This window comes from Sturnira hondurensis, unplaced genomic scaffold (assembly GCF_014824575.4).
Source record: "Sturnira hondurensis isolate 20B ecotype Veracruz unplaced genomic scaffold, ASM1482457v3 Scaffold0025370, whole genome shotgun sequence".
NCBI lineage: Eukaryota > Metazoa > Chordata > Mammalia > Chiroptera > Phyllostomidae > Sturnira > Sturnira hondurensis.
The window spans coordinates 12,878,308-13,022,486 of NW_028098001.1; the positions used below are offsets into that span (position 1 = coordinate 12,878,308).

The 144,179-nt window shown below is 39.1% G+C and overlaps 1 protein-coding gene and 2 pseudogenes across 1 annotated transcript; 1 reads left to right on the forward strand and 2 right to left on the reverse strand.

Moving 5' to 3' along the window:
• Window positions 1-8,252: 8,252 nt before the first annotated feature.
• On the reverse strand, window positions 8,253-9,148 carry LOC118982308 (deoxyribonuclease-2-alpha-like; annotated as a pseudogene).
• Window positions 9,149-17,281: 8,133 nt separating this feature from the next.
• On the forward strand, window positions 17,282-49,604 carry ELOVL4 (ELOVL fatty acid elongase 4). Its single transcript, XM_037039405.1, has 6 exons — window positions 17,282-17,688; window positions 39,016-39,203; window positions 40,332-40,412; window positions 43,457-43,628; window positions 44,751-44,878; window positions 47,566-49,604. The coding sequence occupies exons 1-6, from the start codon at window positions 17,589-17,591 to the stop codon at window positions 47,836-47,838; spliced, it is 942 nt and encodes a 313-aa protein (XP_036895300.1). The 5' UTR covers window positions 17,282-17,588; the 3' UTR covers window positions 47,839-49,604.
• Window positions 49,605-63,077: 13,473 nt separating this feature from the next.
• LOC118982309 (mitochondrial import inner membrane translocase subunit Tim17-A-like) lies at window positions 63,078-72,358 on the reverse strand (annotated as a pseudogene).
• Window positions 72,359-144,179: the final 71,821 nt, after the last annotated feature.

Genomic DNA, 144,179 nt, shown 5'->3' on the forward strand with positions numbered 1-144,179 from the left:
GGCTGGGGTGTGGCACGGTATGTGGTGGTAAAGGGGTCAGAGAGGGAACACTGCTGCTTGCTCGGCTCTCAGTGATTTCCAGTCACTTCCTCCACTATCCACAAGTGAACTGTGCCTTTCTGGTGCTGATTCCTAGTGGGTGGTTTTGTATACATTTTAGGACTCCATGATCCTTCCAATAGACTCTCCTGTGAGACTGGCAATTTCTCCTGCCACTGCAACCTCCACAGTTTGTACAGCCAGAGGTTTTGAAGCTTTTTTCCCATCATTGGAACCCTGGGTGTTGTGGTTTGTCTTGCTCCCTGTTTTGTCCTCCTGGTTTATCCACATGTGAATGTGGGACTACCTGGTGTGCCAGCTGCCACCTTGTGTGCATCCTCTGTGCTCCCGCTGCCTGTTTCCACCCCTTCTACCAGTCTGGATAAATGTTTCTTAAATTCCTTAATTGTTGGACTTCCATACAGTTCAATTTCCTGACAGTTCTGGTTGTTTTTGTTTTTTAATTAGTTGTTATCCTTCTTTTGGTTGCATGAGGAAGCAAAGTGTATCAATCTATGCATCAATTTTGGCCAGAAGACTTGAGAATCTGGAATAAATTATTTTTAAACATATATAACCATTTGTATATCTCTTTTTAAGTTTTGGCTTTCACTACTTTGAGGTTTTGTTTGTTTGTTTGTTTGTTTGTTTAGAAAGAGAGGAAGGGAGGGAAGAGAGGGAGAGGGACATCAGTGTGGGTTGCCTCTGTCACGCCCTCAACTTGGGAGCTGGTCCTGCACCTAGGCATGTGCCCTGACTGGGAATTGAACTGGCTACCTTTCAGTTCACAGGCTGGCTCTAAATCCACAGAGCCACACCAGCCAGGCTTAAAATATTAAAATACCCTGCAACTTAAAGACTGATTTTATGGTAACTCATGAGTTTTTTAACTTCCTTTTTAAAAAATCTTGGATGTAATAAACTACATTTTTGCTTTAGCATTATTTATTTAATCATTTTCTCCATAGGTTCTGACCATTCAAAAGCTTTCAATACATATCATTACGTACATTATTTTAGAACATGAAATCTAGTAGTGTTTTTTAAATCATTAAGAATATTATAGGGGACTTCCTGTAGACCAAACCTACTTCAGCTCAGCCCCAGCAGCTTACTCCTGGGAATTTCTACAGCTCGAACCCTCTCTAGCTCCAGGTCCCTTTGTGGCTTGCCTCTGGGACTTCCAGAGGCTTAAGTCCACTCCAGGTACAGCCCTGATAAAGCTTGGCTTCCCCCATCTCTGAGCTCCCTGTGGTTTACACACAAGCCAGCTGGCCTGCCAGATACCTGGCACACACAGTCCACAAAGGGGTAGCTGCTACCCAAGGTCACTCCTTTAACCTAGACTGGGGGAGGATGCTGTTTTGCTTAGTTCATAGAAACAAACAAAGGGAGACAGTCAAAATGAGCAGACAAAAATATAAGTTACAAACAAAATACCAGAACAAAACCTCAGAAAAAGAACTAAATGAAACAACAAAAAATCTGTAAGATAGAGCTCTAAATACTGGTGATAAGGATGATCAATGATCTCAGTGAGAACTTCAAAAATGACATAGGAAACATAGAAAAGAATCAGAAATGAAGAATATATGAGATGAAATCAACATCGTATTAGATAAAACAGAGGATTCAATCAGTGATTTGGAAGACAAGGTAGTGGAAGACACCCAATCAAAACAAACGAAAAAACTAATAAAAAAAGGAGGATAATTTAAGTGACCTCTAGGACAACATCAAGAGTAAGAGCATTTGAATCATCAAGTTTCCAGAAGGATGAGAGAGAGAAAGAGATAAAAAGCCTACTAGAAGAAACAATGGCTGAAATCTTCCCCAATCTGGTGAAGAAAATAGACATTCAGGTCCAGGAAGCACAGGGTCCCAAATAAGATGAACCCTAAGAGGCTCACACCAAGTCACATCATAATTAAATTGCCAAACTCAAATCAACAAGGATTTTGTAAAATAGTTTTATTTACCTGTAGAGGGGAAGGGAAGGAGAGAAGGAGAGAAATATCAATGTATGGTTGCCTCTTGTGAGTCTCCTGCTGGGAACTGGCCTGCACCCCAAGTATGTGCCCTGACTGGGAATTGAACCACGATCATGTGGTTCGCAGGCCCATGCTCAATCCACTGAGCTACACCAGCCAGGGCAACAAGGATTTTTTTTTAAGTTTAAAGTTAAAAACAAATAAACTTAACAGAAAAGAATATTAAGAAAAATAATATTTTGCCTTGGCTGGTGTGGCTCAGTGGATTGAGCGCCAACCTGTGAACCAAAGGGTCGCCAGTTCAATTCCCAGTCAGGGCACATGCCTGGGTTTCAGGCCGGGTCCCCATTTGGGAGTGCATTAGAGGCAACCATGCATTGTTTCCCCTCTCTCTTTTCCCCTCCCTTCCCTTCTGTCTAAAAATAAATAAGTAAAATCTTTAAAAAATAATATTTTTATACATACGTTTGTTCCATGTAAGTTTGTTAAGAATACTGTAGTTGACTGGTTGTTCCATGTAAGTAACTCAGTTAACATACAAGTGAGAAGGAGAATAAAAAGGTGTGCAGTAATTGTCTGGTCTCTGGATTCATGCATGTATCTCCATTTCATGAGTCCACAGCCTTGAGGCTGGGCTCAGCTGAGAGGCCGAGACGATGGATCTCTCTTTCCACAAGGTCTTTCATCTCCAAGGAAGCCAACTGCGCTTCTTCATGGAATCGTGGCGGCAGTGTAGGAATCTGATGAGTGACAAGGCCAGGTCAAAGAGCCTGAGCACATGGATCTGGCAGGCACACTGGGTTGCCTTGGACTGCAAATGCTCCATTAAGTGTTGCTAATCTTCTATTTTTTTTTTTTACCAAGTATCCAGATATCTAGACACAAAGATGTAGATTCTTTTAATGATGGTTATTATTCTTACTTGGCAGATACAGATACTTGTGGCAGTTCAGTAACCTAGGCTATTTGGTGATCAAAGTCCCCAGTACACAAACCCTTATCAAGCATCTGTTTGCATCATGTTGGCTGATTTTTTATTGGCCGAGGGTGACATGTGGCCAAATCCAGAGTCAGTCTGAAAGGCAAGCCACATACCAGGGTGTGCATACCAGGAGAAATGATTCATGTGGCATTAATGTGACAATCTGCTATAAGATCATTGAAAATTGTAATATATAATTATCTTAAATAATTATTAAAATGAGAGCATGTTTGGGGATATCAAACCCAATGTATAGGTCTTTTTTACACATTTAGTATTTGCATTAAATATATTATTTCCATTTATTATCAATATTATTTTGTATTTCATAGAATTCATAGATTTTTTAAGACTAGTATTGCTTCTTTTTCTTAAGTTACTTGGCTCCTGGATTTCATTAAATGTTAATAATTAATTTAATGATATAACCATAATAATTACACAGGGAATCAAATATTTTAATACTTAAATTTTTTTTCTTTAGTAAAGAGAGTTAAGCATGTCTGGGGATCAAAGGGATGTTAAAACATTAAAACTAAAGGATCGCAGTTTGATTCCCAGTCAGGGCACATGCCTGGGTTGCAGGCCAGTTCCCAGCAGGGGACTCAGGAGAGGCAACCATACATTGATATTTCTCTCCCTCTCTCCTTTCCTTCCCTTTTAAAAATAAATAAATAAAATCTTTAAAAAAACATTAAAACTATTTTTATGGATGAAGCCCTAATTTTAAAATAGTACATCCCAAAACAAAAACCAAAACTCCAACTGCGCATACCACACAAAACACATGAATAAACTAAACTGAGCTCAAGAGCTATCAGCTTACAAACTCTGGCTCAAAATAAAAGTAAATGGTAAAATTAATATTTTAATATAACAAGCCAGCTTTTTGCTCTATGCTAAGTGGTCCAAATAGGCTTTAAGAGAGTTAGAATATTAATGTTTTCTACCATCTATAATTTTCAAAATGAAATCCTCAATCTAATTTGGAATAAAAGATTAGCCATACAGCAAACTGTTACAGAATTATGTACATATTCATTAATGATAAGCATAAAATCAGTTTTAGTTTTATAGTTAAAATGCTCATTAAGAAAATGTGCATGCAAGTCTTCTAGACAGGAGGATTTTCATCGATGCCAAGTGATAAAAGTTGGCTAAATCAGGCCTGTTTTACGATTACTGGTAATCACTTTGTGCAGGCAGAAATGGGATGTATAGGACCCTCCTACTCATTGTGAAGTCTGCAGACCAATAACATCAGAATTACGTAAGAACTTTTTAGAAATACAAAATCTTAGGCTCCATGCCAGACAGACCAAATTGGAATCTGTAATTTAACAAGATCCCCAGGGGCTTCTGTGCACATTAAAGTTTGAGAAGCTCTGACTTAGGACATGTTTATTGGTTAAAAGGTATCTTTTTCAAGGCACCCGAAGGACATCATCAGTGAGCTCTTGATGGCAGATGTGAAGGATGAGCACTTGAAGCAGGGCACTGACTCCGGCCTTCATGACAACAGAGATGTCTGAATTGGCCATAGACCCCCAGAGAAACTTTTGCTATGGACCCCATGCAACTATGTTGTGTTACAGCTCCTCAAGCAGCTGAGAACTATTTTCATGTAAATGTCATTTTTCTGAGGGGACACAGAATCTCCCAGATATAGTTGTCAGTACATTTTGCTGAAACTGACTCCTAACACTTTCACCAGCGCTTCATTTTTTGGACTCAACCTAATAAAGCCCCTCTGCTTCAAAGCCCCTTCAAAGCCCCTCTGCTTGCCCCACTGCGGGAGGCACGTGACATCAGTTTGTCCCGTTGTCGGTCGTGTTAACGTGATCATTTGGTTAAGATATTATTGGCCACATTTCCATCGTGAAATGTCCTTTTCCCTTTTAATTAATGTGACCGGCAGAGTGATGTTTCAGATTTTGTATCTTGTTAACTTTAGCCAATAATTTTAGCTTCCATTAATGATTCTAGCCAGAATCAACTGCTGTGGTAAGTAAAAAATCATGCCTTTCTTACTCTTACCATTCCTTCTACATTTACGGGCGAGCATTCTCATTAAAGATACAAAGATGTCACTCATTTACATTACTTTTATGGAAGCAGTGAAAATTTTGTTTTGCCACCTCTGATGTAAGCTACTTCCATTTATATCTTCTCATTACAGGATCATTTGAAGTCTGTGGTGCAGGAAGCACTAAGATGGGAACACCCAAATAGTGGTTATGGTGGCATTAGCTTCTTCTTTTCTTACAGCTCACTTGCAGTTTTTCAGGCTACATGCCATCTCTGCTGCGCGAGATCACGAGAACAGATGCTTCAACATCCATACTCTGGCAGGGCAAGTAAAAGGTATTTCAGAATTTACACATTTCAAGAAATCATTGACTGGTTCTAGTGTCTTACAGTCATAATGTTGTATTTTTTTTGTCTACTTATTCTTTTTGACTTTGTTTTTTATTCAACTTTACTTTTCAGTGCCCACTTCCCTACTCAGGGGAAATGCCTGCTCATTTGTAATGCTACACCTGTAATGCTCCAAAAATTTAAGTAAAATTCTTGCATTTCAATTACAGTGAATACAGATTTTTAGCAATATTTATCACACACTATAATCTACTATTTCTTAGCTAATATGTTAATAAAGCTCAGTGCATTGTAAATAACAGCCTTTATGATGGCTTGGCTTATTTATTTTTGCGAAATGATTATCAGGAAAGTGGTGATTGGTAATTGGACAACAGATAGGATGCCCGATGCACGTGAGTGCAGGTAGGTGCCAGAGGTTATACTCACCGCCATCCTGAATCCTGCCATGTTAACTGACCTGAAAAAGATTGTGACACATGTTTTCATTTATATTTTCTAGATAAACCTATTATATCCACTTGTCCATCCATCCATTCATGCATTCAACCAACCATTCATCCATCCATCTAACATTTACCATTTATATTGATTATCTACTCATTTCCAGGCTCGTTCGTAGGACCTCATATACAAAGATTAATAAGACACAATCCCCATCCTTAAATAACTCATTACTGTCTAGGAACAAATCCTCCTTTAGGGCCATCTCTCTTTTCTTTCCCAGTTATTTCTTCCCAAATGTGAGCACTGCTTGTATTTTTCTCCTCAAGGCTGGTGCAGATCAAAGCTCCTTTGAGGACTGTTATCTGCATCTGCTGCTTCTGCGAAGCTCACAACTGCTGTGCAACGCCTCTCAGGGTCTCCTTGCGAACCCACTTGTTGGAGGAACTATCTCCTTTGCCTGCTGTGAAATCACTAAACAGAAAACATGGCACAGGGAGAAGAGAGCAAAATACAAAATTTGTTATGGGGGGACGAATAAAAATTCTAAATAAAATATATTTTTTCCTTTCCCAGTATAATGTTAATGCAATATCTAATTGAAGATTAGAGAACATAGCTCATTATCCTTCTTAGGAGCCATAAAAACAATTAAAAATTCTAAGTTATCTAAATTACATTTGTGGTGGCTAAATTTGTTACAATCCTTTCAAGTTATCTTGGTATTGGAGGAACTTTTATCAACATGAGAATAAACTATAGACTATCCAGCATGCTATAATTTTCCCCCATGGAAAGAAGTAGTTAACAATGGTTATTTCCTTTTTGTACATACACAGTTAATTTTAGAACATTACATATGGTTACTTAATTCAATTATTAGTGATGAGAGAGATATCATAATATCTTTTAAAAAATCTTTTCAATTTCCAATAAACAATTTATCCTCTTTAAAGTATTGGTAGCGAACCATTTCAATGGCAAAAACGCCATGCTTTAAGTATACTTTAAAATTCTTTGTCTCATTTGACCCACATAACAGTTATATGAAATAGATAAGGAATGAATTATCTTCATTTATTAGATAAGAAGAACCATAAAGACACCAGCGACTTGTCCATACCCACACATGTGATGGCTGGAGATAGAAACAGAACGGAGGCCTCCTGATTCCCAGTCTGGTAGGCTCTCCATCATAATATGCTGTCTTCCTAGTTACTCTTCAAATCTTTGATCTGTTGCAGACAAAATGACCTAGGAAAATTCTTTCACTAAAATGAGCAACATGCCAGCTAGGGGCTAATAAAATGTTCTCGAAATACATTGCTCTCCCTCAGTCTTACCCTTTTTTATCCTAGGTCATTCACTTGTCCATACATCATATACATATATATATATATACATATATATATACACACACACACACACACACACAAATGCATACCACCAGAAGTTTATCAACAGTCAAATTATTTTACAGTTTCATGGATTTTGTGCCCAACATTAATTCATGTTATCCTTTATTTGGAAATCTTTTGTATTATTCTGGACTAAAACATTACTAGTAATATAAGGAATTGGGAGTTTGCTGATCAGTTAAGTTGGCTCTACCAGGTGGACCATATTACTTACAGATTTTATTTAGTTTCTCAGTAAAATGATCTCAGCTGGGCAGAAGGGAATACTATTTCTCTCACTTTCTACTTTGTCTTTACAATCAGGGAGAATTTTATGATCATGCAAGTCTGGTCACTGCCAAACCCCTGCAATTCAATTCCAATACACTCTGTGCGGGACACTTTCCAGTTTACAACAATTTTCCCCAAAGAATGCCCATTGGCCCCAGCTATAAAATTGGCTGGTCAACTACTTTAAAGTAAAAAATAAAAGTTAAAGAAGGCAGCTCCGTGCTGAAGAAATCGCTTGTGATTTGATTTTCAAGTAACGATGGGGTAGTGTCTGACATAGTCAGTAGAAACTCAATGAACGTTTGTTGAATGAACACGCGTTAGTTCATATATATTCATGACATCAATCTTAGCTACTACCTTTTCTAGTAAGCCGCTGACATCCCAGTCTAAGTTAGGAGATCATTACACTTCTGCACGCCATTGCACTCCCTTATTCTTCTGTTTTAGTTTGTCAGCAATGTGGTCTGTGAGGTTCATATCATCATTATTACTATGTTTATTCGGTGCCAGAGGCTGAGGCAGTGAGAGTAACCCACTTTCCAGAGTTATATAGTAAGGAAGGGGTCATTTATCATCAATCACCATAATTTATTGTACTCATCTTTACTTGTCTCTCTACTACACTGTCAATTCTCTGAGGATTATCTCTGAGTAACAGTTAGCTTTGAATAATAATAATAATAGCAGCACTCAGCATTTATTTAGTATTCACACCATTTTGTACGGCTAACCTGGGGCTACACACTACTTGGAGTGGTCTTCTGTGGTGTTGAAGGTGGGCCCAGCTGGCCCAGGAAAGGCCTCTGGGTCAGCCAAGCAGTTGCTGGGCCCCAGAGCAGCTGGAGGGCAGGGTACCACTAGAGTGTTGCCAGAACTGGACCTGCAGATTGCTACCAAAGGCTTCTGCTTCTGCCAATCAGCCAGAATATAGGCCACCTCCCAGCTTTCCAAATTTGGCAAAGCTCTGGAAGATGGCCTCTGACTTTGATGGGAGTGTTACACTGCTTTTCCAGGGTCCGTGGTGAGCATGGTAGCCCTTGACCTCTTCCTCCAGGGCAGGTAATTTCTTGATGAAGACCCCTTCCAGCTTGTAGTCATACACCTAGGGGTAGGTATAGTTCAGTTGTCTGCCGGTCTTTGAGAACTGGTTGAGGGAAAAGACATGCAGAGCAGGGCCTGCCCATATACTGGGTCCTCAGGTGGCCATCTGTATGCTGCACATGTAGGAAACCCAGGATGCTGTGCAGCAGCAAGAAGCCCCTTTCTTCATCCAAGAGCAGCGCATCCTTCATGTGCCCCTGGCTAGAAGAGTTCTGCATCCTGAAGTCATGAGGCGGTTGGTCATTGTAAAGTAGGTGAACTGACAGTGGCAGCCAGCTGTTCCTGCCTACAGCTCTGTCCAAGCTGTCCATGGACCCCATCCCATCCTGCCAGATCCCTAAGCCCTCATCCAAGTACTTGTAGCACAGCCCTGTCTGATCCCCAGCACCCCTCTCCTGGAGGCCCAGCAGTTTGTAGATGATGAACCAGTCCACAGGCTGCCCCGAGTCAATGAAGCAGGTCAGGGTCTCTGCAGGAACGCATAGCAGTGAGGTCAGGCGCAGCAGGCTTAGGGCAGCCATGGGGCTGGACCACTAGGTCAGGAGGTGGGCCAGGCCCAACCCCTGGTGACTTACATTTCCCCAAACCCTCCTGGAAACCTGCGGCAGGACCCTGTGAGATGGAAATTTCTCCCCTTTCATGTCTTCTTAGGTCTCTCTTGGTGATGACAGGTTCTCAGACTTCCCTAGCTTTTGATGGCCTTCATAGTTTTGAAGAGTACTAGTTAGGTATTTTGTAAAATGTCCCTCAGTTGGCATTTACCTGATGTTTTTTACATGATCATATTGAGGTTATGTGTTTGGGGAAGAAAGACTATGGTGGTAAAGTGCCATTTTCATCAAAGCAGAGCAAGGGTACATACTATCAACATTTCTTACCTTTGTTGATGTTGACCTTGATCACCTGACTGAGGTAGTGTTTGTCAGCTTCATCCACGGGAAAGTTACTCTTCCTGCTTCCCGTTCCACAGTGTTTTCCTTGGAAAGAAGTCTGCGTGCAGCCATTACTTATGGAGTGGGGTGCTACACAATTATTTGGATTTCTTCTACGAGAAATATTTATTTCTTCTTCCCCATTTATTACTTCATTCAATCACTTATTTATATAGTATTTATTTTATGCTTTGGGTTACAATATAAAACTATTTTCTTGCACAACGTATTTGAGCTCTGGGCACTGGGAGCTATTTCAGTTGTCTCCTTGTCTCCTTGTCATACCCACACCAATTTGGCTTTTTTTTTCCTCTTTGGATACTAAAAAATGTTCTGGGATCATTTTATATACTTTCTGCACCAGTCCAAAAACCAGTCACTTTTCCAAGGATTCCTGGTTACTTTGGAGAATAGTATTAGAAACCAAGTTCTGGGTACTAAGTGTGCTCATTGCTGGTGTGACGTCAATTCTAAGCCCTCTCAGCTGACAGAGCCAGAACATATATGTGCATATACTAATCTATGTATATGCACATATTTATAAATATATCTACATGTAACCAGCTATATCTACATTAAAATAAACATGAGTTTATAATAGTATTGCTAACTTCTAATCTGTTAGCATAAAATTCCACTCCAATAGTGAGGAACTGGGCTCACACCATCTGCTACCGGTTTACTTAATTGTTCAATTCCAGGGTATACCTACAGCAATGTTAGGATTGTTGACCTGTATGGCTGTGGAAAGCAACTTTATCAACTGAAATACATTGCCTATGCATAGTTCCTTTTGCCTTTAGCCTTATAGGCTACTCATTTCCAAATTTACTTAAGCCACCAAGTTTTACCCTGGCCCTTTTCAGTGAGGTTGTTCCATACAGTTTATGTCACAATTAGATTCTTTTGTCACAGTCTATATTCCATCCTGGGATTCCCCAACCTCCTAAATGATTTTTGAATTTTTCATTTGTTAAGCCTCACTTTTGCTGCAAAGTTTTATAGGTTGTGAGAAGTGCATAGTGTTATTTATCCACCACTACAGTGTCATACAGAACAGCTTTGCTTCACTGCCCCTCAAAAATCTCCTGTACTAAACATAGCCAACCCCCTCCCAATTCCCTGAGCCCCCAAACCATAGATATTTTTACTGTCTCTATAGTTTTGCCTTTCCAGAAATGTCAAATGGAACCATACTAGCTTCTTTCACTTAGCAATATACTTTTAACTATGCCTTTAATGGATATATAGCTCATTTCTCTTAATTGCTAAATAATATTCAATGGTGTGGATTTACCATCATTTCTATTTATTCATCTACTGAGAGCAATGTGGTTAATTTCAGTTTATGGTGATTATAAGTAAGGCTGCTACACAGATCTATGTGCAGCTTTTTTGTGGATGTAAATTTTTTAATGGTTTTATTTATTTATCTTTAGAGGGGAAGGGAAGGAGAGAGGAAGAGAAATATCAATGTATGGTTGCCTCTCGTGCGTCCCCTGCTGGGAACTGGCCTGCAACCCAGGCATGTGCCCTGACTGGGAATCAAACTGTGATCCTTTTGTTTGCAGGCCTGTACTCAATCCACTGAGCTACACCAGCCAGGGACTTGGACATGAATTTTCAAATATCCAGGGGCACAATTTCTGGATTGTTCAGTAAGACAATTTTTAGCATTGTAAGAAACCTCCAAGCTGTCTTCCAAAATGGCAGTGCCAATTTGCATTCCTGGTATTGGTGAATGAGAGTTCCTGTTGCTCAGTAACCTCACCAACATGGCATTGTCAGGGCTTTTTTTTTAGCCATTCTAACAGGCAGTGGTACTTCACTGTTGTTTAAATTTGCAGTTCTCTAATGACAAGTGACGTTGATCAGCTTACATGTTCATATTTGCCATTTGTATATTTTCTTTGGTAAGGTGTCTAGGTCTCTTAATTATACCTAAACTGGATTGCTTTTTAGATTATTATTGAGTTTTAAGAGTTTGTATATTTTTGATACAAGTCCTTTATCAAATAAGTGTTTTGCAAATATTTTCTCCAAGTCTGTTCTTTTCATTCTTTACATAGTGTTTCACAGAAAAGTTTTTAATTTTAATGATTTACCAATTTGTTTTCTTCCATGAATTGTGCCTTTGGTGTTGCATCTAAAAACTCATCACTAAAACCGAGGTCACCTCACTTTATCCTGTTTTCGATCAGAAGTTTAATTATTTTGCACTTTACATTTAGGTTCATGACCCAATTTGAGTTAATTCTGGCAAAATATGTATAGTCTCTTTCTATGTTTTTCTTTTTGTTTTCCATATGGACACACAATTTCTATAGAACCATTTGTTGCAAAGACTATCATTTTCCATTGAGTTGCCTTTGGTCAAAGATCAGTTGACAATATATGTATATTTCTGGGCTCTATTTTTCCCCATTGTTGTGTGTGTCTATTTACCCAATACCACACTGTCCCAATCACCGTAGTTTTAGAGCAAATCTTGAAATCAATTAGTTCTTCAATATTGTTCTTCTTTGGTATTATATTAGCTATTCTAGGCCTTTTGAATTCCATAAAAACTTTAGATTGTTTGTTAGTATTCGCTAAACAGCCTGCTGGGATTTTGATTGGTATTGCATTGAATGTATAGATTAGGTTGGGAAGAACTGACATCTTAATAATAAGATGACTGTCTTCCATCAATGAACATGGAATATCATCTCTCTCCAATGATTGATATCTTTTTTGATGTATTCCACCATGGTTTTGTAGTTCTCATGTATAAATCTTGTTTATAATTTAGATTATATAACTAAGGTAGGTTTATATCTAAGTATCTAATTTTCCTAGATGACATTGCAAATGACATTATTTTTAAATTTCAAATTCCAATTGCTCATTACTGGTAAAGCAATTGATTCTTACATATTACCCTTTTATCCTAGGAACTTACTGTATTCACTATTAGTTCCCCGAGTTTTTAGATGTTGATGATTCTTTGGGATTTTTCACATAGCCAATCATTAGTAAGGGCAGCTTTATTTCTTCTTTTCTAATCATACGTTAATCAGCCATTTTTGTCTTACTGCACTGGCCAGTACTTCCAGTACAATGTGGAATAGGCATCGTGAGAGAGGGTATCCTTCTCTTGTTTGCCATTTTAGGGGAAAAACGTTCAGTTTCTCATCTTTTTGTGTGATGTCAGCTGTAGGTAATTTGTAGTGATTATGTATAAAGTTGAGGAAATTCCGACTATTCCTTGTTTGCTAAGAGTTTCTAAAATTTTTGTTCATTTATAGATGTCCTCATTTTGCCCCGTTACTCTCTCCTGCCCCACCCATCCCCACCACCCACCTGCAATCCTACCCCACCCCCATTGGCTTTGTCCATGGACCCTTTATACATGTTCCTTGATGACCCTTCTTCTTTTCCCTGTTACCCCCTGCTCCCCCAACCCCTCTGGGTACTGCCACTTGTTCTTTATTTCTATGTCTCTGGTTCTATTTTGCTTGCTTGTTCGTTTTGTTGATTATGGTTCACTTATAAGTAAGATCATATGGTATTTGCCTTTCACTGCCTGGCTTATTTCCTATGAGTTTTTATCATGGATAGATGTTGGATTTGTCAAATGCCTTTTCTGTACCAGTTGGTAAGACCAATTTGGTTTTTTCCCCTTTAGTTTGTTGATATGATGGATTACACTGATTTTTGAACATTGAGTCAGCTTTGCATAAGTGGAATAAATCTCATGTGGTCTTAGTGCCTGATTATTTTTACACACTGTTGGATTGAATCTGGTAATATTTTGTTGAAAAATTTTACATCTATGTTTATGAGAGATTCTGGTCTGTAGTTTTCTTTTGCTGTAATGTGTTTATCTGGTCTAGGTATTGGCATAGTTATGTCCTCATAAAATGTGTTAGAAAGATTTCCCTCTGATTGTATTTTCTGGAGGCAATTGTAGAGAATTGGTATAATTCCTTCTTAAATGTTGGGTAGAATTTACCAACAAAACTGTCCGGGACTGGATGCTTCTCTTTTGGGAGGTTAGTATATTTTTGCCAATATATTTTCCAAGGCAAGGGAAATAAAGGAAAAAACAAACAAATGGGACTACATCAAATTAAAAAGCATCTGCACTGCTAAAGAAACTGTCATCAAAATGAAAAGGGAACAGACTGTATGGGAGAACATATAGGTCAATGGCTCATGGGATAAGGGTTTAATCTCTAAAATATATAAAGAGCTCACGACTCAACATCAGGAAGATAAACAATCCAATTAAAAAATGGGTCTGAACAGACATTTCTCCACAGAGGACATACAGAGGGTCTATAGATATATGAAGAGATGCTCAACATCACTAGTCATCAGAGAAATGCAAATTCAAACCACAATGAGATATTAGCTCACACCTGTCAGAATGCCCATCATTAATAAATCAACAAATAAGTGCCGGTGAGGCTGTGGAGAAAAAGGGAAGCCTAGTAGTGTACTATTGATGGGAACACAGACTGGTGCAGCCCTGTGGAAAACAGTATGTAATTTCCTCAAAAAAATTAAAAATGAATCTGCCTTTTGATCCAGTGATTCTACTGCTGGAATTATACCCTCAGCATCCCAAAACACCAATTCAAAAGAACCTATGTACCCCTATGTTCATAGCAGCACAGTTTACAATAACTGAGTGCTGGAAATAGCCTCAGTGTCCATCAGAAGAAGAGTGGATCAAAAAGCTGTTGTGCATTTACACAATGGAATATTACACAGCAGAAAGAAAGAAGCAGCTCCTACCTTTTGTGACAGCATGGATGGAACTGGTGCAATATCGTGCTAAGTAAAATAAGCCAAGAGGTGAAAGACAAATACCATGCCATCTCACTTACAAGAGGAATCTAATGAAAAAAATAAATTAAGGAGGAAAATAAAACTAGAGGTGTGGAAACATGGAACAGACTGACAGCTGCCAGAGGGGAGAAGAGAGGGGGGTAGTGGTGAAAAGAGGAGAAGGGATTAGTCAAAGAACATGTATGACTGACCCATGGACATGGACAACAGTGTGGAGATGGACTGTGGGAGCAGGGAGTGGGCTGGGTGTCAGGTTCTATGGATTCCCCTTATCTTAGTGGAGTGGGGGAAGGGTAGTGAGGGGGATAAAACAAAACACTGGAACTAATAGACAGCAGTTACTATTATCAGTGATTTTCTCCATTTTCTGCATTATTATCCACTTAGCAAACTTTACTTTGTAAGATTTAGGGTCTTTCTACAGCTCTTTTATATCAGACTACTTCCTTTCACTCCTGACTCAACAGGTTTCTACGTTCCTCTGTCTTTAAAAGCAGTTTCCTGACAATATTGAAACATAGAAAGGTGAAAACACTAAGAAAAAACGAATAGTTTATGTTTTTGACTCTGTATGGGCTGTAAAGCATTTAATGCTTTTGCTATCTTATATAAAGTCATTTTTTATTATGAGCATATCATTTCCCTTGGTTTTTTGTCTTACTTATAGTCAGTCCACAACAAAGAACTCTGTTCTGAAAAGTTCTGCAGATAATATGGATGATTACATTTGATTTTGTTCTGTCATGATGTCTTGGTTAAATGGCTGTAACTCCAGGTGAGTGGACATGTAGGACTCCTTCCATTGGCACAGACTAGGTAGGCTTTGGTGTTTCTAAACAACATGTGAATGGAATACTGCACTGTTAGTCTCTAGACTGGGTAATGAGGCTCCAGAGTGGGTGAGTTCTAGGGCTCTAGTTCTTAGGTTATGTTTGGATATGTCATCAATGCTAATAAACATACTACTCTTCCAGGTAGAGTGCGGAGAGGTGCGTGCCATTCTTGACACTTTTTTCAACACTTGCCTAGGATTTTCTTATATGTGACAGGCGCCCCCTAGTGAATAGCGGGACTTACATTGACTTCCACTATAAAAGAACCTGTTTAAAAATTTTTGTAGTTATAAAGCAAGGTGCTGAAGTTTTGTGTGTGTGCATGAGGGTGAGGGTGGGATCTGTTTTTCATTAAAAGCATTAAGGATTTCACAAAATAGAAGTAGTAATCAATTTACCACATAAAGTTCAAACTAATCTGAACTTTGCTAGATCATCGAAGTGCATGAATACATCATTGATCTTCACCATCTCTCCAGATGTGGAGAATTGGGTGGATTTTTTATAAGGCTATTAGAATCTGATACACATAAGTTGGGGGCTGAGACTTGAGAAACCATAATTTCAATCCAAAAAACCTTTAATCTGGTAAATCTATTTGATAAATTATATTCTACTTGGTTAATTTCAAGATTCGAATATATAATGAAAACGGCGGTAGCATAAATGATGTCAGTTACTTTTAATTATGTCTTCCCTCCCACTTTAAAGCTCTTGCCACTTCTAACAGTTCTGAAAAAAGTGTGTTATAATTTTGATATCATCATAAATATTAATTATTACTTACAGCACTGAATTAGGTCCTCAATATGGAATCAAAAATAATTCTTCCCCTCTAAGATGGTTCCAATACAAAATAAAGTCAAATAACTGGGTCAACTGGAAAGTAAATCAAATAAACATGAAAGAAAATATTCACATTACTCTAACAGTGTCAAAAAAACAAAAGCAATCACACTGGACTCAGTGGCCTTTAAATGGAGCATCCTAAATGAACAATTAGAGAAAAGGTTAAACAAAAAGTGGGTGACATGTTTAAATAACAAGTAAGTGAAAAGATTATTGGACTGTCCTCAAAGACCTTGTTTGATGTCAGAAACTATCAAGTTATTTATTTCATGTGGTGTATTTTTGCTACTTTTCAAGGGTAGATTACCCTGTTGCGTCCTGTCTTATTAAAAAAAAATACTTTTTCCTTGTTTGCTTAGATGTCCTTTTAGATTCACCTCATTTTCTTGAGGTCCAAACTGACCTCTCTAATTATAAGGCAGACCCCTTTTGGTCCTCCCTCTTCTCTGAACCAGTAATGGCCTAATTTAGCACAATTCCATCTCTGATTATTCCATGCATATCAAAAGGCTCTACAGAAGACGTGCAAGCATTCATTCAAATTACAGTTGACCCTTGAAAACATGGCAGGGATGGGGCCTAGGGGCACCGACCCATAGCAGAACATTCGCATATTAACTCAAGTAGTCTATCCACATAGGGGGATTCTGCACTGTATTCATTAATTTGTAAATGGGTAGACCCCTAAATCCATTCTCCATCACTGTAGCTTCACGAATTTAGAGGGATAGTTTGTGCATTTCCCTTGTTTTGGTGGCAAGCAAGTGCAGAGAGGGGTGAAGGAAAGAGAACCCAAGAAAAGTCGAAGTGAATAACAGGTAAGGACGAACGCACCTCGCTAACCTCATCCTTCAGCACAAAACGTCCATTCTTCCCTGTCTAGTTTCCTAAGATGTGTCCGGGGCGGATGCAAGGTCATCCGTGGGACGGCAGGTACTCCTCCGCTGGGCCAGATGCTGGGGCCGGAGGCGGGGAAGAAGCCCTGGGAGCCTCGAGGGGGAAGGTGGCGACCTGGGAAGGGGCCCGGACGCGATGACCCCGGCAGAGCGGCGCGCGCCTGCGCCGGCTCCGCTGCCACCGCCCCCCGCCGCAGCATCCCTTCGCAAGAATCGGCGCGCGCGGGCGGGAGGAGGGGCGCGCGGGCCCCTCCGCCCCGCGCGCGCCCACGTGACGCCAGCCGAGGAGATTGGAGCGGCGACAACAGGAGGCGGCAGACGGGTGCAGCGCTCGGCGCTCACGACAGGAGCTCCCCTTCTTCCTGAGAGCCAAGCAGGTACCTTCTCCTCCGCCGGGCCCGTAGCCGCCGCTGCTGCCCCCGCCGCATCCCTGCCGCCGCATCCCCGCCGCCGCGGCGCCCGGAGCAGGAGGAGAAGACCCACCCGGCCGCCGCCGTTGGTGGGAATCCCACCCGACGCTCGCTCCCTCCTTCGGCCGTTGCCTTCGAAGTCTGCCCTCCCGCGGGGTCTCCGCTTTCTCCTCCTCGACGCCGCCAGCTGCTGCTATCTGCCGCGATGGGGCTCCTGGACTCCGAGCAGGGCAGTGTCCTGAATGTGGTGTCCACGGCGCTCAACGACACGATGGAGCTCTACCGCTGGACTTGGTCCATCACAGGTAAAGCTGCTGTCGTCCCGGTCCTCTCCCGGCCGTACTGACAACATCAGCCCCTTGCGGCTGTTGGGAGGCTGTGGATCAGAGGAGGTGCGGGGCGCGGGGCTCTGGTTAATCTGCTCCGAACCTTACGGCCTTCCCGCCCCACGCTCGCCTGTTTTCCTCTGAGCTTCCACCATCTCTCATCGGTTTCTCAGATGCAGGAGCTGACATAGCAGGTGGAGTCTGAGCTGCTGAGAGTTCGTCGTAGGAACTTCCCTACCCTGTTCCCACATCTCCAGATCTCATATGACAGTTCTAAATTATGCACAGGATTGGTTGTAACATTTAGTAATATTGCGTGTGGAGAGATGGCTCGGGGCGGTGAACTCCAGTGGTGGCTGTCTTTTTTTGCTTCTGCGGCCTCCTGGTTGCTTTGGCACAGCCGGCTAACCTGCTGATATTTTTGTCTAGCTCATATAACATAATTTGGAAATAAAAGTAAAAAGCCGTTGGTTGGTTCCTTGAGCCTTGAAGAATGTTGGTTTGTGAGGCTCTTCGACAGCGGTTATGTTTGAAGTGATTGTCTGTATTGGCTTGGCGCAGTGCAGTGAAGTCAGGGGGAGGGGGAGGCTAACACACCGGGAAAGAAAGGTCTTTACGAAAGGGGTCTCTACAGCAGCACCTAGAGGTTGTCCTAGAAGCCTACATACATGCACTGTTTTCTTAAACCAGCAAACTTTTTCCTATGGTTGTTAGAGTTTATTCGACAGTATTGTCCCATGGTTGATTTACATATGGTCCCTTCTGCTTTTCTAGCAGAAGCTATTGTGATGTTATTTTCACATTTCCTCATTTATTTTATTCAGTTGTTTCAGTTGCTTTTGTCTTTAGGGCACTTAAAAGTGTCGAAATAAAGATTAAGTTAACAGGATTTTAGAAATGATCTTTTGATTTAAATATTTTTAGTCCTTGCAGTATTGCCCTGCATCCTAGCAGGGGAGGAAATTAACCTTGCTCGTTGTGACTCTGCCTTTCTAGAAATTATAACATATTCCTGTAGTTTTTGTGTTCGTCAGAGGAAATGGGATAGTAGTTACAGCACGAATACCGTACAGTGCATGGGATATATGCTGTGGAGAAAATGTGTTGCTATAATTATTTCTGGGTGAGACAAATGATTCTTTGACATTGATGTGGCTTTTGAAAATTGTGTTCTTTTTCATAAATTCTTAAGTTTGACCCAGAGAAGTAAGCTATTTAATTAGCTATTGCAATAGAAAATGGTTAAAAGAGGTTTTAATGGAGTTAAAAGTATGTATTGTTTACACTGAAGTTATGCTGTACCTACATAATCTGGGAAATGCATATATATATATATACATATATATACATACATACATACATACATACATTTCCCTTCATCTCTGAAGTGATTTTGGTTATTTAAACATTGCATCAGGGTTTCCCATTACACAATTGTACAGAGCCAAACATCAGAGAAGCTCTCTGGCAGGTAATTGCACTTTGCATACTTTAGAGTTCACACATCGTCAAGGTCTTCCAATTTGCATATAGCCAGAGCCACACCCAGGAGTTCTCATTCCTGCCTGTCATTTCCTTCCCACCTCTGGAGTCTCAGAGAGAATTGAGAGCAAAGGTAGAATATACCTTTGTATGGTTGTTAATTTCTTCCTAATGATGTTTGTGTAAAAACATCATGAATAAAATAGGGAAATTTTGTAGTTTCCTTATGTGAAAGTTTGCTACTTGCATCCGAAGACATAAAATGATATTGTTGCTGAGAAGTCAGAGTAGCCACTGGGACCAAGTGATCTATCTCCCAGTAGCAGGTCACAGGAAAGGTATTCACCCATTCCCTTGGCTATCCACTTACGAAACCTGAGACTGCTTCCTTGCTTTCTGTAATCAGCTACCCAGTGTAGATAGATGGTATTTCTTAACTACCTTAGAGGCGTAGTGGGATGTATGTAGCCTGTTCTGCCTTGCTGCTGTGAAGGAGAAGTATTTTTCAGATTCAGGCAGAACAGACATGAAGCCTGTGGTGTTCCATTTCCTTTCACTGCCTCATCTCCTCCCTTCCATGCTCTCCAGATAGCTTTTCTGACTCATTAACACTGATCCAATTCCAAGAGGATATCTTCTCACTATAATTTCATGAAAATCTGGGTGAAGGAGTATCAAGCACATTAGATGAGGCTAAAGAAAAAGTTGATGAGTCAGAAGTTTTGGGGTGGGCAGTAAAAATGGGTGGAGAGAAAGATGGTCTTGAGAAATAGTGGTGACTGTTGTGAAAGGACCCAGATTATTCAGGGAGAGAAGAAGTGAGCAAGCCCAGTGCCTTCAGAACTTTCATCCCCAGAACTGGTTATATGCTCTGTCTTTCTGTTCTATTACTTCACTATGTCTTTTTCACCCCTGATGTTTCTACCTAAGTGTAAATAACGTGTATCTACTTGGTACTGTTATAATAGGAATAATGAAGATCTGTAGAATATATTTGATGTTCCAAGAGATTTTTGTCTTAGGACAAACAGTTTCTGCAAAAATACTATTTTGAGCTATTTTATCAAATGGTGCTATTTAATAAAACATGTCTAAAGCAATGTATAAAAACTGGGCTTTTCAACAGCACATATTTAGCAAATACAGCATGTAGTCCATAGTGTATCAGCACAGAAAATGTCACTTTTACTGTATCATTGACACTTTGTACATTGAATCGAAACTTTGAAAGAGTTGTACTTTTAGAAAAACAACAAAACATTTTTATTTCCATATACTATTATCTTTTTAAATATTTTAAACAAGTAAATTAATTTTGGTTTATATTATATAAGAAAGTATAGAGTGATGTGGGACCTTGTACCAGTTGGTGGTATAAGAGTAGGTAGTTACTCTGATGTCATTATGTTTACTTTTTCTATTCTTTTACTTACGAGTATATTAGAATTATTAGGACCGGTATCCTAGACTCAAAATGAATATCTAATCAAGAGATGTAAACTAACAAACCTAAATATTCCCCAATCTGTAACAACCTAAATTATCTGCATCATCCATTGTTCATTCATTATTTTAATAAATGCTTATTAGTAACCTTTTGTGTAACTGACATTTGGCTTAAAAACATCTGGAGAGTTAATAACCAGCCTTCCCATAATAAGACCAAATGTCTCTTGAATCACTGTATTTCTTTTTGAATCCCTGTTTTTAAACAGCCATTGTTCATGGTGTATGTATGCACATGCATGTGTATGTGTATGTGTATATGTATGTGTGGGGGGTTGGCATTGCTCTCCGTTTACAGATATAGTATCCAACATTTTGATGAGAAAATTGTGTCTAATTGGGAGTTTAAGCTAGAGTATGAAAGGCCAGCCTTGGTGGGTCCTTATACTCACTTTGGAAGGGGCAGAAGGGAGAGGGAGCATGATAGAGGAGAAGGAATGATGGTGAAGTTTGGAGGCTAGGCTTAAATAATCATTCATTCTGTCCACGTGACTTGCAATGTGCGGGCACCGTCCTGGGCTCTGAGGACAGAATGGTAACACTAGATCATTAATTGTCCTCTTGCAGCTTACAAGTCTAGAGGGTCAACGCCATGGTCTGAGGTCAGTGTGATCTGTCAGCCAGGCCTAGCTGGGCCTAGGGAAGATTAGAAAGGCCCCTACTTTTCTCTTCTCTCCTTCTACCTCTACTACAGTCTTAGTTGTGACAAGCATATTCAAGCTATTTTAGAATATGTTCAATCATGCGAAGCTTCTATGGATGTTTGGGAGAGTACTTGGAAACTGGAGGTGTGCTTAAGGGCCAGTGAGTCATCTGGTTTGCTGAAACTGGGGGCTTGTGGGAGGAGACCTTTAATTCAACTCGAATAAGCTGGGCTAAGAGCAGCAGGTTTGTTCCAGAGGTTGCTAGGCCTCAAAGAAGCATGTGTCTTAAACATTGGGCAATATATTTACATTCATTTTATTTTTATTTATCACAGCTAGTGTACGCATTTTCATTTGTTACTGTCAAAAGTATGTTTTGTTTTTGCTTTGGATTAGTTTGGGAACCCAGTCACCATTTTCAGTGTTTCTCCAAGAAAAGGCATTGCACGGTCTAGGCAGCTAAATAAAGACAAATAATTGTAGTATTGCCCGTTCCTAACATGGGATCTCTCTTGGTCAGTGTTTTCCATGAGGTTCTAGAATTGTTCTTCTCTAATAACCAACCTGAAGCTTTTAAGAGGCATTTTAGGGTTTTCTGGGGTTTTTTTCTTTGTTAGTTTGGTTAGTTGGTTCTTGTTTTTTTCCTTCACCAGAGCTTGCTTTAGGTGGCAGAGTCCTGGACTTCAATGGCTGATGCTCTTGTCAGTTACCCCATCAGCATGTAGTAGAAATCTCATCACAGATGGAATTCTAAGAGAGTAAAACAATGCCGATTGTAAATCTGGTGTCAGGACACAATTTTATAGTTAGTTTCTTTGGCTGAGAGCGAAAAGGTTTTAAGAATTAAACAGATAATTATCAGATAATGCTTCTGTGATCTTAAGAGCCATGAAGAAATTAGTCATTCTTTTAAAATTCAATTTGTTTTATTTTTTCTCAAGTCATATGATATTGTCATCAGTGAATAATTTATTATTATTAACATATTATTTTCAATTTGAATCATTTATTATTTTGAGTCACTTATTTTGAATTAAACATATATGAGCACACAGGGAAGAGTTGTATAACAATCTGTCTTTTCTCCTTTTGAATGGCTCTTTTTTTTCTTTTTATTCTCAGGATATTTCTCCTTAGCAAATCAAGGTGCTATTGTTTTATTTTTCCTTGGAAAGAGAATGTATTAGAATATATTTTAAAAAACATTTGGTTCTATTTTGTTCATTACTTAATTTTGTTCATTAGCTTCCTCTTATAGGCGAGATCATATGGTATTTGTCCTTCACTGACTGGGCATGGGATGGGTGGAGGAGAGCAAAGGGAGAAAAATTGGAACAGCTGTAATAGAATAACAATAAAAATGATTTAAATAAAACATATAAAAATATAAAAACAATCACATGGGTATGGACTTTTAGAAAAGAAAAGGGAAGAAATACATGGCCTTTCACAACCAAATTTCACAACCAGTTTCCAAATTTTCTTTCTAACCTGGTTAGTTGGTATTTCCCTGCCCACAGACCTGCAGCTCTAGCCAACTTGAATAGCTCCCCGTTGGGTGCAGTGTGTGCGTGCCCCACTGCTCCTTCCCAGTCTACCTCTACAGATGTCCTTTCACCAGGACGAGCACAGCTTCCCTTCTTTATAAAGCCTTTCTTGGCCATGGTACCCTGGGACCTTCATTGCTTCATGTGATCCCATTGCCTTCAGCAAGTACTCTTGTACCTCCTCCTACCAGTCTTTCTGTGAGTCCCTTGTCTCACAGAAACAGTTCTGTGAGAACTGTTTAAACCATTATTATTTACCTTCTCACTTCTTTGCATTTTTTTCCCCTGACACGAGGGAGTAACACATGTTGGTTTCATACAGATTGAGAAGATGACCCCCTTAATTAAGCATGATTTCAGATAGTGAGATATTCTGGTTGCTAAACGCTAATAAGGTTTTGGATCACACTAAATCATAGAAAACATTTTAAAATGATTTTCATCATGCTAATCATAGATTAAATTAATGCCGATGAAATTTAATGAAGGAATCAAACCACTAAATCATTTATTAGCACAAAACAGTTACTTTCAAGAGATATAAAATTAGACATAATTCTCCTTCCCTCTCCATTGCCTATGCAGCATTGTGCAGTGCAGGGAAGTGAGGAGGGCCCCGTGAAGTGGACCAGGGAAAGCACACTGGACGGGATACAGATGAGCTAGACTTTAGTCCTGGATCTCCTGCTAATTAGCTTTGAGAGTTTGGGCAAGTCCATTTGCTTTTCCAACCTCAACTTTATTCATTGGTAAATAGAGAGAGTTGAATTAAGTAATCTGTAGGGTCTCACCCGGCTCTAAAATTCTGGTTAGCAATGGAACTTTTTTCTTTTTATCGTTGTTCAAGTACAGTTGCCTCCATTTTTCACCCACCATAACCCCATCCCCACCTCCCACCCCAAGCCTATCCTCTTTGACTTTGTCCATGTGTCCCTTATACATGTTCTTGATGCCCCCCATTATCCCCTATTTTCCCTCTCCCTCCTCCTCTCTGATTAATATCAGATTATTCTTTATTTCAAAGTCTCTGGTTGTATTTTGCTTGCTTGTTTGTGTTATTGATTAGGTTCCATTTATAGGTGAGATCATATGGGATTTGTCTTTCACCTCCTGGCTTCTTTCACTTAGTATAATGCTCTCCAGACAGCATGGATGAATCTAGTTGTAACTTTAAAAATTTCTTTAAATATATGAAGCAATTTCAGATAAACAAACATTGATCAATAATTAAAAAACCTCATTCTGTGTAATAATTATAATTTTTCCAAAAAAAAACAGTTGTCAGTGCTGCTCAAATAGTAAAAGTAACATTCATATTTGCTCCATAAGAAATAGGTAAAGAAATAGAAAAACAAAAGAATACGGATATTTAAGCTCCTGCTGTGACATAGCATTGTTACAGCACACAGCACTGTGATAATACTATATCTGATTAATTATGTAGTTAGTCCTTGAATAACCAGGAATTGACTATTTTGTCAAAAGTAGTAATAATAACATTAAAGAATAAGTTCATTATACATTATACATATAATATATACAATATATATTACATTTATTGTGTAATATGCAAATGCTGAGGATGGCCTGTTACATGGACTTAGGCAACTTATATATGATTCTTTGGGCCTCATATTTCTACTTGTAAGGTGAGAGAGCTGAAACTACATGATCTCTTAAGACCACTTTATTGAATCTTCTTAATATCTCCTAAAGCAATGGCTTCTATAGTTTAAACTTAGCCTTTTTTTTCTATAAAAAAGTAAAATTTTATAATACATCATTATGAAAGATTTTCAATTATAGACACTTTTTCTCCTGCATTTTTAATTTAAATATTTAAAGTGTGCTTTAAAATTTTTGTAAAATTCCTCAAAATATGTTGGTCTTTGAATACGGAGAAAACAAAGTAACTAAATGACTCTGATTGAGTATGTTCCTTAACTCAAATGTTAATTAAGAAAGACTTTTGGTGTATATTTTTCTTCATAAAATGTTGCTACTCTTAAATGAATACCTTAATGTGGCATTTTATTTGTATTATATTTTAATTAAAATATAGGTCTTGAAATTTGAAATGCAAATGTATTAGATCATTGAAGGAATGAATCAGTTACTTTTAGATGTAGTCACATAAATGTATTTGTGATTTTGAACTGGAATAATCAAAAGAGTAAGCTTCTCTGTTTTCATTTTTATTTGTTTATCAAATGAAAACTTAGGCATAAGATATATATTAAAGAATTTTGTATATTTTTACACACTTGTGTTCATAGTAGCATTATTTGTGATAGTCAGGAGGTGAAAGCAACCCAGATGTCCAATGATGGATGGGTGGACAAAGAAGATATGGTGAATACACACAGTGGAATATTATCGAGCCTTACCAAGGAAGGAACTTTCAATGCGTGCTGCAGTGTAAAGGAACCTTGGAGACAGTATACTAAGTGAAATAAGCCAGTCACAAAAAGACAAATACTGATTCATTCCATTTACATGAGGTCTCTAAAGTAGTTAAAATCATAGAAACAGAAAGTAGTCGGGGTTGCAAAGGGCTGGGGTGGAGAGGAGGAGACAGGGAGTTGATGGGTGCAGAGTTTCAGTTTTACAAGAAGAGAAGTTCTGGAGACTGGTTGCACAGCGATGTGCGTGTACTTAACACTACCAAACTGTACGCTGAAAAATGGCTAAGGTGGTAAATTTTGTGTGTTTATCACAATTAAAATGAATTTAATATATTATGTAATTAACGTGATAGCACCTGTAGAAATGATCTTTTTCGGTGTTAAATGCCAAAGCAGTTGATTCTTTTATTTTTCAGCTTATAGTAAAATGGCTTTGTATGAAGCAAGCTTAGCTGTTGCCTTAACAAAAATCCCAAGGGGCTAGAAAGCAGCAAAGAACAAGGAAGACAACTTGCCTTTGTATTTTGCTTTCTAGTTTTACCAAGAACTTCACAACAACCCTGGGAGATAGGCCTGGAGACATTCTCATTTTTATATGTGCAGAACACACATTTCTATATGTGCAGAAGTCGTAGAAACTCAATAACTTGAAGATGAACACTGTATTGGAAATGGGTCTAAACAGGTCGTTTTGTCTCCCCACCACACTAGCCAGGCAGGAAAGCAACAGTCAGTCCTCTGACCTGTGTATCTTCTCTTATTTTACCTAATACTAGCTACAATCTTGTCTACATAGTGTCACTGTTTAAAATACTAAATCTGAGCAAAGTCATAATACCACTAGAGATAATTTAAAGAAAGACATCTGAAGTGCTCAAAGGGACTGTAAGGCTGTTGTGTGAGATTAAATTAAAACGTGATATTTATTTATATAAATGTATGTATTTATGCCATGTAAAATATACAGTATAATTTACATATAAAATATAAAATGTATTTTGCTTGAGAAAATGAAGTTGATCTCCATATGATGGAGTAACTAGTACCTTAGAAAGAGTTCATCAAAGTGAGTTATGAAAGTATTTGCCAAATTTCATAATACAAGAACTAGAAACCATTGTTAATTAGTAGAAATTGTCCCAATTTTCCCCCTTTTCCCACCTACACTTCTCCCTGCTGACTCCCTCAGGCAACCCCCACACCATTGTCTGTGTCATGGGCATGCATATATGTTCTCTGTGAGACATTCTTTTGTATTCCATATATATGTATATACATACACACACATATATATGTATACATTCTATACCATATACATAGTTATATTTCCCTCAGGACCTCTTGAACCACATGTTCCCCCGCCTTGGCATTGTTTTCCCTTTCCCTATGAACTTGTTCTTCTGAATATGTTATTAAAAATTAAATCTATTGGGGTAGCATTGGTTAATAGCATATAAGTTTCAAGTGTACAGTTCTGTAACACATTATCTGTAGATTGCATTCTGTGCTCACCACCCAAAGTCTAATTTTCATCTTCCCCCTCCCTTACCCCCTTGTCATTTTTTATACCATGAATTTAGATGCCATCTGCACATGGTGGAACTCACTGCTATTTACTGAGCTTCTTGTATAGGACCATGTGGATTATAGAATGCTGTAGTATACATTTTATACACCTTATCTTTCTTAATGTTCATAGAATCCCAATAAAGTAGATAGTATTTCGTCATTCTGTGATGAAGAAGTAGACTTAAAACTACACAGTCGGAAAGTAACAGAGCTGGGATTGGATTTTCTTCCCTCGTGAGTGACCTTTCCAGGCAGGAGTACAACCTCCCTATTGGTGCAGCAAATACTGTTTCATTGCCCAGTGACAGCAGTGAACATTTGTTGGTGCTTACTGAGTGCTAGTGTGGACAATGCTTATATTTATTATCACATGTAATTCTCATCTTCTTTTGACCTAGGTACTATTATATACATTTTCCAAGTGAGTGCACTGACTTTCCCTGGAATATCCATCTAGCAGTAGCTCTCCCAAATTAAACTTCAGAGTAATCAATCTTCAGCTGGAATCCCATATCGACTCCTCACCTCATCTATGTTGTTTTTTCCTCCTTTGCATTCTCTGAATCCATCATTATTTATTTGCTTTTTTAAGGGAATTATACTTTCTCTCACTTACTACCTTTATTAAAATCTCCGTTCAGGCTAACTTGGAACAGAGATCCTTTCCCCCTCTCTGTTTTGTAACTCCTCCCTTCCTTGTTTTAGGTTCTTTGGTGACAGTTATACAACCAGGTTACGTAGAACATTTTTGCCCTCTTGTCCCAGCCCTGCAGCGGACTCTCAGCCATTAGTTCCCTCACACTTTCAGATACCAAACTTCCACTTGCCTTGCTGGTGAAGGTCTCCATTCCTGCCTGTCTGCCCATCACAGTCTGACCTCTTTGTCATTTTGTGACCCAGGTTCTTTGTCATTTTGTGACCTCTGATTCTGCCAGAGCTGCCTTCCCTTTCATTCATCCAGGCACTCTTCCAAGCTCAAACCACTGTCCTCTTTCCTGTGCCCCCAGGGGGTGAAAGCAGACGTTTCCACTCTCACCTCCCTCACTAAATAGGAAACAGATCTGACTCTCATTCCTCCACGAACTTTTGAATGTGTACTTTCTTCTAGAGCATATCTCAGGTCATTTCCTGCCCCACTGTACTGAGTTATGGAAGACCTTTCTCCTCTACTTCTGCCCTTTTCACTCACTGATACCCAAGCTCTTACTTGGCTTGGAGAATATATTAAGCATCATATTTTAGATTGGAGCCTAGAAGAGGCTGTATGGTTTAGTTTATTCCTGTCATAGAGGTGAGATCTTTCTCAAGATCTCATGGTAGTCTTAGTAGACAGATATGTTAGAAGAGAAAGAAGTAGCTGATTTACTCAGGTAGATACTGGGCAAAATCAATCAAATTTTTATGACTTGATTACATGTTATATAAAGTTAGCCCACATTTCTGAGCAGACTAGAGCAGTTCTTCTTAAACTTTAATATGTAAATCACCTGGGAATCATATTAAAACACAGATTCTGGTTTAGTAGGTCTGGAGTGAGGCCTGTGATTTTCTGCTATTAAGCTTCCAGGAGATGTGTTTCTGCTGGTACATGGACCACACTGAATAGCAAGGGAATGGAGTATTCCTAACATCTTTGACAGTCTGCTCATCTGTGCTGCTGTGGAAAAGGAAGAATTTTAAAATGTTCTTCAGCTGTGGGTTTTATTTTTTATTTTTATTTTTTAAAGATTTTATTTATTTATCTTCAGAGGGGAAAGGAAGGAGAGATGGAGAGAAATATCAATGTATGGTTGCCTCTCGTGTGTCCCCTGCTGGAACTGGCCTGCAACCCAGGCATGTGCTCTGACTGGGAATTGAACTGCGATACTCTGGTTCACAGGCCCGTGTTCAATCCACTCAGCTACACCAGCCAGGGCAGTGAATTTTAAAATGTACTTAAGAAAACCGAAGAATACCATGGAGTTTTATAGAACATGTAGTTGCTGTTGTTGTTTTTACCCCAACAGGGACTGTCGATCTTTTGGAACCATATCGATCAGTAACTATTGTTCATTTTGGCTGAATCAGAAGGGTGGTTTAGAAATGTCCAGAATGTCTGTTCTAACAGTAGCAGTAGCCAAAATAGTAATAATATCTAGATTCATTTTCTGGATACCCTGTGCCCTTCTTTCAGCCTGCTAGTCCTCACCATTTGCTTGGTGCTCCCACTGTGCATGCCTTTGTGGCTACAGAGAGAACAGACCACCCCTGCCCTGTGTGGCGTGGGACACAGACAGACGGTGGCCGGACAGTTGCATGACATGACAGTGCTAAATCACTGTGTGCTTTAAAAGTTTGAGAAAATCCATATTTAGTATTTTCAAGTACAAAAAGAGTTAATGTTGGAGGAGTCTCCCATGGAGGGTTTTCAGTTTGAGCCTCAAAGCAGCTTTGTGGTTTGGGTAATCTTACCGTTGCCCCCATTTTACACAGGAGGGAGTTGTGGCTCAGAGCCATTTAGGCTGACAGTCAGTGGGCTGGAGAAGCACCACTAGCGGGGACCCAGTGCTCTCACTTCGGGCTCTGTTCCTCACCCCGGCCACCCTGCCTCTGCTGCACGTGACTTCCCGAGTCCTTCCCAGCAAAGGGTATTTCCTGCTCTAGTATTGTGCTGTCTCCTGCTACATCTAGGAATTTAGATGTCCTAAAAATTAAACATTTTATTAATTTCTTTGGACGGGAGATGATGACCAGCTTAGACTCATTGGGGAAGAACGTTCATGCTGACTGGTAGAAATCCTGAGTTTTAAAAACCTTTGGAAGTTATCATCCTTTCCAAAAAAAAAGAGGAGGTCTATTAGAGATATTTAAAGAGGCTTCTTTAGTATACATAGTGATAATTTATTGTGAAAATTAGTTACCGTTATTTGTATATGATAGAGTCCATTTGTATATGACTTGAGAGTCCATATTCAGCACCTAGAGAACTCTAGATCAAGGAGAAAAGGCCTAGAAGACATCAAGGGGCTCCCATTAATGGGAGAGGCTCAGATTATTCCTGACATAGGATACATTTGTCTGAAAATTTGGAGTGGAGGGGAAATATGGTGCAGCAGAAGGAATGATTTGTGGCATCCATATATTCTAGGAACTTTCACATTTAATCAGCACCCATCAACTCTATGACATATTACTTCCTCACTAAAAAGAAAAGAACTGTTTTCATCTGTAGAGTGTATTGCCTACCTTATCACTTTTGGAAAAAATCTTAATTCTCTTGGTCTCCATGATGTCATTTTATCTTTTCCTTCCTCTTTGGCTGCTTTGGGCTATTTCTTCCTGGGCTCTTTTTGGGCTATGGTTCTCTCTGTAAGAAGACTTTTCCTCCTGTCTCCTTGACAAATTCCTCTTTTATTCTTCAAGAAACAATTCAGATGTTTTCTCTTGAAATTCACCTTGTCTCCTCTCTCCTGTCCTAACATTGTTCTTAAGACTGGCCTCTGATATTGTGCTTCATCCTGCAAAGCAATTGATGTTTCATGTCAGCCTTCTCCTCTGGTACCTAATGAGTTTTGAGAGGGCAGGGACCAAAAATCTCCCTCAAATCATTTAGATCAGAAGAGGCGGAGAGTCTGACTTGAAAGTCTGTTCTATCTAACATGACATGGGATTTTAAGAAACAAAGCTGGTTAGGAATAAAATCCTGCTGGTGGATCATGGACACAGACAGCAGTATGGTGATAGAGGGAAGGGGGATGGGGGCAGGTGGCAGAGGGTAAGTGGTGATGAAAGGAGACTAGACTTTGGATGGTGAGTGCACAATGCAGTGTACAGATGATGCGTTGTAGAATTGTACACTTGAAACCTATATCATTTCATTGACCAATGTAACCCCAATAAATTCAATAAGGAAGAACCTATTGGTGGAGGGTGTCCAAGGGAAACCCCATTTTAGATGGATGATTTTCTCCCCGTTTTTGTTTTTATTTTTTTTATTGTTGTTCAAGTACATTGTCCATTTTCACCCCACCTTGGCCACCCCACCCCACCCATCCCTGCTTCTCACCCTTGAATGTACCCCTTTTGGCTTTGTCCATGTGTTTTTTATACTTGTTCCTTGATGGACCTTCACCTATTTTCCCCTATTATCCCTCTCCCCTCTGGTTACTGTCTGTTCTTTATTTCAATGTCTCTAGTTATATTTTGCTTGCTTTTTTCTTTTGTTGATTAGGTTCCACTTATAGGTACGATCATAAGGTATTTGTCTTTCACTCCCTGGCTTACTTCATTTAGCATAATGTTCTCCAGTTCCATCCATGTTGTCGTGAAGGGAAGGAGTTCCTTCTTTCTTTCTGCTACATAATATTCCGTTGTATAAGTGCACCATAGATTTTTCACCCACTCATTTACTGGTGAGCACTTAGGTTGTTTCCAGCAGTTAGCTATTGTTGGGGTTCATGGGTTCTTTTGACTTAGTGTTTTAGGATACTTGATCTTGGGTCAGGTCTTCCAGGTGCAGCCCCTAATGAAGTGTGAAACTTGTTTTGTTTGAGGATCTCTTGTTTGTGGGTGTGGGTTTTTTTTCCCTGTTATGGGAACTTTTGTAGGTCTCTCATTTTCTTTCCTTTGAGTTCTATCTTAAAGTATCATTTGTGCCTATAATTTAGGAAGAAATTGGGAACTTTTCCCTCTTAAAATTCATGGACATGGTGACTGAGTGGTACTGAAATAGCTGCCAGGAGCCATGAAGCTCTTGCTTGACATTCTTGGGCAGGTCTCTTGACCTCTCTGAATCTCATTTTTAAGATAAAGGGATCATTTTTGAATCTAAAATTGTACACCTCTAGTTTAGATAAAGGTTTTCATGCCACATGAAAGACTTGAACTTATTGATAAATAATTCAAAACAAGAGCAAAATCACTAAGATATGAAGGCATGAACATATTAATAAACCTATTAATAGTATAAAACACAAAAATAAGACAAACAGCCCTGGCCAGGTGGCCCAGTTGGGTTGGAGCATCGTCCCATGGACAAAAGATCGCGGATTTGATTCCCAGGCAGGGACGCTCCTGGGTTGTGGGTTCCATCCTCAGTAGGGGCACATGTGAGAGGTAACTGTTTGATGTTTCTCTCTCACATCACTGTTTCTGTCCCTCTCTCTCTTTCTCTCCCTGCTTCTACAATCAATAAGCATGTCCTTAGGTGAGGATTAAAAAAAAAGACAAACAATATGACAAACAAATCGACTAGAGTCAGTTTGTATTTGTGCCAGTATTGATCCCCTCTAAACAAGCTTTTTCAGTAAAACATTCCTAAGAGTGTTACATAAAAGCCACTTGAATCTCCTTGATAACAGAATTTGACTCTAGTGGTGGCAGAAAGGACAGGATTCTTTAATAATTTTTTTCTTCTTTTTTTCTCCTAATAAATTCATGGTATGGAATCCCACCTATAACTGTGTAGGATCAGGATAGTGCCAACATACTAGTGATATATTTTCTTTAATATGCACAATCTATTGTACATTTGGATGCAGTATAACTTAGCTGAATAGGGCACTTAATTTATAATTTATCTTTAAAATATAATAGTCCAAGAATAAAACCCCCAGAAGAAGAGATTATATTTGTGGTCACCAGAGTTGGAGAGTAGGAGAAGGGAGGAGAGGAAGGTGGTCAAAAGGTCCAAACTTCTAGTTTTAAGATACGTAAGCGCCGGGGATGTAACTAATGTACAACTTGATGGCTGCAGCCGGAGCTGCTGTGTGATATAGATAGGAAAGTTAAGAGAGTAAACCGTGAGTTCTCATCACAAGGAGATGTTTTTCCTTTTTTCTTTTCTTCTTTTTATTAAATCTTTGTGAGGAGATGAATGTTAGCTGTACTTATTCTATTAATCATTTCACAATATATGTAAATCAAGCCATCATGTTGTGTGCCTTATACAGTGATATATATGTCAATTGTTTCTCAATAGAATCTTGGGGGAAGGCAAAAAAGCGGGGGCAAGCAAATGCACACATCTTTCTTAGAAGAAAGGCAACAAATAAATTTATTTAATTTTTGAGTAAATTAAAAGCTGGATAATTCATTCTTAAGGTTATTTAAATTATATAAATTCTGTACTCATGATTCTCCTTGACTGTTCTAATCTCTCATTTTTTTTTTGTTCAAAACTTGAGGAGCGGGCCTATGAGTAAAAGCAAATTTTCTATCATTGTGTTATTGTGATGAACTCAGGCCATCTTTTTCGTGGACATGGGAACATATAAAAGCAGTATGTGATATTTGGATGTTGTTGAATTACTGAAGGAAATATTAATGCAGGTAAATTAAAAAAGACACAACTGCAAAGACATGGAGAAATTTCATGGAAATATCATACGACGGAAATTGTTATCCTGTGTTCAGGGCACTGACAATCGCTACAACTTCCATAATAATCACTGGAGGTGGTATTTTTTACAGCTGGAATGGCTAATCTGAAAGGGACCTGGTGTGAAGCGTGGCCTGTTGTAGGCTGAAAACAGGGTTCATTAAGCGGTGGCCATATCAATGCATGGCTCGCATTGTTGGGCAAGGAAAGGCACCTTTTTTCTCTGGAGAAGGCAGTGCGTTGAAGACATTGAGCCTTATAGAGCACACACGGACTCACCACATGCTGGGCTGAGTTCGGTGGTTCCAGTTAGAGTCACATGCCAACAAGAAGGGGGTCTGGAAAGAGCTGTAGGAAAGGGTTGCTGTACATTGAAGAGACCTTGAATATTAGTAAATGTACATTTAGATTTTACTGAAGGTAGAGAGAATAAAGGACTAATATGAAAAAATCCACTCATTTATTCATCAAATAAATCCTTATGCACTTTGGTGTGCCTTGCATGTAAGAATGGAAGACCTAGCCCCTGCCTTCAGGGAGGTTACATTTTAAAGGAAGGCTGCTGGACAGTGTGCACGTGTGCAGATTCTCCGGCAGTGCAAATGAGTGCCCTGCTCAGTGAGGAATGCCTATTTTGTTGATCCAGTTTTCCTCACCTTCAGTTCCATTTTTCCTCCTATTATTTTAAAAAGTAACAATTTTCAGAAGTTAAAAAAAACTTAAGGAATCATCTAGTTTCTTGGTACTCAAAATGTGGTCTATGGAATATTAGCATAACATCAGTTGGCACTTCCTAGAAAATGCGGAATCTTCCTAAAAATTGATAACACCCCAGACCTACTGAGTCACAAGTTACTGTTTAACATTCTCCCTTCTGACCCCAGGAGATTAAAAAAAAAGACAAACAATATGACAAACAAATCGACTACAGTCAGTTTGTATTTGTGCCATTATTGATCCCCTCTAAACAAGCTTTTCAATAAAACATTCCTAAGGGTGTTATATAAAAGCCATTTGAACAATGGAGAAGCACTGATCTAGTTGACCTCTCTGTCAGGTTTCGGACATGAAGGAGATGAAGACGTTGCCCCCGTGCACAGCCAAGGAGCTGGCATTAAAACTCTGTTTACTGATAAAGTCTCGCATGATTTCTCTGGTATCTGTTCTGTCTGCTCTGCTCCACCTTCTACTCCTCTGTTGGCCTCTTAGTGTTTCATGTTGTCAGATCTTCAGCTTCTTTCTTCTTTCTCTCTCTGTTAGTTCTCTTTAATTTTTTCTGTTGAATAAGAGAATAGTCCAGGTTACACACACTATACATCAAAGAGACCAGACTTTTATTCATTTGTTTTTTCCTTTTATTATTGTTGTTCAGTTACAGTTGTCCGGCCTTTTCCCCCATTGCTGTCTCCTGCCCCATCCCTTTCCACACAGTCAGTCACCCCCCAATGTCCATGCCCATGAGTCCCCTATTTGTGTTCCTTGCCGTCCCCCTTCTTCTACTTTTCCCCTTACCCCCTTCCCTCTCCCTCTGGTCACTGTCAGTTTGTTCTTTATTTCCATGGCTCTGGTTCTGTTTTGCTCATTTGTTTGTTTTGCTGATTAGGTCAAACTTAAACGTGAGATCATATGCCTGGCTTATTTCACTCAGCATAATCTTCTCCAGTTCCATCCATGCTGTTACAAAGGGTAGAGCTCCTTCTTTCTTTCTGCTGTGTAGTATTCCATTGTGTAATCTTGTTTTCAGGGCAGTTTGGGGACCTATTTCTGTAAGTTTATTTACTTGCTGCTCAGAACTTGCCATTTTAAGTATATTTTATTGATTATGCTATTACAGTTGTCCCAGTTTTTCCCCCTTTGGCCCCCTCTGCCTGGTACCCCCTCCCTCCAGCAGTCGCCCTCCCCTTAGGTCATGTCCATTCGTCGTGCATGTAAGTTCTGTGGCTTCTCCATTTCCTGTACTACTCTTAACGTCCCCTGCCTATTTTGTACCTAGCAATTATGTTTTATAATCCCTGTACCTTTTCCCTCGTTCGACCCCCTCCCCCTCCCAACTGATAACCCTCCAAATATTTCCATTTCTATGATTCTGTTCCTGTTCTGGTTGGTTGCTTAGTTTTATTTTGTTTTTGTTTTTGCAGATTCAGTTGATAGTTGTGAATTTGTTGCCTTTTGAATGTTTATAGTTTTGATCTTCTTCTCTTGTTAAATAAGTCCCTTTAACATTTCATGTAATAATGGCTTGGTGATGATGAACTCCTTCAGTTTTACGTTGTCAGAGAAACACTATCTGTCCTTCCACTCTAAATAATAGCTTTGCCAGATAGAGTAATCCAGGTTGTAGGTCCTTGCTTTTCATAAGTTTTAATACTTCTTGCTAGTACCTTCTTGCCTGCAAAGTTCTTTTGAGAAATCAGCTGGTAGTCTTATGGGAACGAACTCCTTTGTAGGTAACTATTTTCTTTTGCTGCCTTTAAGATTCTCTCTTTATCTTTTACTTTTGGCGTTTTTATTGATATCTTGGTGTGGTCCTCTTTGAGTCCAACTTGCTTGGGACTCTCTCTGCCTCTTGGACTCTCCCTGCTTCTTCTTCTCTTCTGCTACTTCTCTTCTGCTTCTTATATGTCTATTTCCTTCACCAAATTAGGGAAGTTTTCTTTCATTGTTTTTTGGAAGTCAAGGAACTTGTATAAAGGACCCATAGTCTTTCATTGTTTTTTCAAATAAGTTTTCAGTTTCTTGCTCTTCCTCTTCTGCTTCTGACATCCCTGTGGTTTAAATGTTGGCACTTTTGGAGGGGTCCCATAGTCTTATACTGTCCTCATTTTTTTTTTAAATTCTTGTTTCTTTCTGTTCTAGTTGAATGTTTATTTCTTCCTTATGTTCCAAATCATTCATTTGAATCCTGGCTTCCTTTCCTTCACTGTTGATTCCCTGTAGATTTTTCTGTATTCCACTTAGTGTAACCTTCATTCCTTCCCTTATGTTGTTGCCAAACTCAATGAGTTCTTTGAGCATCTTGGTCACCAGTGTTTTGAACCCTGCGTCTGATAGGCTGGCCATTTCCATTTCATTTAGTTCTTTTCTGGGGTTGTGTTCTTTTCTTTCATTTGGGCCATATTTCTTTGTTTCCTCAATTTGGCAGCCTCCCTGTGTTTGTTTCTGTGTATTAGGTAGAGCTGCTTTGACTCCCTGTGAAAGGCACCTGGAAATTGTGTGGGGAGGAGCCTTAGGTAATCATCAGGGTAGGGCAGCCAACTTCACTGGTTTGTGGCTCAGTGTGGGAGGAGGTCTTGGAGAGGGGCTGTGCCACTGTCTGGCTTCTGGGGGGGTCACTTGCTGGGTTTCCAGTCACTTCACTCATACCCTGTATGTGACTGGTACCCTTCTAGCTGTTGCCCTGGTGTTGAATCCCAGAGTAAGTGGGTTTGCAGACATTTTAAGACCCCTTAAGCAGAGTTTTCTGAAAATCTGGCAGTTTGTTCTGCCGCCCCAACACCCACTGGTTTTTACAGCCAGAAGTTATGGGGATTTACCTTCCTGGCACTGGAGCCCTGGGCTGTGCAGTCTGGCTTGGGGCTGGGATTGCTGGGGCTGGGATTGCTGGCTCTGAAGGTAGCCCTCCTGATCTTAAACACTGCATGTGAATGTGGGACCGCCTGTGCCTGATCTGTCCCCGCTGCCAGCTCTGCACCACACAGGGTCTCCTTACCTCTCAGTCCTCTCTCCACGTCTCCGCCCCTACTACCTATTTGGACGAATGTGGCTTCTTTGGTGTCAGTCTTCCATGCAGTTTGGTTTTCTGACAGTTCTGGGTGTTACCTGTTTTGAGATTAGTTGTAATTCTTTTTGTGGCTATGTGAAGAGGTGAAGCATGTCTACCTATGCCTCCATCTTAGAGCTGCTTTGAAGTCAGTAGGAATTCTGTGTGTGGTAAGAGTAAGAAATAACCTGTGGTGGTAGAAATTAGAACCTCTTTACAGGTGAATTTATCTTCCTTTCTTTGTTGTATAGATTATTGCTTAAAGGAGTCCTTTTGCTCTTTGTATCAGTCTTATGGAAAACAGTACCTGCCTTTAAGTTTGGGGCTAGAAGTGACGTTTCTACAGCAACTCCCTTAGTGATCTGAAGTAGAGCAGCTTTGAGGTTTAGGGGGATTGTATTACATTTTTTCTATAATGTAGAAAAACAAAGACCTAAGTAGATGAATACCCCATGTTTTAAGGGGGCCATTGGCATAGAAAGATATGGTCATAGGAGGATAACATGACAACATTAAAGAAAAGAGAACAAGCAGTGATAGGCCCCGAGTGGCACAACGCCTTCAGGTAAAAAGCCACTGCTTCCCCCCTTGTGAGGGATCTACTCTCGCTCCTGCCTTTTAAGTACTTTAGTTTATTTTAGCTCTGAAGTACATTTTGATTTGAGTGATAGAACCATAAATGTGTAGATAGATAATAAGTCTCCTATAAACTATGAAATAAATTCATATTTCTTGTTCTCATGTGTCTTTTTCTTTTAGGTCACTATTGCACCATTCTAACAACTCTGATATTGTAGAACCCATAGTTATGTCACTTCCTGACTTTGGGGACTGTGTGTTTAGACATTTTTGTTCAACTTGTGTTTCATGTCTTGGGTCTATTTTCTACTGACAGTATACATACATAGATTATTTTTAAGTAAAGTATTTTGTGATGTAATTATCCAATCCAGAACCATTTTACATATATGGTTTTAGTAAAATGTATGGTTTAAATAGAGGACATTGTAATGAGTAAGTAAATTAAATTTATTGCAGTTAGGTTTAGGAACTGGCTGAAAGTAGAATTTTTTTAAACTATTTTAAAACTTTATAATATTCCTGAAAATAGAACATAGAAATGTTTTGCTTTACCAGGAATAAACTACATGTTAGATTCACAACCTTTTAAATGCTGTTTAGCTTTTAGAAATATGATTTAATTTCAATATCTTTCTATAATGTATTAAAATTAATTTTTGTTAACCCCATATTTCATTTTCATGAAATGTTTTACTTATGGCAGAAATATTGTAAAATAGATTAATCATTGCTTATTTAAATATTAAGGGTATTTTATTCATTTTAAATGAAATAGTTTTGCATTTTATATGTATACATTTATACATATATTTATAAGTTAGTTATATTCATGGGTAAAAAATAGACTTATGTTTTTAAGGAAAGAGTTAGAAAAATGACTTGAATGTTATGATTAGCATTTAAATGAATTACAAAACTGTAATGATATCTAACAAGCGTCCAGTTATAACTATACTCTTGACTTCTGTATCCAGAAATATCCCAGGAAATGGCTCTTTTCCCCACACTTCTTCAGTTTACTAATTCGGACTGTCTCAGACATGGGAGGGAGCAGCTTCCAAACTGCACTGATGAATTTCACATGCTTAATATGGAAGACACATTTCTCCTTAAAATATTTAGTATTTTCTGTCTGTGGAGGCTTTCATTACTTATCCGAAATTTGTTCCACATTTTTAGGGAGCTCTATTTCTTGTCTTTGTTCTGTAGATTCTCTATAAAACATAATGTGTGCCATATATAATGAAGCTTCATTTTCAAAAGTTGCTGACAAGAATTGGTCTTGTTTCTTGGGGTTTTATGCCATGCATTTTTGCTGGCATTCAAAGGACAGTGATCTGTATTTGGTCACATTAGGAAAACTAATTTGAAACATAATCCCTAGTAAGTTCCTTTTATAAGACATTTATTGTTTAATGAATCTTATTACTATGTTATTTTGTTTTCTCTGTAGACAAACGTGTGGAAAATTGGCCTCTGATGCATTCTCCATGGCCCACGCTTTGTATAAGTACTCTGTATCTCCTGTTCGTGTGGCTGGGCCCAAAGTGGATGAAGGCCCGAGAACCTTTTCAGATGCGCTTGGTGCTTATTGCCTATAATTTTGGGATGGTTTTGCTTAATTTGTTTATCTTCAGAGAGGTAGGTTTACTATAAGAATATGAAAAACCATCACTGTGACATTGTACCCCAATATAACTGCTAGTTACTCTAAAAGTAAATTTTATATTATTGACATTTTTCATTTTGGATAACAGAAATATAAAACATATATAAGGTACAGGACAAGTGTTTAAAATGGAATTTTGAAGCAGACAGACTGGATTCTAAGAACACCCTTATGAGCTCTTCTGACATTGGAAGTTACTTAATTTTTCCGAGACTCGTTTCCCCATAAAATGGGGAAAATGCCTGTCTCCTATGGTATCAGAGGTAAAAGTGAGATAATTTTTGCATGGCATTTACCACCTGGTAAACACTCAGTAAATAGTTGTATATATTTATTTGTAATTCACACTCAGCAATTTCAGGATTGTAAGTTGTCAAAATACGCAAGTGTAACGTACCAATCTCAAATTAACTCCTATTTCTTACTGTCATTGTGTTTTGGATTGGAGGTAAAGTGAGTTAATTGTTACACAATTATTGCTACTAATCATTTATATTTTTCTGGGTACCCACAAATTCTCCATGAAGGGAAAGCCTAAAGGCTAGATTGATACAGCTATTTTTTAAGTTATGAGTGAAAGGAATTTGTTTCCCAGAAAACTTTTCATTAGCATTCTGTATGAATGGAGAGAACTAGTCTGGTGATGGTAGGAAAATAAATAGCATTCTCCTTAAAAAAAAAACTTTTAAAATTTAATTTACAACATAAGCTACAGAATCTCAAGTTGGTAAAAAACCTTTAACTTATTTGGTACTTTTACCTAATTTGTTACATGCAAACAACTCTGGATCAAGACTAGAAATCAGTGCAGCTCTTAGATCTGAGTCATAGTCAATCGAAATTTCTCTTAATATTATGAAGTAGATAGAATTGATGTTTTAGTTCAAAAATTATATGTGATTTTTAATTTAGATTTCAATTGTAGAATAAATCCACACAGTAAATTTAAAAAATTCTAACACATTAAATGTTTAATACATTCAAAATTTTAAAGACAGTCCTAGTTTTTAAAATTATTTCAAAGATTGAATATTGTATTTAGCATTTTTAAATGCTGTATCTATTAAAGCTTTAGTCCAAATATCACTCTTTTTTTTCAGTTATTCCTGGGATCATATAATGCAGGATACAGCTATATTTGCCAGAGTGTGGATTATTCTGATGATGTTAATGAAGTCAGAGTAAGTACATTAAAAATTCTCTAAATCAGTCACAGTGGGTCTAATTTTATAGTCCCCAATCTGCAAAAAACATACTTTTATATAATGGTAAAAGTGTGTTGGGTTATTCTGAGCCAGTAAAACTATGCCTTTTTTAAGTACGTAATTAAAAATCTGTTTTCATGCCTCCAGTGTCTTTCATTTGGTGGTGTGAGAGTGAATTTGTGTTGGATTTCTAGAATGAAGTACTTTTTTAAAAAAAGTTTTATGTTTAGTGTAAAGAAATTTTACACTAAAATTTAGTTGTTTTTGGTTGAGAATAAAAATACCTGCAGAGACTCTAATTCTTTGTTAAGAAAGTCTGAGAAAAAAAAACAGATGTTCTATAAGCTATGCAGTGTTTTGTAAGTTAAGTATAGCACAATTTGTGTAGGTATGGGCTCAGTTTTTATTATATTTGCAAAAAAAATAAACCAATAGTTATGGAATGTTAGCATAATTTACTTTCCAGCCACCTACATTAGCTAAATTAACATTTTATTCATGTGCAAGAAACAATAAATTTTTGTTTTTATTTATTGTTAAGTATTTATTGTACTACTCTTGTATACTGTGGTTTATATTAAAATTATGTGTACATAAAACATAAATAAACATGTTTTGTGTTACATGTAATATATGTAGTAATAATATAATATATAGCAGCTTCCCTTGAGAAAAATAGCTTTTTTCATTGGGGTTGGATAATATAAAGGTCAGTATTCATCAAGACCTAAAATCAGATTGCTTTAATGTACTTACCATGGTATGTCTGTGTCTTTATTGTGCCATCAGACTTCTGTGCTGATGAAAAAAATCACCCCTTTGGTTGTCATACTTGCTTTATTCATTCACTGTATGTGTCCCAAACACCAGTGACATGCAGATAGTGTGAGAGATACTGGGGACTCAGGTGGAAGGACAGAAGATCCAGGCCTTTGTGGAGCTGACATTCTAGTGATGGGTGGGAGAGGCAAGCAGTAGACATGTAAACAATGGATTAACAAGAAAATAACACCTGTGATGTGACTAAGAGGGAATGAGGGGAGTACTTTATTTAGATTTGTTGGCTAGGAAAATTTTTTTTTCCAGATAACCACCTTGTTAGAGAACCTCCTCAGTAGAGTAGAGGCCTGACTTCTGTGGTCTTGCTTGGTTTGTGGGAGAGGAAAAGGAAAAAGTGCGTGACTTGTTTTCTTTTAGGAATTCACATAGAAAGAACTTCTGGGTGAAACAACATACTAACACTGTTAGGCTAAAGATTTAAGCCCTGGCTGGTGTAGCTCAGTGGATTGAGTGCAGGCCTGCGAACCAGACGATTGCGGTTCGATTCCCAGTCAGGGTACATGCTTGGGTTGCAGGCCAATTTCCGGCAGGGGCCAGTTCCTGCAGGGGATGCACGAGAAGCAACCATACATTGATGTTTCCTTCCTCTCTCCTTCCCTTCCTCTCTAAAGATAAATAAATAAAATATAAAAAAGATTTAAAAATACTATTCTGGTCTGTGTGAACCCACCCTCCAGGCATGCATAAAAAGTCAGTACTTTTAAAACATTAGCTATTGTGAGAACTGTGATCTAGGAGAAGGAAGAACCAGAGATTCCCAACAGATTGCATTTGAAATTTCCTCCCTCTCTCTTCCTTTTAATTTTAGATGCTGTAGAATAAATACTTTACTCAGACACTTGTTTTTATATTTGTATTTATGTGACAAGAAGTATCACTTTTCACTTTGATGTAGCTCTTCAGAGATACCTGATGCAGTTTACAAATGAAAGATAGGAATTATTTATTACTATTCATAAATTGTGGCTAATTTAGAAGCCCAGATTTGGGGGGGTGGATAAAGACATTATCTCTTACCTTATAGATCAAGTTTGCTATGCCAAAATGGTTACCTTATTTTAGAGTGCTAGCATAAAAATGACTATTAAATATTGTGTTGCTGTGAGTAGTTAACTATTTCAAACCTATTTTCAACCAATTTTATAATTTTCAACAGTATTACTCAAGCAGATTCAGTAAACATCCTCAACCTGTAAATACAAGACTTTATTTTCTCTTTGGCCCACACTTTATATAATTTTGTTTTCCAAAAGAACACAAACACACAAGAACTTATGACACCCAATAGGTGCAGGATAAGATGAGAAAGGGAACTATGAACCATGAAACGTCAGTGCCTGTCTGTGAGTAAATCTGTCAGGCCCCCGACGCACGAAGGTTTATTCAGTTATGCACTGCCGCCTTTGTTACAAATGTGCAGGACACATATCCTAGAAAATACATGACATAAAAAAGTTGAGTTTAGGTCACTGTTGTAGAATTCTTGTAAAATATTTAAAAATATCTATCCAGAGGTCACCTCTCATTGGAACCTTGGGTCCTTAATCTCAGCATGGACAGTAATCTTTCTGTACCATCTGGTGTCTTAATTAGAGCCCAGGAAAAGAAAAGACTCATTCATGTAAGCAGGATTATTTTTATGACCTAGGAAATATTTGTTGTTTCTTTTTGTTTATGTCATTCTCTCATTTTAAAGATTTTACTGGCTAATGCAAAATACTATGGTTAAGTGGTTTGTCGCATGTGTTAAAGTGAGAGAGACATAAGAGAGACCAGTCACTACCCACAAACATCCTTGTATGAATATCTGAAGTATAATGTAGGGTAAGCATGAACAATTGAAGTACATTTACAAAACAAATACCTCAGTTTCGCTACCAAATTGAAAAACATAGCACTGTGAATGTTTTTGCAGCTAAGTTTAGTGCTATAGGGGTCCAGCTCCGTAACATGACATTTTTTTCTGTATTGTTGCTATAGAGTAGATATGCTTGGACTCTAGTCTTTCCCATTTGCCCCCATGGATAGATGACTCGGTTTTACACCTACTTAGGCAAAATGATTTCATGCCTCGTATGTTTGTGTAGTGAAAATTATGTAGGACTTATACACAGTGAGTGGGAAACCATGTGGTGGCATGCATTTGGTGTTTGTAATGTCCTTTTTCTTTCTTTTCACAGATAGCTGCTGCTCTGTGGTGGTACTTTGTATCTAAAGGAATTGAGTATTTGGACACCGTGTTTTTTATCCTTAGGAAGAAAAACAACCAAGTCTCTTTCCTTCATGTGTACCATCACTGTACAATGTTTACACTGTGGTGGATTGGAATTAAGTGGGTTGCAGGGGGGCAAGGTGAGCATTTTCAAAAGCATATCTATATGCGTTAAATTTTTGTATAAATATGTTGGGTGGAAAGTAATGAGAACCTGGGAATTTGAATTGGTCTATAATTGAACTTGTTTTGTGATTATTTCTGTGTTAATTTCATTGTAAAGACATTTGAAGAAAGTAAAACTTTAGCTTTTTGTTTGTCACTACTTTAACACCTAAAGATTTGCCCCAGAGATGGGCATAAGGTAATTCTAAATGCAGACAATAATATTTTGATGGGGAGCAATTCTAGTGGTTCTGATCCAAAGGATACCAGGATTTATCTTCTCAGTGTGAAGGCTTCCTCTTTGGTCCAAGCCCAGAGCCCACTCCACCTTTAAAATAGGCCTTAAATCGGCCTGTTGGTTCTCACTCAAAGGAAGTTATGGAGAGACATGTTGATGTTAACGATGATATGAATCCATAGTCTGGCTGAGATCTGCCTCCAGCGAAGATGATTTACATTATTGAGCTGGAAATAGGCCATTCCTCTCATGGGGACCCTTGGTACAAATCATAAAAGTCCACTTCACCTCACTACTTTCCACTTAAAATTATTTAGAAGCCTAAGAAGTAAGTCTTTTTTTGTAGATATGTTTATTTGCGCATGTAAAGGCAGTAATGTGACAGTTACAAATTTCCTTAAAACCATTATATGTACCATGACTTTTTTTCGTATTTTTATTGTTGTTCAAGTACAGTTGTCTCCATTTTCCCCCACTACTCGCTCCCACCCCAGCCATCCCCACCTCCCACCCTTTCCCCCCCATGAATAATAGGATGAAAAAGTAACATAGGCAATCGTTCTATATTAGGACCTACTTAAACTGCTGGAGTACCCCATTCAAAAGCTTGCTACTTTGAAAGTCCTTTGCATTTGAAGAACATCTTGTTAAAAAATACGTTAAACGCCTGAATCTGCATTTTAAAAATACCTAGCATGATCTGAAGAGAAGGCTTTTCCAGTAGTGTTACAACTTTTATTCCTACTCTTTACTCAAGATTGTTAGAAAATAATGTGGACTCATTTATTTCATGTCCAAATGGTTTATTGCCTAATAAAATTTTCTGTATCTTGTATCTTGTACCTTTGTTTTTCTAAAGCGTTTTTTGGAGCCCAAATGAATTCCTTCATCCACGTGATTATGTACTCCTACTACGGGTTAACTGCCTTTGGCCCATGGATTCAGAAATATCTGTGGTGGAAACGATACCTGACCATGTTGCAGCTGGTGAGTTAAATGCTTCTAAAGTTTCATCTGGGGCAATACTGAAAATGTTTGAGTTTACTAATTATAAAGTATTAAGTCATTTTTGGCAATTTTCTATTGCAAATTCAACTATCTCTATGCTTCATCTGTGGGACTGAGGCTGCTTGACCTGTTCATAGACCCACTGGTTATGGCCTCTTGCTTTTTAAATGTCAATAAAAGATTAGACTAGCTCATGTCTAAGAGAACTGTTCTTTAAAAATATCTGTGAAGTGGGTGAATAAAGATCTAAGAACACCACAAAGTACATAGACTCATATATGACTAGAAAAATAATATCTTTCTTGAGTGATTTTTTAAAATTTTTACTTAAATGTTATTATCATCTCTACTCATTCTGTTCACTGTTCAATTTTCAGTCCTTGATAACAAATCCCATACATGTATAATATAAAAGTTGCAGAAAAGGCAGAGAGTCAAGGAATGGTAGGGGTAAAGGAAGGAAGCAAGGACCAGAAAGATCCTCTTAGTTCTCCAACATGAAGTCCTTGTGGAGCAGAGCTAGGCATTTTTAAATTGCTAGTCTTTAGAGCAGACAGCCTTTAGCGCAAACCCCAGTAGGACTTCATGTAGCATTTGGGTGCTTCAGCGTAACTTTCAGAGCGAGGCACTAGCCCAATAATCAAACTGGAAATCCAAACCAACCTGGTAGCTATTCTTCAAGCCTTGGATTTTATTATAATTTGCTTTAATCATAGTATGTACACAATTTTATCAGTGGCATCACATTTGGAAATACTATTCATCTCTGCTTTAAGTTACTAAACAGCTGACTAACCAAACAGGAAACACAACTTTTGGGGACTGCTGGGTGTGAAGGATTGATTTGTAACTAAAATGCCATAGGAAGTTTCTTCAGTTTTTGTGAAAGCTGTGTACACAATTGTATAATTCATTTCTCTCAGTAATTAGTAAATGGTCCCCCAAAATAAAGAGATGACAAAACTCATATGAACTATTGATACCTATTTGGTCGGAACCTGTACCTGACTCTCCTTGAGTGATGCCATACTCAGTCACACCCACATCTACACACCCATTTTCGGTGATGCAGATTCTAAGAACCATTGTGAAATCAGAAGTTCTTAAACTCTGGATTTGGCCATGGAAAATTTTTAAAAATTTTTAATAAATCTGGGGCTTACATGAACTAAATTATTTTAATAATATTTAATGTAATAATACTGTTAATACTATGCTTAAAAGAGAAACCACAACTCTGCTTTCCAAATTGTATATTCACTTTATGAAGGGTAGTATATTTCCAATCCAGAAGTTCTTTACTTTCGTAGATCAGTCTTGTAAAGACTGATTAGCACTTGTTAACACCATGAAATTTATAACTTTTATTTTGAGAACCATTCACTTATAGATAAATTAGAATTTAAACCTATTTCCCTCATCTTAATTTTGGCCTTTCTCCTTTTAAAAATTCTTCAGGTTGAAAGCAATTATCTCTTTTTGCACTTATTCTCAATTACCTACTAACTTTTAATAAGCAGCTTTGTTTTTAAAGGATAGTGTTCATCCAAATACCTATGACCTATCTGCTATTCTGTAAGAAGTTCATTTTTTAAAATATATATACCAGCTTGCTGACAATTTTGTGGAAAGAAATCAGTCTCACTCTGACTGGTGTGGCTTCGTAAGTTGAGCATTGTCCTGCAAAGCAAAAGATCACTGATTTGATTCCCAGTCGGGGCGCGTGCTTGGATTGCAGGCCGGTCCCAGCTGGGGCACATGCGGGAGGCAGCCATCGATGTTTCTGTCTCACACATCAGTGTTTCTCTCCCTATCTTTTTCCTTCCCTACCCCTCTCTCTAAAGTAAATAAAATCTTAAAAAAGGAAAGATATCAGTCTAAAATTTGGGAAACACTGAAATTTCCTCTTGTTAGGTAATATTACTCAACATTATCCAACAGATATTCATGGAGTCTAGACATAGTGCCAGAGACTTAGGAATCGTCATAGCAACACTGGGTCCTGCCTTTGGAGTTACATGCTAGTGGGAAGATGGATGATCCAGAAGTCACCAAATTCAAAAGACAATTTCAGAGAGCTATAATTCTTTTTTTTTTTAGAAGACCACAGTGGATTTTTTTCTCGGTAGCCTCTTATATATATTTTTTAATTTAACTTATTTATCTTTAGAAGGGAAGGGAAGGAGAGAGGGAGAGAAATATCAATGTATGATTGCCTCTGCTGGGGACACACAATGTATCGTGTGTCCCCTGCCGGGAACTGGCCTGCAACCCAGGCATGTGCCCTGACTGGGAATCGAACCTCGATCTTTTGGTTCACAGGCCCGAGCTCAATCCACTGAGCTACACCAGCCAGGGCAGACAGCTATAATTCTTATAAAGTAAAAAAAAAAAGAAGACGAGAAGAAAAGAAAACCCACAGAAAACAAAAGCCCAGTGGTTAAATGGACTTGAGGTGCCAGTTGGGTGGAGGCACTTTAGTTCTGTCATCAGGAGGTCTTGTTGAGGAGGTGGCATTTGAGCAGCTACCTGAATGAGGAGGCGGTGGGAGTGGGAGCCAGAGAACTATTAAACTTTGGACAAGTGGCAAAAGTTGGGTCTGTATTAGCTACATAGAAGATTCTGAAGTTGGTTACTGTTTACCACGCGTTGTTTCTGTTTTTCAGGTTCAGTTCTTTGTGACCATTGGGCACACGGCACTGTCTCTCTACACGGATTGCCCCTTCCCAAAGTGGATGCACTGGGCTCTGATTGCCTATGCGATCAGCTTCATATTTCTCTTTCTCAACTTCTACGTTCGGACATACAATGAGCCCAAGAAGTCAAAAACTGGAAAAACAGCTGTGAATGGTATTTCAGCCAATGGTGTGAACAAATCAGAAAAACTGGTGACAGAAAATGGAAAAAAGCAGAAAAATGGAAAAGCAAAAGGAGAGTAAATTGAACTGGGCCTTAACTGTTGTTGACAGTGAGGAATTTCCCATTTCATATAAAATTTCAGGGAAAACAGAAGCAAATGAGGGTTTGAGGGTGGGGAGGAAAAAAGGCAAATGTGCTCCTATGTATTAGTGACCTTTAGATTGAGTAAAGTGTTAAATACTGTACCCTGATGTTTTATTTATGAAGTTTTTATTTTAAACATTTTTTATTAGCTTTGATATTGTCTAGACCAAAGCAATTATTATGTAACTGTGGAGGCTCGCTCTCTGTTCACATCATTTGTCTAATGCATGAAATTTTTCATGTGTCTTATATGCAGTCATTCTTCAGTCTGATGATCACAGAAACACAGTCTTTATGAGTTTTTTTGGCTAAATTACTAATTACTTACTGATTAAAATCAGTTACCCTACATTTTTCTAGTCCAAACCTGGAAATGCAGATACTTTAAAATTTGCACATTTGAATTCATTTGCTGACTGACTGAAATGGTTGAATCTCTCCACCACTAGTTTGAAATACCCTTTTGGTTGTAATTAAATTTAAAAATCTGGTGATCTCTATAGACTTTTAGAGGCTTGATGATGATGGTGTTGGTGAAAAAAGAATTACAGTAAAATCCTGTGCGGCGACCCGGAGGTCGCTGCGACTTGGGGCACAAATCACTGTGGGAGACAGTTTTGCGACTTAAATGCAGCCTTTCAATACTCCTATCAGGAATATATATTATGCAGATTACGATTAATGTCTGATTGGAACACAAAACAGCTCATGTCTTTATTGGTAACATCATAAAATTGTTACAGAAATGTGCTGTTAGATGACAGTATGTTGATTTTTATCAGACTTTTAATATTTTGATTTGTGGCTGTTAACCAATTTTTCGTATGTGCAAATATACCTACCTCTTCTGTTGGAAAGAACATTTAAAATCAAATAAATTTTAATTAAAAAATCAAGGAGTCCTCTAATGTAGATTTCAATATCAACTTTATTAACTTTTGAATCCACTAGTGGTTTTTTTTTTTTATTACAAATGGCGTACACCAAACTTTTCTGTGAAACTATTCTTTCAATGTGTTTAATTTTGGAGTGATATTTTCCTTGTGACAGAGTTGCAAGATCTTATTTATTAACTAGATGAAGTGTAAACCCATTTTGGTGCAATATTCTTGACTCCTTGGTGCTAAAGATTATTAAAATTAGTGCTTGATTGTTACAAGGTGTTAATTGTGAAGACACAAAATGAATAACAGTAAGAGTAGTCAGAACCAGAAAGTTAAATTTGCTACTTAGGAATGAAATATTTCATGTAATATATATGAACAACTGTACAGTGTCTTTATTACACAGGTTAAAATGTTAGGGGTATTGCACAGGCATCATTATGGGAAGAGAAAATGTGACCAATAAAAAAGCATGAATATTTCTATATTTCTCAAGATGTCAAAACTGCATGTGCAGGATGTATGCTGCTTCTGCAGACCAACTGTTTCAGAATATTTGTAAACTATAAAATATTTATTGTGCATTAAAATTACACACTTCCCCCTCCCAAAGGCATGAAGTCATGAGAATTACAGAAACTTTGCAACACATAATAGTTTGGCCTAAGAGGATTCAACACCTATGTTTTTGCTGCTCAGTGTGTAATGACTAGAGATTTGTAAATCTTTGTGAACATTCTGTACTGGTTCCCCAGAGCTATTCATTCCCTACTACCTGATTTCAGCAAAATAAATATACTACTACTGTGGGGAAAATGCTATTTTTGTTCATCAGTTTATTATAGTATAAATTATCTGCTAGATGCACATTTATTCAATTCAGTTGTTATCCTAATTCTGCTGCCCATTTCTAATGCAGAAAATAAATGAAACTAGAACTTAGGTGTTTATAATTTCTGGTAAAAATTATTTTTATGGTAGCATAGTTTTAAAAAAATATATAATCGTTATTATATTTTTCCCACTACCATTTAGTCCCTTTATAGTCCCCCTCCCCTCAGCCGTCACCACATTGGTGTCCATGTCCACGAGACCTTTTTCCTTTTTGCACAATCTCTCCACACCCTAACCTCTCCCCCTCCTCCACTAGCTGTCATCTGTTCTCCATCTGTGAGTCTGTGTCTATTTTGCTTGTTAGTTCAGTTTGTTCATTAGATTCCACATATGAGTAAAATCATGTGGTATTTGTCTTTCTCTGACTGGTTTATTTCACTTACCATAATGTTCTCCAGGTCCTTCCATACTATTGCAAAGGGTAAAGTTTACTACTTTTTTTAAGGCCAAGTAGAATGCCATTGTATCATGTTCCGTAGCTATTTTATCCACTCATCTACTGATGGACACACGGGCTGCTTCCATATCTTGGTGATTGTAAATGACACTGCAATGAACAAAGAGGTGCTTATGTTCTTTTGAATTAGTGTTTTGGGTTTCTTTGGATATATTCCCAGAAGTGGGATCACTGGGTCAAAAGGTAGATCTACTTTTAATTTTTTGAGATATGGCCATACTGTTTTCCACAGAGGCTGCACCAGTCTGCATTCCCACCAACAGTGCAAAGGGTTCCCTTTTCTTCACATTCTCACCAGCACTTGTTCCTTGATTTATTGATGATAGTTATTCTGACAGGTGTGAGATGATATCTTACTGTAGTTTTTATTTGCATTTCTCTGATGATTAGTGATGTTGAGCATTTTCTCATGTGTCTATTGGTCATCTGTATGTCCTATTGGGGAAGTGTCTGTTTAGATCCTTTGCCCATTTTTTAATTGGATTGTTTGTTTTTTTGGTGTTGAGTTTTGTAAGCACTTTATAAATTTTGGATATTTACCCCTTATCAGAAGATGTATCAGCGAATATGTTCTCCCATTAGCATAATTTTAATTTAAAAGTGTGTTGCCTTTGGAAGAGCTTTTGGATCCAGACACAAAATCTATTTTCTTCTAAATTATTTTTACATTTGTCCGTTTAAATGTGAACTTTAACACTTTTTAATTCTGTGCTTTTTTTCCTGTGCCACAAATAAAGTGGGGGATTTTTGCATTCTTATGTTTAAATCATTCAGTTCTTGCTGTACCTTAAGGTTCTTTATCATAGGTGATTTTCAGATGTGATAAATGTGACCTTTTCTAGTAGCTTTCAGCATATCTCTACCATCACTCTTACGTTGCATGCCTCATACCTAAAAATCATTGGAGGATTGCATCTGCTTTTCGATAACACTTTGTCACTAACTACAGATGTGTTCTCTTAAGGAGAAAGCAGGGGTTTTATTAAATACTGGCAATGAGTAGAAATGCCTGAGGTATGTAACAGTGCATTTTCCAGTAGAGTTGATGACTGTTTGTTTTTTTGTCTTCTGTGTTACTCTTGACTCTTTTTTGCTGATGGATACTGACTGATGACTCACTTTAGTATTAGCATTATTAATTTAGTCATTCTCTTTTTTCCTCCTTCCATACACTGTCTAGGCTTTTGAGAATATTTTCATACAAATTATTCACATTTTAGAATCTTGTGTTTTGTAGTTTATCGGGAATATTTTAATTTACAGGTTTGTTTCGTATATACAGTTAGGTTACCTTATAAATAAGAAAGAACCTAGAAGTGGAAGTGATTTTTGCTGTCTTCATCATTTTACAATATAATAATTTAGGTGTTAGGTATTGACTGTTGGCACTGAACTTTTGAATCTCACCTTCATTAAAATGCAACATCAAGCTGAGCTCTTTCCTCATCACAGCTTTAATCCCAGCCAGCTGCATTCCTGGCTGTCCTTATTGAGATTCAGATATATGGGATGTAAAGTGGATGCTCAGTACAGACATGGGGCACTTAGACTTAGGATCCTGCCGGATAGTAAATAGGTCTGCAGAGTTGAGAAGCACCACGATGCTGAGCTACATACACAGAAGCACAGCATCTGAGCAGTAACCATAAAACCTGTGTAATGAGATTGGCCACCTGCCACTCTCTACAGAAGCAGGTTTGAAAAAGTACCCTTGGAGAACAAGTCCTTAATAGTGTATTTTGGAAGTCACATTTAATCTTAGGTATTTTAGGCAGATGACATCTGAACCAGGAGTATAGTTGTGAAAAGGAAGAAAAATAAAAACAAATTCCTTGTTTCAAAACTATACAAGTCATGCAACTATTAGTCATGCTTTTCTTAATACGAAGTATGGAAGGAAGGCACAGCTTTCATTTTATTATTATTTTTTAAGGTGGGCTGGAACATAACCACGTTCCTGAAGGGGATTCGGAGATCTAAATTAAAAACCATAATTGACATATAGAACCACTACTGGCTGAAGACAGAGTTTAGCACGTGTCACCAAAAGCATTGTGACTTACGAAGAAGGTAGTCAAAGCTGTCTTTAGATGATTGATTAGTGGGAATTTTAGGTAGGCAAGGGATAATCTGAATTAGTCCTTAGAGTTCTTTTAGACCTGTAGGTTTTGGTTTTGCTATATCCTTTGAAAAATTGAACTTCTTTTTTTTTTTTAACTGGTTTCAAGCCCAGATCTTAGGTCTTTTTCTTTGTCTTTTTCATATTACCATATTATCATGTTTACATGTTCACATGGGAACAAATTTTCCTTCATACTTTCATCGCTTGCAATCCCTCTGGTCCTAAATAGAAATTTAACTAGAATTTTATTTTTCTCATTCTTATAGGTGAGGTTTTCTCAGAGAATATGTCCTCAAAGTATATCCTTTGAGAATCAATGCATGCTAAAACACATCACTTGAGATCTGGCTACCTAATTATAATAATCTAATGCAGGTATTGGAAGGTCACATTGTAATTGAACATGTACAGGGAGATGCAAATTAAAAGCCATTCTAAAACTAAAAATCTGGGAAGGTTTAAATAGTACAGCCATTTTTTAATGGCAAGACCCCAAAAGATGGGGTCTTGAAATTATTGGGTATTTCCCAATTTAAATACAAGACTGAATTAGAAGAGTATTTTGTCAGTCCGTATGCGTAGTATGCATACTCTGCCAGTCCCCGGGTGTCCCTGAATCCATTTTTTTGCAATTTTAGAGAAGCCAGTTAGAGTGCTCTTTTTCTTTTAATTTTTTTCTTTGAATTTGGCATGAAGAAAAAGAAAAACATCCAGTTGAAATTTCATCTTTGTCTTCCCTGATTCATTGTATTTAAAATGCATTTCTCCTCCCTGCGAGGAAGCTATCTTAAGAACCAGTCTTTCAGGAATAGTGAGTACCCAGCTGTTTGGTAATGAGAGGGTGGGTAGACCAGGAGCCTTGCAGGGTAGGCAGCATTGTATAGTGACAGTCACACCTCACCTTTGAATGTGGCTTGTGTTCTAATTAATAAATCTGGAATCGAGCACAACGTTTACATTTTAATTATTGTTTTATTTTTTAATTATATTTTATTGTTTGTGCTATTACTGTTGTCCCCAATTTTTCTTCCCTGGGTCCCCTCCAACCAGCCTTACCCCCCAAATCCCTTAGGTAATCCCCACATCATTGTCCATGTCCACAGGTCATGCAGATATGTCCCTTGGCTGTTCGATTTCCTACGCTGTACTTTATATCCCTGTGGATATTCTGTAACAACCAATTTGTTGGTAATTGAATTGTTGTTACTACTTAATCCCTTTACCTTTGTCACCTATCCTCCCGACCCCTCTCCCATCTGGCAACCATCAAAAAGTTTTCTGTATCTATTAGTAGGTTTCTTGCTCTTTCTCTTCTCTTCCGGCATCCCTATAATGTGAATGTTCATACACTGGAAGTTGTCCCAGAGACTCCGTTTGCTATCCTTTTTTTTAAAAAAAGATTTTATTTATTTATCTTTAGAGGGGAAAGGAAGGAGAGAAGGAGAGAAATATCAATGTATGGTTGCCTCTCATGAGTCCCCTGCTGGGAACTGGCCTGCAACTCAGGCATGTGCCCTGACTGGGAATTGAACCGCGATTGTGTGATTCATAGGCCCGCGCTCAATCCACTGAGCTACACCAGCCAGGGCTGCTATCTTTTTTTTTTTTTTCTACTTGCTGTTCTGAATGGTTGTTTTTGCTTCCTTATACTCTAAATCGCTGATTCGATTCTCAACTTCATCAACTATACTGTTGACTCCCTATAAATTGTTCTTTATTTCAATTATTGTATCCTTTGTTTCTGACTGCATCTTTTTATGCTGTTGAGGTCCTCACTAAGTTTTTTGAGTATCCTTATAACCAGTATTCTGAACTCTGCATCTGATAGATTGTTTTTCTCCATTTTGTTTAGCTCTTTTTTGGTGTTTTATTCTGTTCTTTCATTTGGGCCTTGTTTTCTTGTCCTCATTTTGGCAGCCTCCTTTGTCTCCTCATTTTGGTGTTTGTTTCTATGTATTAGGTAGAGCTGTATATTGTCTAGGCTCTGTAGAGTGGCCTAATGTAGTAGGTATCCTGTGGGGTCCAGTGACTCCCCTGTTGCCCAGGCTGGGTATTCAAGGTGTGCCAGCTGTGTGGGCTGTGTACACCTTGTTGTAGTTGAGTCCTGATTGCTCTTAGCATGGCCAAGGTCAGCCAATGACTGTGTTCTGTCCAGGGTCACACAGCATTAGCTACAGAGCAGTCTGCGGATGGCTACTATTTGTGCTGGCCTTGAAGGTGCCCAGGAGCAACCAAGCTGTGAATCTAGGCTGGCTGCTGCTAGTGCCAGGCCTGGAGCCACTTAATGAGAGTATGGGGCTCACTGAACCTGGATGCTACTTGTTTGAGAGAATTTAGGAAAATTGGCAGCATGAAGCAAGATAAGCCATTCATATGGAAAAGCCACTGGAAACAGCTTGGGTGGTCCTGAGAGTTGGGTGAGGCAGGGCCTTGGGGAATCTCCAGGGTGGGGTGAACAGTGTGAACATGAATCTCAGATATGGCATCAACCTGCTGGCTCTGTGGCTCTGAGTGGGGAAGGCTTAGAAAGGAATACTTGCCTCTGCCAGCAATTCTGTCTGGGAGAAAGCTGTGCCCAGTTTCCCCCTGGATGCTGGACAATTCAGTTCCTCCCCATATAGCTCTGATGCCTTTCAATGTGCTGCCCCAGTGCTGGAGCTCAGAGGAAGTGAGTCTAAGTGAGTCTGCGCATGGTCCCTCTAAGAGGAACTGCCTGGGACTGTAGCAGTTTGTCTTCCACAGCCTCAATCCCCACTGGTTTTTATAGCCAGAAGTAATGAAGACTTATGTTCCAGGCACTAGAACCCTGGGCTGTGGGGCTGGAACTCCTCGTTCCTATGATATCCCTCCTGATTTTCACCTGCCACACACAGGTGTGTCACCAGGCAATTTTGTGTCTCTGCCCCCCTTACCAGTCTCGTTGTGGTTTCTTCTTTAATTCCATAGTTATAAGACCTCCATTCAACTCAGTTTCTGATGGTTCTGAATGATGGCGATTCTTAGTTTAGTTGTAATTTCGATGTGGTTGTGCAAGGAGGCAAGCCATGCTTACCTATGCTGCTACCTTGACTGAAGGTCTCACAACATTTACATTTAACAAGTGTGTTATATAATTAGTGTTTATAAGCTCTACGTATATAGTTGGATTTCAGATATTTTCTGAGTTCAGTTATAGTGAAAATTTAATAAAGGCGCTATATGGTTACAAAAGGACAAATAACTGCTCAACAAAGTTACATTTATTCAAAAACATATCAGTGTTCTCATAACGCTCAAATTATCACTATCATTATTACATACTTGTAGCAGTGGTATCTGGTCTTCTTTTTAGAAAGAAAAAGAGTATGGGAATTAGTGAGGCAAAAGAGCAGCCAGATAAATTTGGGGGACACATTTCTAACTTATCATTAGAGTTGAGATTTGGAGTTCACATCCTAGAGTCTACCCTAAATATTAGCCACTTCAGAAAACCATCTTTAGGTTAGTGTGCTAGGTATTCATTGGCTCTACAAATCCATTCTTATTCCCTTCATACATTCTCTGTCTTTCCCTCCGTGGTATTACAGTGTCTGGGGGACTAAAAATTATGTTTCCCAGATACCTTCACAAATTTAGGTTCTGTTGCTGAGAGGCACTTAGGAAATTATTGGCAGGCAGAAGGGAGGTAAATGCCATTCTTCCCAGATGCTATAGTGATATAATTATGTAAGAGGGCTTCTTACATATATGTGTTAGCAACAGATGAACTATGGGTTCCACAGAAAGTTGTGGCATTCGTTGGGAAAGGATGGGACCCAACGAATTGAAATGGGGCATCTGGGCAGACTTGGATGAGTCTGAGAACCTGACTCTTCAAATACCATTGAATATCCCCGGCCAAGAAAAGCAGCCCTCCAGATGACATTACTTCTTTGCTGCTTGAGGTCCAGTAAGCACTTCAATCAAGAAAGCAACCTTCCAAAAGAATGCTGATCTTCCCTATACCTGCTTTCTACTCTTCCAATGTCATCAGATCTGTAAAGAAAATTAGGTTAATCACAGCATACCCAGGAGGACAAGTACACAATCTACCCTGGGAGGAGATAGCTTAGAATTTGGCTAATTTTGCCCTCTAGAAGTGTGTAGGAGTAGAGTCTAAGAGGGTTAAGCAAAGCTGAAAGAAACCAATCTTTATATTGTACTGAAATTATTGATATTGGTGCACTTACCAGAAACTCTTAATTTGAGGACATATCTCAACAGTAAGGAGAAGCTTAAATGGTTTGTCAGTTGCTGAAATAAAACCTGGAGTTATTGGTAACCTATATTTAATTGAGATATATGTTAGAAATGTATTGCAATAATGTGGAGGAGGGAATCTAAAGGCTTAGAGAATTAACAATATTGGAGACAATTTATCTCGCCCAACTCACTTGTCCACTCCTTCACTGTGAGAAATACATTGGTAATTCGTCCTTGAAAAACTCCATAGTGGATATTTTCTGTAGACTGGGGAGTCCAGAGTGATGTCCCTTTATCCTCTTCCATTTTAACTGAGTCCTGTGAATTAAACTGACAAAAGACAGATTAGCAGGAAAAAAAGGTTATAACTTTTATTGGTGTTAATATTTTCAATCAAGCATGCATGGGAGCTTCATGGAAAAAAACACAAAAAACCCAAAGAAGTGGATAGGCTCAGGGGCTTATACATCATTTTAACAAAATGCAATAAATTATGAAGGAGTAACCAGACAACGGAAAGCACCCCGGCTTCTAGGGCTGATTGATAACCTGTGACGAGGAAGCCTGTGGGTGAAACTAATGGTAGACAAGTTTTCTTTCACAGATTTGTTTTTGCAGACTCGTTTCAGCACCGTCTCCATTCCCAGTGCTTCTCCTTTCCTGATCCGGGACCGGGGAAGAGCTCCCCAAGGGAAATGGATGCGCTGCTCTTAGGCAGGTAGAGAGAGGGCAGAGGGTTATTCCTGTGTCTCCTTTTTCTCAGTTGCCTTCAACTCAAAATAATTACTATGTCAAAGTGGCATACTTTCAGGTGACACATTCTGATTCCCTTCAAGAATGAGGAGGGAGGAAGGGCGCTGTCTCTGAAATGGCTTCCCCGACCTCAGTAGGAGTGATGGTATGATAGATTGCAAGAGGCCAAATGGCGGTACTTAAATGCCAGGGACCAAGTGGACATGGTTACAGTAATGAGCAGCAGAGTCAGAGTGCTTATTAGAGTAGCTTAGCCCATAAGAATTTTCGGTGGTGCCTGGTTTATTATGATGTCCCAAGAACCGAAATAGATCCACTGCCTTCTGAAGCCCCACTTGATCTGTATGTACATCTGACTCTAATGTTAATGAACACAGGCCTGGCTTGAGTCACTCAATAGAGATACTGTCCCTCACCAATTTCTATACCTGAATCAGTTTGTAGACCAGAGGTCCTTAAATAAGGGAATGTTGGATTCCTTTGAAGAAATCCACCATGACGATGCCAGGAGGATATGCTATGAGTTCTCTTCCTGCCTTTACAAAAAGGGAAGGGAAATAAGCAAACTTTGGGGGAATAACTGGGACATGGAGCTGAAGCTGACCATTAGGCACCCAAATTGCTCTTATGGTCACTTTCAAAAAGGGTGCTTATGGAGGCCAGATGATAAAGGCAGCTTTGGCTGGAGTCCATCGCACAGCAGGCCCAGTGGGTCCCAGAACCCACCCTCTCTGACTCTGGAGTGAAGAGTTGGATTAGACATACTCGGCCTCCACAGTGGTTCTTTATCTTGTGAAATGAGGTCTAGTGTCGTGTGAAGGCCCAAGTCAAAGCTCCTAAAACATCCCCTCCTTCTTGAAACAGTGCACCAAGAGTAATGTCACATTTCTGGGTGCACGTCAGAGGTTTATGCCAGCATGAAAGGCATGAAAGATTCAGGGGTGATGATTTTTCATCATACACCCACTTTACTCAGCTGTTTGACCTGTGCAGAAATTGGAGAGTCTTGGAAGATGACAGTGGCTTATCCTTCACTTACTCATGGAACTCCAGGTTTAGAGGCTGTTCCAGATGTCAGTTAACTAGAGCAAGTCAACATAATTTTGGCATCTGATACTCAGCTATCAACCTGTTAAAATTTTTTCTGCTTTACAATAAAGAGATTACAGAAGTAGTTTCTTTCACCTGTATGTCTTCACAGTCTTACTTCAAGACACTGCCAGTTATCCAGTATTCTGTAATAATCTAGGAAGCTTATTTGTCTCATCCTGCTGTGAAAAATTGTTTTGGTTCATCATACTGATTGGATGTGGTGAGTAGGAGGTAGCAACAAGTACCATAGATCCCTTGGTAAGGAACAATGTGTGCCGCAGAGTAGGAGGGGAAAAATTATGTAAATTTCAGCCCTGACTGGTGCGGCTCAGTGGATTAAGTGCTGACCTGCAAACCAAGATGTCACAGTTTGATTCCCAAGCATGGCACGTGTCTGGGTAACAGGCCAGGTCCCCAGTTGGGGGCATGCACAAGGCAACCACACATTGATGTATCTCTCCCTCTCTCCTTCTCTTCCCCTGTGTCTAAAAATAAAAATAAATTTAAAATGATGTAAATTTCAGAGCTGTGACACAAATAAAGTTTTTGGCAGTCCGGTGGTGTGTAGCAGGTTGAGATTTTTTTCTCTTCTTCAAAAGACAATTGCTACACTTTGTCACTTATCACTACTAAAGAGATGAATGGTAAGACTCATTGAACTTTTGAAACAACATATATTCATTTGAGAGGGTTTCTCTGACCCACTTATCAAGTAAACCCATAAGGCTGCCAGGTCTCAATGGGGCCAGAGTGAGAGAATGCGTTTTTACTACTACAGATTTCATGCAAATTACTCTGTGACTTGAACCTTAAGATCCAACAGATCGAATGGTGCTTGAAGTGTCTGGCAGAAAGGAACCCTACTGGGGCCTCTAGCAAACCTTGATTTAGAAGTAGAGAGCAGTCCTCTAGGATCTGAGGGCAAAGCCTCGGTCTGTTCACCAAATAACTATTCTTTTAAGAAACAGATTCTGGATTGCTTCTGGACCAAGGCAGAAATTTGTGTTCTGGCTGTGGAATGGTGCATGATTGTCAGCTGAGCTGCCTGGCATGGGCTGGGTGTCACCTGATCTCCATGTCAGAAACTAGGGTGCACACAGCAGCACTCTCACCAGGTGGAAGATCATGAAGGCACAGGCCAGAGGCATGAGCAGTGCCTGAGACCACTATTTCCTCACGCCTGCTGCATTGCCACTTCTCCCTCAGCCCACACGTCTGGCCTCTTGGAAGTTCCTATGAATTGTTGGCTGGTGATGTTTGTGTGCCTCTGATCAATTTTGCCTTGTTTGGTGTCCTAGCATACCGACCCATTTGGGTACTGCATTACCTCGGCTTCCCAGCCAGCTGACTTCCAGTTGGGTTTAGTCAATAGCGATCAGCAGGTGAATGGATAGAGTGGTGAGACATGTCTTCCATGCTCTCTCACTGCTTTGGCGTTGCATCTCTGAACCTAGGTACCTCCCTCCACAACCACAGCCCCAGCTGGGAAGCCTCTTATCCATAGTCTTAATTCTCACTGAACTCCAGGAACACTGTTTTCTTCTCTTCTATCTTCACATCAAGGGGTGGTAGTAGCATCACACTCTTGCTAGTGTCTGGATACCTCACCATCCTCTGTTCTTTTAACCTTACCTACATCTCTATAAGCGATCTCTTCATTGAAGGCTCCTCAATCAAACCATCTGGGATACATTTTTAATTTATGCTGGAACCCTGATTGAGAAACTGAAAGAAAATAATTGAGTCTGTTTTACAAACTATTTCACATAATATGTAAACACAAGCTAGAAATGGACTGCAGCAGCATTATGGCTTCCCTTGGGAGTAGCCCTGAGAGCTCTGTGGAGGGAAAGTCCTCCCAATGAAAGGACTTCGGGCAGTCCATGCAGTTGCCCACTTTCTTTGGGAGTAGATAATGGTTTGGCCAGATGTTCAAGGACTTGGAAGGAGTAAAACTGAGAATTGGTGACAAAAGGTTCTGAGAATCTCTGGATGTGACATTATTTGTGTCCCAGGTAAATGCTTACCTAAGGCACCCACTGTAGAAGAGGCTCTCAATAAAAAGAGAGACAGGGTGACCCATTTTATGGACACTAATTAGCCTGTTTTCCTAGCCACCCCATGTTTACTCAATGGGTTCATAAACAAAATGAGTGAGATGGAATGTAATGGACTGAATGGTGGCCCCTGAGATGTAAGAGCTGTTCTCTCTCATATCACTGTTTCTCTCTCTCTCCCTTTCTCCTTTTTGGGTGAGGATTAAAAAAATTAAGTTAACTGTACTATTTATGGTTTCATGACTAGTTGCAGGAACAAGATCTGAAATAGTTTTGCATGTATTTTTGCTTTATGTTTATATTTGCATAACAATGAAAAATTTCCCCTCTTTCCATTTCTATTTGATATAAAGCATATTAATGGTGGTTAAATTTATAATTTATTCTTTAATGTAAAAGCTATCAAGGTGAAATTATAATAATCAGAAGATAAATGAACAATATCGCTACAGGCAGTGAATAGGTTTTGGATCTTCTCTTTTAGGGGAGAATGAGTTTATTTTTGTTAATATGAGGGACAATTGTATTTGGCAAGACTAGGAGCAAGCTGTTTTTTAAAGATTTTATTGATTTATTCTTACAGACAGGGGAAGGGAGAAAGGAAAGGAGGGAGAGATACATTGACTGGTTGCCTCTCAGAGGCCCCCAACTGGGGCATTGACCAGCAACCCAGGTATGGCCCTGACTGGGAATCCAACCAGTTTACCTTTTGGTTTGCAGGCTGGCAACTCTATCCACTGAGCCACACCAGCCAAGGGCACGGAGCATGCTGTTTTTACTCTGGTTTTTGTTTTGAAGTTAAATACGGGCAGAAGATTATGGATGCTGGGTAGCTAATGTAGCAGATTGTGCATGATACTGTCTTCAGGCCCGTGGTATCCATCCCCACTCCTTGTGTATCCCCTCTCCCATATCACATAGCGCATGGGTGAGAGTGCTAAAAGCCACATTTCCAGTCTTCCTTGAGGCTAGGGTCCTGTATCTGGTTTATACTATACCAACGAAATATGCTGGAGTGACTGGGTTTTTTGGAGGGAGAAGGCCGCCCAAATCAGCTCTGGTGCACTTAGCATTGACAGCAGGTGGATCCCATGTTCCATCATTTATCATCAGCTTCCTTGGCGTGGAGCTGCTGTGATGTCACTGATGGTGGTAGCAATGGCGGAAGCAGTTTTCTGACCTCTGAATCCCAGCCGCAGTACTGGTTTCTTGGATTAGAAAATATATGGGTGGACCCTGACTTCTATTCCTCTAGGCTTACACCATCATGTAATTTTAAAAAATGTTTCTCTTTGAAAACACTGATTTCTGTTTCTTGCGTGGAACCCTGAATAGTACAGATGAATATTAAGAAAATTCACGCACACCTAAATGAAGTACAATATAATAAACCATATGGTATTCTAAGAATACAACAGCAATAAAATTTTATATGGCTCTAGCATTTTAAAATGGTCATTCTTTTTTTTAAAAGTGTTTTATTTATTTATTTTTAGAGAGAGGGGACGGGAAGGAGAAAGAGTGGGAGAGAAACATCAATGTGTGGTTGCCTCTCATGTGTCCCCCCACTGGGGACCTGGCCTGCAACCCAGGCATGTGCCCTGACTGGGAATAGAACCAGCGACCTTTTGTGTCACAGGCCCGTGCTCAATCCACTGAGCTATACCAGTCAAGGCTTAAAATGCTCATTCTTACCTTTGATATGCCATTTTCTTTTCCTGTGCTCAGTCATTTTTCTAACTAAATATGGAATAAATGTCCTTCTATATTTGAAGGGGTACCAAATAAAGACAAGGTCTTGGGTGCAGATAGTTTGAGAGTTGATTCCAAGAAGTTGGAGTAAAAGTCCAAAGAGAGTAAGACAGGGGATGAGGAAAAACAATAAAGGGTGTTTTTAATTTGGTAAGTTAGTTAACAATGGAAGCAACTGAAATACAGGGTGGGACAAAAGTAGGTTCACAGTTGTTCATATGGAAAATAACACAATGCTTAACAAATAATAACAAAAGAATAAAGTCTGTGTTTAGCGTACTCACAACTAAAACCACTTTTGCCTCATCCCCACCCTGTACAATTCCATTGGGAAGGCTCTGACAAATCATAAAGAAATCTTAGTATTTTGTATCTGGAGGACAGGAGACTGAGCATCCTTTCTCTCCATTTCTCCTTTCAATTTGTACTCTATCTATATTTTTAGTTTTATGCTGTCAATAGTGATAACTATTTACATTCCTTTATGTTATCATAATTGTTTTCTATGTTTTGTCTTGAGGATTATTCTAAAAGTTGAAAATCAATAAAAGGCATTCACATTATTTTGAATATGTAAATTCTGTGATCTTCAGAACCAAGTACTGTGTCTTTTTTCTCTTTTTTAAAGAAGAGGCAAGTTCCAGGAGTTTTTAGTTTTGACTAACAACACAAAACTGGCAGAAGTCCCCAAAAAGACGATGGTCAAGTTGATGGTTCTTTGTCCTGTGGTCCTTCATCTCCTGGGCACTTATTGTGTTTTATTTTAAAGATACTAGACATCTACTTAGATCACAACTGCAATTCACAGTGAATAAATGCATGGATTATCTTTTAACACCCGAGTCCCATGTTCCTTTATACAGAAAAATGTGCTAAATGTCTATAGTTTAATTGGCCATAGTTGTGGCCAATCATGGTTTTTAATTATGGTTTTTAATCCCACCTATGGTTTTACCAGTGGTCTGTGACTTGATGTTCTGAGAGCTTTTCTTGTATCGTAGCTCTCTCTGCTAAACAAGTCCTGCTGATACAGCTCATTGTCTCCAAAATGTGAAGATGGTAACTGGGTTGAAGAGAACTTGGAAGGATGTTCAGCAAAGTGAGGACCACTGGGAAACTGTGCAGAGGCAAATCTTGTCAACAAGATGCCAGCTCCTTCAATTAAAGCTAAAAGAATAGCTCTGGCCCCAACTCTGGCCACTGGTCCATCTTTTGCAGCCAGGATGGCTCTCGTTAAGGCTCCACACGTGATGAAGCTCCAGGGGTCCTCCTTCCCTCCGATGTGAACCATACTGCAGCCAGTCATGGAAGACAGACCTCCCCAGACTGCAAAGCTGCCTCCGGACAGCAGAGCCCTGGTTTTAATCGCTGCCAAAACTCCCTCGTAGTCTGTGGTTTACTCCTGCTCGAGAATTGCGAAAACCTTGGATTGCTTGAAAGACACCACCACCTATGGCCCCGCCACTGTCATCCACAAACTGCCAGGGGCAGGGCTCCCACGGGTACCTTCCCTCCTGACTCCAGAGGGCAAGCGAGGCCTGGCAAGTCCCGAGTACTGTGTATTGATCACATTTCCATTTTGAATAGCTTTTATTTTTCTTTTACTTTTGGATTGCCTTTAAAATTTTTTTCTCTCTGTTGTTCAATGTCTACTATGAAATCTATGAATCTTCTTTGTCCCTAAATACCGCATTTGGAGGTACACAAAATGTGTTGCTCTCTAGACCTTTTGCACAGCTCTTGTTCTAGTAATTCCCTTCATTGTTCACAGGGGTTGAAATGCTGCCTCTTGGCTCAGTAGCTTCCTCTTCCTTGGTTCATTCTCTCATATTTCCTGAGTTATACCCTTTCATAAGACAAGTTACACTGGTGATGTATTTTCTGAGTAGTTACATGACTCAGGTTGTCTACCCATGTGCTTAATAATTTGGCTGAGAGCAGAATTCTACATTGAATGTCAGTATTTTTTCCTTAGAGAATTTGGGAGAAAATACTCATTGTCTTTACCTAACTAAGAGTTGTTTGAGAAAAATTGAATTTCAGTCAGAATTTTATTTCTGTGTTAGTGATTAGTTTTCCCCTATCTGACAGCATTTCTTCATTCTTAGGTTTCTGAAATTTCACAATGATATGTCTCAGTAGGGTTATTTTTTCATGTATTCTTCTATACACCTGAAAATTGGTTATTTAAAAATATCTTTAATTTCAATGATGAAAAATTCTCTTCTATTTTTTGTACAATTCCTTACGCTTTTATCTTCTGTGGTTATCAACCACATTTTAAACTTCTAAGATTGTTATTTTCTCTGATTATTTATTTTCCCCATAGCATTTTGTTTTTGTTTTATGAGTGTAATATACTCTCAAATATTTCTAACTTCCTTAGAGAATTTTTCAAAATTATTTTTGGTACTTGAATTACTTTTGTTTGCTTTAGAGTCAAATTTTTAGTGTATCTGTCCTGATCTTTTGTTCTTAGAGCTGTGTAACTCATGCTTGCCATTCATATTTGAACATGACACAAGACAAAGACTGATTTGGAGCTGTGTGTTTATGTCAGAGTGTGTTGTCTGCCCAGCCGTACTCCACTGTGAGCGGGCAGGAAGCTGGCTGTCACACTGGGGTCCTCTCAAGGCCAGAATGAGAATGAGAAGGACTGTAATTTGAGGCAGCAACACCTATACCATCCATCTTAGATCTCACCATAATTTTTTTACAAGTACTTTCCATTTTTTTCAGTGAAGGTGTAAGAAGTGAAGCATTAGTCTTGTAATGCTATATGAATTTTGTGCATGAGAGTCATAGAAAGTAATGGGGGTTTATACTGTTCTGCAGCCAGGCTTTCCAAACTCCTTTGTTTTCAACTCAACTTCTCGTGGCCAGCCTTCACCAGTATGGCATTTCCTGGGGGTGACGGAGGGAAAGTCAATGCTCTTCACGATAGTCACCTCTGTATGTGACTGAGTGACAGCATTCTCTGCTCTGCCTCACGCTTTCCATCTTCCAAAAAATTATTGAAATCTCTCATGTGCCCTGGCCCCCTCATATCCTCCCTATTATTGTGGGGTTAGACTTTTTACTAATCTTTTACTATCTTTTAAATAGAGCTCTGAGAAAAATAGAAAATAAATAGGTGAGCTTGCTATACCATTTTGAGTAGGAGGTCACTTGAAAGCATTCTTAACGCAAGTGTGGACTGTAAATCTAAGCTTTGTAACTGGTGTAATCTTGAATAAGGTACTAATATTTCTGAATCTATTTTTTATCTGTAAGATGGAGATAATATCTAACTCAAATAGTGAATATATGTGAATTAAGTAGAAAATGTATACTGGCATACCTTGTTTTGTTGCTGTTTGCTTTGCCGCTCTTCACAGATGTGTTTTTTTTACAACTTGAATGCAAGACCTTCCACTAACAGGAAGATTACAACTCTCTAGTGTGGTGGCCTGGAACTGGACCACAGTGTTTCTGGGTTGTAGAAACAAATGTCTGTACAGAGTATTTGTTACGGAGTCTAGCTCCTAGATGTGGCCTAATGTGAATTCTTTGCATTTTTCTTAGCATCTCCTTAAAAATTCATTATTCTTCAGATCTGGTAAAACTTTTTATTTTTATTTTTATTTTGTGGCAGTAACAGAGAGGGCTAGGTAGTTGGCAGGGTTGTTATTCTTTCGACAGTCATAAAAACAGTTAATGCCCCAGGCTTTTTCTGATTGCAAGTGATCAACTTGCAATCAGTTATCTTTCCTCCTAAGAAACAAACTATTCACTACTTATTTAGGACAATCCATGGTTTTCTCCTTGTTTTCTATTCATAGGTCACAGTCTATTTCTAAAATGGTTTTGCTATTTAGTATATTTAGAAAATTGCAGGGCCTTTCTTGTGAATTGATTGCATTAAGTGTTATTAGAATACCATAATGCACTGTGTGTATTAATTACTTAGTAAAGGATCTAGTGCACTGTTACTGTCATAGCGTAGCTAGTATATTATGATTTATCACAAGTCAATTGCAGCGGTGCTCTGAATTTGATGGCCTCTTGGAAAATGAGATGCAAATAAAAATATCTCCAGTGCAGAGGGAACTTTCCAAGTGAATCATTACTGGCGTAGTAAGTGTACCTATGCTATCCTGCTATTGTTGATTATAATACTATAATTTGAACTCAGGCAAAGAAAATAGCATGATTTTTAATCAGGTGCCGAAGGACTTAAAAGTTTATTTAGTAGCACAATAAATTTTAAAAACTTTCTATATTAACTCTTACTATTTTGTATTAGGAATAATTTGTACTTGTTATAAAACAGGGTTAGAATTCTCTGGTTAGAATAGCAGGAGAGGTAATCAGATTAAGGGCTCCTGATTGGGCACTGTGACAATAATAGAAATTAATGACCTTAAATCCAGAGGGGCCTGCTATGGATCCCTGGATTAAAGAACATTATTAATACCATGACAATTCTGAGCACATCTATAAATACCCTACCGTTTGAATGTGTAGACACTTCATTGCAAATGAAGCTGCTGTAAGCATCCATATGCAGATTGTTGTGTGGTCATAAATTTCCAACTCCTTTGGGTAAATACTTAGGAGCAAACTGCTGGCTTGTGTGGTAGGAGTAAGTTTGCTTTTGTAAGAAACCACCAAATTTTTTCCCAAAGTGGTTGTACCATTTTGTGTTCCTGTGAGCCACGGCTGAGTGTTCCTCTTGCTCCATATCCTTGCCAGTATTTGGTGCCAGTTTGGGATGAGGGCCATTCTAGTAGGTGTAGTGCTATGTCTCTGTCATTTTAATTTACAGTTTCAAAATGACATATAATATAAAATATCTTTTCATATCTTTATTTGCCATCTGTATATCTTCTTTGGTGAAGTATCTGTTCAGGTCCTTTTTCCATTTTTACAGTCAGGTGTTTATTTTCTTATGTTGAGTTGTAAGTATTTTACATCCTTTGCATAGCAGATATGTCTTTTGCTAATATTTTCTCTTTATCTTGAGAGAATCTTTTTTTCTGTCTTGATAAATCATATTTTTGGATTAAGTAATTTATTATATTTAGGGCACACAATCTGGATAGAGATAAACTGATTTTATGAATATATTGTTATAGCCCTGGCCAGTGTGACTCAGTTGGTTGGACATTGTCCCCAAAACAGAAAGTTCTCAGGTTCACTTCCTGGTCAGGGCACATGCCTGGGTTGCACCCCTGATTGGGGTGTGTACGAAGGGCAGCCAATCAGTGTTTCTCTCTCACATTGATGTCTCTCTCCCTCACTTTCTCTCTTCCTTCCCCTCTCTCTAAAATCAATAAACATGCCCTTGGGTGAGGAATAAATAAATAAATAAATAAATAGTCATAGACTGTTATTAAGGCAATACCACTTGCTTCTCAGAATAATCAGTCACAGGCATTTAAAGTTAATTGCTTCCATTTCTCACACATACAGTTAGTTTCACTTACATACTGTTCAATGAATCATCACTGTTTAATGCCATTAGTGTGCTGTAGACTGAACAGGAAAAGGAGGAATTTTTTTCGGTGAGAAACTGAGGCAGCTTAGTTCATCTGTATTTTATTTCTGTATTTAAAATTCACACCAGTTTCCCCACTTCTCTATCCTAATTGAGTGATCAACTGTCCTGGGAGCAGCAGTCACCTGCTATGGAGCTCAAGGGTCACGGCCACCTCAGTTCAGGACAGAGATTTGCCTTCATTACACACTGGACTGGAAGCCTGTTTGAGGGAGTAGCCCCAGGGACCATTAATAACCACATCATCGGCAACGTAGGAGAGAGGTCTGTTTCTCCTGTTCATGGAATTAACACGACCTGATAGGACTTCTTGCAACTGTGGTGTGCGCTCTTAACTGTTTTCTAGCAAGGGGACAGGGGTAGGAGTGACGTGGAGGAGAGTAAAACACTAAGGCAGGTATGCAGGTCAGGTGATATTCTTCTCATGGACTCAATATTTAGTATAGCAATATATCACTTGGATTTTGTTCTGAAAGGTTTATTTATATGTAAACTAAATCTTGACCTGATCATTTTATTTATTTACATACAGTTAACCCTTGCCCAACATGGGTTTGAATTGCATGGGTCCACTTATAAGAGGATTTCTTTTCAGTAAATACTGTGAATGTATTTTCTCTTTCTTATGATTACCTTAACATCTTAATTTCTCTAGCTTACTTTATTGTAAGAATACAATATATAATACATACAAAATATGTGTTAATCAACTGTTTATGTTATTGGTAAGGCTTCTCATCAATGGTAGACTCTTAGTAGTCAAGTTTGGGGGGAGTCAGAAGTTATGCACAGATTTTTGCTTGGGCAAGGGCTCAGTGCCCCATCCCCAACTTTATTCAAGAGGCGACCACATACACAGTTATGGTGTCTGTGCTTCTTACACTATCTAGACATGGCAATGGAGTTGCAGTACCACCTGAAATTACCTTTCAAAGACTTAATTTTAAACATCTTCAGTAATGATGAAACTTATAACAACTTATAAAGGTTGTAAAGGTTGTTATAAAGGTTAAAATTGCTGAAACAGTAAATTACATAGAAGAAAACATTGGCACTAAACTCATGGACCTTGGTCTTAGGGAAGGTTTTATGAATATGACCCCCAAAGCAAGGGAAGTAAAGGCAAAAATAAGTGAGTGGGACTGTATCAAACTAAAAAGCTTCTGCACAGCAAAAGAAACCACCAACAAACCAAAAATCAACCAACTGAATGAGAGATGGTATTTGCATACAACAGCTCTGACAAGGCGTTAATATCCAAAATATATAAAGAAGTCATACAACTGAACACCAAACAAACAAACTACGCCACTTGAAAACAGGCTGAGGACCTGAACAGACACCTCTCCCAGGAAGACATACAATGGCCAACAGATGTATGGAAAGATTCAAAACTTCACTAGCTATTAGAGAAATGCAAATCAAAGCTATAATGAGATACCACTTCACACCTGTTAGAATGGCTAATACCAACAAGACAAGTAATAACAAGTGTTGGGGAGGTTGTGGAGAAAAAGGAACCCTCATTCAGTACTAGTGGGAATATAAACTGGCACAGCCACTATGAAAAATAATATGGAGGTTCTTTAAAAAATTAAGAATAAAGTTACCGTGTGACACAGCAATCACTCTTCTGTGTATCTACCTGATAAACTTGAAAACATTTATTTGCAAAGATATATGCACCCCTGTGTTCATCACAGCACTATTCACTGTGGCCAAGACATGAAGAAAACCACAGTGCCCTTCCGTAGGTGATAGGATAAAGAGGATGTGGTACATATATACAGTGGAATACTATGCAGCTATAAGAAAAGATGAAATACTGCCATTTGCGACAACATGGTTGGACCTTGAGAATATTATGCTGTAAGTCAGTCAGAGAAAGTTAAGAACCATATGATTTTACTCGTATGTGGACTATAAAACTGAAACTCGCAGACAAAGACAGCAGTATGGTGAATACCAAAGGGAAGGGGGTGGGGAGTAGTAACCAGATATATGGTGACAGACGATGGTTTGACTTTGGGTGGTGGGCACCCAGGGCAATGTAGAGATCATGTACCGTAGAAATCTACATTTGAAACCTATATAATCTTATTAGTCAATGTCATTCCAATACATTTAATAAAGAAATAAGACAAAGGTTAAAATTTTAACAATTTATTCAAACTTCTGAATTTTGAGTCAGAGCTTTCTCAATGGTAACCATAACTTATATAAACATTTGGAAGACAGTGGAGTAGCTCTGGAAACAAGATATTTTCTTGTTGAGAAGTAGTGTGCTTATGTCAGAACCCAGGTAATATAAAGAGAGCTTTGCCTGTCATTTTTATGGTAATTATGCTTTTACACTCTCAGATTACTACTGACTAGATTCATTTGGCAAATTTTAATGAATTTTTTCTATGTATCAATTATTGTGCTATCCTCAGGAAGATAATACTATACATTCCAAGCTGGCATGCCGATGACTTGTAAAGATGGGCAAAGAAATAAATAATTATATTATAAAAGTTGAGACAAGCCCTGGCTGGTGTAGCTCAGTGGATTGAGCGCGGGCCTGCGAACCACACAATCGCAGTTCAATTCCCAGTCAGGGCACATGCCTGGGTTGCAGGCCACTTCCCATCAGGGGACTCATAAGAGGCAACCATACGTTGACATTCCTCTCCTTCTCTCCTTCCCTTCCCCTCTAAAGATAAATAAATAAAATCTTAAAAAATATATATAAAAAAAAAGTTGAGGCAAATTGGAGTCTAGACAAAGGTGAGGAGAGAGAGAGTTAGGACCACTTCATAAAAGTTTGTCTCTGATTTGTAAGTAGCTTTTGGGGGAATAATAACTTTGTGCCTAGATTTGCATTTAACATCTATAGTAGCTGCCTCCATTTCAGATGTGACACTGATTAGAAACTCAGTACAATGTACACAGCATACTACTGCTCTATACACTGACTGAAGAATTCATTGACTGAAATGTGCTATGGAAACATAAATCTGAGAAGATATGTAATTTAAAAATCACTATGTTTCGTCTAATTATATAAAAAATAATCAGGATACAAACTAGAAGAATTTGACCAAATTCCTATAGCCAGCTAGAGTCTGAACTAGAATCCAAAAATCCTCTTTCCTAGTCTGTACTGTCATCTTTAGGAATTAGAAGTCACCAGTACATGTAAAAAAAGGTAGATGAAATGGGAAACTCAAAGAAGTAGGTAACTTGTTGGCTTATTTTAGTTTACTGGAAATGAGGTTACAGTTTAATATAAGAACATGATACAATTTAAGAGAACATTTATAAATACGTACAGTGGATTTTGACTACTAGTTAGGAATTTCTAGAGTGAATGTTGCAGAAATAAGATTGCTGATGCAGTGCTGGGGCATGCACTGAATGTTAATCTGTCCTTTTAATATGCAGTTGTGGTAACATGGTCAGATGCCAACATACTGCCCGAACAGCAATTTTCAATCGGTGTGTCACAAGAATTTTTAAAACATGCGATACCTGACTATTTATTTTTTATTTTTAAAAGATTTTACTTAGCCCTGGCTAGTATAGCTCAGTGGATTGAGCACTGGTCTGTGAAGCAAAGGGTCGCTGGTTCAATTCCCAGTCAGGGCACATGCCTGAGTTGCAGGCCAGGTCCCAGTAGAGGACACATGAGAGGCAACCACACATTGATGTTTCTCTCCCACTCTTTCTCCTTCTCTTCTGCTCTCTCTCTAAAAATAAATAAATAAAATATTTTAAAAAGATTTTACTTATTTATTTTTAGAGAGATAGGGAGGGAGGGAGAGAAACATCAATGTGTGGTTTCCTCTTGTGTGTCACCCCCCACACTGGGGACCTGGCCCGCAACCCAGGCATGTGCCCTGGGTGGGAATCAAACTGGGCGACCCTTTGGTTCACAGGCCAGTACTCAATCCACTGAGCTATTCCAGCCAGGGCTGTGATACCTGACTAGTCAGGGGCACTGACCTCTTTTCCCTTAGATTGTCAAATTTTAAAAAAATGACAACAGCCAACACAACAATAGTTATCCCGTGTGAATGAATCAAAATTATACATTTCTTCTAGTCAGATTAGCAAAAAATATATTTTTCATGTGCCGCAGATTTTTAGTAATTTATGCGTGCCATGTGATGGAAAAGGTTGAAAATCTCTACACTAGAAGAAGATTCATAATGAATGGCCATGCACATTAAGGACTTTTAACACAAGTTAAAAATAAGAGCTAGTTGAGACCCAGTTGAGCCAGGTCATGTTGCAATTATTGGTTTATGTAATAGTAACTAATTAGGTGTTTACTATTATGAAAAATGATGACAATTTGCCTTGCTACGCAAGTTTGAATGCTACGTAAGTTGATCCTATGTGAATGTTCCGTGGGGCATAGTGATATTTCACAACACACTGAACATCTAAATCCATCATCTGCAGTTATCGTCGGGCTGTGTCTCCAAAATGCATCGATCACTCGTTCAGCTCTTTAGCTGAGAAGATGCTATCCACAGGTACTAATCCTCAGGCACACCCACAGGGTGGACTGAATTTATAGTTCACCTGGAATAAAAAGTTGTACCTGAAATTTAATTATCAGGTCAATCAATACTCACCTTGGAAAGGGCTTTCAGAGTTCTAACCGGAGGTGCCAGTTCCATGGCTGACACCCCCATTACAACGGAAGCAAACCCCATTACTGGAGCTCTAACAGTTTGGGGCAGGGCCACTGAAGGTCACGGGCTGGGTACTAGGGACAGAGAGGCCCAGAAAAAAACAGGCCAATGGGAGATAAACACTCCCTGGGTTATAAGCTTCCAAGGTTTCTATTGGTGTAAAGTTCTTTAAGGGCTGAAACGATATCTTAATTGACTTGGAATAGATGTTTCAAGACTTATGGTTTCGCAAAAGCTGGCATTTTAAGAGTGCCTGCTGTGGCTTGTCTGGTAGTGGTTAAAATCATTAAATACAGTTCATCCCAGAAATAAATTGATAGCTTGGATTGCATTCATGGCCTAAAAGAAAAGCAAACGTTCCATTTCAGAAAGCTCCAGATCTTGGACGTGAAGCACCGTGAAGAGTTGGTAAATCATTGCCTCTATTGATCGAATGCCTGCCATGGTCCACTCGACATCACCTCTCTACTCGGCCTATCCCAGCAATTGCAAGTTACCTCCATTATTTTACCAGCATCTTATTTTATAAATACCCTTGCTTAAATAAAATTCTCTTTCGGATTAAATATTTACTGTACATCTTCTTCATGAAAGATGCTGTCCTAGGGAGCAGGCATGTTTAGCCAGTGAAACTCAAAAATACTGAATTGGGCATGTTTGGCTGACAGTAAGAAAAATTGCAATTAATAGTAGCTTACACAGCCCTGGCTGGTGTAGCTCAGTGGATTGAACGCGGGCCTGCAAACCACACGATTGAGGTTCAATTCCCAGTCAGGGCACATGCCTGGGTTGCAGGCCAGTTCCCAGCAGGGGACTCATGAGAGGCAACCATACATTGATGTTTCTCTCCTTCTCTCCTTCCCTTCCCTTCTGAAGATAAATAAATAAAATCTTTAAAAAATAGTAGCTTACACAAATACCTTAGGGCGTACTCTAAAAAGTAATTACTTCTTGGGGGTGGGGTGGGTGTACTTTTAAAAATAAATAGCTTAATTTTAGTTTCTTACATAATCAGAAGTATAGAAGCAGAGAGTACAGGTTTGATGCATTAGATTTTTTAGCAGGTTGAAAATATAATTTATGTAATTCTTTAAATAATTGTTATCCTTTTTCTCTACTGATCCCATTGTTATTTAAAGTTTTGACATTTTGCTCATGTATTTTTGAATTATTATGATTTTTTAGAATATATTACCTTAAAATATTAGTCTCAATTACTGATTTTTTTGTATCCTCTTAAATTGCGTCCCTGAAGCAAAGACCTCACCTGCCTTACCTAGTCCTGACCCTGCCTATTTCAATCACTGTAATAATCTGTGTGAAACAGATACATTCGTTATCTTCTAAACCTATCCCTTGAATTACTTTTGGATGTTCTGAAGCATCAGAACAAGGGAAGATATTTTAAGAACAAAGACAAATAAATTGGCATTTGCGTTTTCAACTATTGGAAATGAAAGTAGAAGGGCCCAACCTTCTTTAACTTGTTTAGAACTTGTGTGTCATCAGCTGTGTGGAGGGCATGGGGTCAGGGGTGGGGAGGTGGGGGGTGGGAGGGGGTTGCTCACCAACGGCCCAGATCTCGGCTCTGCCTTCACTCTTTCTGAGCCAGTGAGTAAGTCACAAATCGTCTCTTGATCTCAGTTTCTTCACCCATAAAATGAAGGTAATAAAATCTGCCTTGTTCATTGCTGAGAATCAGTAAAGATCTAATGAGATCAAGGGTGTGAAAAGACTTGTTCAGTCGTAAAGATATGAAAGAGCTGAGGGCAGTGTATAAGGGGGGACCCCAAGACACTCCAGAATTATATTCTAGAGGGTGGGCCTCTTGTAGCACAGGCTTCCCCCACTGGTTGAGTGTTTTAGAAACCCATCAGTATCAGTGTACCAACTGGCATTGTTGTGAGAGGCTGCATTTGGCTTCAGTGAATTTTTTTGAAGACTCTTTCAAAACATTTGCCCATTTCATTATGGGAGATTTACAAGTGCACCTGCCCACACCACACCGTGTTCAGCAGTTTTTGACCAAACCAGCATGACCCTCATACCCCATCCTCCCTATTCACTCCAATTTGCTCTGAGCACCCTTTTTTTGTTTGTTTCCCCAGATGAAAAGAAATCCTCAAAGGGGAATGTTTTGCCAATGTGGAAGAGCTGAAACAAAAAATTGCAGAAGCACTAAAAGGCATCAAAATTGATGAGTTCAAACACTGTTTTGAGCAGTGGCAAAACAACTCCATAGGTGTATTGCGTCAAACAGACAGTTCTTTGAAGGTGACTGAAGTTTGAACATGAAAGAAAAAGTACCCAATTTTTATAAATAAATTCTATTTTGGGGGTGCCCCCTCATAAGAGTGAACAACTAAAGAATCAGAGTCATAGAATGAGGGCCACAATGCAGGCCAGGCCTCCTACGTGGACAGTGGGGAAAGTGAGGACCGCAGACAGATAGGTACACAGTGACAAGATGAGGCAGGCCACAGGCTTTCTGAACCTGGTCCAAGTCCTGGGCTCCCTCTCTGACTCTAGTGATGATCTCAGAGACATCAGATTCAAGGTAGAATCAGGACAGGTTCTTCTAGAAAGGGAGACACACATTCCTGCCTTTGGTGAGAGATACTAGGTGCACTGGGGCGAGAGGACTGAGATGGGAGATTGGGAAGGTCTGTTTCTGAGGTGTGGATAATTCTGACAGGGACTGGCAAAACCGGCTCCCGTCCTGAGGTGTGGCCATAGACAAACCACCAGTTAGACTGACCAGGTTTTTTCACTCTGGTTGGTTTTGCCTGTGGGACATAGACAGCAGCTTAACAAAGAGGCAAAGACAAAAACAGGAAAACCATGATGTAATAATTAGTCATTTATGTTTACAAATAAACTATCTCTGAAAATTATATTAAAATCATATGGCTCTTATTGTAAAAATAACTTCCTTTACAAAACTAAAGAAAATCACATGGAAAAGGATCCATCTGAGGTGGGGGGCAAGATAATAAACAAAATTCCTTCTCTAAATTTCTTCATTCTCAGGAAATTAAAAATTTTGCCAAGCTCCACCTAATTCCTCATTGTTATACCTGACTCATCAACCTAATTATCAACTTTTGTATTGTGAGAATCACATGCCCCCTTATGATATAGCAAGGGAGAGAGTTTTTGTTGACATTGATCTTAAGTGGAAAAAATTAGGGAAGGTGTGAGAACAAAAATTTGGTTTAATAATTTTGTTTCTCATCACACAAATAAATGGTTCAAAAATCAAAGGTAGATGATATTACATCACTATTGTGAGCAATGATTTCCAAGGGAACAATATTACCTGTATCTCCTCTAAATCATTTCTAAAATGTCTTTGTTCCTTGAAAGTAAAACATGCCCCAAAGCACTCAAACTGCTTTCTGGTTAGCGTAAACATATAGCTTGTTTGGGCTGGACTCTACCCAAAGACAAATTCAGTTCTTGTGGCGTATTTGAGGTAATTATGCTAAACCACGAACAAAATTGCTACACCGTGTTAGCAATGTCAAATTTCTGAAAGCCTGGCTATTCGTCACGAAAACGTGAGGAGTCCTCCATGAACTGTTTTGTCACAGATTAATAGCCTCTGTTCTTCGTTCCTGGAAAGGGTGGGTGCACCCCATCTGACGTGTTAAGATCTGCAATGGCTCATTTTCTCTTAAAAATTTCAAAGAGGTATGTGCAGCTTTTGCAGTCATAAGATGAGAATTTTTAAAGGTGGTAATATTGTAGGAAACACATAAGACTTCTTTAACAGTAACGTTTTCTGAAGAAGTGGGTTCACTTGGCTGCTCTGGTCCCATATAAAACCTGGATAGAGGATTTTCCCGTGAAATAGACAGCCTGTTTTACTTCCTCAGAGCCTGGGCATCTAATACAAGAAAATTGTTACTCTGTGAAGAAATAAAGACACAATACATTGTTGTCGACCGTAGTTATCTTCACATGCCTGAATGAGGAAGAAAGGAGGAGGGGAACATCAAACAAACTAGGTGAAATTTAAAGATAATCCTGGTTACCCAATCCAATGCTGTGTTTAAATTTTGTTTAAAAGAATTTTTAGCTTCTCCATTCATATAAGACAGGAAATATAAAATGGTATCCCTTAGAAGAATACGGAATTAAACCTTCTATGACCTCCACGCTGTTCTTCCCACCTCTACATTTTCCATTTTTTGAGCCTAATACTCAAACCCCCATACCCGTTGCTTATCTAAAGCAAATACCAGCCCAGTTAACGGAAACCCAAGCTGAGTTACAAAGGGAGGAATAGGTTAGAGGGGGGGCGGTCAGACCTTAGCATGTATAAGAATGACCTGGAGAAACTGTTGAACACAGATGCTGGGCTGTACCCCCTGAGAGTGATTCAGTGTAGGTCTGGATGCAGCTCATGAATTTGCATTTTTGACAAGTTGATACTGATGCTTTCAGTCAGTAAATTATACTTTAAATCAGGGGTGTCAAACTCATTTTCACGGGGCGGGAGGCCGCATCAGCCTAGAGGTTGCCTTCAAAGGGCCGAATGCAATTTTAGGACTGTATAAATGTAACAACTTCTTAACAGTTAAGCGAGAGCTTGTTGTTGCCACCGGGTAGAAACAAAGTGCCAGCCGGAGAAGGTGGAGGGCCAAATTCTGCCCTCTGGCCTCGTGTTTGCCACCTGTGCTTTAAATAGTAGATGGTTAGAGAGTTACTCCAAGACCAGGGGACTTTACTGAAATTTACACGTATTCGATCATTTCCTTTTTATCATGTTCCCTTCCCATCATTTCACGATTACATTTCCAATCTCTTAGGGGAAACCTGTTCTGATGAGGAGGATCAGGTCTCCATCGTGGAGTGCAGTGTTGCTACTGAGAATATAAATCAAAAGGAGGAAAAGGTCACTAGACCAGGTCAAGTCTGATGGGGTATCTGGTATAAGACAGAGAAAAGCTGATTTAACTGTTATGGCTTTATGATGTTTAAGGTCATGTAACACAAGTCCCTATTATTAACTCTTTTAAAAAAGATATATATATATATTGGGAGGTTGAACAGATGGAAGTGGAAGAAGGGATGGGGGTATAAATGGCAATGGAAAAGATACCATAAAAATGAACTATTAAAATTTTAAGGCATATATATGTATATATGTGTGTTCCTCTTTGCTTACTTATGTTATCTTGTAAATTGCAGTATGCACAGTTTTTCATTATATCTATTTTTTAACAAAATGGAATTATTATTAACCATTTCTATTTCACCTCAAATTTATTTTGAGTCATGTTAGATCTCTGCAAATAGCTGTTTTCTACTATTGTTAAATATTTTGTTATTGATTTCAAATTTTTTGAATTCTAATCAGAAAATGTGGTCTGAGCAACTTGCATGCATTGTAAAATTGCTATGATGTTTCAATTTGGGGTATCTTCTCTAGTGTTTAAAATTAAATATTCAATCAGATTTTAAAAAAATTATTGTTCAGGTACAGCTGTCTGCATTTTCCCTCCACCATTTGCCCCCGCCCCAGCCATCCCTATCTCCCTCCCCTGACCCTTCCCCACCCTTGGTTTTGTCCATGTGTCCTTTATAGTTGTTCCCGAAAACCCTTCCCCTTTTACCCCATTATTCCCTTCTACCTCCCCTCTGGTTACTATCAGTTTGTTCTTAATTTCAATGTCTCTGGTTATGTTTTGCTTCCTTGTTTGTTTTATTGATTAGGCTCCAGTAAAATGTGAGGTCATATGGAATTTGTCTTTCACCACCTGGCTTATTTCACTTAGCATAATGCTTTTCAGTTCCATCCATGCTGTTGCAAAGGGTAGGAGCTCCTTCTTTCTTTCTGTTGCATAGTATTCCATTGTGTAAATGTAAATTGATCCATTCATTTGCTGATGGGCACTTAGGTTGCTTTCAGCACTCAGCTATTTTAAATTCTGCTGCTATGAACATTGGGGTGCACGGGTTCTTTTGGATTGGTGTTTCAGGGTTCTTAGGATATCACCCCAGCAGTGAAACTGTCAGGTCAAAAAGCAGTTTCATTTTTAGTTTTCTAAGGAAATTCCATACTGTTTTCCACAGTGGTTGCGCCAATCTGCATGCCTACCAACAGTGTACTGGGTTCCCTTTTCTCTGCATCCTCTCCAACACTTCTTGTTTATTGATTTGTTTATGATGGCCATTCTCACTGGTGTGAAGTGGTATCTCATTGTGGTTTTAATTTTCATCTCTCTGATGGCTAGTGATGCTAAGTATCCTTTCATATGTCTCTGAGCCCTCTGTATGTCCTCCCTGGAGAAGTGTCTGTTCAGGTCTTTTGCCAATTTTTTTAAATTGGGTTTTCATCCTGGAGTGGAGTTGTGTGAGTTTTTCATATTCTTTGAAGATCAAACCCTTGTGTGAGGTATCATTGGCAAGTATGTTTTCTCATACAGTTAGTTCTCTTTTCATTTTAATGCTGTTTTCTTTAGCCATGCAGAAGCTTTTTATTTTGATGAGATCCCATTATTTATTTTTTCCTTTATGTCCTTTGCTCTAGGGGACATATCAGTAAAAATATTGCTATGTGGAATATCTGAGATTTTCCTGCCTATGTTCTCCTCTAAGACTTTTATGGTGTCATGACTTATAATTAAGTCTTTTATTCACCTTAAATTTATTTTTATGTATGGTGTAAGTTGGTGATCAAGTTTCATTTTATTGCATGTAACTGTCCAGATCTCCCAAAAACATTTGTTGAAGAGGCTTCAATCAGATTTTAATGATATTATTCAAACTTTTAAAATCCTTAATTATCACTGATTTATTACCTCCTGATTCTGTTTAGTGTTTGTAGTTGTTGAATTCTATTTTATTGCCTCTGGTTTTACTACCTATTCCTTTTTTTACTTTTCTTCATGCATCCTACAATATTTAAGCATTATATTTATTTTTTATTTTTTATTTTTTTTAAAGATTTTATTTATTTATCTTTAGAGAGGAAGGGAAGGAGAGAAGGAGAGAAATATCAATGTATGGTTGCCTCTCGTGAGTCCCCTGCTGGGAACTGGCCTGCAACCCAGGCATGTGCCCTGACTGGGAATCGAACCTCGATACTCTGGTTCACAGGCCCGTGCTCAATCCATTGAGCTACACCAGCTAGGGCTGCATTATATTTATTTTTAATGTGTATTATGGAAATGGCACTTACTTAGATTGGTATTCTGACTCAGTCTGAAAGGCTTTCATTTTTGATAAAAGATTTTAATCCATTCACATTTGTTATCAATTATCAAAAAATCAAAATTGATATTAATTGTTCGTTTTTTAAAAGATTTTATTTATTTACTTTTTTAGAGAGAGGGAAAGGGAGGGAGAGAAACATCAATGTGTTGCCTCTCACACAAACCCTACACTGGGGATCTCGCCCACAACCCAGGCGTGTGCCCTCACTAGGATTGAACTGGTGGCCTTTCTGTTCGCAGGCCAGCGCTCAGTCCACTGAGCTACACCAGCCAGGGCTGTTGTTCATTTTTATAATTTCCATATTTTATACTTTCTTTCTAATCTATTTCCCTACTCTTTTAAGTACTATTTTATTTATATTAAAATTCTAATACAAGATGGGCAAAAGTAGGTTTACAGTTTTGAGTATGTAAAACACAGTGTTAACAAAGCTACTGTAATAATTATCATAACCTGAATGTCCTTTTCCATATGAACAATTATAAGCCTACTTTTCTCACCCCAATATCCTGAAAAGTGTGCTGCAAATTTTATTTTATTAGTGATTCACTTCCAATTTTTAAAAACTAAAACCTACTTGCCCTTATTTTACTCAAGTTTTTAACTTCAAGTTTAAGACAGTTAAATTGTCCTTCAGTTTTTAAAAAATAGTTTTAGCATACTTTCACCTGTTTAAAATACTCTTACCATCACTTAATTGCTTTTCAGTATTTGTTACAACAGTCTTGGATTTTAGACCCCGATTTTTATTAAGGCCCTCTCCTATGAATTATCTTCCCCATTATTAATTCTTTTTGATATATCACAACCATATTTTACCCTTCACACTGTATTTAACAGGATTTATTGACCACCTTGGTTCTTGTATACCATGGGTACCACATTCTTTAGTTTCTTATTTTAATTCCTATCGAAGTAGACTAAAAAACACCTGAGTATTATTTTTCAATAAGGCTATAGGTGTTGATAGTTGTTTTTAAAGCCCCTACATACTTCTATCTTAAATTATCTTCCTGTTACCCTCACTATATTGAGTTAACAAGTTGATTAAGTATAAAATTTTGGGGTCACAACTTTTCCCCTCATTTCTCATATTTCATTGTACATAAGAGAAAACTCCGAGTAAATGAACATTTATATTATTGTCTCTGAAGTTTAGAAATTCCACCAGATTAAGCAAGGAGTTTATTGCTTAATTAATATTTGTTGTATTTGATGGGCTTTTAAATATGCTGAGTTGAGGTTTAGTTCAGGATAGTTTCCTTTAATTATGTCTCTGGCTTCATCTCTTCTTTTCTTTTTCTGACATTTCAAATAAAAAGGTTAGATTTCTGGGATCTGTTCTCTAAATCTTTTGTCCCTTTTCCCATAATTTAAAATCTTTTTTATTGAGTTATAGTTAAATATAGGATAAAATCTCATTTTCACTGTCTCCACTGTGGTTTTATTTTTTCTTAACTTTACTGAGGCAAAAAATCAATGCAACCATTTTAAGTGTTCAGTTTGATACGTTGGGACACGGTATTCACTCATGCACCTATATCACAACCAAGATACAAAACGCTTTCACCACCCTAAAGAGTTCCTTTGAGCCTTTTTGGCTACAAATAACCACTGATTTGTTTTGTCACTAGACGAGATTAGTTTTTTCCTAGATTTTTAGATAAATAAAACAGTATATCTTGTACTCATTTGTGTCTACCTTCTTTTGCATAGCATGTTTTACAGAGTTATCCTTGTTGCTGTCTACCAATAATTTTTTTCTGTTGCTGAAGCATTCCACTGAATGGATATGCCATTATTTATTCAGATAAATAACGGCCATTAGCATTGTTTCTAGTTTTTTAGTATTATAAGTAAAACTGTCATGAACATGCACATACAAGTCTTTGTGTGGATACATATTTTGATCTTTCTTAGTGAAATACCTGAGAGCAGATTTTCTAGGTTGCATGGTAATGACATGTTTAATTTTTTTTTTTTTTAGATTTTATTTATTTGTCTTTAGAGAGGAAGGGAAGGAGAGAAGGGGAGAAATATCAATGTATGATTGCTTCTTGTGAGTCCCCTGCTGGGAACTGGCCTGCAACCCAGGCATGTGGCCTGACTGGGAATCGAACTGAGATCGTGTGGTTCGCAGGCCCGCGCTCAATCCACTGAGCTACACCAGCCAGTCCTAATTTTTTAAGAAACTACTAAACTGTTTTCCAGAATGATTATACCATTTTACATTCCACCAGCTAAGTATGAGAGTTACAGTTATTCTATATCTTCACAAATAGTATTGTCAGTGTTTGGTGTTTGTCAGTTTTTATTGTAATTTCAGACATTCTGGGGGATATTTTCTGGTATCTCACATTGGTTGTAATTTGCCTTTCCCTGATGCTAATGATGTTGCATATCTTTAATGTCTTTGTCTTGTAAAGATGTTCAAATCTTTGCCTATTTTTACACTGGATTTTTTATCTTCTTATTGATGAGTTGTGAGTGTTCGTTTTTTATATTCTGGATACAAAATTTTGTCAGATGTATGTGTTGCAAATATTTTCACTTAGTCTGTGACTTTTGAAGAGCAGATATTTTTAATTTTGATGAAATTCATTTTAATGATTTTTTTCCTACTGTGCTAAATGTTTTAGTTTACTGAACAGAAAATCTTTTCATACCAAAAGGTCACAAAGATTTTTCTTCTTCGTTTTCTTTGAAATGTTTTATGGTTTTAGATATTACGTGTGGGTTTATAACTTATTCGCAGTGTTGTGTATCATGTAAGGTAAGTGTGATAGTTCATTTGTGGGAAACAAATGAATATCTAATTGCTCCAGCAGCATTTGTTGAAAGACTCTTCCTTCTCCTTTAATTACCGTGGCACTTACAACACAAATTAATTGAACATGTACATGTGGATTGATTAATGAGTTCTTTTTTTTCAAACTATAACAAAAAGTTTATTTAGAAAGTCACAGAGGTAGGAGTGAGCAGAAGAAATGGTCTCAGGGAATGAGTTACAAGGGCAGAACAAGGGCCCTTGAAGCTTAGGAAAGAGAGGGGTGAAGGAACCTTGCCTTGGGGGAGGGAGGGGGCAGGGGAAAGGCTCAGGGTGCTGCGGGGGAGACGCTGATTAATGGATTCTCCATTATTCTAATGATCCACATGTTTATCTTTACAGCAAGACCACACTCTCTCAATTATTGTATTTTTATGCAGTAATACATCTTGAAATCGAATAGTAAAAAACCTCCAAACTTGGAGGTTTTTCAAAATTCTTTTGGCTATTCTAGGTCCTTTGCTTTTCCATATAAATTTTAGAATCATTTCGTCAGTTATTAGAAATAATCCTGGCATGGCTTTTATTGAGATTGTGTTGAACCTGTAGATCAAATTTAGGAGAATGTCAATTGACATTTTAGCAATATTGAGTCATCTGATTCACGAACATTCCGTATCTCTTCATACAAATCATTAAATGGTGTTTCATTCTTCAAGTACCAATCTAAAGTCCCTGATTTTAAATTGTTCTTTTCTTCATGACTGCTCAACCTAATTTCATACATACAATTTTGTCTCAAACTAGAAATTTTCTAAAATTGCCTCATTTTTCTTTCCGCAAATATATTTAGAAGGAAGACATTTTAGCTTTACCCAAAGCCATTCCTTCAACAAATCTAGTAGTTTTTCTCTGTTCATTCAGAACAAAGCCCCACTGCGCTGACTTTCTTCTGGCGATAGCAACACGCTCCGGGTGAGGAAGGGGGAGTTCGCTGGTGTTTGAGTTTTGTTTATTGTAATTCCGATGCTCTTGGAGGCAGCCCACCACACCAGATTTCTGTTTTTCACACTGCCTGCCCTTATGCCCTTGACTTCAGACAAGGCTATTTATGAGTGCAATAACATGGCATGTAGGGCCGGCTCTGCCATGACCCAGTGTGTGGGCGGCGAAGTGGTTGGAGGCAGAGATAAAAGAGAATTGACAATAACGGTTCAAGACGGTGGCTGGGTACCAGGGCGTTCATAATGCTTCTCTCGATACTTTTGCAATATTTAACATTTTCCATAATTAAAAGTTTGAAAAGAATAAGCCTGTGTTAACACAAGAACCAAGGTAGGTTTCTGTTTTCCTTCTATTATTGAGCTGAGTTTCTGTTCACATTCTAAAAATGTGTGTATGTGGGTGACTTTCTTTCTGCACAGGTGGTATCACCCACATTGCAGACGCGGGACTTTGGGTTCCCGTCGTGCTGCTCTTCCCAAAGAGAGGCTGAGAGAAGTGAGTGCTCGTCCTGCATGACCCCCCAAGACTGTTAGATGTCACTAAGCACCCCACTCCCTTCTTTCTTTCCTGTCATATTGAAATACACGTGTTTCGCCTTCCCCACTCTGACTCCCTCCGTTTTCTCTAGTTGTAGTACTTGATTTAGTTCTTGGTCTACTTTTTCTCTAACATACCTTTAATTGTTCATCTTCCTAGTTCCATGGTTTCAACTGTCATTCCATTCATTCACTTGGTGTTTTTACCCTATTTTGCCCATTTGACTTGGAATCCACTTCGATTTATTAAATTTGCAGGGTATTAATTTGTTCACTTATTTCCCAAATATTTTAAAATATTTTACTATGCACTAGATACTAGGTTGAAGAAGAAGGAAAACAACTGAATGAGTCATAATCCTTGTCTTAGACATTTCACAATAATGTGCTAAATGTTCCTCAATTTGTTTCTCAAGCTCTGATCGCTTTCCTAAAGTTTAGATAGATAAAATTGCCAACTGGGTGGTTTGTTAACTCTTCAAAGCTACCACATCAAAAAGCAGTCTAACTGGCTTATTTCACTTACCACAATGTTCTCTGGGCCTATCCACAGTGCTGCAGAGGGTAAAACTTTCTTCCTTTTTACAGCTGAGTAGAATGCCACTGTGTAAATGTTCCGTAGTTGTTTTATCCACTCATCTACTGATGGACACTTGGGCTGCTTCCATATCTTGGTGGTTGTAAATAACACTGCAGTGAACATAGGGGTCTTGTGTTCTTTCAGATTAGTGTTTGGGGTTTCTTTGGATATATTCCCAGAAGTGGGATTGCTGGGGAAAAAGGCAGATCCATTTTTAATTTTCTGAGGTTATCTCCACACTGCTTTCCACAGTGGCCACACCAGTTTGCATTCCTACCAACAGTGTGAAAGTGTCCCCCTTTCTCCATATTCTTGCCAGCATTTGTTGTTTATTAATTTATTGATGATGACCATTCTGAGAGGTGTGAAATGGTATCTCATTGTGGTTTTAATTTGCATTTTCTGATGATTAGTGATGTTGAGCATCTTTTCATATGTCTATTGGCCATCTGTATGTCCTCTTTGGAGGAGTCAGTTCATGTTCTTTGCCCATTTTTTAAATGTTTTTTTTTTGTGTGTTAATTTTGTAAGTACTTTATAAATTTTGGATATTACTCCTTATCAGATGTATTGGTGAATATATTCTCCCATTCCTTGGATTGTCTTTTTATTTTATTGATGTTTTCTTTTGCTGTGCAAAGATTTTTTAGTTTTATGTAATCCCATTTGTTTATTTTTTCTTTTGTTTCCCTTGCCTGGGGAGATATATCCAATAAAAAATTCCTACGAATAATATCCAAGATTTTGGCGCCTATGTTTTCTTCTAGGATTTTTATGGTTTTCAGTCTAACATTTAAGTCTTTGATCAATTTCAAATTTATTCTTGTGTGATGTGTAAGAAGGTGGTCTAGCTTCATTTTTCTGCATGTACCTGTCCAGTTTTCCCAACACCATTTATTGAATAAGCTCTCTTTAGCTCATTGTATGCAGTTGCTTCTTCAGTCAAATACTAATTGACTATGAAGGTGTGGGTTTATTTCTGGACTCTCTGTTCTGTTCCATTGATCTGTGTCTCTGTTTTTATGCCAGTACCAGGCTGTTTTTTTTAATTTTTTTATTTGGTATTTTTTCCAATTTTTTAAATTTAATTATTTTTCAAGTATAGTTTTCTGTCTATTACTCCCATCCCATCCCTCCCCTGTGCTACCCCCTCCCTCCCATTTCCACCCTTCTCAGTTGTTGTCCATGTATCCTTTATATATGTTCCTCTAAATCCCTCCCCTATTTCCCCTGAAATTCCCTCCCCTCTCCCCTCTGGTCACTGTCAGCCTGAACCCTAAAACACCAATCCCAAAGAACATATGCACCCCAATGTTCATAGCAGCACAATTTACAATAGCCAAGAGTTGGAAGCAACCTAGGTGCCCGTCAGTAAATGAATGGATCAAAAAACTATGGTACATATACACAATGGAATTTTATGCAGCAGAAAGAAAGAAGGCGCTCCTACCCTTTGCAACATCATGGATGGAACTGGAAAGCATTATGCTGAGTGAAATAAGCCAGGTGTTGAAGGACAAATACCATATGATCTCACCTTTAACAGGAAGCTAAACAACAAAACAAACAAGCAAGCAAAATATAACCAGGCTGCTTTTTAAAAACATTTTGTTTATTTATCTTTAGAGGGGAAGGGAAAGAGAGAGGGAGAGAAATATCAATGTATGGTTGCCTCTTATGCGTCCCCTGCTGGGAACAGGCCTGCAACCCAGACATGTGCCCTGACTGGGAATCGAATCGCAATCCTTTGGTTCACAGGCCCGCGCTCAATCCACTGAGCTACACCAGCCAGGGCAGTACCAGGCTGTTTTGATTAATATGGCCTTGTAGTATAGTTTGATATTAGGTAGCATGATTCCTCCAACTTTGTTCTTCTTTCTCAGGATCGCTGTTGCTATATGGGACCTTTTGTGGTTCCATATAAATTTTTGAAATATTTGTTCTAGTTCTGTGTTATATATCATTGGAATCTTGATAGGAATTATATTGAATCTATAGATTGCTTTGGGTAGTGTGGACATTTAAATGATGTTAATTCTTCCAGTCCATGAACATGGTATGTGCTTCTACTTATTTGTATCTTCTTCAATTTCTTTCTTCAGTGTCTTATAATGTTCTGAGTACAGGTCTTTTACATCTTTGGTTAGGTTTATTCCTAGGTATTTTATTCTTTTTGAAGTAATTGTGAATAAGATTTTTTTCTTGATTTCCCTTTCTGTTAGCTCGTTATTGGCATGTAAAAATGCAACAGATTTCTGAACATTAATTTCGTATCCTGCTACTTTGCAGAATTCATCTATCAGTTCTAGTAGTTTCTTGGTGGAATCTTTTGGGTCCTCTGTGTACAGTATCATGTCATCTGCAAATAAAGACAGTTTTACTTCTTCCTTTCCAACTTGGATGCCTTTTATTTCTCCTTCTTGTTTGCCGTGGCTAGACTTATTATGTTAAGTAAGAGAGGTGAAAGCAGACATCCCTGTCTTGTTCTTAAGGGGAACACTTGTAGATTTTTTTCTGTTGAGTATGATGCCACCAGTGGGTTGGTCATATATGGCCTTTATTATGTTTAGGTATGCTCCTTCTATTCCCACTTTACTGAGAGTTTTGAGCATAAATGGGTGCTGGATTCTATCAAAAGCTTTTTCTTCATCTACTGATGTGATTGTGTGGTTTTTATCCTTCATTCTGTTTATGTTGTGAATCACATTTATTGATTTGCAAATGTTATACTCACCTCACATTCCTGGGATAAATCCCACTTGGTCATGCTGTATGATCTTTCTGATGCATTGCTGTATTTGCTTTGCTAACATTTTGTTGAGGATTTTAGCATCTGTGTTCATCAGGGATATTGGCCTATAATTTTCTTTCTTTGTAGTGTCTTTATCTGGTTTTGGAATTAGGATAATGCTCTCTTCCTAAAATGAGTTTGGGAGTTCCCCCCACCTCTTGAATTTTATGAAATAATTTGAGAAGGAAAGGTGTTAATTCTTCTCAGAACGTTTGGTAAAATTCACCTGTGAAGCCATCTAGACCAGGACATTTGTTTGTTGGGAGTTTTTTTGATTACTGGTTCAGTTTCACTAGGTGTAATCCATCTATTCAGATTCTCTGACTCTTCCCAACTTATTTTTGGAAGATTGTATGTTTCTAGGAATTCATGCATTTTGTTCGGGTTGTTCAGTTTGTTGGCATTTTCTTATAATCCTTTGTATTTCTTTGGTGTCAGTTATTATTTCTCCTCTTTCATTTCTGGTTTTATTTATTTGGGCCTTCCTTTTTTTTTCTTGAAGAGTCTGGTTAAAGGTTTGTCAGTCTTGTTTATCTTTTCAAGGCACCAGATCTTAGATTCATTGATCTTTTGTATCATTTTTTAAGACTCTATTTCATTTATTTTTACTCTGATCTTTATTTCCCACCTTCTACTCGTTTTGAGCTTCATTTGTTGTTCTTTTACATGTTCCTTTAAGTGTGAAGTTAAATTGTTTATTTGAGCTTTTTCTTATTTTTTGAGATAGGCCTGTAATGCTACAAATTTCCTTCTTAGGACTGCTTTCCCAGTGTTCCAGATATTTGGGATTGTTGTGTCCTCATTTTAATTTGTTTCAAGGTACCTTCTGATTTCTTCCTTGATATCATTGTTGATCCATTCATTGTTTAATAACATTATTTAGCTTCCATGTCTGTGAGCGTTTTTTCAGTGTTCTTGTGATTGATCTCTAGTTTTATAGCATTGTGGTCAGAAAAGATAATTGATTTGATCCATTCATTGTTTAATAACATTATTTAGCTTCCATGTCTGTGAGTGTTTTTTCAGTGTTCTTGTGATTGATCTCTAGTTTTATAGCATTGTGGTCAGAGAAGATAATTGATATGATTTTTATTGACACTTGTTTTGTGTGCCAACATGAGGTCTATCTTAGAAAATGTTCTATGTGCACTTGAAAAGTATGTATATTCTGCTGCTTTGGGGTAAAATATTCTGAAAATATCAATTAAATCCATTTGATCTGGTGTGTTGTTTCAGGCCTCTGTCTCCTTGTTGATTTTCTGCCTGGAAGATCTATCCATTGAAGTCAATGGGGTATAAAATCACCAACTATAACTGTATTTCTGCTGATCTCTCCTTTTATGTCCATCAAGATTTGCTTTATATATTTAGGTGCTCCTGTGTTGGGTGTGTAAATGTTTACTAGGGTTATAGCATTTTGTTGGATTGTTCCTTTTATTATTATTTACTGTTCCTTTTTGTCTCTTACTGTAGTCTTGATTTTAAAGCCTGTGTTGTTAGATATAATTAACGTTACCCCGGCTTTTTTTCTATTCAATTTGCATGAAATATCTTTTTCCATCCTTTTAGTTTATGTGTGTCTTTTGATCTGAAATGGGTCTCTTGAGGGTAGCATATACAGGAGTCTTATTTTCTTATCCATTCAGCTACCCTGTCTTTTGGTTGGAGCATTTAAGTCTTTTACATTTAAGGTAAGTATTGATGGACATTTATATAGTGCCATTTTATTGTTAGACTGAATTTTTTTCTTTTTCTTTTTCTTCTTCTTCCTCTTCAAACAAGCTTTGTAACACTTTTTTTGCAGTACTGATTTGGTGTTAACCAACTCCTTTCATTTTTTTTCTTGTGTGGAAAGCTCCTTATTTCTCCTTTGATTTTAAAAGATAACCTCACTGGGTAAGACTTGGTTGGTTATAGGTCCTTGCTTGTCATCACCTCAGATATTTTATGCCACTCCCATCTGGCCTGAAATGTTGAGTAGTGAGATGCTAGTCTAATCGATGCTTCCTTACAGGTAACTCCCTGCTTTTCTCTTGTGACTTTTGGGATTCTCTCCTTGTCTTTTAGCCTTGCCATGTTATGATATGTCTCAGTGTAGGCCTCTTTGGGTCCAAATTGTTTGTGACTGTGTGAGCTTCCTGGACTTCTGTGACTTTTTCTTTTACCAGATTAGGGAAGTTTTCAGTCATTATTTCTTCATACAGGTTCTTGATCCCTTGCTCACTCTTTTTTCCTTCTGGTATTCCCATAATGTGTATATTGTTAGCTTCATATTGTCTAAAATGTTTCTTAAACTCTCCTCATTTTTTAAAAATTGGTTTTTATTTTTGCTGCTCTGCCTTCTACCTTGTCTTCTAAAGCACTTTTTCTATCCTCTGCTTCATCTAACCTACTGTTTATTCCTTCCAGTGTATTATTTATCTCAGATATTACATCCTTTATTTCTGACTGGTCCCTTTTTATGGTTTCTATGTCTTCATGTTGTTGAGTATCCTTATAATCATTAATCTAAACTATTGGATAAATAAATTGCTTGCCTCCATTTCATCTAGTTCTTCTGGAGAGTTCTGTTCTTTCATTTGGGGTCTGTTTCTTTGTCTTCCCATTTTGGCTGCTACTGTGTATTTTCCACCTTAGATGTTAAACTAATCCCCTGTTAAACTGATCAGTTGTTAATCTAATCAAGCTGTGATCAGTGATGTAGCTTAAGCACCACAGGGTGGAGCTTAGTAGTTCCTGCAGGCAAGGCTATTGCTTCCCATCAGGCTCATGCCACTTGGAGAGGAGTGTTCCGCCTGAAAAAGATGGCTCCTGCCACATGGGGAATGACTCAAAATAGGGATCCTGGTAACTGTTTCTTCAGTTCCCTCCCCAGAGCCACAAGTCTCAGACACTCCTCAAACTCCTGTAGTCCACTATGCCCTCCCTCTGCTGGAGCCCAGGGTAAGTGGCTGTAAACAAAATTTTGTGCATTGGTCCTATAAGAGGCTCTCTGCATCTCCAGTCATCTCTCCCTGGCAGACAGAAACCCTGTTGCTTTTCACAGCTGGATGCTATCTGGGTTTCTTTCTGGCTCTGGTGCTATAGGTTAGGGAGGTCGGCTTGTGCTTTAGACCCCACACTTCTCAGGTGGAACATCCTGCCAGCTGCTGAAATATCCCTCCAGAACTTCTGTTGCCATCCATGAGAGACCAGCCAGCCCTCTGGTGCCTACTCCACACTCCCTACCAGTCATGTTGTGGTGAAATGGTTTCTTCTGTCTGTCTGTCTGTCATTATAAGGCTTCTTTCCAGCTAGTGTTCAGTTGTTTTTTCTGGATGCTTTCTCTACAATTTAGCTGTAATTCCAGATTGGTCCTGGGAGAAGGTCAGTATAACTTCTACTTACTCTTCTACCATATTGGATCAACTTAATCTATTTTTAAAAAAGGATTCAATAAACGTGAATTTTGGAAATGAAAGGTAGTTTAAATGGTTTAGTTCCTGCTAGTATTTTCTGACTTTCTAATATGCTAATGTGCATTGTGAATGTACAGTGCACAATATACTTTATGTAGCATTTTTAGAAGTTATTTAACCAGAGTACTATTTCTTCACAGCCTCTTTTAAGACTCGCTTTCTCCAGAATAAATCTGAGGACAATCATGCTAGAGAAAGAGAACAGATCACCAGCATTAGCTCTTATTTTCTTAATTTCACTTGCTAGAAAAAAATCTGAATTGTAACATCCTCCTGGTTGACTACTCAACAACAGGCTGTTAAAAATTCAGTCACTGTCCTTTCAACACTTGTAGAAATTTTTTCTTAAGCTCAACCCAGCTGATGACTCATGGAGGTCCTCACCTTCTGGCAGATAGGTAATAAGTTGAATCTGTGTATATATGCCTGGGAAAATCATATTATTAATTAATAAGACCTTCCACTTTGTGAGCACATACTAAACTCAAGACATTGGGACAGGTATTTTCATAAATGTTGTCTCATTTAATCCTCACATACCCCCAGGAGAAGGCACTAATGCCACCTCTATTTTATAAGTGTAAAAATAAAGACTCAGAGGCACCTGCACATCCACGAGCGCACAGTGTCTGCAGTGACAAGCTCAAATCTCATCCTCAAGTATATCTGACTAGAGACCATGCTTCTAGCCCCATACTTTTGTGTTCTGACTCATTATCAAAATGTTTAAAAATAGACGAATCTGATTAAATGACTAGAAGAATATAAGAGAAGACACTAGTGTTTGTGTCCATTTAATAATATTTATGGTTTCATTCCCAGCTCCTAGGCACAGGGTCTATCAAGCATGTGAAAGGGGCTTAAGCTATCCTTGTTGAACAGAAATTGAACTGAATGACAGTGAAGAGCCTAGTAAGGGACAATAAAAACAATGGAGCTAACTTGAAGAGAAGCATCAGTTAACATAGTCTCGTCACCGAAAGCATGCGAAGAAAAATCACATCACTCCATGGAATTTCTGGAAGGATTTCGTGAGCTGGAATGATTTGTTTCACCAGGTCATATCACTTCCCTGTTGAGTTAGAGAACCAGTTGCCATGGCTGGGCAGTCATCATCTCAACTCTCTGTTGGGGCTCTATTATTACACCCCACAGTTGCAGCAGGTATGCATCAGACCTACTTACACAACCTGGAGTATCCTGAAGGAGAACTACCTATTAGTCATATGTCAACTACTCACCTGCCAACTATTAGATTTTATCTTAGATATTTGGGCAGGTGACCTGTCAGCAGCATAGAAGTTTTATAAGTAAAGTTATAAAAAGAAGATGGAAAAATTGCTTTTCTAGGTAACTTACTCAATTAGAAGAGAGGCAAATTACCAATGTTGTAATACCACCTTCAAAGGGAAGTGCATAGGTGTATTTAGATGAGTGCCTTACAGCATGATAAGATAAAGATAATGAAATATATGTATAGTGGTTGATGACTAAAGAAGGAAATAGTCATTATCTAAGAGTATGAATGGTGCAAATAGCCAAGGAGGGGTAGAATTGAGTGACCCAAGAATTAAATAATTAGGATAAACAGAAGATGATACAGCCTTTTGGATTCTAATATTAAACCTAGCCAGATAATCACATGATTCAGCAAAATGGGGTTCGCAGGGATTACTGGGAAGCTGAGGGGGTAGCACAGCTTCCTTTCTTCCTTTCAAAGCATTTTGGACTCCTCAAGGAGTGCGCTGCTGACACTAGGCCCAGTCATGTGCCCATTAATATAAACACCGGTGTGCATGGTGATCCTTTTCACAGTGGGAGCATCTGCAAAATGTTTCATTTTTACTTATCGACTTTATTTTACCCAGACTCTGTCTTAACAGGATTTGAAAATTATTGGATTTGTGGAGCTTACATCTCCGTCGGGGCTGTGGCACAAGTTGCCAAATGCCAGTGAATGACATAGAAAACACCACCAGGACTTCCACATATCAATATTGCTAACTAGAAACACAACAGTTCAATCATAAAGTGCCTTAACTTTTCCTTTCTTAACATAATTACATGAGAGTACTAATAAAAATATTTATGTCTCTTGAGAATGTAGCCTAAGTGGTTGATTTTCAGAACTGGGAAGAGTAATGAACATTCGAGAAAGTCAGATTCCCCGAGTTTCACATTTGCCATGCTTGCTAAAAAATGCAGATTCCAGGTTCCTTTTCAGATCTAGATCTAAACACTCAGGGAGTGAGGCCTAGAAATATATGCATTTTAGAAACTAAGAGAGATTGTTGAAACCATGGCCCTGACCCTTGTTATTGTAGAACCTTAGGTCTAGAGAGGGCTGAGCAGATGAGACCCAGACCGCAGGGTTCTGAGTTCCCACAGAAGAAGGGCAGAGACATTTGCCCGCTGCTCACTGCTCCTTTGACCCTTCCGCACTTTCCCTTGATGCTTGCTTTTTGATTTCTGCCATTAATTCCCTAATTATTTGATTCTGCCTCTAGGCATATAAATGGCTTCCTCAGGTACTCAAGTACCAGTGCCATTATGTCAGGAAGAGGTCAATAGAGCAGCTGTGGGTTTGCATGCTGGCACTCTCTGCATGACCTTGGCCAAGTGACTTGGCTTCTCTACCTGCCTTTTCCATATCTGTAAAAATCTGCACAATAATGACCACTTCCCTGAGTGACTGTGCACTGAACCATATGTTGAAGCTCTAACCTTTAATATGATAGTATTTAGAGACAGGGCCTTTGGGAGGTAATTAGGTTTGTGTGAGTACCCATGGTGGAATTAGCACCCTTATAAGGAAATGGAGACAATAGAGCTCTTATCTTGCTTTTATGTGAGAACACAGCAAGAAGGCGGTCATCTACTGTCCAGGAAGAGGGCTCTCACCAAGGACCCAACCATGCTGGCACTCCGATCTCTGGCACTTCCAGCCTCCAGAACTGTGAGAAATAAAATGTCTATTCTTTTTTTTTAAGATTTTATTTATTTATCTTTAGAGAGGAAAGGAAGGAGAGAAGGAGAGAAACATCAATGTATGGTTGCCTCTCGTGAGTCCCCTGCCTGGAACTGGCCTGCAACCCAGGCATGTGCCCTAACTGGGAATCGAACTGCGATCGTGTGGTTCGCAGGCCCGTGCCCAATCCACTGAGCTACACCAGCCAGGGCAAAATGTCTGTTCTTTGGGCCATCCAGTCGGTGGTATTTTTATTGTAGCAGCTTGTACTGACTAATATACCTTGAAAAGCACATGAGGTAACAAGAGACATATATTAGTTCCTCAGTAATTATTTTCTTCCTTGTGAGTTATTCTTTAAAAGGTGAGTAGTTGATGTCTCAATTTCCTGTGCAAATACCTACCACCCTTCTCTGTGGGACGACAGAACAGGATTCACATGGATACAAGGGGGTGGAGGTCCAGCATATGTGTGTGACAGGGCTTCACAGACAACATGGTTAAAAGGGGGCAACTTCTAGGGGATTTGCCTTGAAAATGCAAAGCAAGGTATTTGTTTTTGCTTAGGGTCTCTGCTCTTGGGGTGCTTGAAGGATACTGACGGAGACTAAAGGCCACCTTGCCCCCAATCCTCCCTTAGTACTGCCACTGAGGGTAGAGGCCCCTAACACCAGAGTTCTGCTGTTAGATTCTCTACCTGTCTTGCCTTGATCCCACTGAAGCCGATGAGTGTGCTCCATGACAGCTGATCTTTGGTATCAAGATGGGTGTGATACAGTTTTTTTCTTCTCTTTTCTTTTCTTTTTTCTTTTCTCTCTTTCTTTCTTTCTTCTTTCTTTCTTTCTTTCTTTCTTTCTTTCTTTCTTTCCTTTCTCTCTGTCTTTTTAAAAATATATATAAGCAACTGTGGAACACCTATCTTAAAGAAGCTGTTCTTCAAGAACTTAGGGTGTAATCTGGGAGTCACCTCTGGTTTCTAGAACCTGTGCTCTGGCTCCATTCCACTTCCCTAGACATCCTGTTTCATGAAATACTATGAGCCATGAACTGTAAATCAATCTGATATTTATCAGTCCTTTCATGCTGGTCCCAATTTTAGCCATCAATTAAGAGTGGGATTGAAATTCTAAGACCCAATTCTATAGTCGCTACTCAGGGTTAGCTCTTCAGCCACCTTTTCCTATCCTGATGAAGTAGTCATTCTCTGAAGGTAAGAATGGGTTTGTTTTTTTAATTCAAAGTCACTAATGAATTTCAATGTCAAATCACTTAAATATATTAATTGGGTACCAGACACAATAGAGAAGACCAGTAGCGTCTCCACCTTCCCAAGCTTGCTGTGTAAATGAATACTCCTTGACAAATCGTTTGGGGTTGGTGGGAGAAAGGCTTGGATTTCTGTTCAGTGTGAGATGACAACGTCTATCAGTTCATCATTAGTAGTAGGGTTCAGCCTTAGGTTAGACATCAAATGTCAGATTAGGCTGCTCTAGAGAGATACTTTTCCACTGCACTTTTAACTGAAACAAGGGAAACTCCATTTCTGCGGTTGGGAAGAGGGCCACCAGCCTGTGCAAGGGCCCTGGGGAAAACAGAATTAGGTTTAGCCAATTTTGAACTCAGCAGGCCCTTTCCCCAGCATGCAGAAAAGGCTCCTATGGGTGTGACCTTGGAGTGTCCCTCCCCAGACTCAGACCAGCTTTGTCCCCACTGCCCAGACTGCTCCACACTAGGCGTGTGTGATGTCCCTGGAGGCCACTAGAGGGAGATGAGAGCCTGAGACAGCAGTGGGCTGTAAGAGGACACCGCTCCATCTGGACCCCAGGGCCCCGTCCAAGTCTGGCTCAGTGGTCACTCAAGTAGAAATGCCCTGAAAAGCAGAAAATGTGGAAAAAGAGGTAAATCAAAGGTAGGGTATCCGGATAAAACACAGGACCCCAGTTAAATTTTGATTTCAGATAAGCAACAAAAACAAATATTAAATCAGTCATTACTTATCTGAAATTCAGATTTAACTGGGTGCTTTGTACTTTTTTTCGCTAAATCTAGCAACCTTGACCAAAGACCAGAGAGACCCTGGGAAGACTGCAAGTTTTTGTAGGGGATGGGAGGGGGGAAAAAGAGACAGATTTTACTACCTACCCATTACTTGAACCTAGGAAAAAGTTTTCTATTCTTCACACTGGAGGAGGTTATTCTATTCACAGTTGGCAACAAAAGCAGTGATACAGCCTGCAGCCTTAGCTAGGAGAGGAATAAGGGGTGGTCCTCTACATTAACACACCTCCTCTATTATCTTGTCCAAGGCCAAATACACCATTAAAGGCCACCTATGTTCAGGAATTTCTCCCAATGGTATAAGTATCTTTTTAAGAGAATTCCTTAGCTCATGCTACTATACCAAAATACTGCAGACGGGGGGCTTACACGACTGCTATTTATTTCTCACAGTTCTGGAGGCTGGAAGTCAGAGATCAGGGTGTTGACACCATTGGGCTCTTGGTGAGTGTTCTCTCCCAGGTTTGCGGATGGCCACTTTCTTGCTGTGTCCTCACACGAAGGAGGAAGAATGCTGGGCTCTCTACATCCCCTTATAATACACCAGTCCCCCTGTGGGTGCTCCACCCTTATGATGTCACCTAAACCCAATCACCTCCAAGCACCATCCTTTCAGGGCTTGGCGTCAACATACGGAATTGGGGAGGACACAAACATTCAGTCTGTAGCAGAAGAGAACATAAGCTTTGTCGGTGACTGTTCTCCAGAAAACGTTGCTTGGCAGCTCGTGGGAAACTGGTTCCAGACCAGAAAAAAAACTAGATTAAAAGCCCAGAGTGCCAGGCAATAGGCAGGGGAGGCATCAAGACAAAAGAGGACCCCAGAATAGGGGAACCAGGGTAACAACTGCCAGGTTTCTAGTTAAAAGTTTTGTCCAGGACAGGAATCCTTTTGGAGGGCGCATGTATAATCTGAATAGCTGGTTCACATAAAGATAATAAAATGACTTCTGAGCGCCTAAAATGTGTGACCGTGATTGTTAGTTATTGGCAATAATAATGTTCTCAGATTGAATAAACTCAATCAATATCAAGGAGCATTTTTATTTCTCCTGGTAAGAGGAACAAAGTTATAATGTCCTTTGTGTCCTAAATAAAGTTGAAAGTAACCACAAAGGGCTTGTGCTCCCATTACTCAGCTGTCTCTCCAAGCTTTTCATCTCGTGTGCTTTTCCTATGCAGAATGGACAAAGGTGCATGCAACATGGAGCAGGTTCTCAGAACAATTATCTTTATAAGACTCTCAAAAGGAAGCATTCTTCCTTTGATTCCTTTTTTCTCCCCAAGGTCAATATCAAACGAAGAATTCCTAATTGCTGGGAGAGGCTGTCTTAACACTGAGAGGACATTTAAATTACTGACCTTGAAGACACAGCACTATCCTGCAGTCTCGGAAGCAGAGGTTTTTTTTTTTAAAACACAATCTACGCTGATGATGTTAATATCAAATCAAATCAGCAGGGGGCACAATTTCTTCACAATGTGCTGGACTTGATTTTTTGATTAGAAAGAGAAATGCCTAAGCTGTTTCTTTGTGCTGTTTTGAATCGACGCTATCCGCTAATCCAAATATCAAAATGTCATGCACACATTCATTTTCCACAGAAAAAGGCAAACTAAGCCATCCAAAAGAGGTTGATGCACTTATTGACAGTGCCCTGCTAATAATATCATTTCTGCTTTAATAATTCTTTATTTTTTAAAATAAATAATCATAGGGTAGCATATCCAGGACCATAAATGCAAACACAAAGTGGAACCTATTGCCTGTATTTCTTTAAAGTTTCTCCCTAGAAACTCCCAGCCTGATGGTAACCCCCATTTTCTGGGCCTCTAGAAAATTAATGGGAAGATTTCATCTATTGATTTTATCAAGAATTGTGGCAGTCTCGAGCAGGGGCTGTGTTTTGTGCTTGTCTTGCCCATTGTGGAACAGTCTACGCTTTCATAATACTTCTAAGCCAGATTCATTGTATCCTTTTTTTTGATTTGCTGAAAAGGAATGCAAATCAATGCACTTGTCTCCTATCATTCCCATATGTGTGGTAGGGAGTGATCTGGCTGTGCCCGATTGTCAACTCCTGCATTCGTACTTGGCCCTGAATCAGAGTTATCTTGGAATAATCACTTTATTTCTCTTGGCATTCATTTTACTATCTTCAAAAACAAACAGTTCATACCTATCACAGGATTATTGGAAGGATTCCATAAATCTTATCACTGGAGTGTTACCAAGAGTTCTTTAACATTGCTATAATTAAGTGCAGTATAAAAAACAGCCCAAACTTAAACAGACTTTACTGTTTCAGGCTTGATTTCTTTGCATTTATCAGCTCATCGAATTCTTCTTCTGAGAGGCTAGGAAACTTGCCAAAATTAACTGATGTTGAAGGAAATGAGGGAGAGATACAAAGATATGAAAGCCAGCTCTAAAAGTATGGGCGAGATGCAGGCTTCAAAAAAAATTAATTTAAGTTCTGGAATAAGTAATAAGTCATAGGTCTTAAAAGTAAAACTAGTTTACAATGAGAAATGCTTCCACTGCATTTGTCATGTGCTCATACCCGCCTTCTCTTCCTGCAGTATACACACTTCCGGTCCTTTATGCAATCACAGACAAAGCAAGTTCATGTTTTTCTCCTCCCCCGCGTGACACAAAAGGTATCATATTGTCTTCTCTGTGCTGAACTTCGCTTTTCTACTGAACCATCTGTCCTGAAAACCTTCCCAGAGCACATCCGAGAAGGTATCCTCATTCATTTTCAGCGGTATAGTAATACCATTGTGAGGATGTACCATAATTTATTTAACCAATCCTCCATCTATGAACATGGGTTGTTCCTCATCTTCCTTTTCTAATTTTTTAATTACAGGTTATATTCAATGTTATTTTTATTAGTTTTAGGTGTACAGCATAGTGACTAGACAATCCTATAATTTACAAGGTGATCCTCCCAATATTTCCACTATCTGCCTGGCACCATACATAATTATTACAATATTATTGACTATATTTCCTATGCTGTACTTTACATCCCCATGATTATTCTGTAGCTGCCAATTTGTACTTCATAATCTCTTCACATTTTTCACTCAGTCCCCCAACTCCCCTCCCCTGGGGCAACTACCCGTCTGATCTCTGTATCTATGAGTCCGGTTCTATTTTATAGGTTTAGTTTTCTCTTTAGATTCCACATATAAATGCAATTATATAATATTTGTCTTTCTCTGACTGACTTGTTTCACTTAGCATAATGCCCTCTAAGCCTATCTATGTCACAAATGATAAGATTTTATTCTTTTAAAATTTATTCCATTGTGTAACACACAACTTTTCTCATCCATTCCTGTGATGGGCACTTGAGTCGCTTCCATAGCTTGGCTGCTGTGAATAGCGCTGTAATGAACGTAGGGCTGCATATATTCTTTCAAATTAGTGCTTTGGGTTCCTTTGGCTATATTACCAGAAGTGGAATTGCTGGGTATATGAGGCGGTTCCATTTTTAATTTTTTGAGAAACTCCATGCTGTTTTTCACAGTGGCTGCACCAGTCTGCATTCCCACCAACAGTGTATGAACATTCTTTTTTTCCCACATTCTTGCCAACACTTGTTTGTTGATTTATTGGTGATAGCCATTCTAACACGTATGGAGTGTGATCTCATTGTGATTTTAACTTGCATTTCTCTGAGGATTAGTGACATTGAGCATCTTTTCATATGTTTATTGGCCACCTGTATGTCCTCTTCGGAGCAAGTGTCTCTTCAGGTGGGTTGCTTCTCAAGCTATTACAATCAGTACTGCAAATCATTTTGTAACTGAGCAGACATTGCTGTAGGATAAATTTCTAGAAGAAGGAGAATTGGGTTAAAGAGTGAAAATATTTGTAGTATTCTGTGGATATTGTCACATGTCCCTTCTAGCAACTGTACCATTCACACGCTCTGAGAAATACTTGAAACTGCCTATTTTCCAACAGTCTCACTGAGTACAGTTGATCCTTGAACAATCTAGGGGTTAGCAGTGCTAAACCTCATACAGTCACAAATCTGTGCATAACTCTTGATTCCACAAAAATTTAACTAGTAATATCTAACTGTCGACCAGACGCCTTACCAATAACATAAACAGTCAACTGGTGCATATTTTGTAGGCTATATGTATTACATACTGTATTCTTATAATAAAATAAGCTAGAGAAAAATGTTAAGAAAGGCTTTGTCTCTATGTTTTTCAAATTATTGAAAATATCTAGAAAAATTTCCAATAAATGTATTGAAAAAAATTTGCATATAAGTGGACCCAAGCAATTCAAACCCATGTTGTTTGAAGGTCAATTGTATATTGTTAAACTTTTAGATTTTTGCCAATATAATAAAAAAGAATGACATCTCAATATAGTTTTAATTAGCATTTTTAAAAATTATAAGTAAGATTGAGTATCTTCTTACTGGCTTAAGGGCCATTTATACTTTTGATGTGACTTGTCTGGCTATGTTATTGCCCATTTATCTTTTGGTTTGTTGAGCTTTTTCCTCTCAATTTCTAGGAATTTATATACATAAGAAAAACAAATTATTTTTATATGATAGGAGTTGCAAATAATTTTCTTGGTTTTCATTTGTTTTTTATTTTGCTTATGTATTTTTGAGACAATGAATGCATTTTTTATTTTTATGTGTTTAAATTGAGCTATAAGACTTCATGTTATGTTATTAATTATTCAAAGTTTAAATAGATTTAATTCAATAAAAATAGGTTGAGAACTCACTGCTGACCTTTCCATCTTGTGCTAAGTGTTTGGGACCAAACTGCTTCCTGGCAAAGTCCCTGATCTAATGCATAAGATAGTTATGTGAGTGAACAATCCCAGTGTTCACTGGGTAAGGGTTACAACAGAGACATTAAAAAGGGCTGCAAAATCACAAATGATCTGCTAGACTTTGAGAAATTTGTGAAATATCTCATTAAGAAAGTTATTTGTAAGCAGGGTCCTGAGGGATGAGTAGGAGTTTGACAAGTGAGAGAGAAGGGAGGGGTCAGTAAAGTCCGCATAGCCTAGTTTCTGTGGGGTTAGGTCCAAAGATAACATTTAAATAACTATCTCCTGTCCAGACAAGGTAGGTTGACTTGTTGACTTTCTCTTGTGTCAATTTCCCAAAACACAGATAATAATCCCAGTATCTCTTACTGAAGTAAGAGGTGATAGAGTAACCTTACCAGAAGGAAACTCACTGTGGTTGGAACTCTGCAAAGGTGAGTAAGCTTGTGGTGGCTTCAGACTCCCAATGTTCACTTAATATCATTCTATTCTGACCACTTAATGTTAAACCTGGTATTCTACTTCTAGAAGGAAGAAAAGAAAAGGAATTAAGGGGCTGGTGTATCTATAGTCTTTGGTAGGGATGACTCTAATATTTTGTCTTTTCGGGTCAGTCTCACAGTTTCTGCAGAACTGGAAATTATCTCATAATGCCCACAATCATCTCTGCCCTGGTTGGATGGAGTATGGGGTCCAGTTGATGTGCAAGCAAGGAGAGGAGGTGGACTCAGCCACTGACTGATCTTCAGGAGCTGGGACAGCTGGGACTTGTTGCACTGGTTCAAGGGGAAGACACAGTTGTTGCCTATCTAAGTGATCCTGACTTCCCTCACCAGGAGAATTCCTGTCTGGTTGAAAGAGGTACAGAGACCAGCCCAGGGTGTACGGTGACTAGTTTGATCTAGATTAGGCCAGTCATGCCAATCTAGTTCCTCTCTTTCAAATCACGTATCTGGCTCAGGGTGAATTTCTGTCTCAGAGCTTGAAGCTCAGGGTAGTAGGAACCTGCTAGGGCCAATAATGTACAAGAAAAAGTCTGTTTGGGGAGTTTCTGAGAAAGCTATTGTTTACCCCCCCAAAAAAAACAGGTAGCTCATGCCTTCCTTTGCTGCTTCATCCTGCCTTGAATGCAGATATGATGGCTGCATTGCATTGCATTGCATATGATGGTTGCAGATGGTTGCAACTGCAGCAACCATCTCGTGACTGTGAAGACTGAAGAATTTTTGCAGTGACATCAGCCTTGACATCATGTTGTTGACTTCACATAGCAGTTGTCTATGTCCAGACTTCTTGGCATGTGGGGAGAAGAAATATCCTTCCTTTCTCAAGCCACTGTAGGTCAGGTTTTCTATCAAGCAATCAAGTAGTCACTAAGCAGCAGCAGTGGCCACTTACAAACCACTAGGTTGGCTTGCTGCACTTTTAGCCATTCAGCTTGTAAAGAGGCAAAAAGCCGAGATGGATTTAGGAAATCTATTTCTTACAGAGACAGCATAAGCAAGATAAACAGTGTCCCTTGTCCCAAAGGACTACAACAAACCCTAAGGGCCAGATAATGGGAAACATGAGCAATGGGACACCGTTGCTGGGGAGCCAACTCTAGACTCCAGCCAAGCAGTTTTATAATCTGTAACTGTCTCTGAAGGAGGGAGAGAGGTAGGGAGTCCCACACCTCACAGGAACCAGGGAAAGAGACGAGAAGCTATCTTGTGGCACCCTCCCACAGGTAGCGTGGTGGGTGGAAAATAGCTTTATGACAGCTCCTCACAGAACTGCCTCTCTCGCTGAGTTCCTGAGAAGATGACAGGACATTCAACAAGACAAGTCAGGCTTCAGCTGGGCCTGGGCTCCGTGGTCTGTGTGGAGGCCTGCAAGGCTGCAGGGAGCTGGGGCAGAGCCCATCACCTACAAATTGCAGACGCAAAGTCTCTTTAATTAAGAGAATACTCATCCCAAGGTGGCAGGTGTAAAGGGCTAACACTTGTTGAAAGACACAAGTTTTCAGAGAAATAATATATTCTGTTTATAGTTTTATACTTCACTGAAATATTCCCTGGTATTTCATTAGACTGATTGCAAGGACATTGCTGTGTGTGCAAAGGTAGTGTTGAAGTACATTTCTGGACATTTGCAAGGATAGATTTCAAGGTCTTGCGTGTGTGTGTGTGTGTGTGTGTGTGTGTGTGCTAAACATTAGCCACAAACCTCACAGCCGCCCAGCTCACTCTTATCAACATGCTGTCTGCAGCTGCCCTTTGTATGTAATGTGTATAATTACTCATTCAGATTCATCCCCAGCCACACAAACTGGCTTGTCTCACTCTTCTTTCTTAAATATAAAATGCAGATTTTGTGAAATCCAATGTGAAGTTCCAATCTTAACAAACCTTAAAAGAAGCATTTTTATAGCCATTGCCTTTCATGCCTGAAAGAAAAGTTCAAATCATGCAAAAGCAGAGTGCAGGTAACACTCCCTATTTATTTGTCTCCCTAAACTACATCAGGTGGGAGATGTTGTCATTTATGATTCAAAGTATTCGTGTCCTATCACCTTAATGTCCTGAAGCAGAGTTGCTAATGTCTGTATATGGCTCACCCTAGCTTTCCACAGGAATATAAATGAGATGGGCTTATTATTGTGGAATGGAATAGATGCATTGGAAAGGGCCTAAAGACCCTACTCTCAACCCACCTAATTTTACTGGTGAATGTAATTTACCCAAGTAGCCTGTCCCCAGGGGCCCAGGACAAGAGCATACATGGTGTCCCTGGGCTGCCCCTCTACTCTGTCCTGCACCACCAACTGCCTGGTGAGCACGCACGTGGAAACAACAGCCTGCCTGACCAAGATCTTGTGCAGCCCAGGTTTTATAACGTGATAGCCCCTTTTCATCATTGCCCTAAAAAAGGGATGTACAAAAAAATGTTCTTAAGGCCTAAATTTCAACCTTTGAAAATTATCCGTCTGAGTTAGCTATTCACTGTGAATTTCAGAATTTCGCTGGGGAAAGTTGATTAACTTCTTGAAGTTCTCAAAGAAGGGATGGACTCAAGAATACCAGGTTGGAGGAGATGGGAGTGGGGAGGCCAGAGGCTGGAAGCAGAAGAATTTAGTGAAAGTTCACGCATTCAGAGCTGAGCCCCGCAAGACTGGTAACCAGGCTTACACTCTCCAGGTCAGAGAGTTGAGGACTCCTCTCTAGAAAATCTGATTGAGGCAGGAGAATAGATGAATAGACACCAATATTTGAGGGCCACCCCACAAATTGGCTGCCTCTGCCTAAAACCCCACAGTGAGGTTTACCAGGAACCAAGGGCCAGCATTGCCCACAGAGCTTCTCTCAGCCTTTGAGGGTTTTGCTCTTGCACCAATATGAACAGCTGAGGATGGGTAGATGTCAAGAGAAGCATCTAACATGGCAAACAGAGACACAAATGTGAAAAAATAAAAGGGAACTCAAGGGACTTGGGAACTATGCAGGGAAGGTAAGAAACAAATACCCCGAACATCTTATAATTGAACTCCTTAGAGAAAGACAAGATAATACATTACATCTGTGAAACGAGAAAAGCGGGCTCCTGAAAGTTAAAATTTGAAAGCAGAAATAGAAAAAGTTAATAAGCTTGCTAAGACATAAATTTCAGGAAACCGACCAGGAAGTAAAACAATATAAAAACAAAATCAACCCTAAAGAGTCTTAGTAGGAAAATACAAGAGAAACAATAAGAAAATTGGAGGATCAAACTAGAAGGTAGACTTAAATATGTATTTCTGAAATAAAGTAGAGAAAATGGAAAGGAGGAAATTAGTTAAAGAAGTAATGAGACCTTTTTTGGAACTGCAAGGTGTCAGTTTTCAGATGCGCTGACAGCCCAGCCCAAGGAATGAGGAAAGCCCAAGACTGAGGGCTTCCCAGACTGGGCTCTGGCTTTCACTGAGATCATTCAAGGCAGCCAGCCACCATTCAGCTGGTTTTGAGCCCTGGTCTCTGACTAGTCCCCCAGTTTCCTGCTGGGACTAAATTTGGTTCTGAGATGCAGGCCACATGTCTGGGTCTGGACAATGTGCAAATTCTCACTCAGGCCCATCTGCTGTGGGGTTGGGTCCTGCCTTTGCAGCTCAGATGCTGAGTAGGGCCCTGCTTCAATTCAGATAGCTCCTCCTGCCCCTCAATTTCCCTAGATTAGGGCCCCATGTGACCACAACTGTTGTCCCTATCTTTGGAGTGCTCTGCAGCAATCTGTTCACCGGAGGATAAAGCTACCACCCTTTCACTCTGAAAATGGGAAGGTGAGCATCCCTTCCAAGGCATGCACAATGGCCGGGTTACTTCCTGGTCCGACCCTGCCCACTCCAACCTCACCCCGATCCCCACTGGTCTGCGTGCCTTACAGCTCAGCAGAGAGTGCTTATGGTTTTTTGTATGCTTCTATTTTGTTTGTAAATCTTTTATTGTTGTTCAGTTACAGTTATTCTCATCCCCCTCCTTGTTGCTCTCCCCTGCCCTATCCAACCCCCACTCCCAAAGACAATTCCCTCTCCATTGTCCTTGTCCGTGGGTCCTTTGTATTTGTTCCCTTTCTCTCCCCCATTATCCCCCTCCCCCACCATCTGGTCCCTGCTTATTCAAACAACATCTCATAACCTTATAGTTAAAATACACACTGAGTATCCTTTGGGACCATATATTTGGGCCAGGAGAAACTATAGGCCTTAAACTATAAGATCTCATAAAGTAATATCTATTAACAAAATCAGATTCCCAGTGAATTTGTCGGTATAAAATCTGTCCATGTGTCCTTCATTGAACACATAAGCCAGATCATCCAAATGAGATCATTTGAAAATGAAGGCAGAGAGGAACCAAGCAAAGCCACACAGAGAAAGCTTAGGGTGCTGCCAGCCATACCTTCAGCAAGTCTTTATGGAGAGCCTACTGTGCACGGGGCACTGTCCTTAGCCCTGAGGCTACAATGGGCCCTTTTCTCACCAAGCGTATGTTCTGATAGGGAGACAATAAACAGGCAGGCACATTTTACTTATTTGTTTTATTTCACAAAAACAATATGACAAATCCCCCCAACCACCCTATGCAGTTGGCATTCTAAATAATGCAATTTTTCAAAAAAGGAAACTGAGGCAGAGAAAAATTAAGTACCCTGCCCAAGATCCCACAGCTGGTGAGTCACAGATGCGCTGCCTGCTCCAGGCTGTGTGCCTTCCCAGCTAGACTGCCCTCCTCTGGCAGGAATAGGCTTTTGGGACAGCCAAGCCCAGCAAGGATGCAGAGAGGCATGCGTGGTACACGCCCTTTAGATAAGGGTGTCAGGGAGGACGTTCTGAGAAGGTGACATGTCTGCATGGCTCTCTATGTGCTTTGGAGCTCAAAGGAAGATGTGGGGGCAGAGAGAGCCCTTTTCTTCCCTTCCATCCTCATGAATAATTTAAAAAGAAATAGGGAGGTTCTTGTTTAGCAAGTAACGTCATTCCCCTTAAACTACTGCAAGTCTGCATTTGCCAGGAGCACCGTCCACAATCAGCAGAGAACAGTTGCCATAGCTTCTTGGGAATTTTTATTTCCTGTCACAACTGTAAATTAGATTCTGTAGGTGACATAATTCTCACCCATTTCAAACATGTGAGTCCCATCTCTGTTTCTTGTGAAGGTGTTAATAGTTTACCACCCTGTGACTGTTCCTCTGCTCTTGCTTACCTTCCCCATTTGAATTTCTTATAGTTGCCATTAGACATCACATCCGCAGGACCCCAGGAAATTATCACAGGCAAGTCGAGCCAAATAGGTCAAGCAAAGCTTTTGTCTTCCCTTTACTTCGGCCTCCATATATTGACTTCTGGGATTCTCACGATACTTCCCTGTATCTACATTTTATTTACATTACTAGTCAATTAGATTGCAGAGCTGAAGTGTCCAACCTCTCTTCAGTCCTACTTGGCTTTCTGCAAACAGAATTTTAAAATGCATGGTAAGAGCAAGTATGGTGAGAGGCTTTTCTGGAAATGGCGTGAGCACAGCCATGGCAGCTAGCATCCCCGTGTAAATTTATCTCTTCACTGTTAAATGCCATAAATTTTCATTGGGTGATCAATAGAAATGACATGATTGCTCAGGAGCTCAACCCTGATATTTAAATTTCTTCTCCTTGACCTTAACCAGGGCACCTGCCAGAGCAGTGGAGTGGGGTGACATTTACAACACTGCCGCTCCATCCGGTGATGAGACACACGTCACTCAGGGGTTGGGGTTCAGGTTAGCGCTAGTGGTGGTTTCAACATGTTTTAAGCAGCAACTGTGGTAATTACAAAAGTTACAGTAAGAATACCAATATCTTATTTTTGAAACTGCGTCTCCGTTAACAGTAACATTGCATAGTTGCTTCTGTTATGTGCCAGACCCTGAACACAGCGGGTGGGAGGGTGCATACGGGCTTCCGGATGGATGAAGGCATGGAAAAAGAATCAGGACTTGGGAGGAGGAAGTTGGAAAAGGCAAAAGCCACAAAGCCTACATATATTAGTCAAGGTTCTCCACAAAGCATTAAATAAGGTCTTATAAAAGATCAATCTGTGCTTGCGAACCAGGCGATCGCGGTTCGATTCCCAGTCAGGGCACATACCTGGGTTGCAGGCCGGTTCCTTGCAGGCTAACTACCAGCAGGGGACGCACAAAAGGCAACCATACATTGATGTTTCTCTCCCTTTCTCCTTCCCCTCNAGCCTACATATATTAGTCAAGGTTCTCCACAAAGCATTAAATAAGGTCTTATAAAAGATCAATCTGTGACCTTAGTTTGTAAGTTGTTGGCAAATCCATAAAGCTTGAGTTTCAGCCTTTAGATCAAGGTACCATATTTTGCTGTGTATAACGTGCATTCATGGTTTTAGCCCAAACTTTCAGGAGAAAAAAAACCCTTTTGTTTTAATCTTTTAATTCAATTGTTCAATTATTTATATTTAGAAGCAAAACCAATGATCATATTCCAGGATATTATTTTGCATATGGATATTGTTATTGTTTTCTAGAGTTATGCTTTTAATGCATGAGCATAAATAAAATAATTTAAAACATTTGTATAGATACAGAGTTAGTACTACCTATGTATAACACATGTCCTTATTTTTCCCTCAAAAATTTGGGCAAAAACTGTGCATTATACATGGCAAAATACAGTATATTCACATTTCTTAATCCAAATTTCCATGAAAATGAGAAACCTCATTCAGGATCCTAAGAGATCCTAATTCAGGATCTCAAGTGGGACGTATGCTTTATCATGTAGCTAAAACGGTTTCTCAGAACCCTAAGAAAACTGATCTATTCACAGGCCGTTTGTGATAGCTGAATCCTAATACCATCCCACCCCATTTCTGAACATTTGGATCTAGACAATCTTCATCATACTTGAGATGAAAGTTTTTAATTTCAGCAAATATATCAACACGTGATCCATCAGGCAAAAGCTGTGGGCTTTTTGTACAGGTGGGGTCCTGCACAAAAATTGCTACAACCAGTTCCCCTCACTCTTAAAGCATGGGTTTCGGGGCCTTGTCTGCTCTGTAAGGAGCTCAGACACTAACTTAGTGTCCTCTGGCTGCCTTTGCTCTTTTCAGCTCCGAATTGTAGTTTTGTCAATATTTTTCTCATTGGCAGTTTTTTTTTTTTTTTGCTTTTCAAATGATAGGACAAATGACAGATTCTGTGGATGTTCTTTTGCATTGAGCACGGTCATAGAAATAGGTGGCAGCTGCCCACCGTATGACAATGGGCATTCGGGATCCCTTCTTCTGGGTTTGGGGGAAGCCTGGCTTGAAAAACCGGTCACAGAGCTGGCTGTGTTCAGGAGTCTGAGTCCTACGTGCAGATGCCTCATCCTTGGTTACAGGTTTCTGGGGATACAGAGGTAGGTACAGTAGCATTTTGAAGCCTGCCAGTTCTTCTCTTCCTGCCACTCTCCTGGTCATACCTGTTGTAGGCAGCTGAACTAGGTTGTTTGGTACATCATATGGGATCACCAGGTGCGGTGTTAGGGCTCAGTCACTGTTCAGGTACATTCCATTCTTCTCTGGCCTTTACAGATTGGAACACTGCAGAAGTATTCTTGGAAATGATTTACTTCTGATCCCTAACTCTTCTGACAATATCTTGGGTTCCAGTTACCTCAGAACCTCCCCAAGTGCCTCTTTTTTAGGACAATATTATCATCCAGATCAGACTTGATTGTAGATTCTTTCTTAGCCTTAATTTTGACTTTGCAGCATTTTTTTCACTGACATAGCTTTGGACAAAGATCTCATCTCTTCAGTTTGTACACAATCCCTTCTTCAGGCCCATTCAAACATATAGGTGATCTCTCCTTTTATTAAAATCAAATGTATTGGGGTGACATTGGTTAATAACATTATAAGAGTTTCAAGTACACAATTGCATTCTTCACAAGTACACAATTGAATTGAGAAGTCTAACTTCTCAATTCATTCATCTTTCCTGCTCAGAGATGCCTCTCCTCTTAAAAGTCCTATCTAAAATATCACTCTCATGCCCTGTCTGGTGTAGCTCAGTGGATTGAGCATAGGCCTGTGAAGTAAAGGGTCACTGGTTCAATTCCCAGTCAGGGCACATGCCTGGGTTGCAGACCAGGTCCCCAGTAGGGGACACATGAGAAGCAACCACACATTGATGTTTCTCTCCCACTCTTTCTCTTTCCCATCCCCTCTCTCTAAAAATAAATGAAATATTTAAAAAATATATCACTCTCATCCTCTCACCCTCCATTATTTTTCATTATAGCATCTATGTGTACCAAGTTTCATATTCTATATTTTTGTTGATTAGTTTATTGTATTTGCCTTATAAATAAGACCCCCAAGGTCAAGGACTCTGCTTTGCTGCCCCAGGGCTCCCCCACACTTAGAATCATGCTTGGTATAAAATATGTCCTTAATATATATTGAATAGCTATATTCAATATGTTGAATGAATAGCTACCTAGATGGGAAAACTGAAACCTAAGACCCACTGTCCTAATGCAGTTCCTTTGTATTTTAAAAAATATTTTACTTATTTTTAGAGAGAAGGGAAGAGAGGGAGAGAAACATCAATGTATGGTTGTCTCTCGAGCACCCCCCACTGGGGACCTGGCCCACAACCCAGGGAATCAAACCAGTGAGCTTTTGCTTCCTGTCTGATGCTCAATCCACTGAGTCACACCAGCCAGAGCCCTTTTGTATTTTTCTGAGGTAACTCTACACTGCTTTCTGCAATGGCTGCCCCAGTCTCCATTCCCACCATTAATTCTGGGAATTTATCTGAAAAAACCCAAAGCACTAATTGGAAAGAATATGTGTACCCCTGGATTTCAGAAGCAATGTTATTTGCAATAACCAAGATTTGGAAGCAGCCAAAGTGCCTATCAGTATATGAGTGGATGAATAAGATGTGATACATTTATACAATGGAATTCCACACAGCTTTGAAAAAGGAAGGAATTGTTACTCTTTGTGACATCATAGATGGACTTGGACAGCATTATGCTAACTGAAATAAGCCAGTCAGAGAAAGACGAATACCATGTGATTTCACTTATATGTAGAATCTAATGAACAAAATGAAGTAACAAGCAAAAGAGGGACAGACTCACTCATAGAAAGGAGGTTGACAGCTCTCAGAGGTTGAGGGGCAGTGGGGCTGGGTGGGGTTGTGGAGGAATGGAGCAAGAAAGAGAAAAAACTTGGATGTTAACAACGCTGTGATTGCCAGTGGGAGGGGAGGAGGGGGAGGAGGGGATGGGGGGACAAATGGTGATGAATGGAGACTTGACTTGGGGGGGTGAATACACAATACAGTGTACAGATGGTGAATTGTAGAACTGTGCCCCTGAAACCTCTATGTTCTGATAACTAGTGTCACCTCAATAAATACAATACAAAGGAAAAAAATAAAAGTTCTGTAGTAAAGTAATCCGCTACTAAAGATTTTTTTAAAAAAAGGGAAAAAAGACAAACTGTTCTCATTTTCCTGTATTTCCCAGGGTCAGTTTTGCCAAGAGTAAGGATATTCCAGTGTACAAATAATGTGGGCATCCATGATCAGAAATTGGCGGTAATTCAAAGTCAAGTCCTGTTGCATTCTGTTATGGATGGTGTTGATGGTGGTAACAAAATTTTATAATGTTCTTCTGATGAAATTTAAAACAAAACTTCCTTTAAATTCCTTTCCCTCAGTCCTTCTGAGTGAAAGCCCCAGGCCTGACCACAGCAGAGGGTCTGCAGGAGGTGATTTACTGGAGCGGCATGCGTGCCCGACCTGGGATCTACGCAGGAACGTCAACATCATTTTTGCTATATTATGTGTCTAATGAGGACACTTTCGGGGAGTTTCAATGACAGACTCCTCATTTACTTCCAGAGCTGAATGCACAACTCCAACAGCCCTTGAAATAAGCTTGGTAACAACAGTGCATAAATCACTCTTCAAGTGAGAAAAGAAAATATGTCATGACTTACATTTACCCATGTAATAACAAGTGAAGGAGAACATTTATTATTTACTTACTGTGGTTACATCAGCGTTTTAAGCTGTTCTAGTTGCATTGTATGGCTCTACCAAATATCTCAGACTGACCTGTACTGACCTGTATAGTCAGTCACTCCCCCACCTAATTATCAGTTAGGGTGATTATCAGCATGGTAATTCGCAGCAGCAGTCAGAACCCTCGGGTTTGGTTCCATTACCTCTGCAAACCTGTGGAAGCAGCTTGCATTCCTTCCACTCCTCATTATACTAAAGATGATACCATTGAGATTTCAAAACAAAACTAAACCCCAGCATTTTCAGTAAACAAAAACTAAATAGCCTTCCCCTTTCTAGGCGAAAGGATGAATAATTTAAGATATATAGAGAAAACATATTTGTGGAACCAGAGTTGACTGTTTACAAATGAATGCATAAAATAGGTAGTTTCTCTAAAATTCTGTTTTCTGTGTTTCTGAGTCTCCTGTATTTCTTCATACATTCTTTCTGCAAATATTTATTGAGCATCTACTATCTTCTATACATTTTGTTAGAATATATTCTCTCTGATAAAAATAACCTTGGTTTTCACAAAACTTTGAGGGGAAAAATAAGGGAATGGATTGACAAAATTCCAAGAAAAATCCTGAAAACAAATGATTTAAGTAAATTGAATAGCCAGAGTTCCTCTGCGTGGCCATGGAAGGACTGGATTTCAGAAGTTCATAAAGTGTTTACAGCTTTGAAACGGTCCCTGACACCCCTAATAGTACAGAAGGTTTTCAAACATGTTGGTGAAATGCCTAGGGACTGAATTTCTCTTTATATCAATTAGCCTATTGTAAAATTGGTTTTGTTAGATGTTGTTTTGCTACAGTTCCAAGAACTTATCAATGACATTACATGAGACCTTACTATATTTACTTTAGCTTTGAAAAAATCTCTTCCGTGAAATTACATGAATCTCCTCCGGTCCAGTGCCTCTGACATCAGAGCAGAGATGGGCCACCCCAGGTGGGGTGGAGCCCAAGTTCCCCTGCCTTCTGGAGGAAATGCTCACCGTGCATTTCTGGAAGGCAATTTGGGAAAATGCATTCTCCATCTTACTAGATATTTGAGGAAGACATTGATCGCAGAGCCTCCAGATTCCCTTTTCTGTATCTTTCTCCTTCTTAAAGACAACTCCCTCAATTCTGTTCCATTGATTCATGTGTCTGTTCTTATGCCAGTCCCAGACTCTTTTGATTACAGTGGCCTTGTAATATAAGCTTGATATCAGGTATTGTGATCCCTCCTACTTTGTTCTTTTTTCTCAAAATTGCTGTGGCTATCAGGGGTCATTTATGACTCCACATAAATTTTTGAAATGTTTGTTCTATGTCTGTGAAATATGTCATTGGTATTTAAATAGTGATTGCATTGAATCTATAAATTGCTTTGGGTAGTATGGACATTTTGAAAGTGTTGGATGCAACCTAAGTGCCCATCAGTAAATGAATGGATCAAAAAACTGTGGTACATTTACACAATGGAATATTATGTAGCAGAAAGAAAGAAGGAACTCCCACCCTTTGCCAAAGCATGGATGAAACTAGAGAGCATTATGCTTAGTGAAATAAGCCAGGAGGTGAAAGACAAATACCATATGATCTCACTCATAAGTAAAACCTAATCAACAAAACAAACAAATGAGCAAAACAGAACCAGAGACATTGAAATAAATAACAAACTGATAGTAACCAGAGGGGAGAGGGTTAATGGGAGGAAATAGGGGAAGGGTCAACAAGGAACATATATAAACGACACATGGACAAAGCCAAAGGGCATAGGATGGAGGTTGGGAGGCGGGGATGGGTTGGCAGAAGAGAGTGGTGGGGGGAAATGGAGACAACTGTGCTTGAACAACAATAAAAAAAAGATGTATAAGGTGTTGACTTGCTATCTTTCTATATTGCGAAGGGATTTTCACAATAACGTTACCCAACACCTCTATAACATCATGTAATTACCATTTAAAAATATTTTATTTATTTAGTTTTAGAGAGAGGGGAAGGGAGAGACAAAGAGAGAGAAACAGCAAGTGTGAGAGATACATTCTTTGGTTGCCTCTCACATGCCATCAACCAGGGACCTGGCCTGCCACCCAGGCATGTGCCCTGACTGGGAATCGACCTGGAGACCTTACGGCTCACAGGTCGGCACTCAATCCACTGAGCCACACCAGCCAAGGAACCGTTTCTTTTTTGTGGTGAGAATATTTAAGATTTACTCTCAGCAACTTCCAAGTATATATAAAAGAGTGTTATTAACTATAATAACTATGCTGTACATCGGATCCCAAGAACTTACTGATCTTATAACCAACCAGAATTTTGTGCTCTCAGATCTTACGTGTTCCTACAAATTTTATGATTTTTAGAAAAATTTCTGTGAACTTTTCAGTGGAATTTTGATGGGGATTGCATTGAACTGCAGACTGCTTTGGGTAGTGTGGACATTTTAACATTAGTTAATTTTCCCAATCCATGAGTGTGGACTATCTATTTTCTGTTTTCCCTTGCTTTCGTCAAGGTCTTGTAGTTTCCGGTGTGCAGATCTCTCACCTCCTTGTTTGAATTTATTCCCAAGTATTTGAATTTTTGGATGATATTATAACAAATCATTTTCTTAATTTCTCTTTATGATGATTTATTTAGTGTATAGAAATGTACCTGAATTTAATATATGAATTTTGTATATTTCAACTTGTCTGCATTTGTTTATTCTAACAGTGTTTTGAGCAGTCTGCAAGGTTTTTTTCTATATAACATCATGTTCCCTGCATGTAGAGGCACTTTTTTTTTCTTTCTTTCTGATTTGTATGCCTTTTATTTCTCTTGCTTTCACAGTTGCTCATCTAGGACTTCTACAGTGTGTTGAAAAGGGGTGCTGAAAGAGAGCATTCTTGTCTTGTTCTTGTTAGAACCCTTGAGTATGAGGTTAGCTGTGGGCTTGTCATATGTGGCCTTCATTATGTTGAGGCACATTCCCTCCATACCCAGTTTGTTGAGAGCTTTTATCATGAACATATGTTGAATTTTGTCAAGTGCTTTTTCTGCACCTTTTGAGGATGATCATGTGATATTTTATCCCTAATTTTGTTAATGTGATGTATCATATCGATTCTGCATATGTTAAACTCCCGTCGCATCTCTGGAATAAATTGCATTATTGAAAAAAATTTTTTTTACATAAAAATAGTTGTATTTATATTCCACAATTTGCTCAAAATACTAGTTTTCTTATAAACTTTCTGCAGGATGTTTTTAAAACAAATTCTTCACATTATGTCTTAGTGACTATGAATTATGGGATTTCAGGGAAATAGTTCTGTGTGTTTTTATAGCTTAATTTGTACTAAAGGGATGGCAGGCAGTCACATGCAGTCCATGTGGGATTCTAACATAACATTTAGTGAGTTTTCTGACGTGGACCATCCCTTTGATACTGAAGGTAATGCATCTGTTGAAAGAAATGATTGTAGATTTGGATTACTGCTCTCTGCGTCTTCCAGTTTTTCTGTGTTATCTTCCCAAGTAATGTGGAATCTTGTGACTCTGGGATTAGATGCCAAAATGTTCCTTTGAAGCTTAGAAAAGTCTGGTTTTACTGGTGGATTTTCCCTTAATTCTGAGTGAAATAAGCCAGGTGTTGAAGGACAAATACCATACGATCTCACCTTTAACAGGAAGCTAAACAACAAAACAAACAAGCAAGCAAAATATAACCAAAGACACTGAAATAGAGAACAGGCTGACAGTGACCAGAGGGGAGAGGGGAGGGAATTTCAGGGGAAATAAGGGAGGGATTTAGAGGAACATATATAAAGGATACATGGACAACAACTGAGAAGGGTGGAAATGGGAGGGAAGGAGGGAGGACGGGGGGAGCACGGGGAGTGGGATGGGATGGGAGTAATAGACAGAAAACTGTACTTGAAAAATAATTAAATAAATTAAATTTTAAAAAAAGATAACTTTCTCAACAAAGGTCCTAGTGCTGAATGTTTGTTGTCCAAAGACAAATGTGTTCCTAGGGAATGATTCTGATAAAGACACTCATTCCAAAGTTCAAATGTCTGATGTGTCTTTCTCCTTTCCCATGGGTATTTGCACTAACAAATTGCAACCCCCTAAACAAGAGTAATCACTTCTTAATTTCTTAGTATGTCATCTGTTCATGGGAGATGTAGAATGACTTTAAGGCCTGACGTTCTGTGGTTCTAACTGTGCAGCATCACATCTGTCCAGGTGTTATGGTGGGGGTAGGGGAGAGTGGGGAGCAGTGGTGTGTAAAGCAGTGGTGTGTAAAGCTCTCTGTAGAACATCCTATTATCAGTTAGGGTGATTGTCCTTACAAGTAACAAAAAGCCTAACAGTATTTTAGCCAATAAAGTGATTTAATTACTCATGTAACAAGAAGTCTGGAGGTGGGAATCTCAGGAGTTGGTCCACTTTGCCAGGCCACCGAGTCAGTCTCTCTGACTGGATTGTAGTCTGATCACAGTTACCTAAAGGTCTGCAGCACCTCCTGGCATCATATCTTCATGTTCAAAGAAGGAAGGGGAAGGGGCAAAGGAGCAGACTCAATCAAAGGCATGTCCTCTTTATCTGGGAGAAAACTTTCCCAGAGCCCCCAGCAGACTCCCCTAATATCACATTGGTCAGAACTGAGTCACTCCCCAACCTTTAGCAGCAAAGAGTTGACAGAGCCCAACCAGGACTCATTCCCTAGGGTTATGCATATTGAGAACTAACTAAAATCAAGGTTTGTAGGCAAGGAAGCAGGGTAAGTGTTGCTGAAAGGGAGTCAATAGTGCGCGCCACAACCTTGGAACCACATCATGACTCTGAGCAGGTCTGTGGCCAGGCCCGAGGCAAACACCTGGATTCTCTCCAAGCCCCTGCACCTTCCTTGCTGCCCTATTGCTTTCTGGTAATGGTCAGGTTAAGAGAGGAGGAAGATGTGTCTCAAAATGTATGGTGATGTCCTAAATTAAAAGAGAAACAGGATGTTGTGGTGCTATGCTCAAATTTCCTATTCTTATTAAGTGTTTCACACTTTATTCTGTAACTTGAATCTATTCTGATGGACAACTTATTCAATCATATCTGCAAACTTGCTATAAAGTGCAATAGATTTTTAGGGGGTCAGATGACTCACTGAAATGTTCCAGAGATGATTATATTCAGTTTTATTTTCAAAACTTTACTTCTTAAATATTAGCATGCTAAGAAAACAGATGGTTGGATCTGAAGCTTCTTTTATTGTATACAGGATAATGTTTTCAGTATAATGCACAATTTTGATTTGTAATTTAAAATTGCTGTTTTCCCAGACTGAGCTTGGGGTACCATCAAAATTCTCAGGCAGTCTTCCATAAAGGAAAAGTAAAATTTTTGCATGAGGACTAATTCAAGAAAAATAAAAAATGTTTAAAGGACACACTTTTTCTCATCAAAATAGAAATAATTCCACTGATTCAATGGAGAAAAAAATCCTAGTTTAGGACTTATAATACCTATTGCATTCAATAGAAGGATGTCAGTTTTCAAATTCTCACTTCTTTTTTGGATATTAAAATATAAATATCTTAGCATTTCTGAAAAAAGCAAACTTAGATTCATCTTTTTAATCTTTCATCTTTTACAGTTGGGTATAATATTAGAGTTCATGAGATTTGTTCACAAACATTATTTCATGTTATCTTTTAATTAACCTGCCGAGAATATTACTACTCCCACTGAAACTGAGAAAAAAAAAAGTGAGGTTCAAAAAAAATGACTTAACTGAAGGTCACAGACTATTAGCTACAAAGTCAGGCCTAGACTGAGATGGTTCTATCCATTGCAAAATTTAGCCGATGCCATTCTGTGTCAAGCAACATTTGAACACTGGAAATAGTCAAGTAATAATAATCAGATTTAACATTTCTTGAAGACTCAGTGCCAGGCACCATCCTAAATATTTAGACATCTTATTTCATTGAATCTTCTCAACAAACCTATGAAATAGAAACTTTTAAAATTTTCATTTTTCAGTTGTGGAAACGGAGGTCTAGATGCTTACTTAAGGTCATCCTGCTAGAAATGGAGAATGATCCGTTCCTGAGGATTTAACAAGCATGGCCTCTGCGTGCCTCAGTTGCAGCTACCTGCTCTCCTGGAGCTGGTGGGGGTGGGGGTGGTGACCTGTGCAAGCTGGAGCCACCTCTGGAAGCCTTGGCTGACACTGTAGGTGGTTGCTCTTTGCGGTGCTACTGCATTTTTTCACGACTCTCGAGGTTTTGTGATGCAAACCTAACTCAAAGGAGCTGAATCAGAAAGAATGTCTATTGAATCAGGAAACACAAGAGAGGGCTGAGCCACCAGACTGTCGCCACAAGAAAGACAGGGATGCTGCCAGTTTCAATGCCACGGGAACCAGGAACCTCAGTACTGATTGAATGCTTGCTGTCTCTTGCTTTTGTTTCTTTATTCATGTGGGCTTCGTTCTTTCTCACTACCCATGGCTTTTCTCTGTCAGCAGCAGTTCACAGAATTGATCTTCACTGACAGAGAAGGTCCGACTCTCTTGGGTCTAACTGGAAAAAATTCCACTGAAGGGCTCTGGTTGGCCTGGCTCATGTAAGAAGCCACTCTGGGCCAATGTAACTTCTCGAATGTAACTGAGAAGACAGCATGTAAGAACATGTAAGAGTTGACATACCCAGTTGTGCAGCTTGCGTATTTCACAAAGAGGCCTTCCCAAGGGGCATGTGGGGCTTGGAACGAAGCTCACACTCTCCTCACCAAGCCACGCGGCCTCAAATGTGGTTTCTCCCAGAGGAAAGCTGCACTGTGTATCTCTGACACTGGGGACTGCCAAGCCAGGCACCCAGTGTACTGAGCCTCTTTATTTTAATGAGCTGTAATTGACACATAGCATTATATTAGTCCCAAATATATAACATAACAATATGATATTTGTAAAGTGATCATCACAATTAGTCTAATTAACATCTACCATCATATTTATCAATAGTTACAATTTTTTTCCTTGTGATGAGAACTTTTAAGATTTTTACCCTCTTTGCAACTTTCAAACGTGCAACATAGGATTATTAACTCTAGTCACCATGCTGTACATTACATCCCCAGAACTTAGTTTATAACTGAAAATTTGTACCTCTACTCTCTTCACCAATTTCACCCATCCCTTACTTCCTGTCTCTGGTAACCACCAATCTATTCTCCGTATCAATGAATGAGCCCCTACCCCCCTTTTTTACATGGGCACTAATTAGGCTGCGGCTGCCCTGTGCAAAACATGATGGCCTCTGAGGAAACAATATATTTGCAGATGGAGGGAGGGAAGGGAAGCATTAATCATAGAAAACAAAATGATGCTGAATGGGAAGCACTGAAAGGCAATTAACACCATTGGCCATACCCTAAGCTTTCCTGCTCAGTTATAATGAGTGAATCTCTTCAGAAAACTATTTCTGTTTCATGTAAAATAAAAAAAAAACACAATGGTTCCACCATGAAGTCATGAAACGATGACAGTAAGTAGAGGCTGTAGTGCAAGTAAAAAGCCACTGCAGCTCCAGGTCTAAGCAGCACCTTGGGAAGCAGCGAACTGCTCTCGCAGACACTCCCACCCTCTCTCTGAGGACTCAGAAGCTCTCTCATAGTAGATTTCAATTAAACAATTTCACGGTTTTTGTGTGCAAAGACAGTCTGACATTTAATATAGACACCTAAAAGTCTTCACAAGAAAAGTGCCATTAAATGCAGTTCTGGTTACATTGAAATTATATTTTTAGCACTGGGCTTGTGGAGCTATAAAGATTAAAACAAAAACAGGAAAAAAAAACCCTGACCTGATTACTTGTGGATTGGAGCAAGGTTTTGTCTGGAACACAGTCATACCGCCTCTACCCAGCAGGCATAGCACATTCTCCACAGCCGTGGGCTGCATGGAAGTAAAAAGATGGAGCATGTGTCTGTCTACAGATGGGTGGGGAGAGGCTGGATTCAGGAGCAGCTGGGCCCCATTCCAACACAGGCCACCCCTTAAGCCATGATGCAAAGGGCCCAGTGAATTTTTTAAAAGATTTTATTTATTTATCTTTAGAGGGGAAGGGAAAGAGAGAAGGACAGAAATATCAATGTATGGTTGCCTCCCATGAGTCCCCTGCTGGGAACTGGCCTGCAATCCAGGCATGTACCCTGACTGGGAATCGAACCGCAATCGTGTGGCTCGCAGGCCCACACTCAATCCACTGAGCTACACCAGCCAGGGCTTAGGGCCCAGCGAATTTATTCTGGGATAACCAACTCCCAACTGGCGATCTTCTTCCCTGGGACACATAGAAAATCTCAAGAGCACGAGCTTTGCAAACATTATCAGGCAGAGTGCACCAAGGGAAAAAGCTGGCACTTCAAGGGCTGGAATAACAAACTCTATCCATTTCATCTTGCTGTAGCATTTCCCCTGCGTAAGTGCCTTTTGAATTTTAGACTCTCTGCCTTCCATTTTCCTTTGCTTCTTATTGTTCCTTGTTTATTTTTCTCCAGTTACCTTCCTTTAATAGCCCAGAGTCATGTATTTGATTTAAGCACATCTTCCTGCTCATCCCTGCTTCTTCTATTCTGGGGGTCTTTCTTTGACTAACTAGTCAAATAAACAACGGTAGAAAATCAGAGGAGGAGAAGGTGTTCCAAAAGCCCTTCAGATCAAGGATGGCAACCCTCCCTGTCATGATTCTCCTTCTCGCCTCTGCTTACAACCAAACCTTCCTTACAGGATTTCTTTTATTACAAAAGCCAACAGCCTGTATTTTAAATCTGATTGTCACTTGTGCAATTAAAACAAGGTATTCTTTGGCAAGGGATTCAAGGGATTTCCTGGGGTGTGGGGGGTGCGTTGGAGTCATCAGGCCGTACACACTCATTCTGCCTCTGCCCCTTTCTTTCCCCATGTGTGGAGCTTGCTTTGGGTAAGTGGGAGTCACACATGACTTTTGGGTGCAGGCTTTAGTGGTCATTTCATGCTTTGCCATGCTCTTCCCCTTGGCTGTAGTGACAGGTCACTCAGGTGGTGGCTGTCCCCTCAGCCTGAGTCCTGGCAAGAAGATGACTTTGAGGACAAGGCGCAGCTGACCTGCATCAGGCATGTAGCATAAACAAGAAATAAACGCTTTGTCTTTCATGCCACTGAGATCCTCACGCTGTTTGTCACTACAGTATAATGCAGAGACTTTTAACTGGTGCTGCAAAAATTTTTAAAACAGGCAGTAGTCATGGGTGCTGATCTCTTTTCCCTTAGACTGACCAATAAGGAAATGACAACAGCCAACACAACAATAGCTATCTAGTGTGAATGAGTCAAAATTATACCTGTTTTTTTTGTCAAATTGGCAAAAAATATAATGTATTTTGTGGTGGGCTGCAGAATTTTAGCAATTAGCTTATGTGTGACGTGAGATGAAAATGGCTGAAAATCACTCGCATACCGTAACCCACTTGCTGCTGTAGGGCAGGAGCTGAGTATAACAGGCAGACAGAATGACAGGTTTCCTAATGAAACCCCCTGGTGAAAAGTTTCCAACCACATGATGAAATGTCAATTCACTGAGATCAGGAGGATAGACCAGTGACAGAAGCTATTTCTAGTGTTAGCATTGTAGTTTTATTTGTGCTTCAGATAGGAAGGAATTATACCAAATCAATTACACACAGCCATATAATATCTTCTCCACACTTCCTATTCGGCTGGGCTTGGGGGTTCTTTCCTGGTGACCCCCAGAAAGAGGGATGCTGCTGTCTCATTTACTGGTGTGTTGGAAGCAAGGGCAGGTCCTTACCTAACTGTCTACAGCACAACTGAAAGCAAACTGTTCCTCTAAGTAAGACTTTACTGAAGTTTTGTGGAAAATTTACATTACAAACCATGCACAAGGGAGGCTTCCTGCCTGCTATACTCCCCACGCCTTACACTCATCCCAAAATCAGAATCTCTCCAAGACATCCCCTTCCCTAGACCCCAAACACAAGGAAAATTTTCTCTTCCCCAAGTTGTTTACAAAGCCTTTGTATCTTATCTAAGTTCTGACCATTTCACAAGATGACTGATTCTGGGAACATCTGCTTCTTTTGAGGACACCCCATCCTCTCCTTCACTTACACGATCTGAGCTTACGGCTCCAACCACACAGTTATACTAGAGAAGAAAAATAAATTGACTCTGCTCTGGTAACAAACAGCCTAAGACCTCAGCAGATGGCTCGTGTTTCAGAAAAGTCTTTTTTTGTGTCTGTGACCTGGAATTCAGGAAAACTTTTTTCTTTTTTAAATCTTCACCGAGGATATGTTTTTATTGATTTGAGAGAGAGAGAGAGAAAAACATCAACGTGAGAGGGAAACATCAGTTGATTGCCTCTCATATGCACCCCAACTGGGGATCAAATCCGCAACCTAGGCACGTATGTGCCCTGATGGGGATGGAACCTGCACCCTTTGGGTGCACGAGACGACTCTCTAAGCAACTAAGCCAGCTGGTCAGGGCAGGAAAACTTTTGGTCATGTTCCTATAGTTTTTATGTTTTACAATTAATTAAAATTTATTAATTCCAAGCCTTTCTTCTTTCCTTATTTGGCAAAATGCTATTCCTTTAACCGCCCATTTATCTGGGAAACCTTCCCTGACAGTGTGAACCCCTTCATTCTGGGTAATTCTGCAGCACTGTCATCCACATTTATTTGACAAAATTATTTACCTTTTTATATTGTGATTTGCCTTTCCTATGTCTGTCTCTATTTATCAGAAGGCAGTTGCCTGAGAACCGGAAGTTGGTATTTCTTGTATGTCCATCTCAGGGCCTAGCAGTGCTTGGGGCATAGGGACCATGGCACGTGCTCCAGCTGTGTGAACGAGCACATGCAAAAGCATCGTCTGTTCCTTACTCACCCTTGGATTGTGTGGGAGTGTTTATGTGCTGTGTGGGAGTGGAATACAGCACAGTTACAGCTGTGTAGCATCACCTATGAACGGCTGTGTCCAAAATGGTCTATATTGAATCTGCCAAAATAGTTCATGGATTGAGATACATGAAAGGCTTGAGAAATATTTATGCAGGCAACCACATCCTAAATAAGGAAGTTGGAGTTTTTATTTGGCAGCTAAGTCTTCCCGTATCCCATAATAGTAGCCCACATTAACCCCTCAGCCTTTCTCTTTATACTCATAATCAGAACTTTTAAAAACATTTCATTTTTTTCTTAAAGGCACATGACACACCAGTGTGTTCTTATGCTGGTACTTTGTGATAGTTTAAGTGTGAAAGAAAGAAAATGGTCATTTCTTTTGCTTGGTAGGGATTTTTAAGCCCACATGATAAATCACATTTAAGATAAATTTATTCATCTGAGTTCTTCTTTTCTAGCTTCACCTCTTATTTTTTGTGAGATTAGCATAGTAAACCTTGCTGAGAAACAGAGAGAGAGAGAGAGAGGCAGATTATAACTAAGTTACTGTAGAATTGCACGACTACATTTTTTCTCTGTTATCATTGGCAATGGTATTTGATCATTTGTCAGCCCCTGCAAATATCCTCTCTCCCCCACTCCATAAGTCAAAAATGCCTTCTTTATGGCATACAGAATAAGCTATAATCATACATTTGGTAGCTCTAAACAATTCTCTCCTATCAGTGTGCACAGTGAGTGTGATTAATGGGAAACTCTTTGCATGGGCCCTGAAAAAAAGCCAACAACTCAGCTTGTCAGCATTCCGATAAATATAGGCTTTGATTTAGCAGGAAGAAATATAGGATTCAGTTTAGCATTTTCAAAAGAAATGAATACAGATGATGAAATCTCCTCTTTTGGGCAAAAGACTTCAAATTATTACACATAGACACTTAATTTCTTTTTTTTTATTACTAATAAGGTCATTTCAATATATTTCTCAGTTGCCTGATGTTCCAAGTATTTGCCCAGGGATTGGATAAGAAGTTAATCACCATACCAGAGCTCCAGGCCCAGGCTCAGGGACCATCTGAAAATTCTACCTGCAACTGAGCAGCAAGGCTTCTTATTGCTTTCCTGTATTTCCCTAACTTTTTTTTCTTCTTACCTTCCAAATTTATTTCTCAACATCCCCCAAACAACTCTATTTCTAATGGGAATAAATGATGATGTCAGGATGGTTACACTGGGGTCTGACTTTTTGTCTTGTCCCTCCTTCCACTATAATTCCCTTCAGGACTCCTTTTTCTACAAATTTCCTCTCTTCCTCCAAAAATACACCTTCAGTCTGGGTGAATGGGAAGAAACAGATGTGCTCATGTAGGCGGGCCTTGAGCTGCTGGCAGGAAGGACCATGAGTGGTCACCTCGAGTAGGCAAACTCCCATTACCAGGACACCCTCCCCACCAGCAAGGCCATTCCTCCGACTGGAAGCCTCCCCCTTTCCATGGTAGCGCCACTGGTAGGTGTCTCCTTCTCCCTCCCAACTTCATCCAGCTGCAGGGGCGTGGAGATCTCTCTCCCCGTACAAGCCATGCTTCTCCAAGGCATGGTAAGAGTTAAGGGAACATGCGCATTTTCACATTCTCTTCCTATAAAAATCCCCAATAACCTACTTTAGCTGACACCAGGTATTGTTTTATTTAGGGTGTTAGTCCCACACCTACCTTAACATGTTAGTTTCTTTTCTCTCTGCTCCCAGGTACCTCGTGTTTCCCTCTTACACCAATCTCTATTGCAATCAATATGTGGTGTTCTGCTGTTCTTAGGCCATGGATGCCCTGAGGGTGGCTACCTCATCTTCTGTCTATTGTGCTTCATTGTACCCAGAGAGCCTAGCATGGCAGGAGAAAGCGCTCAATAAATGCCATTAAATAAATGGTTACGTGGTCAAAAATTATAGACAGTAAGATCAGAGCAATGTTAGCTTGGGTATTTCTTTGCTACATTTATAGATTTCTTGCATCTAGTTTCTAAGGGAATTTTATTTGGCTTCTAAAATCAGCGTGGATATAAAGAGCAGTCTTACTGTCGGAGATGATGTTTTGTGGTGAGGAACCGTGATGTGCTGTTAAATGTTTATTGATCGAGCTCTTTTGCAGCCACCAACACGTTATCACTGAGTGCAACGTTGGGGACGGAGGTCCAGTAGCACATCATTTTATGTATTTCCATCTTACAGCTCCAATGTAAGAAATTACCTCAAAAACATGGCAATAGTGAAATGTAATGAAATAATTAGGCAATGAATAGGTGTGAGTATTTATCATCTTTATTTTTAAAGTCATTTATAGAATTATAAGCTTAATATATTTTTAATAATGGCTGTGTTTAACAACTAGCTTCCAAAATTCCTGATAATGTAATAATGTTTTTCTCATGACATTGTACAAGCTGCCTTCAGATACCAGTGGACAGGCTCTCCTTCTCACCTTCTAGAGGACACTCACATTTCCTGACTCCTGGACCAGCATCACTTTGACCTCTGTTTCTGTCATCATCTCTTCATCTTTGACTGGCTGTCCTGCCTCCCTCTGATAGGGACCCTTATTATTATACTGGCCCACCTGGGAAATCCAGGATATCCCTCTGTCTCAGGATCTTTAACTTGTTCACATCAACATCTTCTTTACTGTGTAAGATAACATATTCACAGGATTTAAGACATGACATCTTTGGGGGGCCATTATTCAACCCACAACATCATATTCTAAGAGCATGAGTCATCAGAACCTTGTTTCTCTCATATTTTGCTTTCCTGACTACATTTTCACATTGCTTGAGGTTCTTGGCATCTGGCTGAGACTTTAGTTCGTTGCCCGACTGCACCACTATTTGGGTAATGGAACTGCCAGGCAGATAATACACCAGAACCTCTCTTTTCACTGGCACCCGCAAGCCCAGGAATATCTGTCTCTACTCCATTTTTAAAAAAGCTTTTTAGCTGGATTTATTGGGGTTTATATAGGTATAAGGTGTACCACTCTATAGTACATCCTTTGTATATTGCTTTGTGTGCTCACCATCCAAAGTTTAATCTCCCTCCGTCGCCATGTATTTGATCCCCTCTACCCTTTGCCACCTGCCCCCCTTCCTCTTTGGTAGCCACCATACTGTCGTCTGTGTCTAAGAGTTTTTGTCTGTTTATTTTCCATTTGTTTTTTTTCTTACTCATGTGTGGGATATAAAACTTAAAACATTAACTTAATATTTTTGTATTTGGCACCATAGGCCATCTCTATGCCTTATCATCTTCTAGATCCAGTTTGACTTCAGTCACCCATTTTCTGTCTGACTGTGTTTTCTGGCCCATATGCCTCCTTCTTAGCTTTCTTTATTGTGCAAACGACCTTTGAAATCCCACTTTGAACCAGAGTTGTCTCTTGACTTTTGTAGGAAAGGCAATGTTCCACCATCTTTACTCTACTCCCACTGTCCCCTCCAACCAAATCAAATTTATCCTTTTTTTCTTCAAACCACATAACACTTCTCTGGGCCTTGATTTTGTGACTATCATATATTTATGTGTGTGTGTGTGTGTGTGTGTGTTTATGTATGTATGTGTATACACATGAGCACACACACACACACACACATATATATACTGAATATTTGTAGTGTTATCTTCTTGTATGTGTTCAGTTTTAGACTGCTTCTTTTTGATTGGCAGTGCTCAGAATCATACCCATTTTAGTTTTCTTTGCATTTCACTCAGCAAGGATCATGCATAGCTTTACGAATGTCTTTCCATAGCTTCAAGAATAGGGATATTCATGGTGTACTAATTGACTAATGTAAAATCAAGCTTGTGAGCAGCAACATGTGAAACGATCAATCTGACTTAGAGCACGATTCCTCATTAAGGAGTAAGTAATGAGGATGATAATGCTTTCAAACTTCTGGCATTGTCCCCATCTCTTAGCACATTATGCATGCACTGTGGCTTATACAGGAATTGTGCCAAAACACACTCTCAAAAATTCACAATCATTGTGTGTTTCTTTATGTATCTTCTAAGTTATGAATACGTAATGCATAAACAACTTCTAGCTATTTTGTGCGTTCAGAGTAATGAAACAATATTTCCGTTGCCTTATCCTTGAAAACAGAAACAGCCATTAGGTTTTATTTCTAAATGTTTAATTCATCACCACAGTCACCATCATCTGGACTACAGATGGCAGACATACTTTCTAGAACTCTCTTTCTAAGTAAACAGCATTTCCTTGAGCAGTTCTGTAGAAAGAACATACCGTATTTACATTCCTTGTAGGTTCTTCTCTGCATTTAGCCTAAGTTTACAAGCACATTTGAGATGAGAATAATATCACTAAAGAGCAAGTGTAGTTTCTCAAATTTGGTTAAAGAGAAAAACTAAATTAGACTGTAGAATAACACTGCCAGAGAGATTCTTTTGGTTGGGTTGCTTTAAAAAATTTATGTAGCTTACTCAGTATTTTTATAAGGGCACACATTATTTCCATTCCTATTATCTTTGCTCATAAATACCTGACCACACATAATTCACTTAATTAACAGTTCTCTAAATAGATTGAGTTCTCTGCCTTAGGGGATAGACACTAGAGGCCAGAAACTCCTGAGATGTCTGGCAAAGCTCCAGAAGTGTCTAATCACATGCCAGGCCTGAAAAAAACAGATCAAACCAAAATGCAGATGACAGCAGCAGTGAAGGAGGCTACAGGATGCAGGGGGAAGGGGATGAATGGGTAAGCCTCCCTCTGCCTTCCAATGTCTGAAAGGCCAGCTCTAGCCGTGATATTTATGAACTCCAGTGATGTGCACAGAGCCAATAAACTAAAAAATGAGAACAGGCAGACGTTAGTAAAGCCAATTTACTGAAAGTACCAGAAACAACAATTTCAACCATTTGGCATGAGCTTTTAAGTCACTGAAAGTATGAAACATATAAACAAAAATTTTAAAGAACGATAAAACCAATAAAATTAAATTTATGGAAACCATCAAATTAATTAAATTACTGCCCTTATAGGAACTTACGCTGTTTATAGTATGAATACTATAGTTATATTATTGAGGTTTGCTGTTAACGATGTTGATTTCCTTTTATAAAAAAAACTCTTGCCCTGGCCAAGTGGCTCCATTGGTTGGAATGTAATCCCATACATGAAAGAGGTTGTGAGTTTGCTCTCCAGTCAGGGCACATACCTAGGCTGTGGGTTTAATCCCCGGTCAGGGTGCATAGGGTCAACAACCAGTTGATGTTGTGCTCTCGCTCTCTCTCTCTCTCTCCCCCGCCCCACTCCTTTCTTTCCTTCTTACATCAATAAACATATCCTCCAGTGAGGATTAAAAAAGATGAGTGCTGCTGGTAATATCTTAAAAAAAACACCTCTCAACAAACCGGGTATAGAAGGAACATATCTTAAAATTAAAAAAAAGCCATACATGACAAACTCATACAGCTAATATACTCAATGGGAAAAATCCAAAGGCCTTTCTCTAATATCAGGAACAAGACAATGATGCCCACTATCACCACTTCTATTCAACATTGTATTATAAATCCTAGACACAGCAGTCAGACAAGAAGACAAAATAAAAGACCTTCAAATTGGAAAGAAAAAGTCATACTATCTACAGATGACACTAAAGACTTCATCAAAAAAACATTAGAACTAATAAATGAATTTGGTGAAATTGCAGAATGCTATATCAATATACAGAAATATTTTGTGTTTCTATACAACAATAAAAATGATGAGAATTTTTAAAAATCCTATTTTCAACTGCATCAAAAAGCATAAAATATCTAGAAACAAATTCAATGGAAAAGGTGAAAGACCTGTACTCTGAAAACTATAAGATGTGAAGAAAGAAACTGAAGAACATAAAACAAATGGAAAGATTCCATGCTCATAAACTGGAAGGATTAATATTGTTTAAATGTCTATACTAATTAAAGTAATATGCAGATTTAATGTAACCTCTATTAACATACCAGTAGAATTCTCCTCAGAACTAGAATAACTAATCTTAAAAATTATATGGAACCACAAAAGACCCTGAATAGCCAAAGAAACCTTGAAAAAGAAAAAAACCTTGAAAAAAAGGTATTATGCTCCTCTATCTCAAACTATACTACAAAACTATAATAATCAAAACAGTATGGCACTGTCATAAAAAAAGACATACAAATCAATGGAATAGATTAGAGAGCCCAGAAGTAAATCCGCATGTATATGGTTTACTAATCTATGACAGAAGAGGCAAGGATGTACAATAGGGTAAATGCATTCTCTAATACGTGATTTGGGGAGCATTATATAGATAAATACAAGAAAATGAAATTGGACCAGCTTCTTGCATCATATACAAAAACAAACTGAAAATGGATTAAAGATAAATATAAGACCTAAAATCACAAAACTCCTAAAAGAAAGTATAGGCAGTAAACTCCTTTACATCAATCTTAGCAATATCTTTTTAGATATGTCTTCTTGGGCATACAAACAAACAAAAGGGAAACAATAAAAAATAAATAGTGAGTCTTCATCAAACTAAAAAGTTATGCTGAGAGAAGGAAACCATCAACAAAAGGAAGTGATGCATCCAATAAGGGGTTAATATCCAAAATATATAAAGAACTCATATAACTTAACAGCAAAAAATCAAACAATCCAACTAAAAAATGAGCAGAGGATCTAAATAGACATTTCTCCAAAGAGGATATAGATGGCTAATAGACATGTAAAAGAAATGGTCAACATCACTAATCATCAGGGAAATACAAATTAAAACCACAACGATACATCACCTCGCATGTGTCAGAATGGCTATCATCAAAAAAAACCAACAAAGAACAGTGCTGACAAGGATGGGGAGAAAATGGAACTCTCATGTAGTATTGATGGCATTGTAAAATAGTGCAGCCACTATGGAAAACAGTGTGGAGATTCCTCAAAAAATTAAAAATAGGGTTGCTCTATGATCTAGCAATTCTACTTCTGGGTATTTATCTGAAGAAAATAAAAACATTAATTCAAACAGACATATGCACCCCTTTGCTTATTGCAGCATTATTTACAGTAACCAAGATATAGAAGCAACCTAGGTGTCCATCAATAAATGAATATATAAAGGAAATGTCACATATAATAATCAGGTGGTAGCTCCAATTGCAGCTGATTTTCCAGGTGTATTTTGTTGTTGGAGCAAAGCAACAAATCCCCTGACCCATGGTGTGTTGCTATTAAGCTTGTTACTGCATTTTCCTCTGTGCCTACGAGTAAAAATCATCAGGAACTCTGCTTTTGGATGACAAGGGCAATGGTACACTTTTAAAGTCCTGACTTAGGGCTGTGTCTGCTCTCCAGCCCCATGTCATAATCTAGTCCTCAGGAGTAATATATATGAAAGAAAACATTACAAGTGGTGATGAAAAATTAAAATTATCATAAGAGACTACTGAGAACATTATATACAAACAAACTGGATAACCTAGAAGAAACGGATAAATTTCTAGAAACATATAACCTATCAAAAATAAATCATGGAAATAGAAAGCCTAACTAGACTCATAACTACAATAGAGATTATCAGTAATCAAAAATCTGATTGTTGTTAGCAAAGTTCAAGACCAGATGGCTTCACTGGTAAATTCTATTAGACATTTAAAGTAGTATTAATGCCAATCCTTTTTGCTGAAACTCTTCCAAAAATTGAAAAGGAAGGGACACTACCAAACTCCTTTTACAAGGCCAGCATTACTGTGATACCAAAGACTGACAATGGCGCCACAAGAAAAGAAAATTACAGGCCAATATCCCTGATGAATGTAGATGTAAATGTTCCTAACTGGACAATAGCAAATTATTCACAGCTTACTTATCTATTCACTTACCATAGTACTTTTTTGGTTGTTTCAAAGTTCTGGCACTTATAAATAGAGCTGCTATAAGCATGTGTGTGCAAGTTTTTGCGTGGATGTAAGTTTTCAACTCATTTGAATAAATACCAAGTTGCTTGATGCTGGATCATAGGGTAAGAGTATGTTTAGTTTTCTAAAAAATTGCTAAAATGTCTTCCAAAGTGGTTGTACCATTTTGCATTCCCACTATCAACAAATGATCATTTCTGTTGCCTCACATCCTTGTCAACATTTGGTGTTGTCAGTGTTCCAGATTTTGGCCATTCTAATAGGTATGCAGTGGTATCTCATTGTTGTTTTAATTTGCAATTCTTTAAAGACATATGATGTTGAATGTATTCTGTTATGCTATTTGCCATCAGTATATCTTTTTCAGTGATATCTATCAGCTCTTTTTCTTATGTTAAAAATTGAGTTGTTTATTATATATAAAGGATACATGGACAACAACTAAGAAGGGTGGAAATGGGATGGAGGGGGTAGCACGGGGGTGGCATGGGATGGGAGTAATAGAAAACTGTACTTGAAAAATAATTAAATAATTTTAAAAAAATACAAAAAAAATTGAGTTGTTTATTTTCTGAGTTTTAAAAGTTCATTGTATGTTTTAGATAACTGTCCTTTATCAAATATATCTTTGGCAAATACAGGGTCCAGGACAAATAATGCCTTTTTTATTACAAAATCATAAGCATGTAATTCTGTAACATAACAATATCACACTCAAGCACACTATATGACATTTTGGGTGAAATGCTCAAATTAAAACTATGAACTATTATACCCATATTTTTACACCACCAACCATACTAAAGCAAGTGTTAATTCTGCCAGACTCTGTATTTTCTCCCAGTCTTCTCCTTTTATTCCTTTGCCAGTGTCTTATACAGAGTATAAATTTTAAATTTTAATGAAGTACAGCTTATTAATTATTTTTTCCATAGTGTTGTATTTAAAGAATCATCAAGGTCATAGAATTCATCAAGAATCATATAGATTTTCTTCCATGCTATCTTCTAGGAGTTTTATACTGTTATGTTTTACATTTAGGTCTATGACTCACTTTGAGTTAATTTTTATAAGTGCTGAAAGATCTGTGTCTATACCCATTTTTCATATGTGCATATCTAGTTGTTTCACCATCATTTGTTGACAAGACTATCCTTTCTCCATTCTATTGCATTCGCTCCTTTGTCAAGTGTTTGTAGCCCAAGAAACTGAGGGTTTTTAATTATAAATTTTATATGTTTTTTTTTAAAGATTTTATTTATTTATTTATCTTTAGAGGGGAAGGAGAGAGGGAGAGAAACATCAATGTATGGTTGCCTTTTGTGCGTCCCCTGCTGGGAGTTGGCCTGCAGGGAACTGGACTACAACCCAGGCATGTGCCCTGACTGGGAATCGAACCGAGATCCTTTGGTTCACAGGCCCGCGCTCAATCCACTGAGCTACACCAGCCAGGGCGGTAAATTTTATATGTTTTTTAAACAAGCTTTGGAGAAATAAAGTAATGAAAGACCATCCTTTCCCCACCCCCCCTCCATCTCAATCATAAACCAACCTTTCTTTGCAGCAGCTATTAAGCCTTGGGGTTGAGAATCATGGCTTCGTTTGATTAATGGATAGGATGAGTCTGGAAAATATCAAGGTTGAAGGCATTATTCATTGCCAGATGTATTTCGCTTCATAAACAAAAATGCAAGTGAATTTCCTATTCCATATACCTAAGATACTGGTGAATCATTCATCACAGCTGTCTTCCCTACAGCCATGGGTGCCTAGCAAGTGCTGAACTCCAGGTCTGCATGGTCCGAAAGAAACACTGTCTCTCAGATAATAAGAACACCATTCTCAGCTCATGGTGACCATAAAAACGAACATATTTTTATTAAGCAGACTCCTCAGAAAGAATTTGTTTTCAATTGTTTAGTACACTTCTCCTTATTGCTAGCCACTAGGGTTTTGTGGGGGGTTTTTTTTTGTCATAGCTTAATGAATGACAGAAAAAGGAGTTAGAAGATTAAGTCATTCTTCACATAAGAAACAGCCCAAAGCATTTGTGAATCGGAATAATTAAACCATATCCCTTTCCATGATTTACATCAAGACCCTCAAGACCCAGATTACTTACCTCTATAGCTGCTCCCTGTGTCTTCTTGATTATTTATTTCTCCGATGAATCAATAAACGCAAATGGAATTCAAATGGAATAAATATTACTGCCTAAATCTAAATTCCAATAGTGTCCTGAGGATTTCATGTTAAATGGTAGGCTCCTCTTTTACAAAATAAAGTTAATCAAATTGTCCTGCAGCTTCCCAATAAAATGTCTTATTTGTTCCCAGATCATGTCTTACATAGAAGTAAAAATAGTTTGCCAATTCTCAAGCTCATGGAATTTAGAAAAATTCTCTAGCAATCCCATATTTAAAAATATACAGTGGGGCAAAAGTAGGTTTACAATTGTTCATATGGAAAACAATACAATCATTAATATCAATAAATAATATAAGAATAAATGGTGTTTTGGTACTCACAACTGTAATCCTACTTTCCCCCTATCCCGTATTTCTTTTCTGAGTAATTGTTTTAGCTAGTACTTCATTTCTTCAAAAGTAACCACTACTTCTTTCCTTTTTGCTCTCCCTTGGCCTAGCATGACTGATGACTCTTCAAATATAAAAAGATACTGTTTATCATCTCAACTGAGACAGTATGTAGTTGTAGTAAATCTCTTGGTTCTTCGCCACTTTTGTTGTGAAGTTAAAATGCCCAGGACTCAATGAAGCAAGTGGCATTATTGTGCTAGTATTTAGAGTCTGAACATAGATATTTTCTTTTTAATCTCATAATTAAATGTCCAAATACAAATAAAATATCTGAAAATTAAAAAATAAAATGAAAAGAAAAAACTTCAGAGGTAAACCTTTAACATAGAAGCAATTGAGGTCAATGTTACCCTGGCTGATATGGCTCAGTGGATTGAGCACTGGCCTGCAAACCAAATGGTTCCTGGTTTGAGTCCCCCTCTAGGGCACAAGCCTGTGTTGGAGGCCAGGTCCCCAGTGCGGGGTGTGTGAGAGGAGACCACACATTGATGTCTCTCTCCATCTCTTTCTCCTCCCCTTACCCTCTTTAAAAAATAAATAAATAGAAAAAATTTTAAAAATGTTAAAAAAGGAACTTAGGTCAATATATTTATAATTTTTTTCCAAACAAGGGTGAACATCCAACACATACACTACCTTACAGAGCAGTTGTCTTCTGCCTTGTTAAGATTTAAGTACTGCTACTACTCTGTTTTCCCAGGCAAATCACCTACATTAGTTCTAGACTATTTAGTAGCCACTGGCTGAGTATAGGGAGAACTGGGCCCATTAATGAATGCGTGTGTCTCCTTTTTTTTCTGTCTAGTACCATAAAAGTCAGGACAGACGCTGGTGTTTGTCACCCAGCCAATAGATCCCACAGGGTCAGCACAGGCCTTTCCAACTGGGAGACTTATTTCTACAGCTACACTGTCTTGGAGAGGGCTCTGTGAGAAGAGCACCTTTTCAGAAACAGGTGGAAAATGAATATGAGAGGAAAGAATTGTTTGGTGCTACTTCCTCTTTTACCCTTGATCCTAGATCTTAGTTAAAGGAAGAAAGAGGTGATAGGGATCTGTTAGGTCCTGAGTCACAGCCTCAAGCTGTGTGACTACTGTGTTTTCCAGATTCATGATCTCACTTCAAGTTGGTGCCGGGTCCTGCCAAGTAGCATGTCAAAAGTTTCACCTAATACTCATCCTCAAAGGCTGTATGAAGCCGGTCACTTATCTTTTCAACTCCTTAAAATACGAAGATGTCTGTTGAGTCAGAGTTTCCTCTGGGGTGTCCATCAGTCTAAACCAGCCCTGAAGGGGAAAACCCGTTACAAGTAAACTGTACTGAGTAGACAAATTCACAAATAAAAAAATCTATGAATAATGAGGACCAACTGTACTAGGAAAGAAGTTTCCCACGGATATAAGGAAAGGGTGTGATAAAATCTTCTGTCATCTGATGAAATCTGCCTTTTCCAGGACCCCTCAGGATACTGATCTAATGTCTCAGGGGAAATTTTTCACATTTGCCAATTTCTTTGGTCCAAAGGAGTTCCTGAGGGAACAAAAATATGAAGAGGTCCGCTCTTTCCCTGCAGTTGAACATTATTTATCTCGGGATGCCAAAGGATGCTAACTGAGCTTGTCTGCCTGCCAGGGGAGTTGGGAAGGACTCTTGAAGGGGGAACTCACCATAAGGTCTTCTGGACTGGTAGTAATCTGTGCTCACTAAAGAAATCCTCCTTCGACATGAAAGAGGAATTGATTTTTAAGAGACTAGTTGAGACTGGCGCCTTCTGATCTAGCCACCCTGGCGTTGGGGCACACTTTGGGAATCATGACCATCTGAATATAAATAATAGAGCCATAGTTGTGGCCTCCAAGATTAGGGCATTTTCTTCCTATAGTATAGCATTTAAGGAATGGGATTGTTCTCTCTACATTACCTATTATAATATTTGCAGACTTTTTAAAAACAGTAGAATTTGCTGAATTTTCCTGGTTTTCTTTTTGAAGCACTAACCAAGATTTCCTGCTTCTATCCAACCAGGAAGTTTGGAGTACTCCTGAGGCCTGGTCCTGGGAACATCCATTGTAAACATTACACATTTCTTTCACCTTTTGGGGTGCCGTTGCAAATTTGTCTTGCAGTAGACCCATCACTTTTTTCAGGTTTTCTTTCTGTCTTTCCTTCCCTCTTCCACCCAAACGTTAATTCCTTGAGTGCCTGGAACAAGGTCTCAGGTTCACCCCTTGGTGATCTCTATCATCCTAATGTTTTGTGTCTGTGAGTCTCAAAATTAGATCTCTAGGGCCTAACCTCTCCTCTGAGCTCCTGATTCATATAAACTGCTCACTTCACATCTCAGCTTAATATCTAAGGCTCACTTTAAATCAGAACAATCCCAAACCAAACTTTATTTCTACATTTTTGATTCACACCTGTTTTTCTTTCTGTCTTTTCTTAGTAAAGGATCACCAATCATCCAATTGCTCAAAACTAAAAAACTAGGAGTCGTCCTTGATTCCTTTTTTTCACTTCTTCTAGCCTATCCAAACTGACAGCAAGTTCTCTCAGCCTCTGAAGTATGTCCCGGTGTGTCTATTTGCTCTATTATCTTAGTGGCCAGTGCTACTATCTTTATCCTAGCCACCATGATTGCTTGCTGGCATGATCCCAATTGCCTCCACTGGCCCTTTCGCTTTCAATCTCTTTTTTCTACTTTTGCCAAACATACATAAAAAACCCAATTTTTAAAAACTTGGTCATATCACACCTCTGTTTAAGACCTTCCAATGGCTCAAATACACACTCGGATATCACTTCGATGAGGCACTTCCTCACCACCTTTTCTAACGATGCCTGGTTGTCCAGCCACGCTACTCTCACACTACTACGTTCTCTTTATCATACTCACTTTCATCATATTATTGTGTTGGTGTCTTGTTTATTAATAGAGGTAGGCTAGTTTGACTTGTTCACAGCAGTAGCACAATGCCTTAGCATAATGCTTAGAAGATAGGTAGTTTTCAAGAGACAGTTGTTCAATGAGAGAAAAAAATTTAAGGAAGCTCCATACATTTAAGAGAGAGAGAAAGAGAGAGAGAGTGAGAGAGGAAGGAAGGAAAAAAGGAAGGAAGGAAGGAAGGAAGGAAGGAAGGAAGGAAGAAAGAAAGAAAGAAAGAAAGAAAGAAAGAAAGAAAGAAAGAAAACAGCTCAGAGCAGTGTTGGTCTGGTTGAATGGAAGAAGCTAAGGGTGGGAATGAACGGTGGTGATGGTAGATGGGCCCTTACTTTGCTCTTTCTTCTAGCTGCTCCTGAGGGTCCTTGAAGAACAGCATGAAAACCAGGGACAGTGTGGGGAAGAGCCAGCAAGTTGGAGTTGTGTCTTGGTCAACACTTTTCGAAAATTTATTTATTGATTTTAGAGAAAGGAAGGGAGAGAGAAACATAAATTTGTTGTTCTACTTATTTATGCATTTGTTAGTTGTTTCTTGTATATGCCCCAACTGGGGACCGAACTTGCAACCTTGGTGTATTAGATCTAACCAAATGATCTACCCAGCCAGGGCCTTGGTCAACAATTTTTAAAACAGTTTTAAAATATCAAGAAAATGGATCAGTAAAAATAGTAGCACATAACTGCATTATATGCTCATGGCTCCATACCTTGCTTGCAAAATATTTTCTTCTCGTTGATATAGTAAAGCAAACAAATGAATAAAAACTCCCTTTGCTGCAACTAAAACATTTTTGTTGAATAGTCTGAAGGTTGCTGGGGTCAACCAACCCTCCACCAATCAACAGATAGTCTCCAAAACATTGGTAGTCAGTAGCATTGGAAAAACAAATTATAAGCATGGTATTGTTTTTTAGGATTAAGTTGTTTATTTTATTGTTGAAATTATAAACAATTCACCCCCCAAGAAGTTTTCTGACTTAGAAAACTGCATATAATAAATTACTTATATGTGACTTCCGCCAAGATGGAGGCATAAGTGGAAACACTGTGCCTTCTCCCACAATCAAGTTTGAATACAACAAAGGTTTGGAGAACAAAGACACAGACAAAAAACAGAAAACTGAATTACACGGAAGTCCGACAACCACTAACCGTTCAATGGGGATGGTAAGAGGGGCGGAGCCAGCAGCGGAGCAGGGTCGGGCAGGACAGATCCCCCGACCTAGGCGCACAGGTTGCCCGGAACCAGACAGGGTGCGGGGCAGACTGACCGCAGTCGCACATTCGCGCACAGTGAGACGGACCACGCAGGCCCCAGGGAGTGAGGGCGGTGGCACACTTGCATGCAGTGGGATGAAACGAGTGGGCCCGGTGACGGTGGCAGCTGCTGCACCTGTGGCTGTGGCGTGGGAGGAGGTAGACGGGACGCCATTGTTCCTCTTTGACCCCGCCCCCATACAACGTCACATCCCAGCGACTGAGTTGCCCTGCTCTGGTGAACGCCTAGGGATCCGATCCTGCTACTTAACAGGCACGAACAGCCCAAAAGATGGTGCAAGAAGAACTCAAAGTCCCAGAGCCGATAACTCTCAGCGACCAAGAAATTGCCAGCCTCTCAGAAGCACAATTCAAGACACTGTTTATCAGGATGCTCACAGAACTGGTTGATTATAGTCACAAATTAGAGGAACATATGAAGGCTAAACTAATTGAAATGAAGGGAGATGTCCAGGAAACCAATAGCAATGGAAAGGAAACTGGGACTCAAATCAATGGAATGGACCAGAAGGAAGAACAAAACATCCAACCAGAAAGGCATGAAAAAATGAGAATTCAAAAAAATGAGAGGCTTAGGAACCTCCAGGACATCTTTAAACGTTCCAACATCCGGATTATAGGGGTACCAGAAGGGGGAAAGAAACAGCCACGAGTGGAAAACTTATTTGAACAAATAATAAAGGAGAACTTCCCCAGTCTGGCAAAGGAAATAGACTTCCAGGAAATCCAGGAAGCTCAGAGAGTCCCAAAGAAGTTGGACCCAAGAAGGAACACACCAAGGCACATCATAATTACATTAGCCAAGACTAAAATGAAGGAGAGAATCCTAGAAGCAGCAAGGGATAAGGGGACAGTCACCTACAAAGGAGTACCCATCAGACTGTCAGCGGATTTCTCAAAAGAGACCTTACAGGCAAGAAGGGGCTGGAAAGAAGTATTCCAAGTCATGAAATCCAAAGACCTACAGCCAAGATTGCTTTATCCAGCAAAGCTTTCATTTAGAATGGAAGGACAGATAAAGTGCTTCTCAGATAAGGTCAAGTTCAAGGAGTTCATCATCACCAAGCCCTTATTATATGAAATGCTAAAGGGACTTATATAAGAAAAAGAAGATGAAAAATATTAACAGTGAAAGGACAGCAAACTCACAGTTATTAACAACCACACCTAAAACAAAAGCAAACCAAGAGGACAGCTAGATCAGGAGTGGAACCATAGAAATGAAGAACACATGGAGGGTTAGCAACAGGGGAGAGGGAGGAGGAGAAAGGGGGAGAAGGCACAGAAAATAGCATAGATGGTAGGTAGAAAATAGATTGGGGGGAGGGCGAGAATAGTGGGGGAAATATAGAATCTAAAGAACTTGAGACACGTGGTTATAAACTAAGTCGGGGAGAATGGTGGGGGAGGGAGTGTGCAGGTGGAGGCGAATGAAGGGGGGGAATAGAACAACTCTAATGATACAATCAATAAAATATATTAAAAATAAATAAATAAATAAATAAATAAATTATATGTAAGAATAATACATGTAATTTTAAGAAAAGATATACATAATGTTAATTTCTCTTATTATCAAAAAATAAATAACATTTTTTAAAATATTGATGTGTAGTTCTACTTTTTGCAAGGTATTTATATGTCTTGACCTTACTTTAAATAAGTGTATAATATTACCAAAGGAATATGTCTCATTTGACAATAATCACTAGACCCCTCTAAGTCATAATGACACATGAATTTTGGACAGATGGCTAGGCTCCCTCAGAAGCCCCAAAGCTCTATTCAATTCCTGCCTTAATGAAAGAACTAATTACTTCAGATTGCAGACTTCCTGCTTGCTCTTAAGAAACTGGTATTTAGGATGGGAAATGAAAGCTTTTCAAGCTATTTTGGGTCTTAATTTACATAAAAACTTCATTTTATGAAATTTAAATATATAAATTATGTTTAAATATTTCCAAATGACATTTTTACTTAACTATAGTAATTGTGAGAATGGGAGGATAGGTATTAGAACACAGATTCATGCCTCGTAAACATAGGCATAGTACAAATATTGATTCGTTGACGGCTGAAGTAGGGAAAAAAGGGACCCAAGAAAGGGAAAGAAAGCCCCTGGTATTAGTTAACACTTTTCAGCACAAGCTATGGAAAACCCATGCCAAAGTGGATTAATCCTTAAAAAGGTATTTATCGGCTCTCAAAACCGAAACACCTAGGAGTAGAACTGGTGTCAAACATACCTGGAATTGGGGGAACAAGGGATGCCAAGGGGTGCAGTTTCTTCTCATCTCGATTAGATTTCCCTGCATTGTGGTGACTTGATTCTAAGCTCCACCTATCAGAGCTTGGGCAGTTTCCAGGCTCCCACTGTTTTCGCTACCAGCTGTGACGGTGGAAAATAGCATGTGCCTCTCTCTCACCTCTCCTAGCAAAAGTGTCATTGGATATTATTGGCTCTCTCTGCCTGAACCAGTCACTGCAGCCGGAGGTATAACCCAGACCAGAGAGGATGCCTAAGAGCTAGGAGGACCCAGCCATGTTCAGGTCCACATTACAGGACAGGAACTCAGCCCTGGGGGAGAAGAATATAATGCAGCTGCTGCACCTGGGAGCAAGGCTACGTGATCATCTTTTCCTCGCAGATGAAAGTGCCTAGTTTATAGTGTTGAAAGGGTGGAATGCGATAGTATAAATATAGCACCTCACAGAACGGTAGACTTTCACAAATGATTGAATTCTTATTCCATTTCTTTTCTGGCCATTGTCTTTACATAAGCAGCAATGGCCATTGTCACCACAAGGTGCCAGTCGTGTGCTGAAAGGTAATGGGCTGCTTTTATGGCCACAGGAAAATTAAAAATTGGCAGAAATGATGATTGGCAGCTGGAAGAAAGCGTGGGGACTGCGAATCCTGCTGCACTGAAACCAGCCTGTGTGACCTTGACCAAGGTCTGGATTGATCTCTGGCCTGAATTTCCTCACGAAAAACTTGAAGGCCAATTCTCTATTTGACTAAAATTTTTTTTTAATTTTATAAAAAGTGAATCTTATATTTAATGGTAATAACCCTGACTATAATCTCAGAAATAAAAAAATGCTCAACAGTCTTGGTTGTTGATACACACTGTTTAAAAACATGACTGAAGCATAACCCATTCATTTATTGCTAAATCGTCGCTACCCTGGGAGGCCTGAAAGAGTCCGTGTAATTTTGTAAGGTGACTAATGGGTCCACGGAGAGGCTCTCAAGTTATATACAGCTCAGAAAATCATCCTCTGAGGCACGCAATTCAAAAACCTCACTATTAAAAAAAGTCACACTGAGCAGGCTTCAAAAAAAGTATTTTTAGTCATGATTATGTTTTAATGCTAGATTCTTAAAATGACTTGGAAAAGAAGCAGCAGTTCAGAAAATTTCAGCTCTGAAATGTGTTGGAAGTATCTGGGACAGCAGGAGAATGAATCAGAAAAGCGTGAGTTTTAATTGGGTTCAAGAACAAAAACGCTGACTGTCCACTTTTGCAGGAATCAAACCTTATAACGAAGTTGAAATAAGATGATGTGATAACAATTAACATCGATCCGGTATAATACCCTGAGGGAGGTTATAGTATTTCTCAATACAGAATTCTCTATGACAAGGAAGTGAGGTGCTGGTTCCATCCTTGCAAAAAGAGACCCGATTGAAATTCTAAGGGTGTCCCCATGTTTCCACATTCCATGGGGAAATGTGGAACAGTGTTGTCTAAACACTTGCCCTTTATTTCTCAGCATACTTTTATTTCCAGGATAAACCCTCCTGAATTCTTAAATGTGAAAGGTGTGGGTGAGGCTTTGTTGGTCAGGTACGAATCAGAAGAGTTCTTAGGTTTCTTTCATATCATACTTCATAAATCCAGACTTTCCCCTTATAAAAGGGGAAAGATAATTAACTAAGGTATTTATTTTGGTATTTTTCTGCTGTAGAAGGATCTGAAAGAATGAGAGCCATTTTGTTTTTAGCTATTTTCCCTCCCCCATGTAGAGGTAGCCAGGACTTGAAAATCTTTTGATTCTGAGTGATTGTTGTAAGGGCAGTGCAGAAAGCCCAAGTCACTTCAGGGCCCCTGGAGGGCTTGAGACACACAGCATGGTGGGCCCCAGGCCCAGAGTTTCCGATTGATTCAACAAGTCTGGTGTGTCGTCCAGGAACCGGCATCTGTAGTTCTGATGCCGCAGGCCAGGACCACAAGCTAAGGATTCCTGACTGTGTTAAAGTAAGCTCTCTTCCTAGCAGTCTGGAAACTGCCCTTCTTCAGAAGCCTGGAACCGGAGCGCATTGAGAGGGCAGCGCTGGGGAGTGTGTGTGTATGGGGAAGAGATGGGTGAATGTGTCTGTCAAGGGAACGTGGAATCTCTTAGAAGTGAGGGAAAGGACAGTGCCAGAACCCAGGATAATCGTGGAGGTCTGTAGCTCCCGAACTTCTTGAGGATGGGTGGTGGCTCCTTAGCTGTCTACCAGGGCTAGCCTGAGCTCAGGTGAGAATAGGACTTGAAGGGAAGCTGCTTGGCCCGGAACCAGGTGAGCCAACTTCTTGGGTGAACCTTGGACAGAGGATTCGAGCATCCATGACACACTGAGAGGATTGCTTATATCCTGGGCACCAAATAAGCCTTCCAGATCTTTACGTAAACCCTGGAGGAGGAGGAGGGGACATATAACTGCATTTCTTGCCAGTTCAGTGTCATGAAGGACGGCAGTCAGATTTAATTTAATTTGAAGAAAATAATTAGATGTGTCTTGCCTACCCCACTTTGAGTAAACCCCACGCCCACTACACTAACTTCTGTTGTAGAACACATAATTACACGTACCAGTATCTGAGGCCTCACTCAAGTTCTGCCCTGCCACAGCTCTGAGTTCACGCGGAAGGGAGGGGCAGGGTCTCTCTGTGCTGCTGTGCAACTCTCACCCCGCCCAGAGTGTGGGGGGTCTGAAATCCAGTTGGGCGGCGGCGAAAGGATGGCCTTTCTCATTTCCCAATGTACATGCACGATTCCTGCATAATATTACACCATAAGGAAACACGACACTTCAGGCATTTTCCTGTTGGTTTTCATGTGGTTTCTGCTTGTCACTGCCATCATAAACATCTCTGTATATTTCTCTTACATATGTAAATATTCATAAGTTAAATAGTTAGAAATGGAATTGCTGAACTACCTGAAATTTTCACTTGACTTTTCTCACAGACATTCTGTCAGTTAGACATGCATGTGGTCTTAAAAGCAGTTTGGTTTCTTTTTAACATGCAAAGACTTCTGAAAGTGTTCTGGCCATCACCTGAGGGTGTAAATTAGCCCACACAGGTTGCTTTCCTCCATTTTCTAGTTCAGTTATATTGTTCTGAGCCAATGGAAGAACAATTAGACAGGAGTGAGTGGAGAATTATTAAAATAGGTACATTTGGAGTAGGGATTAGGGTGCAATGCCTTGCAGCTTGAATTACATAAAGGGCACTGACTCCCTGAGGGTTCAGCAAAGGCAGGTTAGAAGGCATTAAATTGTCAAGGATTACTCATATCTTAAAATTACAGCTCTGTCCAATCCCATTTCTCTCTACGGAAGGTGAAAAAACATCCATTTTCTTCTCCCCAGGACCTAGGGCTCCAGTAATGTGTGCTAAGCCTTCTTCTGGTTTAAATGGAGTTGGGAGTAATCACACAGAAATTTAAATATCACTGAAGTATTGTTTCTGTAGAAAATGGATTTCTCTTTCCAAACAACTGATTGAAGTATATGCTTTTTAGTACCCAACAATGATCAGAAACAGCCTGTCTGTGGTTATAAAGCTCAACCTTGAAGGATTCTGCTGTCTGACTTGAGGAAGCACGGTGACAATGGCTGAGCTGAAAAGAAATCACGCTCGAAAATCTCTAAGACGTGCTTTAATTATTTACTGCAATTCGTGTATCGGGTGGTTTGTGGTCATTTTAAAGGCTAGGCTGTAACGCCATACTGCGCGCTGTCTCCCCTACGCTGTAAAACAGGGTGAGTCGTCTCCAGGGCAGCTCTGTGGGAAAACGGCTTAAGAGACAGTCAGCCATCTCCGCCACCCCGGACTGCGAGGAGGGGCTTGCACCGCCAGCTGCAAGGAACTGTTAAATCCCTGACCTGGTTTTTAAAAATATTCAAGGAGAAAGCAGAGACACGCATACTCGCTGTAGCCCAGCTAAATAAGACCATGTTCCTTTTATCATTTCGCGTTAGCCACATTTGTTTGAGCAGCAGGTGAAGCGCCTTTCAAAAAACTCATCTCCGAGGGAAGTCATCTGTTTTACATTAATTGTCCATTAGTCTCTAAGCCTCCACCCATTAAAATCCTCAGCCACTCATTACACATTTGTGCCCAAGTCCCGCTGTCAGCTTTCAACGCAGAGCAGTTTTTCCACATCTGACTTAATTGCACTAAGTGCCTGATCCTTTGAGACGGCGTTGCGCGTACCAATTAATGCAAACTTTCTTTCCTTGCTAGGCTGAACAGATAAGCCATGGTGAGGATAGTTAAGATGCTATTTATTCTAATTTATTGGAGGCCTTTCTGCCTTAGGCTCACACAGTGGGTGTCTTGCATCCACCCTGTGTGTGTGGTGACTTCTAAATATGTCTTGAGCAGACTTTGTTTTTGAAAATTCCCGTAAATCTACAATCTACATTATTGTGATGAGGGGTTTAAATTTCATTTTCTCCTGATTAGTTTAAACATGTGATTTTTAAATGCATGTGGCACTCTGAAGAACAGCTTGGATAAAATTGACTTTGTTGATGGAAAAATTAAGCTTTCATCCTTTCAGATTACAGCTCAAGGGACTGCAGCCCAATAATTTAATTACTGTAGCTGCCTTATTACACTGATTCACCTACTTTTAGCCCCATGGCTGCTGTTCTGAAAAAACATTTAAATGAAGGAAGAGCAGAAAGTCTTGAATATAATCAATCTTAGAGTAGTTTTTAGAAATTTTTGATGGGGAGAGGCAAATGAAGCACATGAGACTGAGAAAAACATGAACGGATTATCTGTGACTCTACATCGACGTAATAGAAAAACAATAGCTTTGATTTATTCTTTTTAAAAAACTGTACCATATTCCCACTGATTGTGTTTTACACACTGATTAACATTAAAAGTAGCCAAACAATTAATGTCAATTATTGTCAAGATATCATGGAATTCAGGCTCTAAATAATGTTATCATTAACAGATTTTACTATAGGTCTTAAAATCTTTATCAGGGTTTAGTTCCATCTTA

What these genes read in the sequence shown, in the direction of transcription:
- ELOVL4 (XM_037039405.1), top strand. Translation starts at nt 17,589, where the DNA reads ATGGGGCTCCTGGACTCCGAGCAGGGCAGTGTCCTGAATGTGGTGTCC. An exon ending in CTGGACTTGGTCCATCACAG is followed by an intron (nt 17,689 to 39,015) that starts GTAAAGCTGCTG and finishes TTTTCTCTGTAG; the next exon opens with ACAAACGTGTGGAAAATTGG. An exon ending in ATTTGTTTATCTTCAGAGAG is followed by an intron (nt 39,204 to 40,331) that starts GTAGGTTTACTA and finishes CTTTTTTTTCAG; the next exon opens with TTATTCCTGGGATCATATAA.